A 144,179-nucleotide genomic window follows, 5' to 3' on the forward strand; every position below is an offset into this window, starting at 1 on the left:
TCAGCAGTTGAACATAATTTCCTTTAGAGTGGAAATGACATATATAGGCACATATTGTTTCATATGTGATCTGGGCCTTAAGATATGAGGTAGATAGAAAGTGGGGGATGTGGCAAGTACTCGGGCTATTAAAGATAAATCCCAGCCTAGTTTATATGCTCTAATAGCCATGATGTCATGATGAGCAGGTGTACCAGCACCTAAAGCGACGTGCCCACTGGAGTGAGACGAAATCCACATGAACGACAACAAAAGAGACAGACGGGGAGGGAAAAATCACAAGAAGCATAAGAGAAGGGAAAAATAAAGTAGGATAAAGAAGGAACCTTGACATGTGGGTAAGATCTATCGCAAGCAGTCGAGGTGTTTCCGTCTGCTTCGCCTTTGCCCGAATGACGGGTGGACTTTGAGGAACAAGGACGTGCAGAAATGTAACCCGAAAAAACATGGGTGAATGTATTATCACAAACTGAGGATGAGCAAAGGTTCCACAAATGGCATTTATTCTGGTCGCCATGGATTTCACCTAAACATATTACAATGGAAGCAGTGACTGCAAAGGGCTACTTTTTCCAAGTTTTTACCGTATGCCGGGTATTTTACTATATTGATCGAGTGTAGGTTGAGTCAGCTGCATCCAAAGGAGCAGTTAGTCCCTGGGCGGTGTTAGCGGCAGCCCAAGGAAAGATAAATTGAGGGAGGTCACTCCCTCCCTTGCCATTTTAGTGGGATTCAATTTTAATTTCAGCAGTTGATGAAGAGAAGTTTGCATGAGCACACCACATTAAAATAAAATGAAATTGCAACAGCAATCCTGTGTATAAGAAAGAAGCTAGGGGCGCACCTTTCTAATTTTGAGAGTAAACACAGCCTCATTAAGCTTTTGTACCTTTTGTTTGCATCACAACAAATCCAAAACAAATAGCTCAGATTTGAGCTGCATATTTCATTTACATATGCATGATAGGATTGAGCTATTTATGTGACTTAATTACACCATCAAAACAAATTAGAATTCGGTTCTCCATCACCTGTAATGAGACATATGCCTTCCAAGAAAGCAATATTGACAACAGAAGGAAGAAATGAACTCATAAATCATCCTGGGGGGGGTTCGTCATGTCTAGCTGTAAGGCAGATAAGGAATACATAGACCAAAATGTGTTACAGTGAAAAAATAACAAAACAAAAAATGCAATCTCAGGGCAACCCGATGATAAATTAAATCTAAATATACACTTCAACATGCGAATATTTCCAAAAAAAGTGAAAAGCGTTTCCTTCTAATTATATCAGTGCAAAACATGTTTAATATGCCAATATCATGGAGATATCTTTGCGATATTGCTGGTCTTTGTCCAACTTTTCGGCTGTAAGGACACGATTTACTCTCTAGCTCTGCTTACATTGATAAAACCCAGAATCATATTCATATATAATATTTTTGTCTTTTTAAGAGGCAGGAAATTCCTTTCCCCAAGGTAAATGGAATGTTGATGAAACAAATGGAGCATCTGACCTTAAGCTGCCTCTTGGCATCATCAACAAAAACGCACATATCTGTCAAATGTGAAATACTATCATAGTACTGAATTATGATTAAGGCAAAAGTAAATAAAATGAAAAGAGGCTCGCACTGTGGTGAGGTGGTTAGTGCTTCCACCTCACAGTAAGAAGGTCCCTGATTCAATTCTGACAGTGGGATTTTTTGTGTGGAGTTACTTCTGTCCAAAACTATGCAGTAGATCAGACTCAGGCATATTACGGGCAGTTTTGCTTTTTTATCCAGCCCGCCAAACTTTTTCCTTCGAATATTTTAATAATATTTTCAATCAAAATTTAATTTAGAAACTCCTTATTTTTTTCCTTTTGTATAATTTTGTATGGATGATTACATACAAGATAATGATGGTACATTTATATGATCATTAAGGATTTTAAAGTTTGAATAAAATGCCAAAAAAAAGGAAATATTTAGATTTCAATTTTAATTTCGTTCAATTTCCATTTTTTATGCGCTGGCCCGCGCATAAAAAAATTTCAAATCAAAAGTGGCCCGCCAGACAAAATAATTGCCCACCCCTGCAGTAAATTCATTGAAGATTCCAACTCCTCCATACGTATGAATCTGAGGGTGAATGCTTGAACGCTCTCTACATGTCACCCAGTATGTGACTGGTCCGAGGCGAACCTATCAGGATCCAGGGTTGCGTCTGTGTGCGTCTCCTTTCACCAGTGAGCCTGATTGAGCAGGTAAATGATTTCAGCCGCAGTGCCGGCACACCTACTTATCATCGGGCCTCGCCAGGGTGAGGATGATTGGATAAGAGGAGCCTGCTGCCAGCCTTTTTGGGGCCGGATAATTGTCTCGAGTGGGTACCGCCACACGGATCCCTCTCTTGCTTTCAACCCACCCACCCTTTCTGGCGGGTCTTCATCTCCCCCAGTTCCAGAGAGTTCCTGAGACTCCAATGTGCGACCCCGGAAACAACCCGGACCCTGCAAAGCCCTCCATTCATCCGCTTTGAAAACAATAAAACCCCTCACCTCCTGAATGTCTTTGCTTTTGCACCTCCGAAATCACGACAGAACCATGTCTCTCATCCGGTGACAGTCGGGATCGGCTCCACCACCCTGAATGAATGAAATAAGACTACCATTTCATTTTGGTGCAGGCTGCTTTGCTATACTGTTGCTTTCCATCTCTCTGTCTCTCTGTCTCTCTCTCTCTCTGTCTACCTGAACCGGTCAAAACTGAGCCGGGATCCGTCCAAGGTTTCTGCCTGGTGAGAGGCGGGTGTTTCCTCCCCACTGTCGCCAAACTCGTGGGGAAATGTTGGGTTTCTGTAGAATCATTGCAAAGAATGTGGTCCAGACCTGCTGTGCAAATGATATGCCATGAGATCACGGTATAATTATATTTTAAAATCTGACTTGACTCATTTGTTTCATATTGTCTCATCACCAAATGAATATTAAAAAAAACAATATGCTGAGATGTATATCCATGAACATGTTGCGTCAAACGAATAGCTGAAAATGATTTTACTCCACCAGTTAATCACCCATCAATGATTTTAGAGATATTCATTTTTCATGCCTCATTATAGATTATATACACACACACACACACACAAACACACACACACACACACACACACACAAACACACACACACACACACACACACACACACACACACACACACACACATATATATATATAACTATATATACATGTACATACACATTTATATATTTATATGTATATGTGTATATATGTATATATACATATATATAAGATAGATAGATAGATAGATAGATAGATTTATATGTATATGTGCATATATATATAACTATATTTAGGCTCTGAAGTGTTCTGAAGACCCACCAATAATGAGGTCATCCTCACATTGAGGGCCGATTTCACAGTATGATTGTTTAGAAATCTCGTTCCCATAGCCTTCAGAATTGCATTACGTACAGGAAAACCGGTTGAATGACAGCACTGCTATGTTACATATCACTGGTGTAATAACACAACTAACAAACTCCAGTTTGTTTCGTCGAGAGTCGATGAAAATCAAAGAGGCAGAAAGGATTTCATCACCACATGTAGCTTTGCCGCCGTATTTTCTTTGCACCTTTGAAGGATACTTATAAATCTGACAAAGAATGGCTGATGTTTCCTTGAAAATGAGCCTGCGGAAGTTTTTTTTTCACTCTCTCCGGCTCTTGTCAAAATCTATGGTGGTATAAGTCATAAAAGACGGTGGAAAAAAAATGTGAAAGAAATATGGGTAAAGTGGTCGAATCCTAAAAAAAAAAAACTCAATTTTTCAGTGCTTCTGTGCTTTGGTTTATATTTATGGAGTCCCTACCAAAAGCCCGAGGGGGGTGAAACAAGTTTCAGGAAGAAGGAGGAAAGTGCCCAGACAGTTTGTTCAGACTCAGTGCAGAAAAAGAGTCTGGATGCACAGATTCATCTGCGGTAACTTCTCATTTATCATCGGCAAGAATTCATTCGGAGGCCGTCTCTATTAAAACTGACATGGGCGGCCATCACTTTGATATCCTGCGATCAGTCGGGGTTCAAGTCGTGTCCATCCCCCACGGCAATCAAGGATAAAAGTGGAAATGTCGAAGGAAGGAGCGACTGCTTACAGAGGGTTACGCTGCTTACTGAATGTCTTCCACACAAAGACCCCTGATGCCTGACAAGTCAGGTTAGAACCACCAAGCTTTACCAAGATTTGGTGGGATTATGACGCGGCCTGTTCACAAATGCTGCTGTATAATTGATCATGTTTGAGATATTTGGTAAGCTGCAACGCGTGTTTGAGACAGCCAGAAGAAGACTTTTGCAAACCACGATCAAACATACTCGCCGCTTTTTAGCTCGTGCCAGATTGTTAAAGAAATACAAAGATGTTGTTATTTTTGTTAAATTTTTCAGTTCTGGCTTTGTAGAGAAGCAGTTTCAAGTTCAACAGCCGGCGCAATTCGCTCTTACATTCTCACCAAGTTGTATTTGGTCGTGACCCAGGGTATAAATTGGGTCTATCTCACACAATATCCGTATTTACAGACATTTGCGTATGAGTGAACAATAAGAAGTGAACCACCCAGCTCCTCTGCCATTCAAGGTGAGGAGCTGTGGAAATAACACATGACCTTTTGTGCCGTAAAAGCGAAGCACGTCTTCTGGTTTGCTAAAAAACAAAACACAATGTACCATACGGGTGTAGTGCATAGCTTGGAAATGTAGCATTTTAATCAAGCCTGCACCAGGTTTTATTCACAGATTCTATGAAAGACATCCCTTCTTCTTGTGTGGAGCACAATGACCCGCGAGACCCAAGTAATTACACAGTGTAAACCGTGCATCCAACTCAACGCGCTTGTGTTAAGCTGTGGTGTGATCAATAATCTCAGTTTCACATTTACTTTTGGTTTGCTGTTTGTTGAGCCTCATATTGCCAGCTTGACTCGCTAAGGCAGAGTAGCCTGTGCAGAGAGATTCCGGTGGAACTCCTGCAAATACGTATATATATATATGGATGCACGTATATATATATATATATATTTTTTTTTTTTTTTTTCCAAGCGAAATCTGTTTCTGTCAATCTTTCAGAGTAAATACACTGCCTAGGTTGCTCAATTGGGCAACGGTGAGTTTACAGAAGTGCCTCAGTTGATTCAGTTATTGCCATTCTTCAGTAGCTATTTTCCAATCCTCGCACTAAAACCTGCCCAGCGCAAGATTACTGATTATGCCTGGCTGTACGAGGATGGAAGAAAGGAGGGAGGGAGGACGGGGGAAGAGGGAAGCTTGACAAACACGAGCAGTGGAGTCAAACTAGAAAACACAACATAGTCCTTTGTGCCAGGCTACGTATTTTGGAAAAGGGAGTTATCATGGCTGTGAATACATAGGGTATTACACTGTATCTAGGCATATAATGGGCAGTATGATATCAGACACATTAAACTGCTATTGTTTTTTTAGGTTCTAATGGCTTGGGTGTGGACAACGTAAAAATTAGTGAATAATATGTATTTTGCTGTTTTTGTGTATTTATATATATACCAATCTATATATAGCCCTGAAGCTCTGCAACCTACAGGACTGTCTCAGAAAATTAGAATATCATGATAAAGTTCTTTATCTTCTGTAATGCAATTAAAAAAACAAAAATTGCTTTTTCATGATATTCTAATATTTTAAGATAGGATTTTTTAGTTTTCTTAAGATGTAAGCCATAATCAGTAATATCAAAATAATAAAAGGCTTGCAATATTTCAGTTGATTTGTAATGAATCCAGAATGTATGACATTTTTGTTTTTGTAATTGCATTACAGAAGATAAAGAACTTTATCACAATATTCTAATTTTCTGGGACAGTCCTGTAGGTCTGCCTGCCTCTCCGTGTTTGTGAATCTACGATTTCCTCACCAACCAGTCTTAGGTGGCAAGGTTTGGGAACTCCACATCTTCCTCTCGGATCCTGAACACCGGCATGCCGCAGGGCTGCGTATTCAGCCCAGTCTTCTTCACCCTCTTCACACACTAGTATCTTGCAATCCACCCAACAAGAAACACCATCATCAGGTTTGCAGATGACTCCGTCGTAATGGGGCTCATATCAGATAACGAGACCCACTACAGAGAAGATGTCCAGCAACAAACTCAATGCTGCTCAAACAATAACCTCATCCTAGATCCAAGTAAGAGCAGGGAGATGGTTGAGGATTACCAGAGGTCCAGGAGAATGGCACACACTCCTCTCACTGTAAATGGGGATACAGTGGAACGCATCGACAGCTTCAAGTATCTGGGCATCCACATCTTGTCCGAGGTGTGCTAACACCTCGCACCGGGTAAAGAAAGTCCAGCAACAAACTTCTTCCTGAGGAAGCTGAAGTAAGCCGGGCTCTCCCCAAAGCTACTCATCAACTTCTTCAGATCGACAAGAGAAAGCATCCTCCGCCTCAGCGCTACAACGTGGCATGGCGGCTGCACGGCATGGACAGAAAGGTCCGGGTGGCGACAACAGCACAGGGTATTGTGAGCTGGCTTCTTCTGAATCTGAGCTGTACCTACGATGTTTGTGCCGCTCCCATCAGGAAAGCAGCGCAGGACAATCAATACCCATGCAATCTCTTCCCCAAATCCTTCCAATCTTTTAAGCTACCACACCCTAAGAGCAAACACATTCACACCTGGATCCCCACCTGTTCGGCTACACCCAAATACAATGTCCCTTTGCTGACAACCACTCCATCCTTCCCTACAGAGACAATACCTTGCACTAAGCGGCACTTTAAACTTATTTATATTCATATCAGGCTTCATACCATCCGCATCATGTATATGACTTGTCTGTCATTGTCTTGAGCTTTCATTGCAAAATTTCACTATGCTTGCACAATGACAATTAAAGAATCTTAATTTTTGATCCTTGATCTCTTTACTCCCAATGCAAAGTCTCAATAGCCTCACCAGACATTGTAAACATTTATGTGTTTGGTTAATTGTTTATTGGCCCATGAGTTTCGACCTGCTGACCGGATGACTTTAGTTGTTGGATGACAAAAGTTACCAAAAATAGGGAGTCGGGACAGACAAAGGAGTAAGAATACCTCCTGTCTTCACCTCTTGAACTGCGGCAATTTACTTCTGCCGTGTTAGTATGCTTTCCGAGTGGTTCTGCAGTGCAATCGTTCATGGGCGCTGTGTGCATTTGAATCCCTGCCATTCTGCATGTCATGATGTAATGAGTTGAAAGACCATGGATTTATCCTCACACCCAACAGTTCTTTTTTCCTTGTGCCTTGAACCCAGGACCTATTTTTAATTGAGATTATCATTCATTAAATGAATGATCCAATATCTATATATTATTCAGTTTAATTTGTTTTGCATTCAGATATCTCGTCCTGTGCCACTCAATTCTCATATTATACCCCTTGAATCACTTCATTAACATATCTTGATAAAATTTTTATATTATCAAAAGACAGGAAGAAAGTATTGCTTTTATGAAGGTTTATTTCATCATTTTTCAGTATAATGTTTCTACTGTTTTGACTATTGAAAGCTGTATTCTTATTAATCTACTTGAGCTTTTTTAAACTACCACTCCTGCCCCCTCCTTCTGCTGTGTCCAGCAGCTTTGCGCTCTATCTGAGACCATACTTGTCCTTTTCAAGCAACCTTATTTAAAAACAAACAAAAAAAGTCCTGAGTAAATAAAGCCACCGGAGTCAGACTCAACAGTTTGGAGCTAGATGCTTTCTTGAAAAGTAGTGATTCTTCAAAAGAATGAAAGGAGCCTTGTTGAATATGAAAAATGTAGAATGCGTGAATAAGACAAAGGGCTCTGTTTTGATGATCTAAAGCATAGTGTCCAAAGAGCATGCTGCGGGGGATTTTAATAAAGTCAAGACAAGTCGTATCGCCCTTTGCAAGTTTGAAGTCACAGCCCATCCAGAGCTTCGGTCTCGGAGTGGTACTCTTAAGTGCTTTCATTGATTTATGGGTGTGTTTTGGGTTTATCTTGGGTAAAACACTGCCAAAACAATCCAAAGGTCATGCCCTTTAAGAAGCAGCTGCTCCGGGAATGCAGCATCGGGCCGCATATATAATTGTGTAGTACAGCGACGTGTAAAATATATTATTCTCAAGGTTCACTGTATTGCTATATTGTGCGTAAGAGCATTTTCACGAATACGAGATGTGTGGGGTCGTGCAGTTTGAAGAGACAGGCACATTCTGCATATTTGGACCGGATCATGGCTATAGTGCGCCCTCCACCCCCAAATGCAAATCAAAATAAATAAGATATTTATAAAATAATAATAATAATTGCCAAGATACATACATAAATAAGTAAACAAGTCAACAAGATTAAGAAGGAGCAGTGCAGACACATGCATAAAAATTAAGTTCCTGTGAGTGAATGATAATAAAAATAGCAATAAGAAGAGGATTTACTTCCCCTTGGTAGTTTGACTTCCCTAAATATTTGTGTGATTGTATCTTCAATTAACAATTCTATTGCTGTTCAGAATTAATATTAGGTGTTTTATTTCCATGATTTGGCATCCTAAAAGAGGATTTTAGCTATTGTATTGAAAAGAATCCAAGAACGCACAATATAAATATTGCATATTTCCTTAACTAATAGTTTTAAAGTAACAAAATTACGCCGTGTCTTTATTCACTGTCATACAGGACTGTCTCAGAAAATTAGAATATTGTGAAAAAGTTCTTTATATTTTGTGATGCAATAAAAAAAAACAGAAAATACTTTTTCATGACATTCTAGTATTTTGAGATAGGATTTTTGAGTTTTCTTAAGATGTAAGCCATAATCAGCAATATTAAAATGATAAAAGGCTTGCAATATTTCAGTTGATTTGTAATGAATCCAGAATGTATGACATTTTTGTTTTTGTAATTGCATTACAGAAGATAAAGAGCTTTATCACAATTTTCTAATTTTCTGAGACAGTCCTGTAAAGTCACCTCCTGAACACATGATAGATTTATGTCTTTTTTCTGATAATATCCTTCAACAGGATCTTATGTCTATATTATGTTTGGGATTCAGATGAAATGCAGCATTTCACATTTTTAACTACCTTATCTCCTCAGACGGTATTAACCGAAACCCGGGAGGATAGCAGCATTGAGGCAGGCTTGAATTATTTATTTCTAATTCACTTGTTGACTATATTTGAGCCTGCTTTTTTATTTGATCTGCTTACATTTTTCCTTTTCAAGTTCTGCATTATGCTGTTTAAACTTTTAACAGAGTTGTACTTTAAACTTTATTTAACATTATAAGTAAATTTTGGTCCGTGGGAGCAACTTGGGGTACGTTGGCACTGCTGACAGGAGGGGACGGGAATCGAACCCCAAACCTTCAATGGGAGGGAAACCCATTCTTCCAACTAAGACGCATTTGTCTTTTCAAGAACAATTTAGAACACAAAAACATCTTTTTAAACACGTGCAAACACACAAAGACAATAAAATCATTTACATACCCTAAAAGATGTTCATCTCCTCCCCTCTCTTTCTTATCTTACATCCTCTTCTTCTTCTTCCTCTTATCTCTGCAACTCTTCCTCTCTTCACCTTCTTCTCTTATCCCCTCCCTCACTTCTCTAATTGATTTTCCTCCTCATCTCTTATCGCCATTCCTCTTCTTCTTCTTCACCTTATCTCGACTTCTTCTCCCCTTGCGTCCTCTCTCCTTCTTCAGTTCTCATCTTACCTGGTCTTCTCTTATTCCTTTCTCCTTCTTCTCTTCTTCTTATCTTCTACTTGTCACCTCTGAGCTTTGGCAGATCCCCAGCTGCAGCAGACAGGTGCTTATTTTTAATTGTGCTACATTGTAGTGATGGTGCTTCTACTAAACTTTGGTACCTTCACATTGTTAACACATAACCCATCGGCTTTCTCAAGCAAACCGTGCTGCACTGATCTTGGTTTAGCGTTCTTCAGCCCCGTCACTCATCCAAGGTCCCGGTGTTTTGAAACGCCTTGCCTCCCATTAGCTCAAGGCTAGTTCACGGTCAGCACATACCTGTGTTCATGTCCTGTGTCACTATGTCTCCCCTGTAATGCAGAGGTCCCCAAACTTTTTCCTGCGAGGGCCAAATAACTTTTCCCTTCTCTGACGAGAGGCCGGGACAGTTTTTAACAAAAAGTGTGACGATCGCAGAGGTGTCTAAACATAAACATTTATCGTTTTCAAGAAAGCCACATGTGACAAAAAAATGATCCCTTTCTGGGATCTTGACAGGAAAACAAAATCAGAAAATAAATAATAACGTCATTAATGACTAATGTCTTTGTCTCATCTCTTGACAGATGAGACAAACAGCATCTTCTTTGAATTGAACACAAAAAATTCTCTTACCTAATCTTTTCGCCATTATTTCGTGTTGTTTGAGAGGTGTGTGTCCCCTATCTGAAACCCCTCTCTTTTCTTTTTTTTGAGGGAGGGGTTTCAGATAGGGTGGAATAGAATGTTACATTCTATGCATGTACAAGTCACGATTACGTAGCCAGAGTGAAAAAAAAAATGCATCTCTGGTATTGTTCAGGGGCCGGGCAAAATGTGGAGGCGGGCCGTATCCGGCCCCCGGGCCGTAGTTTGGGAGCCACTGCTGTAAAGGAAGATCCAGGGAGATCCTGACTCCATGTCCTCTATTGCTGACATCTGCCCGGTCCCTGACCTCCCTGTGCAACGTCAAGAACATCCTCTCAGTTCCTGGCTCCCTTTGGTCACCCCTGTAATCCAGTTGATCTGTGTGGTTGGTCTTATGAATAAACATGAATAATACAATGTCAAGTTAAAGGGAATCTTCACTAATAACAGAACGACATTGCTAACACTGACATTAACACTATTAGAGTGTTTAAGACAACTCATTTTACAGTTTAAGGAATTTTCTGGGAATTATCCATATTTTGGTATTGTGAGTATTCTCTCTTATTCTTTTCTCTCTTGTTTTGTAATGCCCTAAAGATAACAAGTACCTTAGGAAAGACAAAATGTTCTGCTGATTATTTTGCATCATGTGATATCATCAGTTCATTTTAAGGATCACATGAAATATGGTCAGACACCGAAGAACTAAATTAATAAAAAAGTATAATGTAATGCAAATCGGGCATTTTCAGACATAGACGCAAATTTGTGCGCATGTGTTTAATGTTAACTTTATAGGACTTCCATATTGTGCAATGGAAATTTACCAACACTGCAAATAAGATGAATTGGTGTTCTTTCAATTACCAGCTACATTTATGTGTAAGTTTTTTATATGTCTTTGTTTAAAAGCATAAAGTTTTTGATAGAATCAAAGTTTGGTGGAGGTGACTGATGTTACATCCCCCTTCTGTTTTAGCAGCTGACAGGCACAGATGTTACAGGTATGAAACAACCAGTCATACTCATTTCTTACACTTTTTCCTCCTGCTTTCCATTCTTAGTCTGCCTGAAGTGATCACTTGTGTGGTTTGAGGCGGAATGCTGCGGGACATCACACAGACAGGTCGGTAATGAGGATGTGATTCCAACAGTCTGCATGAATTGGAAATTGGTAGAAGCCAGAAGATAAAGGGGAAGGGAGTACAGGATCCAACTTCTAATGTCCTTAAGGCTCTGTCTAGACCCAGAGGCAATAAAGGCAGCATCTGTGCCGGGACTGGAGATAGATCAGCTATTCTTTCCTGTGCCATACATTTTCTGCCGTAAAAACAATGAAATATACACATTTGGTTTGGAATGCTTCAAAAAAAAAAAAAGAACCGAACGATTCAAAGCAGAATTGACATTTTGGCACATCGGCAAAATTGTTGATTCACACAGTTGCCCCTGCATACTGAAATCAACCTCAGCGAGCCAGAGCATACACGTGTAATAAGTGTGCAAATGGTGCCATAATCAGAACAGTCGACAGGGATTTAATCAGTCTGCAGTTTCGGAAATGAGCATAAACAGCAAGCGGCAGAAAAAAACAGGATAAGCATTTTATTTCATAATTGATTTACTTTTTTCTCATCTCTTTGTTTTATTTTTTTTTATTAATTCTTGACACAAAGAAAAAAGTCTTGCAACTTTGAATGTAACCATAAATGCGGCAGAAGAAGATCGAAACCGAGTATTTTCACACATATCAGGAATTTGGCTCCGCTTGACAGTTGCCCCTCACACTGACATGAAGGTAAACAATGACTGGACAAGAACACTGTAAACCTGTCCTGGGCATTTTGCCACATCCGGCCCATTTTGCTTTTTTATTCGGCCAGCAAAATTATTGTCTTTGAATATTTTAACAAGTATTTTCAATCTATATTGAGTTTAGAAACTCCTTTTTTACTTTTGTTTTGATTTTGTTTGGATGAGTACATAAGAAATAATGTTGGTGCATTTATATGATCATTAATGATTTTAAAGTTGAAATAAAATGCCAAAAAATGTAAATATTGAAATTACAATTTTCATATTGTTCAATTTACATGATACCTAGTTGGCCCACGCATAAAAATTAAATAAGAAATGTGGCCCCCCAGTTAAAACAATTGGCCACCCCTGCTGTAAACAATACAAAATACAAGGAGCAGAGTGTAATATCTGATTTAAGTAATAAAGCAAGATCCACATCAGTAATGTGGTTGATGAGGTAGAGCAAGCTGTATTAATGAATGGTAATTTTGTGCATTGTATATTACACTTAATAATACCCTGATGCATTTCACAGGGAAGGAAAAGATAGCTAAAGAAGACTCCACACAAATGCTTTTGGGTTAATAATAATAATGCTGTCCATTCATCATAATCATTCCACCTGTGGTCTGACATGCAGGGCAAAGTTACTTCAGGGGAACTCAGGAGAGGATTAGCTGTGGGATTACTGAAACACTACCCTCCAAGGTTGAGCCACCTGCAATATCAGACAGAACAATCAGGACTCTAGCAGTGACCTTGTTCTTCATGAGCATGAAAAACAGGGCAATAAGTAAAAATAGAAAAGAGGATAATGTATGTGGCATGTTTGTTGACCTGAACAGATAGAAGAAAGACAAACATTGATAATAACAATAATAATAAGTGCATTATTATTATTATTATCATCATCGTCATTATTATTATTATTATTATTGTTGTTGTTGCCGTTGTTGTTGTTACTATTGTTATTATTGTTGTTGCTGTTGTTGTTACTATTGTTATTATTGTTGTTGTTAATGTTACTATTGTTATTATGATTGTTGTTGTTGTTGTTGTTATGACACTAATAATAATGACTACTATGAGACTAATTTACTGTAATGATAATTGTTATCATTATTATTATTATTATTATTATTATTATTATTGTTGTTGTTGTTGTTGTTGTTACAGGGGACCTTTCTGTGTGGAGTTTGCATGTTCTCCTCTGGGTCTTCTCCGGGTCGTCTGGTTTCCTCCCACATACCGCACACATGCAGAGTGTTAACTGGAAAAATTGGGAAAAATTGCCCAGATGTGCAGCAAATCAGAGTGATTGGTTGTCTGTCTGTATATGTAGCCCACCACTATTGTGTGGTGTACCCTGCCACCCGCCCAGTGGCAGCTGAGATAGGCTGGGACCCTGAGTAGGATAAGTAGTAAACAATGGATGGATGGATGGATGGATAATAATGCAAGACTGACTCACCAACCTTTTACATTTTCTTTGGGATTAGAACAATAAGACGTAGAAGTGGAATATCTATCTTTCAGAATCTTAGTCTACGATCTGTCCAAGGGCGGCAGCTTAATGCTCCAGCTAGATAAATATACCCAGCAGCATTACAGATATGCTGACTGCTTTTTACAAACAATTTAAACGAGAATAGTTGCCAAACGATAAATCTTAATCCGCGCAAAGATGAAAAGGTTGACGTCCAAGACCAATGTGACGAAAACATTCTTTTGCATCCAAAGAAAGTACGCAAGGCTGTTTGTTGTTTGACATCCACAAATTTCCATCATGGCTGCATCCCTTCCAACAATTGTTCTAGAATGCAATTATCAGTTTCATCACTGAGGCTATATTTCTTTCATTCGTTCATTATTTATATCGGGCATCCAGCACTCAGGGTCGTGGGGTTGCTGGAGCCCATCCCAGTTGCAAGAGGCAGGGTTAACCACTGAGCGTTCCCAGTGGATCACAGGGCCACATATATTCATAATTTTGTCAATTCATGGTGTTCAAAGAACTTTCTGTTGTTGTTTTTTTTGTAGAACCCGAAAAAAACCAACACAGACACTGGGAGTGTCATCGTAATCGAATCAGGGACATTCTTACTGAGGCACCACTGTTAACCACTGTTCCACCTCAGGCTGTATTTATCTATTTATTCATTATTCGCATATTGATGAAATCTTCTTGTCTTATCAACTGGACTTGAATTTCTTCATTTGAAGACGTTTCACCCTCATCCGAGAGGCTTCTTCACTTCTAATGACCTGCGGGGAGTGCAACCATCTTCAAATGAAGAAATTCACATCCAGCTGCCAAGACAAAAAGAGCTCGACAAGAAGTCACCATGACCTGGGTGACTGAGAACCTTCACAGTCTTATTCCCGTATTATTTGGATTTTTTTCCCCGCAGAGAATTCAGTCATCAACTCAGGTAGAGCAATTTTTCATTATATCACTGCTGAACTCTGTCAACGGCTAAGTAGGATATAAAAACACTCCCACAGCCATCTTTCCACTGGCAGACATGTTTTATAACTGTCTATAATGGCATTCCTTTTGTACTCATTTAACATAGTAACTGTGAAATACATAGCATTAGCATATAATCTAATCTATTTATTTTCTGATTGAATCTATCCTGATTCATCTAAATCGGTTTATGTCAGTGTATTTATTTATTAATTATTAAATTACATTTACTGCCAACACCCAAGTGCAGACAATGTTTATAATTTTTTTTTTAATATGATTTTGGGGGGGAATTGATATATAAATTGGTTAAATAGACAACATTAAAAGAAACATGGTGGAAGATTATGGTAATGCTTTTGAGTGAATTGGAAATAGATATAACGACTGTAGCGTATTCTTGCTATTGACAAAAATCTTGTTGGAATTTGTAACAAAGTGTAAATGTTTTTAATACAATGGCAAAATGAAAAATTGAGCTCTTATGAAAAATAAAGTAGATGAAGGGGGTAAAGTAGTTGATGTTTTTACTTTTGTAAAATTAAGCATTTCAGTAATTTTGCAATAATGATAGCAACAAGGACAATACAATGTTTCACATTCTGACATGTATAGCATATATACATTGTTATTTGATGTTATAAGCTAAATAGATGATTTCAATTTTTGTTTTCTGTTTCATTAGAGGTTTCTTCATCTTCCTCTTCTTCTTCTTCTTCTTCTTCTTCTTCTTCTTTTCCTTTCAGCTTTTCCTATCTGGGGTCACCACAGCAACCTTCTCCATCTGTAGATGTAGTCTACCTACGTGCTCCTACCTCCGCTCTTATAAGTTACCCTATGTTCCTGTATTTTCTGGAAAAAAAAATCTACAGCCATTTTCATTCTTTTTTGCAAAGTCTACCACCATCTGTCCCTCTGAGTTCCCATCCTGGATACCAAACCTGCTGATCACTTCTTCATCCCCTGTATTGCCTGCACCAGCATGTCCATTTAAGGGTGCACCAATTACCACTCTCTCATCTCTGGGGATGTTTTGCATCACTTCATCTAACTCACTTCTCCTTCTCCCCTAACTCACATCCCACCTGCAGGGCATAGCCACTAAAAACATTGAGCATCACGCCTTCAATTTCCAGTTTCAGACTCATAAGTCTATCTGACATTATTTTCACCTCCAGAACAATCCTAACAAACTCTTCCTTCAAGATAACTCCTACTCCATTTCTCTTCCTGTCAGTACCATGATAGTACAACTTAAAGCCTGCTCCTAAGTTTCTTGCCTTACTACCTTTCCGCCCGCTCTCCTGGACACACAGTATATCCACTTTCCTTCTCTGCATCATGACCACCAACTCTACCTTTTCCTGCTGTAGTCCCGACATTCAAAGTTCTACCCTCAGTCCCAGACTCTTGTCTTTCCTCTTCTCTCTCTGCATCCAAACACGCCTTCCTCCTCTCCTTCTTCGACCCACATGTACCCCGTAGGTTATCGGCACCAACGGCGGTCGTTCTCAACCCAGGCCTCGACCGATCCGGTACGAAATTCTTAGGTTTGATAAGCGTGTTTGGTCTGGGCAAATTTTATCCTATTCCAGTTTAACCCAAACCCTGTTCCCTCAGTGCGACCCCTCCAGGGTGTTTGCTTACAGTCCCAAAACAAATCCCAATTGTCTGGAGATGTGAAGGAGAGGGTTAACGCTCCTTTGCTAGATCAACTTGTGTCCCGTCTCAAATGAGAGACCGTCTCAAATCCCAATACCAGTTGGGATTTGCAGAAGCAACTCCTCACCCCATCTTTAAAACCCTATGTTCAAGAATTAATGAATGCAGAGGACAATCAATATTAAGCCTCAAGCTCACATAATGGCCAGGACCATTGATTGTGTAAATCTTTTGGTGGTGTACTATATGCCTTAATATACAGTTGTTTTATCCAAGTGGAGTCCATATGGAGGTTGAACAGACCAAACAGCTGTGGAGAAGGTGATGTGGAGCCTAAAGAGATGTGCCCCTGCAGATTTACTGCACGTGTTGTACATATATATCAATATATATCTCCTCAATGCCGAATGCAAGACATAACGAAAAGTAGCAGGTAATGGGCTGAAGACTATCAAGTGTTCGTGCCTATAAATATGGATGTGAAAGGTTGTATGTCTCAATATGTTGCCCTGTAATTGATAGGTGGCCGGTGCAGGGTGGGGCCAACCTCTCGCCCAATGACAGGCCCAATGTAACTGAGTATGCAGGATAAGCTGTGGAGACAATAAATAAATGAAGAAACAGCATCAGACCACACATCTGAGTGTTCACTGTATTTTCTCATAATGCAGTGTCATTCTTAACTAATATTTCTTTGAGGTGGAATACTTAATGAATTAAAAAAAAAGGTTTGCCAATGAGAGAATAAAATAAAGAAAAAAATCAGGAGAATTACAAAACCTTGATTTAACAACTGAACAACAATCTGCATATGAATGCAACTATTCATTTTGTGGGGAAAAAAACAACAGGCCTGTTTTTCTTATGTGGATGAAAACTGTACTAGATAAAAAAAGGCATTAATCTCCTTCCAAAGAATTCATATCTTCAATTACCATTTATGTTATAAATAAATCTGATTATTTATGTTGAGTGCCATGTCAAATCCTCCATCCAGCACACCTGATGCCACATCAACTGAAGACTCTTGCCTTTTCAAGTTTTATTTCTCTGTGCCGTACGTCATTTCTCTGTGTTAGTGATAGCCAAATGAAACTTCCCGATCCAGCAAGGATTTCCAGCCCTTTGGTTTATCAAAAGCATTATTTAATTGTGCTCACCAGCTGCATCTATTGGCCAAGTGTGTATAAAGAAAGGTATCGAGAACAGCAAGGCTTTGTTATCTTATCATGAACACCGTACCCGAGTAATGTCAAACATGTATTATGCCAATTATTTATGGAGATATGTATTTGTTGTATAATGATAAGGAATAATGCTATCATACTCAACACTGCATATTGAAATGTTTCAGTAGTAAATCACGCTCAGTTTAATATCCAACCTTTCATTGGCTCCTACTCACGGAGGGATGCGGGAGCCTATCCCAGCTGAGAAATATACACTGGACCTGTCGCCAGTCAATTGCAAGGCCACATTTATTGATAGACAACCATTTAATCTCTCATTTGCACATTTGGGCATTTTTCCCAATTTACCTACTGCATCTTTTGGGCTGTTTGAGCAAATCCAAGAACCAAGAGGAAGCCAATGCAGACACGGGGGGAACATGCAAACTCCACACAGAAAGGCGTGTGAGGTTGTGAGGCCGAAGCACACTGCGCCACCCTGCCGCCCTCAGTTTAATATACTGAGTTCTTTTCCCTCATGTCTCTACGAGATCATCCTGTTCATTTTGTCGGCAGCAAATCCAGAATTACCCCCTCATGTGTATTTTCTGGTGTAACAGATCATGTACGTGTTTTGATCCTGTTCCTTGTTATTAGTTATCTGTACGTATATTTGAGATGTCAGCTGAAACATCTGGCCACCAATGGCATCAAACTTGCTTTTGTGAAAAAGTGTCTTGAATGTGCAGCTCAGTGAGAGAAATGCCAAGTCTGTTTCATGAGAGCACATATACTGAGAGCCAGTGGTCAGGATGAAATGGGCTTCGTGCCACACTAATTCAATTCTGGCAAGAGCTGTTATGCACAGAATATCAATTATTGAAACGAGCATGAAGAAGGTCAATTTACAGAAGGAGAGCTTTTATTGATTAGCGAAATGGAAATTGTTTATTAAATAAGTCACTGTCTCAAAACAAAACTTAAGAATTAAGATCCTCTAGCTTGTGTTACTTAGCAAAAACTTCATCCTGTTAGTCAATGGATTAAGCTGCTGTATCCGCCTCACTGTAATTTAATGAAGCCTGTTTATTTTGAGATTCAGCCAAAGACTGAAAGATCAGGGACGCCAGAGGAGGATTGATAGTTTTATACGATAATACAACATTATGGAAAAAAGACAGAGCAACAGGTGCAAATACAGTCAGCAGTGTTTACATGAACAAATATTTTAGATTACAGCAGTAGGCATGGAAGGGCATACCATATATGGAGGTTTGTAAACGTCATTCAGTCAATCTATCTAAGCTCCTTCACAAAAGGAGGTGTCAGTTGTAGAGTGTTAGTTGTTATTAAACATAAATTATGAGAAACAGACTTGCATGCAGATTTATTTGAACACAGGTACACTCTTTTGTGCGAAAGGTTAATCCATCCATCCATCCATCTGTCCATCTTCTGTCACTTATCATGGACTCAGAGTCAAATATATAGACAAACAATCATTCTCTCAGTCATTTGGGGTAATTTTCCCAATTTTTGCGAAAAGTTAATATAAAAGCTTTTTTGTTTTCACCAAAATCCAAATTGCAAATTTGAACGGTGCCTTAGAGAATGGTTCAGACCAAAGGAATAGCCTCCGATGTGACTTAGGTCTTGTCCAAATTGTTTATTTATGCAATCTCTTTCTTAATTCACCATTTCTGGCCCCGGTTGGGGACAACAGTTTAGGACTGAATTAATGTTCACAAAAACATGGGAAATCAAAAAAAATAGACAGGGTCTCAAATGAATGTTAAGAATATAAATAGACTTGAGTTAATCAGATCTGCTTTCTTTGTTCAAACAAAAAGTGCTATATAAAAATATTTGACACATTGATATAAGAGGACATTCATTTATCAATAAATAATTGCAAGAAAACAACAACGCTTCCCATAAAGACGATAATGACAGGGTGCAGATAAGTTAAATGATGTTCTTTGATTAAATTAAATTAAATTAAATTAAATTAAATTAGATTAAATTAAATTTGCACAAGGCATAGCCAATCTAACAATGCTAAGGTTGAATAGAAAGCCACAACTAGATTTCTTTATGTATTCATTAATTTGTTTGTTCGTTGTTTTTTTAGCTTGTTTTTGTTTCATTTGTTCTGTCATTATATTCTATTATTCATTATAGAATGTTCCTGTTAATTCAGAATTAATAGGATGGTTTTCATTAACACATTGGGATTCATCACCCATAGTTTAAATAAAGAAAGATTAGATTAGATTAGATTAGATTAGATTTGATCAGATTAAACTTTATTGTCATTACACATATAAGGATACAGATATGTGTCCAGAAAGCTTCATCTCAATCCATCCAAAAAGATGATATGAAATTTCAGGCCGGACTACGGTGATGGACTATCTGAGGGACAAGCAGATAGGAATGCTGGTATCAAAATTAAATATGCAAGATAGCCATTAACAGAAACATGATATATATATGTATATATATATATACATATATATATATAATATATACATGCTTAACAAAGCGGCAACCACTTCAATCAAATAAACATATGTTATCTTTGTGATGCGGAAATTAGAGTGTGATTAAGTCATTTTCAAAATGTCAATGCCAGTTTGGATTGGCGCTGTCTCAGCTCTGCCCTGACCTGAATAACCTGAGTCTATTAAAAAACCATAACAATTTTATGCCCGCAGCCAGACAGCACACCCAATTTCACTAGTGTGAAATGCTGAATATTTCTTAGTATGTAGATAAGTGTAGATCTATTTGGAGGAATTTACTGTGTAAATACACATGCGCATTTAGAGACACTGCACATGCAGATAAGTGCTTTACAAGTTCCGGTCCATGGGAGCTACTTCCCTACATTTCTCTTCATGCACCAACACACTTGGTTTGACTAACTAGGTCACCCTAAAGATCTGCAGAAGACTAATGAGGGCCCGTTTGCTAAAACGAAGGGTGTACAACTAAATATCTCTTGCTGCTGCACCGGGGCCATTGTCCTTGTTGGCTGTCTCATCAAATATGGTGCTGATGGAAAGTGTTTCCAAAATTGGTGTCATAAAACCTGACATAAAAACGAATCATGTCTGTCATTCAACCGGATTATGACAATGAAGGAGCTCTTTAAGACAGGGTGTTAGCCAGGGCTTTCAGCAGTAGGCTAGTTGCCGAATTCCTCTGACTACTGCAATTTTTTCATATGATCATTTGCGCGGTGCTCTATCAATCCTGTTTGCCAAGAGCAAGAAGAAAAACAATGTATCAAAATGTGTGGCGTTTTGCATTTTTTATTCATCCATGGTAGTGTTGCTTGATGCAGGTTATGGATTTCACAATTGGGAATTGAAGGTGTTATCCTCCACAGAGGCAAATCCATCTAATATGACAGTTTAATCCTCTGAAAGAATCACTCAACAGGGTCAAAGAGTAAATTCAGGGCTTCTTTTGCCATATACCAATACTTTGATTCTTGAAGCAAATGTTCCCTGTAAGATTGTCAAATTTTAACTAAAGAAAAGAAATGTTGATGTTTTGGCATATTTCATTTTTTATGATATCTCCAGATTCGCCTCTTTTTTAACCCAAAAAAGTAAAGCTGTGACACTATAGTATCATTTTAAAGGAGGCACGCATGGTATTGTTTTTCTTAAAAATTACTGTCGTGAAGCTGTGTTGCTAATAAACAATTCAATGATTTCCAAACTGTTTTGTTCAATCTACCTATGATGAAAGTGCAATATAACAGCGTGGTATATATATATATATATATATATATATATATATATATATATATATAGGCATGTATATATATTCACACACATATATGTCATGCTGGATGGTTATCTACATACAGATATTTATATAACAGCCTACAGGAAACTTTCGAATTACCAGCTATAACCTCTGGAATATTATGAACTCTAATTTATTGCGAAATTGCAAACAGGTCATATGTGAATAAATACTTTCTGAGTAAACCAACATTTGAAATTAATGCAGGAAGACATCTTACTAGTCTATTTTAAGAAAAATATTTGGAGCTCGGTGTGAGTATATTATAATAGCTATCGGCAGAAAAAAAAGCTCTTTGATTTTTAGTCATGTTTACACTGCTGCTTTTCATTACTGACAATGGCCCAGATATTATCAATTAGATTTCTGAAAAATAAGGACAGCAACAATAACAAATGCAGTGGTCAGCACTGCTGCTTTATACCAGTAATGATCTTATTTCTATTGACACTGCGGCCTTTCAGTGTGGAGTTTGCCTGTTTGCCCTTCGTCCGTGTGGGTTTTCATGCAACTCTTAGTTTCCCTCCCACTGTCCAAAACCGTAAAGTAGAATAATCAACAACTTATTTCTCCAGTTGTGTGAATGAGACAGTGAATGGTTTATGCGTAAATGTGCATTTGTGACCCTCTAGGATTTGCTCTGGTACATAAATAATAATCTACAATCTACAATCATCTACTATTATGATATTACTATTATCATTATCATATCCATAATCCGTTATAGATATGATCATATAAATCATTCTAATTGTTATCATTATTCTTATTATTGTTGTCATTGTTGTTGTTATTCATGGTAGTAGCAGTATGATTAATAACTGCTGTTGTTGTTGTTGCTGTTGTTGTTTTTACATATATTTAAACACCTCTTAAAGAGGACATTAGTCAATGTATTCAGCATCTTGTTTTTGGGCTATTTGGGCTATTGAGGGTTTCGGGCACTATTTCAGTTGCTGTTATGTTTACCACCCCTTAAATTGAAGATTTTAGTTGCTATCAACACATTTGTGCTTTCAAACAGGGTCAAGTTCAACTGCCAGACCTGTCTTGTAAAGAGCTTGAGGTAAAATCTACCTTACATTATATTGTGGAGTACTATATGACGATAATAACACCTACGTGTCTGCATCTTTTGTATAAAATACACCTGCATGCATAAATCAGTATCAAACATAAATTTCCTATGGTAAAGCTTGTTTGATTGTTCCACCACCCCAGCCCACCTACTGCTGTAGGCATTCTCAACCTATTTGCACGTCCTCTGATCATGTCATATTTCATGTAATTACTCCCGGAGTGTGAAGGAATGTGTCATTTGAACAACAGTGCGTATAAAAGGGTCTTTGTACCTCGGATAGAATGCTTGGATAAAAACTCACAGCATGAAGGGGACTTTTGTGTTTTGAGTTTGCATGTTCTCCCAATGTCTGCATGGGTTTCCTTTGGGTTCTCCGGTTTACTCCCACGGTCCAAAAAAAAAACTTTGGGCAAATTGCCCCGAGTGAGTGAGTAAATGTCTGTCTGTATACGTGGCCCTGCGACTGACTTGCCACCAGGGTGTACCCCGCCTCTCACCTGATGACAGCTTGGATAGGCTCTAGCATTCCCCCGCGACCCATAGTGCAGGATAAGTGACAGATGATGGATGGAAAGATAGATGGATGGATGGATGGATGGATGGATGAATGGATATTTCCTACTACTGAGGTAAATGACGTAAATGCTGCAATTGGTAAATGCTGGTAAATTAGGTAAATTAGGTGAATGCTCCAATTGGATATGCTTTTTTAAAATTAGTTGTTTTAAATCCGTAACATCAGAATCCCACTACAACTTGATATATCTGTCATGTCTGGAGTGTATCTTACACCAATGAGCACATTTTACAAAATGAAGAAAAACTATACTGGGATCCATCTTAGCATTATCACACTGTATACAATCATTTTCCGAGTTCTTTATCAGTTTCTATTTGTCTCTGTCTCTTTCCAACTTGCTTAACCCTCTTCATCCCTAATCGTTTCAGTGTGAGCCTATGAAAAAAATCGCAGCAAATATAGCAATAGGGAGAGGTTAAAAACTTTGCACGGGAGATGCAGCATGTCAGCATTGTCTTTTTATACCACCTCAGCTTTGTACTTTACATGGCTCAGTGAACTTCTGTGATGAAGAAATCAACACAACTAGAATGCATGAGAGTCCCGATTATAGCAATTTCATGTTTATGAATAAATCACAAAATGTAACAAATATATTGGCATATCTAATAGCATGTTTGTAGTCTATGGTTTGATGAATAATACAAGTAAAAGTTCCAATTTGGTTGGAATCAGTGAAATGTAACCACCGACTTTGCCAAGTCAAGATGCCATAAAGAAAACTGTGAAAAGGAATATCGTTAAATAAGATAGAAGACTCGCCACCCCCCCCCCCCCCGTTTAACATCATACTTTTGCATTACGTGTTTTGCATTCACCTTGGGTGTTAATGCACCCCCGAGACAGACAAGGGACAAATCAATTTTCAATTAAAATTTGACTTTCAAAAAAGAGCAAATATCAGACAGTGGTTTGGAGGAAAACTGCAAGTCAGAAAACAAATGGGGATGCTTGACTTGAATTAGACTTCCATTTGATTCTTGCAGGTTGGCAGGTGCATGCAATGAATATCTCACTGATCATTATTCAAGATAACATTTGAAGTCCCTGAACTATATTAGCATACTGATACAAGCTATGTGAATAATTTGTGTTTTCTAGTCACCCCTCCAGTCACTGTGACAGTAATGATTTCCCCTAATTATTCAGTATTCAGTTTATCTACATGCAACAAGATTGTGAATCTATTCAGAATCTTATATTTGATGTAGATGTACTGCCCAAAGTTCCGCACAGTTTCACACATATGTTTTTGTTGTTTTTATCTCAGTGTAAAAGAGTTTAAAATAAGATAGAAAATTGTCAATTAGCACTTTCTGTTTTAGCCCCCAAGTTGATTTGGTTTACTGAGTTGTACTGCTGGTAAATGTTTTCTCATGTGAACCACATGGAGATTTGAAGAGCGATACTCCAACATGTGATGTAAAATAGTTGCTGATGAAAAGTGAAAATATCCCTGGACACAAATTCAGCAATTCCTGCATCTGGCGTTCGGCACTTTCACTTCCATTTGGAAGGCCACTTCTTCATGGCATATATTGACCACAAGTCGTTGACTTTCACCACGTCAAGAGTGGCGACATCTTGCAGCCATTTCTAAGTTCACCACAGACATTAGGCATGTAGCTGGAAAGGCTAACCCAGTTGTGGATTGTCGCAGGTTCTTCTGTGCCCCGTCTATTTCAGGATTGATTTTGTGGATATGGCCACCGACCAGCCCGGTGACGTCCTCGCCCTGAAGTTGTCTCACATCGGTCTTGAGCTGGAAGATGTGGCTGTGCGAGATGGTCTCACCGCCCTTGTCTGTGACATCTATACCGGCCAGTACCAACTGCCTGGTGGTTCCTGTAGCTTGGCGGCGTTGAGTTTTCATCTCTGTGGACTCGCTCTCACAGCTGGGGGTCCAGGTGCCGGTGAAACTTGTGTGAGCCAAGTTTGTCTGGCCTGGCGTTCGTTGGGATGTCAAGGAGTCGGCGGCCGCCTGCGTGGAGTGCCAGTGCGCCAAAGTTCACCTGCACATTAAGGCAGCTTTTGAGCCGTTTCCAACTCCGGCCAGGGGTTTCGACCACGTCCATGTCAACCTGATGGCCCACTAATTCCTTCGCAGGGCTTTTTGCACCTGCTCATCATGGTTGATCCAACCACCAGGTGGCTGGAGGTGGTCCCATTGTCCACAGGACTGCCACAGATATGTTACTGGCTTTTTCTGTCTGCTTGGGTCGCCTGTTTTGGCACCCCATCCGACATTACTTCAGACAGGGGTCCGCAGTTCATGTTGGCACTCAGTGTAAGTACATTATAATGCTCTGACTTTAAGTATCGATTTTTTTATTTTTTTTTATTTTTATTTTTATTTTTTTTTGGGGGGGTTGGGGGGGGGGGTTGGGGATGTGTGATGGACCCTGAAGGTTGTAGCCTCTCACCCCATGGGACTAAGGGCTGGGGGGTGAAGTTAAGAGGGGTATATGGGTGATCCCGGATGTTCAAGGTTATTGTTATTTGTTGGTGTTTCTGCATTAAAGTATTTAACTCCTCCACGTCCCTGCCATCATTTCCTTGATGAAACACCACAATATTCACAACAGGAGCCGTTTGTGTTTGGGGCTGTTTGGCCTGACAACCGCCAGACTGTAAAAGAGAATAAGCTCAATGGCTCAGTGGCCTCGAGAGTATGAAGTTTTCTGATGATGAGCATGAACTGGATGTGACAAAAAAGTGTCCAAAATGTGTTGGACCCGAGGCAGTGGGGAAAATTAGGACATGATGGTCAGCATATAGGAGCTCTGTGCTTTGGGATTTTTTTGTGCTTCAATGCTTGCAATGTTTAATTTTTTTTCGTTTCATTCAATAAACATCTGAAACCAACTTATATGTAGCATACTCATTTTGGGTGTCAGTGTCAGCCATATGCTCTACCAGGTGCCGATAAGTTTTATTGGAAAACCTACAACCTTCCAGAATGACTGACTTCGAGTTCCAGATGGCCAAACTGGTGAATGTGAACCAAACGGATTGTAATATTGGACAAGACAGCTAAAGTAGTGGATGTAGTGATTCCAAGCAGCATCAGGAAGAAAGAGCATGAGAAGCTGGAGAAACACCAGTGACTCAAGGAGAAGGTGAAGAAGATTGATTGAAAATGCAACATCTTCTCTGTAAACGGGCACAAAGTTTTAGCTTATTCAATTTAGATTTAGAACGGATTAAAATGGTTCCACAATTTATTTTTTATTATCTGTTGAAAAAAATGTGAACAAGGAATGTTTGATATAAATAATAAAAAAATGTAAAGAATCAAAGAAATCATAATGCTACTTATTTAATTAAATAGTCCCTGGGCACAATAAACTTTGAGCATCATTCTTTTTCATTTCATTTTCATTCACACTCGGTTCAAAACCTCTTCTTATATACATGCGCTTCAGTGACTAGAAATGTATCAGTCCATTGCGTTGTCTGATTAGCTTTTGCCTTCACTTCAGGGCACCATCATCACTTTATACCCACCTATATCTCCTCTGTTCCCAAATCTGACTTTTTATGATGAGGTTGTAATTTGTACCCTGCTATTGGTGTGATAGTCACTTTAAAAGCATACTGCTATCAGCTCAAAGTGATGATGCTATGGAGGACTGCCTGACATAGCCAGGTTTGGGGAATTGGTGTGCTGATGTCAAACTGTCTGATAACTTGAAGTGATGTTATACTCTCTGCCAGTGATGGGTGGATATTACTTGAAAAAACATAAATTAATGACCTGGACCCAACCCAATTGAAAAAGTACAGTGTGTGTTTGTGTGTGTGTGTGTGTGTGTGTGTGTGTGTGTGTGTGTGTGTGTGTGTGTGTGTGTGTGTATGTGTGCCTCAGAAAGTATAGGTGCACCGTAGGTACAGTAAAATGAGTGCACACTCCATACTGCAATTATTTGTGTGATATGTTACCATACTAAACATAGAAAAACAATAATTTTGTAATTTTTTTCACCATTTTGTACATATTCCTAGAATTTTACCCGAACATGAAAACAAAAGCAAAAGCAGGATCCTGGAGTAAGTATGAAAAATACTATAAAAATATCAAGGAGAAAATCAAGAAACAAACAAGCAACAACAAAGAAAGAAACATTATCTTGCCCATGTGATAAGAACTTTGTAGAAGTATCTTGGAAAGAGGTGACTGCTTTGAAAAATTCTTGGTGAACAATTATTAATTAATCCATTTGTTATCTACTGATTATCCTGCACTTAGTACTGCAGGAATGCTGGAGCCTATCCCAGCTGTCATTGGGGGAGACACGGCACATCCTGGACCAGCTGATTGGAGGGGCAAACAAGCAGTCACTTTTGCATTCACAATTTTTTCCAATCAACCTTTTGCATGTTTTTGCACTGCGGGAGAAAAACTGAGAACCTAGAGGAAGCCCCACACAAACACGGGGAGAACATGCAAACTCCACACAGAAAGATTAAAGCTTCTGACTGAAGAACCGTGGTTCTCATTCTCTCTCTATATATGTATATAGAGAGAGACAATATAAATATTATTTCCCCGTTGAGAAATTGAGAAAAGTCTTCAGGGTCTCTCTGTACTCTTCATATGGACGAAGAGTGCTTACACGTTTGGACATTACAGTAATACAGCAATATCTTTAGATGTAATAGTTTGATTAACCTGATATGCAAATGCAAATGGTCTCAACTTATGGTACAAAACACTTTCATACCTTGCCGTTTCAAAGCGCTTGACAGCATTCATCCATTCACAAACACACAAACACCACTGGTGGCAGAGATGCCTTGAAAGGTACCAACCAGGCAATTGTTAGCAACTTGGGGCTCGGTGTCTTGTTCAAGGACGTTTCCTCATGCAGACAGCAGGAGGCAGGAATCGAACTGCCAGCCTTCTAATTGGAGGGATGCCCACTCAGTCTATAAATTGTATGCAGTTGCATTAATAATTGGTAGGATGGAAATGCTTTAAAACAACTTAAATGAAGTGCAAATTGTCTTGAAAGAGTATTCATCTTTCGTTGCAACATTTCCTGAGAAGAGCATACGGGTTCTGCCTGTGCTTGGTCTGCATGGTTTATCATGTGAGTTGTTTTGAAACAAAGTGATATCAATCTTAAAAATGACAAAGGGTAATTAAAAATTAGAAGGCTAATTGATGCTAACCTGATATTGGCCAATTATAGCAACCATACATGTCAGCTTTCAACAAGCATTTTTTTCTCTCAAAATAATCCCCTAGGTCATCTTTTTACAATTTTTTTTTTTTTTTTTTTTTTGCCTAAATCATCTCCTCATGATGCTGACCACCTCTGGCAAAATTGCCTACATCCTAAGTTAAACAGATTGTGCCATTCAACCCCTTTAGTAGAAATTGCCGATGCCAAGAGTGTGTCAAATGGTTCAGTTTTTTGTGTTTCCTGAAAAATCTGAAAAAATGACTTAGGCGATTATTCTAAGAGGGTGATGATATATTAAGAATAGGTTGCACGTGGACATGGTGCATTTACCATAGATGTCAACTAATTTCCATCCATCCATCCATCTTCCATCTGTCCCAGCTGTCATCGGGCAAGAGGCAGTGTAAATCCAGGACTGATAGCCACTCAATCGCAGGGCCACATACATGACAGACAACATTCACTCAGTCAGTCATTTGTGACAATTTGCCTAATTTTTTTTTCCAATTAACCTGCTGCATGTTTTTGTGGGAGGAAACCGGAGAACCTGGAGGAAATCCATGCAGACACAAGGAGAACATGCAAACTCCAGGCAGAAAGGTCCCCATGTCGGAATCCAACCACTGCGCCACCGTGCCGCCTCAACCAATTTCCATATATATATGGAAATTACATTAATTATATATTATATATATATATATATATATATATATATATATATATATATATACAATACACTAATCAATTTATATTAATATTCATGAAACTGGATTTGTCTTTTATTTATACTTAACTCAAGGTTCCAATGAAGAGTAGGGGAACTCTTAGATAGTTTTTGTTTGCCCCATACAAGGCAAATGAACTGTGGAAAAGAAACTATGTACCAAACTACTGGTACATTTATATGTGTGTGTACATCATAATGTACAAAAGTGCCAACACAAATGTGTCAAACTTCAAATTGAAACAAGTTTACTAATCGATCACATAAACCTAGGATCTCTGACATATTTCACAGCATCATATTTTGATTTTTTTTTTTACCCCGATCATGATTTCAATACAGTATTAGTTCAATTATACAAGACTTAGAATTATCTGCGTGAAAAGTAGGTTAGCCGTTCAGCTCAGGTCAGCCTTCAGCACTGTTTGGATTTGACTGAGTTGTAAGTTACATTCGCACTTTCGTCAAATTCTGACTACAGTGACAAAACACTATCATAAAGTACAGGAATTTATCTAAGTCGACATTCACGTATTCAATAAGATAAATAATTAATAGGCCAGTTGAAAATATATATCTAAGATAAAAGTTGTTTTTTTTCAAGGACGCGATGAATTGCCGTAAGTGCGGCTCCGATAAACAACGGTACATTTACTTATTCACAAACATGGCTTCCCACGGCGTGTACAAATTTTGTTGGAGGTAACTTTACGGATTATCCTACATCAGAAACCCACGCAAGTTTTGGACGACAGAAAATCACCAGTCTACAGTTATTACCGCCTCGTTTCTCCAACACATGTGTGTCTGCGTATAAATCGGAGATGTATCGTCGCGGGGCGGCAAAGAAAGACCAAAACAAGCCGGTGAAGAAGGATGTGAGTGACAGTGAAAAATACGCCGACCTTTTGGTGTTCGGCTATGCCTGTAAACTGTTCCGAGACGACGAAAGGGCTCTTTACCACGAACATGGAAAGCATCTTATCCCATGGATGGGGGACAAGCGCATCATGATTGATAGGTCGGTTGAACACTTTGACTGAAACATTATGCTAACCATCTGTGCTATCCGTTAGCCTCTCTCAAATTTCAAGGGGACCACTTGGAGATTGTCTTGCAGAAACTTGGGAATACCTGCAACTGACGACCAATGTTTCATTTCGTGTCTGCTAACTAGTCTTTGGCCGTTTGCTCTGTGATGATTGTATCTGTTTCCAGAATAACATGTTAAGATGACAAGCCAGTCTCTGGAAGGCTAAAAATAGTGGGTCTTATTCCATTTATCGTTATGCCAACATATCTTGTACAGGAATAATGTGGCTTAATATACAGGTAGATATAAAACCAAAGTCTGTGGACAAGATTTTTGGACGCCTTGTTGTCAATCAATGTTGTCTCCACTAACAGAGACTCTATATATTGTGAATCCAAATAAATAATCCCAAAAAAGAAAATTGAAAGTTCAAAAGTAATGGTTTTGCAGGGTGCATATCAGTTTGCATAGTTTATGCTAAATCCTGGTTTTAAATGGTTTTCACACAATCTTAGATACTCCTCCTTTTACCTTTGAGATGGGCTTTTCATCTTGGCTTGTTGGAAGAAATTTCTTCAGGAAACTGTGAAGTTACACAATGCACATTTTCTATTATTATTATTTCTCTCTTTTTTTTTAAATTTCAATGCAGATATATCACTTACCTGTGACACAGAAGTTCTTTTAAGATGTTTGTCCTCGGCAAATTTGGTTTTTCAAAAGTACCTATGTCGTCACTGAGTAACTGTCCTATCGACAAGGCCAGAGCAAATTCTAAACAACAACCAAGTTGTTGCAGCCAAGGTGATTTACAATGTCAAAGAAAAACTGCGAGGTTGGATTAATCTACAAAAGGTTCAAATTTGAATTGCCGGGTGGATTGAAGTGTGGGTAATTCTCCATGGTCATACATTTCACACAGACTAAAGTAATAGATATTTACTTGTAAATCACCTTGATCTGCAGTGGCCCAAGATGTGTTTCATTTGTACAACATTTGTATGTGTGTCTTTATCACATAACCCAGTTTTTTCCTCAGCAAGGTAGGCTAAGGGGTCCTTCCAGACCCTGAATGCCAACCGCGGCACCCCATTTCTTTGCCTTCATGAAGAATCTACAACTGAGAGGTGGCGTAGAGGGACGAACCCAGGAAAATGTCGTCCATTTGGGTTCTTACGGATAGGTATTTATGTACTCGGGTTTGTGTGAATGTAACTTTCTTTGCAGATGTAGAAGTAATGATGAGTGTTACAGGGGGGGAATTGAACCCTGCAAGGTAAGGGGAGTTGCTTTAATTGTTTTTCTTTTCATATCAGGCTGCTGGCTATTAGAACTTGTATAGGAGGGAAATAGCAGACTTCTTGTTAGGTATATTAAAAGCACTATTCATGATTAAGTTCAAGGTTTCAATTAAGCCATTGTTACGTTAGCAGTAGCTTTGAGGAAACGTCACAATGTAGTATTTTAGAAGTATGCTCCCTTTTGGCATTTCTTGTCACAGAGGTTTAGATTGTTGTTACAGTAAGTTTGGGGTTTCATGCCCCCCTCCCCTGGTAAGTAGGTCCTTAGTATGTGTAAATGGGTTTTTACGACTTCCATCTCTCTAATCCTTTTTATCATTCAACAGATATGATGGGCGTGGTCACTTACATGACCTTTCAGAGTATGACAGCGGATCATGGAACACATCGTATCAATTATCAGAAGAAGAGGCCAGAATTGAGGCCCTATGCGATGAAGAGAGATACTTGGCCCTGCACACAGACCTGCTAGAAGAAGAAGCCAGACAAGGTGTGCATTTACTCTCTGCAAACACAAGAGCATTTATCCCAACAATAACTAAGCTTTCTGCCAAGGTCCAACACGGTGTAGTTTCAATGTTTCATGACACATGCCGTCGTAGTTTTCTTGTCTCTTAGCGGTGGAAGACAACTTTCCCCAGCCTATTCAATGCAGGAATGATCCATCATTTAGCTTTTTTGTGGTTCAGCTTAAAACACAAAAATCAAAAATGACTATAATGCGCGACAAAGTTAAGGTGCTAGCAGAGATCACATGAATTAGCATTTGGGTAAAACCGAGAGCAAAGATCGTGAGACAGCAAAATTTCTTTTTCTTCCTGGATATTATTTGACCCATTCAATCCCATGACACACACCAAAAATATGAACAGAGGCACATTGTCCTAAGGAACCCTGTGTCATCCTCCATAATTAATTAAACCCTCAGATGATTTCACATCAATTCCCCAAACAGATGTTATCTCATAATAATATTCGTTGAATATTGTCTATAAATGGTAATCATTGTTTGATAACAAAGCCTTTTAAATCGTTAACCACAAGATGAATTCACGGTTGTGTATTCAGTATTATGTTTTTATCAGTCAAGTACTTCTTTATAGCTTTTTCGCTTTTTATATATCTTGAAAACACAAACAGGAAGTAACAAATAGTTAAAGCATGGGAGCGACTGTTTGCTGATATGTTAGGTTTTGCTTGACTCCTCTCTATTGGCAGCTTCATTTGCACAATTCATTTCATCACCTGGTAATTCACAAAGACTTACACAGAACTCTAGGTTTTTTTGAGTCCTACCACCAAGTTAAGGGGCTTAACCTTTGGTGTAAACCGATATAAAAGGCAGCATTGCTGTTTCACTGTGAGATAACTCCAAGGGCAAATGGAATAAACTCAAGAAAGTGTTTTTGAGTCCGATAATTTGCCAAAGTGTTCAGACACTTCCCAGAAGTGGCTCTTTACTCTCCCCTACTAGAAATTCTTGCTTGGTCTATTTTTAATGGAAGCAGCATCAAGCTGTGCACAGCAGATTGAGCTGGGCAGACACAGGGCTGGATAGAGCCGTTAGATTATAAGGTAAAATAACTTCTGCTGGCGGGGTGAAGTTACGCATGTACTCAGTGGTTCGTTCAACAGGTCAGGTCTCCCAGTTTAATATGTTAAGTTTCTCTTTCACCTTCATTGTCTCACTGCCTATTCATGGGGGCTTTGTGGTAGCACCAGACTGGATATGTTGAGTGATGTGTTCTTGTCCCAATTGACACATTCATAGCTATTCCTAGGGAATCCCATGGTGTTTTGAACACCAGATAGGATCTGTAATTCCTATCTGGAATCATATCTGGAGCATATTAATGGTCAATGACAGAGCCTCCTGGCAAGTGGACATGCCCGAAATGCTTTTATTGGAGGTGGCTTGGATTATATTCTACAACTATAGCATCTCCAGAAAAATCTCATCCTTGCCACTGTGGAGATTTTTGACAACCTCAATAATCACCTCTCTGCTTACAAGAGATCAAGAGAGGTATTTTCCATATTCTCTGGCTGGGCCTTCCTCATCGATGGCTTGCCTGTTTAGAATTTCCGTAAAATGTTCTTTCCACTGCCGGACGATATTATGAGTAACGGTCAACAAGACAGTATCTCGTGCTTTGCTTTCATGTATTGCCTGAGAGATTGCCTGAACCACCTCTATGCCAATCAGAATTTTTTTATGGCCTCTACAAGCTGCTCCTCAGCTCTGAAAAATGCCCATAAAGTGCTCCCACCATGTGAAATCAAGATGTTGTGCATACGGCCCTCCGCCAAACATTACACGTACACTCATACCATCTTTTGAGTAGACTTCCTGGCCTCCTGATCCTCCATACCAACAAGATGTGGATCAAAATTGTCCATGCCTTGGACAGATTTTCCCAAGCAAAACATCTGTTTGTTTTAAAGTGGTGATTTTCCATATCACTTCCTCCAAGTTTCTTGATCGCTGTCCACACAGGCATGGACATCTTTCAGCAGGACTGTGGTGTCAGTGAGTGGTGCTCAATCCAGGAAACTGTCTGTGACTCTAAGCATGTAGTATTTCTATTGAGATACTGTTTGGCACATTAATGCAAACATCTGTCCTCCCTGTGTCATCAAAAGAGTGCTGACACTCTCAGTCAGTGGAGACTTGTGAGTATATCCTCACCTGCCTGAAAGCTTTCACCCTGGGCAGCTCCAGAAGCCCTTCCTGGATCTGGGTGTCAGAACAAATGGTATTTATGGAGGCATGGCCAATTATTTCTAGGCGTTATAGCTCTACCTTTCAAACCAGCTCCGGCTACCGTCCTACTAGAGAAGCTACATTCCATATCCCACAAACCAATTTACCATGACAGTGTCTAGCACACTTGGGTCTCCACCTCTGTGTGCCACTTTGAATTCATAGCATGCAGTCTATATATGCCTCCCTGGATGTATTCAGCCCACATTTCTCCAGTTGGTGCCCCAGTCTTCCCAATCCAGGCGAGATGCCTTGTCGGCTTTTGGGACCATTCATTAGCATACTTTTGACACATTCTTGGTCCAAACTCTCACCTAAGACCACTTTGTCTTTGAGGACCCTACTTTGTGGCTAAGATCCACTTACAACACAGGCAACACACACCTCCCCCCACTACAATAACACAATGATTCAAGGACAATACTAATTATTGGTCTTTTCATTAACAAACAATGAAAACCAACATAAGATCTCTTTCCTATAAACCAGGAGGAAGACATTGTAACATGTATACATATAGTGCACATTTATATAAATACAGCAAACTGTTGAATTGATGTGTTGTCAAGATGCAACAAATATTAAAATCCTGAATGTTTGTCATGATGATTTTTATCCCAAAAAAAAGGGAATTGTATGTATGTAGATTCTATTAAATATCCGGCAACTTAGCAGTGTCTCATTGCAATTGGATACAAGAACAGATCTTGATCCATTTACGAATGGAACAAAACAGGACATTAGAGAACAGATAATATCTTTGAAATCCCATTATGAATGGAATGTATGGGATACATTAAGAGTATTTAAGTTATGGTAATGCAATGCAGACATAGTTTGGAATATGATGGTTGGATATTTGTTGGTGGAATTACCACATTTTTATGTAGCCAGAATATAATATATTGATTGCATTAATACCAGTATTGTGTATATGTAATTTTAGGGTCGAAAGAATGGTGATGTTTTTTCCCCAGCTCTTGAAATTTTCAAGAAAATTTCCTTAAATCAATTAGATATAACCTGAATGTAACAATGAAAATAACAGAGTTGGGGGAAAATTGCATGGATCAGTGATGCAATCAAGCCCTTTACACAATTGCTTGTCAAAAAAGAGAAATGAAGTATTACTTTGGACAGATATTTTCGATATGTGTTTCATACAGATGTATACCGAAGCAGTTACTGAAACTATAAAATTGTGTTCTGGATATCCTGGTATTCATTCTAATCAATATTGAGAAGCCTAATTCTGTAGGGAGAATAGATTTGCATATTCATATCATATACGCACCACTTTCTTAACGGGTTGAGAGCACATAAGAAACCCCCCCTGTGATCAAAATGCAAAAGCAACACTTAAATTATGCCAAAAATAAGCATGTGTGACATGCAAATCAAAGTAATTTTTTCAGAGTTGCTGAGTTCTGAGTTTTTTCAGTTGCTAGCTTGCACCAATCTAGCAAACTACATTTATTAATACGCCATCCTGACTCCTTTAGCCTATATTGCACTTTTAGTGAACAGTAATGTAACAGAACTGCCCCAGTGTTGAATTACTGCTGTGGCCTTAGTACCATGCTCCATGACCAACCTTTACAGGCAGAGATAGGCTACTGACAAGCCAGGAATAATTTCGCTTGGTTTTCAGTTATTCTAACAGATCTTTTGTCTCCGGTCACAGGTTTTCACATATAACACTTGGCATTTAAATTCACATGTAGCACGTGTTGCTTAAAACCATCCATTAAGCAAAGTTGAAGTCACGTATTTTAGTGCACAGTTTCTCAACAGGGGTTCGCGGAAGTACTGCAGGGGTAAATTTCATTATAGGTTTATTTGGAATGTTTTTAACTTTTATTTTTCCAAAATTTAAATGACTAAATACACATTAAATGAAAACACTGTTTTGTAGATAAATTGAGGCACAAGATTTTATCTTTCAGTCTGAAATGTATGCATTCAGTGATAGAAAGAAGCTCTCTCAAGAGCCAGACAAGCATAAGAGGGAAAAAAAGGCTTATTACTTTAATTGTTCAGTGCTGGTATTGTATGCAAGATAAGAGGTATGTTTATGCATTGGAGCAGCACTATTAAGCTGTCACTCTTTGTTTCCGAAATTCATATTTAAAAAAAAAAAAAGAGATTTGAATACCTTGTATCTATAATTATCATGCAATTGAAAAACAATGTTGATGTTGATATTGATGTTAGTTGACAAGGTATGTTTAGAAATGATAGTGGCACAGCCACCCTACTCACTGTACTTGCCACATGTTTAAGTAGAACAGGCCTGGCCAACCTGTGGCTCCCAAGCCACATGCAGCTCTTACGTTCATGTCGATTCTTGTATTTGTGTGTTTTTTTTTTTTTTTGCTGTGCGCGGAGAACACTGGAGCGGCACATGATTGCACAAGTAAAAAACACACAAACACAAAAGTCGACATGAACGTAAGAGCCCCATGCGGCTCAGGAGCCACAGGTTGGCCAGGCCTGAAGTAGAATATAATCATGATTATGAGAGTCTGTGTTTTATTTTAATGGATTAGAATTGAATGTACAATAACAAGGCATATGTTTGTATATACATATATGCACATGTATATGTAAGTTACTAATCCCAGTTTCATATGAAACATAATTGTTCTAAAAAAAAAAATATATATATATATATATATATATATATATATATATATATATATATATATATATATATATATATATATATATATATATATATATATATATATATATATATATATATATATATATATGAATTTGGAGGTCATTAGCCTGAAAGACATTGAAGACCCCTGTTTTTTCGAACATTACTGACAAACTACTGACTAAGTTTTTGGGCTCTATTGAAGGTCCCATTCACATATTAATAATGTTTACATTGTTGAACTCTGTAAGCTCAGTAGTTTGTTCCCTTACGAAGACACTATACTTTTCTTTTGCCCCTCCAGCCATGGTGTTGGAAAGCCTCAGACAGGGCCATCTTTCACTGTTTGTTAATGTCTGGTCCTGCTGATGGCAGTGTGGGCGACTGTCTGCACAGCAGCGCTCTCCTGGACTGAACTTTGTGGAATCCTAAGAGTGTGTTGACCCAGACCTTTCATGGCCTACAACACTGGAGACTGACAAGTCTGCCCCTCATTCGTGATGCAGACATATAACTATTTGTTTTCCGGAAATGGTGACGAGCTAAAAAAAGGTGTGCGGTTAATTTGAATCTCTGATTTTAGGGAGGTACACTTAAATCTCCCTCATTTGTAAGGGAAATTGAAAAAAAGGTGTCTTGTAATAAGCATTGTACAGATGCGTGAGAGGTACATTAATAAAAATGTTTTCCAATAGAGGATTTTCTATTGAAAATGTTTATTAACCATTCATACCATTCATACTTCATGTTCTCTTCATTGGAGTTATAACTGCTATTACAGATTGTATCACATGATGATTTAAAGGAAAAACATATTGCAGCCTCATATCTCCTGAAGGTCACCATTAGCTGCCCTGTTTAAAAGCCTTTGACTCTGAGATTTTAAGCTGCCATTTATGAAATATCACTTTGAGCTCAACAAGGATACACGCATCTCCACGGTTTCATGCTAAAATGAAAGAGGATGTTTGGATGACAAAGCATCCGCCCCAAAAACAGGATGACTGCCATTGAATTAATAAGCCACAGTTTTAAGTGAAGTGCAGTGTCTCGTGCCCAATCTGACAGGACAGAATGAGATAGCATATGACTTTTTTTTTTTTTCTCTCTCTGTTTCGCTCGCTCGCTTGCACGCGCACAAACACAAGTTCAGTTTGCCCTTGGAGGTCTTATGCCATTCACTCAGGCTGATACCCATCTGTCCACTGAAGGGACCACAGTAAAGCTTTAGAAATGTTGAGAGTTCAAGTGGGAAAAATATTATAATGCCACTGTCTTTGAAAAAAAAAAAATCTGAAAGTTTCCCTTGATAGAGAAGAAGCTGAGCTTCGGAAGACCAACCATTATTTTTATTGGATCGAGAGCAGTGTTTTGTTTTGTTTATTTCTTTTCTGCCGCTCATTTGCAGTGTGCCTCTAAAAGGAAATATCAGTAAAAAAATTACATTCTGTATTCAGCATTATTTTTATTTGACTAAATTAAATTCTTTATTCAAAAGTTTATTAACTATTCTTTTGTAAAAGCAACAATTTTCAAATTTGTCAATTAATAAATTACAGCTGCCGTGGTAGCACAGGCATATATAAAATACTGTATAATTAAGCAACTTTTTCACAAGTCACCTCGAAATATCATTCAGCTCGCTCTCTCTATTTCTACTCTATATTTCTCTAGCTATTTGGGGGTACTGATGTTTGAGGAGTATCATGGAGTCATTATAATTAGTTATTAAATGTTGCAAATGATCCAGACAACATAAGAAAACATAATTGTGCAATGTGCTGAAAATTATATTGGCATGTGGTCATTTTGATATGTTGTGTGCCACAGAGGAGGAGTACAAACGTCTGAGTGAAGCCCTCGCTGATGAAGGCTCCTACAATGCAGTGGCCTTCAAATACAGTGCAGACTACTACGATCCCTCACAGCCCACGGAGGAGGAGGACGCTAACAAGGAAACTTGTAAGAAATTAAACCTTCTTCAACTTCCTTATGCAGTTGCACTTTGTGTTACACTCCTAGGTTGTCTATTGGTCAAATGAACTAACTCACATGTGCGCATTCACATGATGTGTGGAAAAGAAAGCCAAATGTACAAAGTACTACTTCACCATAAACTGCCAGCTTTTAAGCAGAGTCTAACATTTTTTTAATGTTTTTTTTCATTTTCAGTCTAACTAACTACTCGGGGCACTGGTTAAGATATTTTCAGCTACTCTTAGAAACACACTATGTAACTGCTTTAATGACAGTATTGGTTATATTCATTTGTTACTGAATATAATTAGACTGTGCAACTATGCAGTAAATGCTTAATTAAAGCACTTGCACATCTAGGGATTCATTTTTTTACCAATTAACTTCATTTACTTGCTTTTCTTTAACCCTTCCAAGTTTAAGATATTTTAATACCTTGATGGATTCTTATGAAAACACCTGTGTCTCGATGATAAGATAATGGCTATAGGATGGCTTGGCACACAGGAAGGGATGCATCTATGTCATTACAATTGTTTAGACCTGAATGGTCATACATACATCACTTATATATATATATGCATTAGGGTGAGAAATAGTAAAGACCATTTCGTATTATGAAAATGGGTACATAGCTGGGTCAATAAATATAAAAATTCTTAATTTAATGGAATACATAACTAATTCATTGCTTTGAAACAGATTTAAACAGGTCAAAACATTAAGACACGTGATTCCTTTTGAATGTAAAGAATTTGCAATATTTTATATGCAGCATATGGGGTTCATATTTTACGTTTAATAACATTAAACAAAAGTGGCCCAGATGATGCATGATTTTTTTGATACAATGGGCAATGTTCAAGCTAAACGCCGATGTGCTTTGCTGTTCAATCCAAGTATTCTCTAGATACACATGTACAGGCACTGAATAATGTACACAAGGAGCATATTCCAGTGTAGGAATACACTGCACTGGTATTGCTCTGTTAAGTTGTGTATTAGCAGAGCATATGTTGTGACTGACAGATTAAAACCAAGAAACCCTGCATTCTATCCCTTTCTATCCCTTTTCAAGCCAAAAGCCTTACCAAACCACTAAATGCAAATTCCAAAACCGCAGTATTTGTGTGTGTTGTATATGTTTGTGTAACTGTATTCTAGCGTATAATTATTGTTACAAATGACCATACAAGTACAATTTTTTTTAATTTTTTTGTTTTATATATTTCATCATCTAGTAGATGAGGCAGAGCCTGAGGAGAGTGAGGAGCCGTTTGTTGCCCCCCAGGGGCTGGATATTCCTCCAGATGTGGAACTGGTGAGTATTACTGCTGTTCATAACCCATTTGTTCCCAGTTGTTGTACAGTTGCACAATCTCATCTATTTTGCATGCATTGCAGTCAATTTCTTCCTTTTCTAAATCTGCATATTTTGAAATAATTGAATTTTTCTTCAAAAATTAAAGGCAACAGAAACTAAAACATCTCTAAGGGTTTGCAATGGTAAACCCCTTCAATTGGCCTCCAACAAAACATTTGAATAGCCGTTCATTAAGAGAAAAATGTTTCATTAACATTTTTAGGTGATAAACCTCTCATAATAAATGCATCTCCTTATTATCTGGATGTAGTTGACTTTGTAGATAGTAATTAATCTATACTTATTATATACTAAGTCATCACATCCCCCCTTGGAGATATCAAGTCTGTGGATAGTGTTATAGTCAAAACTGTTTCAGAATTTAAAATCTACAGCCCTGCCAGGGATGAAAAGTCAGGTTATTAATTACCTTATATTGAAAAAGGGTACTGTTTGTGGCAGCTGTTTGAGGTGTTTCTCAGTGCATCCACTCAAGTCAGTTTATCCTGGATTAACTGCTATCTAGTATCTTCCTACTACTCATACCCATATGCTTTTAAAAAGTTTAAATATCGTGAGAAACGGTTACCTTTTGTCGTGGAAGAAGGACACAGATACACACTGCTGCCTCTCCTGAAATTCACTCTTATGGATGATCATTGAGCAGCTTCTGTGGAGCTGAAAATCCACCCTGGCCGGGCTTCCAATTACATTTTAGGAAAGATATGAATACAGATGAAGTGTTTATCAAAGGTTTTGTCATAACCTGGGAATGGAGCAGCTAATATGAAATTATCCCGCACTGATTTTCCATGCTGGGTGGCCCAGAGCGCTCAAATAAAGTCTGTATCGTCAAAACTGGTGTGAATTTAGATAATTTTGGGATGATCCTTTTCAGTGTAAGCCATTTAAAAATGTTGGGTAGCCTGCCTCTTTGGCAGGAGTGACCTTCATCACAAACAAAATATTCACTTTAATTACTTTAAGAAAGAACAGAGCTTGAACCTCATTTGACTACATGCCGATCATATAACAAACAAATCCAAAAGCGGTTTACACGAAAAAGAAATTACACTTTCAGAAAGAAAAACTTTTTGTTAACATTGAACCACTGACCATACTGAAGCGGACGACTTTAAAATATTCATGCAGAAGCTTGAGTGATATACCTCCGGTTTAATGTTTTTAATTGTTTTAATGTCAAATAGGAAACCTTTTAAGCACAGCTTTACCGACATTGAGATGGATATAAACTGCAGCTGGAGTGGTTGGTGGTGGCATGCTAATGCAAGACAAACAGTATTTGTTGATGAGTACAGGGTGTCATTGATGGATGTCTAACTTGACACAAATGTCCATTTAGTCTGAAGGATGAACTGACTACTGTCATAAGGTGTTTTGAAGCATTAACATCTGATACCTCTGCCAATCACAGGGTAGTCAGGTTCTTAAAATGCATCCATCTCTGGATCCACAGCCATCTTTAGTTTGGTGCATCAGTGGTTTTGAAAGATCGTTTTCTCGCTTCCTGTTCTTCTAATTAACAGCATTCTTTATCCACGCCCTGTCCCTGAACCCCGCTACTTTGCCCCCCTCACCTTGAAGCCCTGCATCTGATAGATGTTGACCAACTCTTCAGTTTTCTCCTTCTGGCTACGTGTTATGTTGACTTGTCATATCATGACACCCGGCAGTACTCGGGTGGATTGGTACCACAATGTGAAGCAGCGAGGAGCACCTCTTAGCCGACTTGCTCTTTCCGCCTGCTGTGAAAGATGAGTTGGACAGGCAGATCCGCACAGCATCTGCAGTCATGTTGGCACTGCAGGGGGTCTGTTGTGGGGAAGGACAAGTTTAGCTAGAAAGCAAATCTCTCAGTTTTATCAGTCTGTTTAGTTGGCGAGTCACACCTATTGTTTTACAGATGTGGCTGTGCGATTGACCTAGAATGTGAGTGATTATATGTCTCGCCTCGCTGTGGAAATGCCGAAAGGTAAATTGATGGATAGATGGCTGGAAGAGCAAGAGAATGCTGTTTCAATTGCGCAATTGCTCAATATATTTTTCTGGTCAACTGTGGGCGTATGGAGTGACATAAAGTTATTGGTATAAGGGAGAAGATATTGTGTATACTGTAAACACAAGATACGCTTTAGAATACATTTTTCCTTGAGGGCTAAGGTGTGAGATTAGAGTGTGATGTGTATGTTCATAAGTCCATGGCTACTTCAAGCACAATATTGATCTGTTAGTTCTAGACACATCCCATTTTGACCAAACTCTTAAAAGGTGGTTATTTTAACCTTTATTTATTGTGTTGCGCTAGAGCAGGCCTGGCCGACCATTTTTTTTATTTTTTTTGCTGTGCACGGAGAACGCTGGAGCGGCACGTGATTGCACAAGTAAAAAACGCACAAACACAAAATTCAACATGAACTTACGAGCGGCACGCGGCACAGGAGCCACAGGTTGGCCAGGCCTGCACATGAGATTTTCGCTCTCTTCCATACACCTACAGTAATAGCGTCAGTAACTTCTCAGAAGCACAACAGGGGAGCATTTTTTCATTAATATAATACCATTTCTTGTTCCACTGATTTCCACCCATGTATCGTTACAGAATAAATGCCCCCGCAATGAATGAAGCAATGCCTTGCATGAAAGCTGACCATTAACGAAATTGCCCTTGTCCTTGCGTTTTTGATATTCTTAAACTGTATGCATTTAACAGTTTTCAGCAAATGAATGAAATGAGTAATCTTGCTGCTGTGCCATTGTTGTCCCTGTTCATCTCAGTCACCTGCCAATGAATTTCACTTGTGGGTTATTTAACCCCTGGTATCTCAGTTTCCTTTACAAAATGGGTAAGATCTCTTCTCTACACTTCCTCTTCTCTGGCAAAACCATTACTGAAAGTAATATTACAGTTGTAAATCTGTTTCTATTGTCAATTTGAGATTTTTTGGTCACAGAAAATTATATTTTTGGATTTTACTGTCTTTAGGCTGAGAACGCTTCGGTACATTGACGTTCTCTATTATATCAGACCAGATCAGGGGAAACAGTTGCCAAGTCCCATATTTGAGATATTGCATTATCAATCCGTAAGAAAATGCGAAATGCTTGATTTGAGTCCACAGATGTTGTATTTGGATAAATTACATATTTAAGTAGCTTCTTTTATCTGTAATCATATAATATTGCAGGTAAAACTCACAGTTCTTCAAAGCCCGATGTCTGCGTGGGGCTGGGGGAACCAGATTAAAAATCGGACCTTTTGTCTATAACCAGATAAGATGTTCCATCCATCCATCCATCCATCCATCCATCCATCCATCCATCCATCCATCCATCCATCCATCCATCCATCCATCCATCCATCCATCCATCCATCCATCGTTTGCAGCTTATCCTGCAGTCAGGGTCGCGGGGGATGCTGGAGTCTATCCCAGCTGTGATGGGGCGAGAGGCAGGGTACACCCTGGACTGGTCACCAGTTCATCCCAGAACCACATATCCCGACAAATAATCAGTCACTCAGTCATTCGGGGCAATTTTTCCCAATTTTCTTCCAATTAACCTGCTGCATGTTTTTGGACTGTGGGAGGAAACCGGAGAACCTGGAGGAAACTCACACAAACACGGGGAAAACATGCAAACTCCACGCAGAAAGGTCCCCTTGTCGGAATCGAATCAGGGTCCTTTGTGCTGTGAGGCTGAAGCGCTAAACACTGCACCACTGTAGCGCACAGATAAAATGTCACTGTTTTATTTTTTTATTTTTTATTTTTTTTATGTATTTATTTTTTTTCAATTTCTTAATGTCTTTTCCATTTGGAAAAGGTGACTGACGGCAATAACATCAACCAGAAATATCATTATCACACGCTATTATATCTTTGTCCAAACTAATTGTTTTATACTTGACACGGCCATGCTAAGGGCAGAAAAAGGGTCACAAACAAAGGACAGTGGTTAAATACCAGTCATGTCCTCACACTTGAGGCTTTACAAAATTGCTACAATATCCTTGCAGTGTCAGAGGCACATAATATCTATGAAACACTTATCCTAAAAATAAACCTATAACTTAATTGTGTACAAATGTTACCCAGGTAACTGCAAGATCTTTGTGAACAGGAACAGATTATTGAAAGCAAATGCTTGCTTTTTTTTTTTTTACGTGTTTCGTTTCATTCATCAATGTGGAACAATGAGACAAAACATGAGAAGGATGATGAACAACCTTGCCTAATTTCTTTCTAAGTTTAATATGCTTTAAGTTTTGGTTGACTCTGAAATTCAGGGGTCATGACGAGTCTCTTGATACTGACTTGAGATATGATACAACAATGTCTGCAGGATTTTTAAAATAAGATAAATACTTCATTAGAAAAGACAGCAAGTTGTGAATCATTTCTTTACTGTTGAAAAACTTCACTTTCTGTCTTTTTCTTTGTAGCCGGCAACCACCAAGACCCATAACATCATTGAACGGACGGCCAACTTTGTATGCCAGCAGGGGGCTCAGTTTGAGATTGTGCTGAAAGCCAAGCAGTCGGGGAACTCCCAGTTTGACTTTCTTCGTTTCGACCATTACCTGAACCCTTATTACAAGCATATCCTCCGGGCCATGAAGGAAGGTCGGTACAGTGTTGGCTCCAGCGGCAAGAAGGAAGAGCCTGAAGGTCAGTGATAGAAGCTTTCTCAGTCTTTTACCTGAAACAAATCCTTGTGTCCCCACAAGGATTTAACACTTGAGGACGTTTTGAAGTCTCTTGTATGGTAATTGGCTGAAAATAAGCGATCACGAGAAGCCTTGAGACAATATGGTTGAAAAGATCTGATCTTTTTGGATGCAGTTTGATTTTCAACTTCTTGTTCTGTCACCGTGATAGAGTCAAATTCTGATGACTCAGATGTGGACGGGGATGGCAGTTACCTTCATCCCAGTCTCTTTGCGCCTAAAAAGAGCTCTCATCTGGAGGAGTTAATGAAGGTAAGTGTGAGCTGCTTCGTTGTTTTGTCGTACTTCTCGTCATATTACGTAGATTGGTTTTCTAAAAAATCTGTTTCCACAAGAAATCTCTCAGACCAGACCAATCCTTACTATCCAGACTGATTTGTACACATTTTTAATGGACAAGCATCCGTTGAAGAAAGTTTCATGGCATTTCAAGAGGGTGCTCAAACCAGCCGTTGTTCCTCACAGCCAAGATGAAATCAGTCTGTGGCGGTTTCATAATCTATGACACAATAATTATGATTTGAAAAGTATTTAGCGTCTCACTCAGAGCTTTTTCAGTTGCTTACACTTGTTAAATTGACTCACGATGCTGGCAGCATATAGAATCTGCTGTCTTAATTATTGGGAATTTGTTCAGTATCTGATGTCAAGCCAGGATTAAACTTGTCCGATGTGTCGGAGGTGATCCTGATAGTGGTCATCTGTACGCCCTGAGAGATTGTTTGTGTGGGAGTATCCTCACATCTGTCAGATCAGTAATTAGATTAAAAGATAAGAAAATAAAAGCAGAGCCTTTGCTATCTGGATCAAATGTGTTTTCTGGTTATTTATTTATAACTGCTGTTTCAGTATGTTATTTACCTTTTAGTGTAACAAGGGTCCGAATTAAGCTTAGATACATTTTGTACCCTGACTAAGATTAGAATCTTATCTGGCAAAAATTCTCAACTTGGATGTCTCTGATTTAAACCATCTTCTCTTCAATAATGTTCTAAAAGTACCGGTATGCTTTGGCAAAACCGATTTTTGCCTTCAAACTGTTGTCATGAATATTTTTAGCGCTAAATTTTAAAGGTGTTCTACCTTTGTTTAGGTATTAAAATCCCCCAGTCTCCTCTTTTCCATCACTCAACCCTCCTTCATTACAATATGGCCTGGTTCATTTGCAGCCACTTCAAGTGATGGACCCGGATCATCCTCTGGCGGCTCTCGTACGAAAAGCCCGGCAGGAAAGAAATGGCACGACTACATTAGCAACCAAACCAGAGGAGTTGGCCGACCCAGCTGCTTTCAGCACAGCAGCGCCCTACACAGCTGATCGTCAGTATTGTTTTTCTTTGTCTATATATATATATATATATATATATATATTTATACACTTTTGTGTGTGTGTGTGTAAAACACAAGTAGTGAGGATTATTTTCATAAACAGTCTTCTTACCTGCAAGTTGAGTAGCCCTCAGCCTTAGATGAAGATGATTACAATTTTCAAGTACTTCATCTGGCAGTACTCAAAAGAGGCTGTATGATGAGCATCACATTCTACGTTGTTTAAAAGAATATGTTGTTTCAACTCAGTCCCCTTCTGGACTGGGGAATTAGTCACTTTAACAAGAATGGGGTTGTTTGATCTTTCATGTGTTTTTTTTATGATATTTGCTTGAAGTTATGTTTTTTTTTTGTATCCTAATGTTTAAGACTATTAAGTATTCAAATGTACTGTATTTAGACATTATGCATTTGTGATTTGATATGTTTTCAGCATAAAAAGGTTTCAGACTGTGATTTTTTTTGGCTAATGAACTTAATTCAAGAGTTATGCTCAGCTTTGGTGGATGGCATTATAGTTTCTGTTTAGTAATCGTGTTTATTATTCAGCGACACTACTGATCCCTGACTCAGCATCTGCTTACAGAGGCCAGTTAACAAGGTGCACCTCTAATGTGGCCCAGTGCAACATTTGCTTTCACTCGGCAATATTAATGTCTGTGCAGCTGCACGGGAGCTGTATTCCCTGACACTCAGACTTAATGACATGGTTAACATAAAGAACAATAAAAAAAATAATGGATTATGGGTGTTGTGGCCCTGGGGTTTGAGCAGTTGTCTTGGAACCGAGTGTCCCTGGTTTGATTCCAGCGCTACTCCTAGCTTGTTGAAGTGTTGTTGAGTAAGAATCTCTTTTTGTTATTGTTATTTTAAAATGCAGTAACTTCAAGTAGAGGAAATCCCAGATATTTATAAGATGCAGTCATATTTTCACAGATTCTGCAATATTCTGCTTTAGAGAAACCCAATTTTGTTTTCCTCCAATTCTGTGATTTCATTCACAGATCTAATGGTAAAAGTCTCTCACATACATATCCAGTTCCACAAGCATTCAAACATTTTCTCAAGACAGGGTCATATGCGAATGAGATCAAGAATCAATTTTCCGAGAACTCAGAAACAGCAGTTCCCCAACCTTTTAACATTAGGGGGGCGAGCCGGGACTGCTATGGTGTGAATAAAACACTTACACTGGTGAATATGGCATTTCTGATTTAAAAAAAGAAAAAAAAAACATGGCGTAAGTAACATCTTTCCAAGTCAGATTCACATTTGAAGGTTCTGGGGACTTAGACGGGCAAGGTTTAGAGCTTTAAGGAATTCTATTTCCCAACTGTTTCTTTTTTAATTAAAGTTGGTTCGGGTTTGCTTTAGTTTTCTGGAAGGAAGCTTGGATTTTCAGACAAACCCACACCTTTTTAGGCATTAAGTCAAATATTCAAAAATGCTATTTTTTATTTGGAGGCAAATTATAATTTTGTGTTTTGAAATAGGGAATGGCAACTTGTTAGTCTGTGTAACTTTTCCTTGTTTTTATTTCTTTTCTGTTTTATTATATGACTGGATTTTCTTGTTATGCATTCTGCATGTCCAGTCATTCCCGAATTATGCACACAATTATGCTGAGAAAACATCCAACGAGCTATTTTGCCAACTGACCATCTCTTTAACTTTAGGGCTCTGAATATTGTTCTGGACCCTGCACTGCAATATCATAGAATCTAAGGAATTTCCCCTATGGGGATCAATACTGTTTATCTTATCTCAAAGAGATAAGAGGTGCATGCCAGTGTATAAAATCCCCAATTAACTTAAAACTTAAAATCCAACAGAGCATTAGTCTGGATTTAACGTCCCTCAAAAGGATTTTCCATCCACATTTGGCCTCGTTTGTCAGTTGTATCTTGTGGCAGATTTTGCTAACCTCTAGATATTCTTGCCAAACAGTCCCTCCGATTTAAAAAAAGAAAAAAAAAAAAATTGAAATTGCTAAAATGACACTGCCCAACAGCGTAAGGCAGCGCAGCATCACACTGACTCTGTACTGTAACGTCCCCCATAAGTCAATTCAACAACTTTAAACATGATTCTCCCAATATGTATAGTATGTCTTTTAAACAGGGGTTTTCCCTCGACCCTTGCACAATACATAGCCAGCAGCCTTAGCGATTAATGCATTCACAGCTGCAAAGCTGTGAATCCTTGCTTTTCTCAGACAACATTACATGTTGTCTTACACCAGACACTGTTGGGGCATTTATGGAAGACATGTCTAACAACCACTATGTCTAATTTACAGCAAATGCGGCTGCAATGTACTACGGATACTACATGCTTCCTGACGGCACATTCTGCTTAGCCCCACCGCCACCAGGAATAGATGCTACCACCTACTATAACAGTATACCCTCAACTGTGATGACCACCACTACTTCTTCTGTGGCTTTGCCTCATATTGGAGCCACACCCACATCGACTGAAACTATTGCCGTGGCGACACCGGCAACAGCTCCTGCGGAGGGTACCTGCTCTGCCGCCGCTGTCCCAGTACCTGTAGCCAGGTATGTAATTGATCCAATCATGAGTTTATCACTGTAATTGTAACTGTTCAAGTTGAACCACGGCCGATCGGAAAACACGTATTTAATGGATGGACTTTCCTAAACATCAGCAACTCTCTTCAAAGCAGTGTGAAAGCGGAAGCTCCAGTCGCCACACCCGCAGCACCGGCCATTATACCTCCACCGCCAGATATCCAGCCAATCATAGACAAGCTCGCCGAGTATGTTGCAAGGAATGGCCTGAAGTTCGAAGCCAGCGTCCGTGCCAAGAACGATCCACGGTCAGCATGTCCATTTGAAATATACTTTAATTAGGCTAGCCCTTGGTTTTTGATTGTCTTATCAGAAGCTTCCTTCTGATCCTTAATCATCATTTGCCCTATAAACAATATACTTTTATACCATTCGTGGTCTTTCCTCTGTCTATTGCAGGTTTGACTTCCTGCAGTCTTGGCATCAGTACAACACCTATTATGAATATAAGAAGAGTTACTTCATGCAGAAAGAAGGAAAAGGCTTGTCAGAGGTATTATTTGGTGGCTTCCTCAACCAACTTAACCAGCCACACATTCAATTTGTACAGTGGTTGTGTTCAATATATTTTGAAGTCCTGCTGTGCCTTGACAGTAGATATTGATTAATATTTGAATAAACCTACACAATATGTCCTACTTTTATATTGGATTCTGGAACATATTGACCTAAAACTTGTGAAATGTACTCCCAGAAATGACAGGTAAGTGTCGGTAGAATTCTGATAATCAAATGTTTGAAGATGAATTTCATTAGTCGGATAAGTTTGAAAGGCTTGTTCAATGTGGAAAAAAAATGACCTTACAATAATTATTTGCAATTTGAACAACTTCTGAAAGTAATCTGAAGAAATTACCCCTTCATAGGTTTTATTTAAAATGAGTTTTATTTCCATCATATTTTCTGTCTTTTGTTTTTCTTCTCAACAGTTATAGGAAAAGTACAGCGCAGAAGTTAACTTTACCAATCACAGCATGATGCAAATGAAAAAAAAAAAACTATATGGCAGTTATTAAAGCACTCTTAAATCCACCATTTTATTGAACTTTATTTAAAAAATGTGTTAAAAGGCAAGTAATAAGAAACACACACACTTCTCAAACTTTCAAGCATAAAATACATATATATATTTAAATTAAATGCAAGGTGTCAAGGAAGTACATTTGGACTTCAAATGATGTGTAGCCAATAAGAAATATATTAAAATATGTAATGTCAGGGTAAAGACAAGAAGGCTCAATGGTTCAGCTCACAAGGGGCAATTAGGGGTCTGCTTTTGACACATTCTCAGATAGGGAACTTGTACACACACAACTTTACACCAGTGTGTGTGGGCGCACACATACTCACAAAAGCAGTGGGAAGCTGCCGCTTCTGTGACGCCTTGCTCAAGGGCATCCTAGCTGTTGATGATATGCCATTTCCTCCCTCCAACTTTCATTTTATTCCCTCTGGCCATGGCTCCATCTATACCACGGCTACATCCTCTTCGTAGGTTACATTGATACCAACTGTACCGTTCGCTGCTGACTACTTCGTATGTGTTTATTACATGTGAATTCGGCCATAGGTTTGGGCTGCCATGTGTGTGTGTGCTAGTATGCACTCAATACCTCAATTTCTTAGCAGATTAGATGCTTTGGGAATGATCTGAAAACAGCTGGGAACCTGTTATAGGTGCAGCGTTTGGAATTTGACCAGGTTCTTTTGACAAAAAATAGCTATATACCTCACAACAGTGCAAAAGTCAATATTACCTGACATTTACGATTGTGCACACCATGTTCATTCACTCGAGCACCCCTCTCTCATCACCATTAAAATTGCAGTTTCTCACCTACTCGCAGCAAAGACCTGACCTCCATCCACATTCCCAGCCATCTTGGAGTTTATTTTCGGCAATTGCACGTGTGTTATGCGGGAGCTAGTGCATGTTCGCGTGTATATATTTTTATATAGTGTGTGTAGACTGGACTGGAAGTGAGATAAGCTCTGTAATTTAACACCATGAAATTCCCTCATAGGTTTTATGTGTCGCCCCCGTGACACATAAAAACCCACTTTGACTCTTTCAATCTCGAGATTAGCAGGATAAGCAGATGATTTATGATTCCCGAGCATGAAATGAAAGTTCATGAATAATGAAAACTATTTTTTAAAACTTATTTATTTTTTATTTATTTTCAAGTTTAATTCTTTACTCATGTTGGATACTATTATATTCAATTTCAGGCATAAACTAGTTTCTTTCCTATAATATATATATATATATATATATATATATATATGGAAATTATATGTGTGTGTGTATATATATATATATATATATATTTCTAATTTCCAAAATGTCAACTTCACTCATGAAACATCAGAAAAACATTGAAGTACAGTCTCCTGCAATGGTGAGAATCATTTGTGCTCTAATAAGAAATTGACTTTTGGTCTGACAAGACAAAAATAAAACATAACGAATGATACAGTTTGATCTATATATTGTCAGATTCACAGAAAGCAAGCTGTAGATGTACTTCTTATCTTTGGTGGTATATTTAGGGTTTTTTCTTTGATAAGCTTCATTCATTACAGTTTCTTTTCACTGATTATAAAGTATTAATATTGTGAAAGTGACCTCCGGTGCTTGAAGTCCAAGCTTGCTTTTTCTGTTTTTCTTGATACCACAGTTAGTCTTTAGATTTTAAAACAAGTGTGTCTATGGCTTTATGAGTCGCTCTTAGGTTGTCAACCCGCTTGGTAGAAAACACACACAATAGGCAAACTTCCCACTGCCTGAAATGGATATGACCTAAACAACCATCTGTGCTATTGTTGCTGCTTGTTTTTTTTCAGGCCATGAGAACATTGTCTCGCATATTCAAACAAACTTATTTATATTCAGAGATTTTCCGAGGTTGCATTGCTTTGCAGCAAGAACGCAAATAGTTTTCCATAAAGAATTTCCTTTAATCAGCGTCATTAGTTGAGAGGAGGTTAAATCATTATAGCACCGCACAACATGCTCAACAAGCAGCCACTTTTCATTTCCATAAAGGGATCTTTGTTTTTCTCACGGAAATTTTTACTGTTCTCCATCATTAACTTTAAAGCTGTGTTTCTTTTATGAAACAATGGAGAATTTAAAGTAGAAGCTCACGAAAGCCAATTGCTATGAGTGACTATTGGTTGAAAAAAACACAAAAACCCAATAACCTTCTCAAGGATTGTTTGAGCATGACAGAATTATGCACATACCACTGTCTACACAGTGTACGAGTTTCTTTCCAACACTGTGCTTACATTTTCACCGAAAGGTACACAATCAATTTAGAAAATTGACGGATCCAAATGAAATGTCGCAGAAATCGTTACGGTTGGGAAAAGACAACATTCTTCTTCAGGCAATTTATGGTCTCCCAGGCTTTACCATAGAGGCAGCTAGATGCCATATGAAATTATATATGAATTAATGTAAGAAGGAAAAGAGTTGATGGGAAAGCATGTCACAAATGCAACCCACAAGTTAAAAAATAAATAAAAAAACAGTTGATGATTGCGGTAATTATTGTTTATTGCTTTCAGACTAACCATAAATTATTGCAAAATCTTAACATCAAAACTCAAAAAAAAATGTCATTACAGTAGAACAGAATAGAACATTAGAATGAGTCTGGAAAGGTGCATACTAAGACTTGTCAGCCACAGGACTGACAAGGGCTTTTCAAACAATAACAATGCAAATGAGGAAATTACCATAATACTTAAAATCCGTCAGTAATAATGAAGCATTTATACTTTACTGGCACACTTTTGTGTTTGTGTTTTTTTTTTTTTTTTTCCTTTCGCTTTACCTGTGAGATCTGTTTGTGGGCCATTTCTCTTTCGCTGTCTTTCAAATAGAACTGTTCATATGAAATTTGAAACACATTTTTTGAGGCGGCCAGCACAGACACATTTAGGATAGATGTTATGTTGCAACTTGTTGAAGTGGAGATAGACCATTAATAACAGCGCCACCTTTTCAGATCCCCACGTCATAGTTTCAATTTTTTTTTTTCCTTTACCAGACTGGTGCCATAGATGATTCAGATGACTCAGCCAAGGAGTCCATGCTGAATAAAGGTAAGACTTCCGCAGAAAAAGTTAAAACAGTGAATGTAGTCCACTGCTGGCTTAGTAAATGAGATGGAAATCCCAGAGAGAGGAGACCCTCATTTTCCTTAAGTACGTATTTACATTATTTATTATATGACTCGATGTTGAGTTTGTGCGTGTGACGTGAATCACATTTCAGGAGGCGTTTCTAAGGCAACTTTTTGGGGTGATATCAGGCTCACAGTGAATATGCAGAGACCCCAAATCTGACAAGACCCATAAAACCCATCTAAGCACTAGGAACCAGGTTGTGCTGCAGAAAAAAAACACCCATCCTTCCCCCATTGGGACCAAATATGTACTGAAGTTATACCTTTAGGAAATTAACTGAAGCAGACATTGACTATACATTTAGATCAAATTACCCAACCAGGGTTTTTTTTTTTTTAATTAGGATTTTAACAGCTGCTTCATGGACAATTATCTGTCCTTCTGTTTGTCTCTCTGAATTTTTCATCCTTCTTATTACATTTTTGTCCAGTCTGTTTATTTGCTCAAGGGTGTTTTTCCTTCTTCTTTGCCCCTCCTTTTTTTTTTTTTTTTGGAATCTTTATAATTTTCAAACCTTTTCTTTTTCTCCGGGTAGTGTTTATTTGCCCATCTCTCTCTTTATCCCTCCTCGAGCCTCTCCCTTCCTCGCTGTTCTGTTGTCATGGTGAAGAGGTAGTCCTTAGTCTGTGACTTTTGCATTTCCTTGTAGATGATCAATTGCTAATATTAAACATCGTTCCAGCCTCTTTCGCTCCAATCTGCTTTGCCATCAAGGCAAAAGAAAATGACCTGCTGCCACTGGAGAAGAACAGGGTTCGGCTAGATGATGACTCTGATGAAGACAAGGTTTGTCTACCCATCACATTTTAAGCAAGTTTGGTTTGAAATGAATTTTTTGGTTTTAGGCAATAAAGTGTTTTGCCGAAACAAATGACCAATAATCAATCTGTCTGGGCTTAAAGTTGCTGGAAGGTGAGGGGCTGGAAGCTGTGGAAGCTGTCGGCCCTGAAATAGTGGATAAGGAGCCTCCCGCTGTAATGGTATCAGAAGATAAGAGACCCATCCTCAGTTTGGAGGAGTTAGAGGCAAAACAAGGTAAAAATTTTTTTTTTTTTTTTCACCCCTTTCAGTTTTGTCTTTTTCTCGGAGTGACGGGGATGAATTGGATCAGGAATTTGTCTATCAAAGGGACAGCGCATTTTAGACGTTATGGAGATCAGGTCCAAGAGGCCAGACAGGTGATGTGCAGAGGAGGGATAGTGAATATATCGGTAGAGGGTTGCCGAGGTTCGAGCTGCCAAGCGGGAAGCCTAGAGGAAGACTAAAAAGAAGATGTGTGGATGTTGTGAAAGAGGACACGAAGTTGCTTGTTGTGAGAGAAGAAGATACAGAGAGTAGGGTTGGAGGTGGTTGATTCACTCTGGTGACCCCTGAAGGGAAAAGCCATAAGGAGAAGGTTTGTTTTTTTTTTAAATCACTCAAGCACTGTTGAGTGCCCTCGAGACACCAAACGTCCCTATCAACAGCTCTAAGGAAGCAATGAAATAGTCATGTAGATTTAATTTGTTGTCGGATGCGAAGTGAAGGTCAAACCATAATACATAAATACACGCATACATAGTTGAATTTGTAACATTTAATTCATTCATTTCTGAAAAGTCCTCTTCATCTGATAAGGATTACACTCTGAATGCCCTAATTATGCTTGGCACTTTGAGCATTGAGATACACAACCGATGACGTCTCACGGTGGTTTTGAAAGTCTCATTTCTTTCCCTGTATTTCCTCCGCCCTGCGCCTGTAAGATATTTTGTACACTAAACAAATGTCAGTAAGTACAAGCGCTCACAGGACACCTTTGTCACAAGCAGTGGGATGCTTTTACTTTCTGGGAGGATTGGATTTGGAAGAAAAACAAGTGGATTCCGTAAACCTGAATTATATGTTTCCTCCCAGGTTGTGCCTTCCAGTTAGTGACAAGCAAAGCAATATCGTAAACAACAATCATATGTCTTTCCCGAATGTAGACAGGTTCGTTGTTATGTTTGTGTTTTTTTTTTTTGCGATATTACTGAAAGATTTACTTTGGTGTTTTTCTTTACTGAAGTGATGCTGCAGAGAAGAGCAGCAGTAGGCACGGATTTATGTTTGCATGCATTAGTTACACCCATTCCAGCTTCAACATTATACATTTCTCCCAAATTTTCATATATATTTATGTATCACTTCTCTAACTATTAATTTCAAACTTTTTTGCCAGACCGAGGTAGCTATTTTTTTTTTCTGAATTTGATTCACTGCATCTTCTAATACGTTTACACCCAACAGAAGCCAAAATTATGGTTGCTTCTCTGTGAAGATAAATAATCAAAAAGGGACTCCTATTATGACAATGTTGAACAGCCAATGAAAAGGCCCTTTTGCTTCTGTTAGACAAACAAAAAAAAAAAAAAACTACCCTCCCTGCAGATGCCCTGGCAACTGGGATTTTAGTCGGGTTTGACGTGCAGATTTTTCAACACAGAAACCCTCCAGAGCAACGTGTGGCTTTTAGAGGGTCCTTCATCAGCGTAAATAACAGAATGATTATTTAAGCAAGCGCTAGATGCTGGTCCTGAATAAAATCTACAATAATGCTCAATGGGGCAAATTATATTGCGATACTACACCTCATGTCATGGCTTTGTATTTTTTTTTTTGCTTTGTTTAGTTGTTTTTTTTTTTGTCTATGTTGTTATTCTATTCATCGTGTGGCCTTATTTTTGTCAACCGATCCTGTCACCTGGCCTTTTAATTCAAATGTTACATCTCCCAACATCATCACTGCTTTAAGAACTTATACCCATATCAGTCAATTGATTGTAAAATTTGCAAGGTTGTTGAGGTCATAGATGTATTTTACAAAAATACCCCTCCTTTAGTTCTGTAATATTCTTTTTAAGACAAGAAGTAAAAGTGAGAAATGCAGGCAGAAGAATATAATTACTCCTAGCAACTAACATTTTTCACACAGACTTTTTAATACCTTTACCAATGTCAGTGTTTAAAATATTATCTACAAATTTGAATACACTCACAGCATATTGTGATAATATATGGGTTTATTTATAATGTCTGATTATTATACAGTAGGTATTTTACTTACATTTGATCGATGCCAATATTTTCTTGTGTAGCAGTAGCGTGAGACCACTTGCCATAGAAACGTAATGGAAGTAAGAGTCCTTGACGATGTTCAGCCCATCGCCCTATAGACAACGTAAATCCTGAAAGATGCTGATTTTAGAAATTCATGGGATAGGTAGGGACACATCAAACGTGTAATAATCTACCTTAAACCAGAATGGCAGTAGCAAACTCAAGTCTGAGAGGATGAACAGACAAGACAAATGTGCTACTTCTCAGCATCAACGGGGCTGACAGGTTCAGTTAAGGTTCAGCGGCGTAGTCTCAAAGTGTAATGGTCTCTTTCGGAGCAGCCAGACCTCAAGAGAAAGAGGCTGGGATAGCCTAATAAATAGCTGACTGAACTGACTTTGCTGCGCAGCAAAGTGGGTTTTGGTCAGCAGGCCCCAACCCAATCAGAGAGCAGGCGAAGCGGCTGCGGACAGCAGCATGCTAATCTGTATTCTTGGACCGGACAACAGCAACAAGCACCAAAAGAGGTCCAGTGATCCGCATGAAAAGCAATCCAAATGCAGACTCCGCTGTCAACATGCATGTTTTTTTTTAGAAAAAATAAATTGACCCAATGTGATATTCCTATGTATAAATGTGACTGCATATATAATTAATGCATGAAAAAAAGTGAAAAAATATACATATATACACATAATATACATGTGCATAACCTTAGTTTTGCTTTTCAGATAGATTCAGATATTGGACTGCAAATAATGCTAATAGTGTTATTACATAATATCATTATCAGTATGTCTACAATTAAACTACCACTTCAAATATGCACCTCATACAAAACAATATTTTGATGTACAGCAACTAAAAATGGGCCGATCGTTAAGCTCATGTAGACAAAAACACATGTCCAGCTCTTTGGGTAACAGAAATGTTCCGCTCCACTGGGTTATTTTATTTATCTTTTTTTTTTTTTTTTTTTCTTACACTGTATCCTCAAATGATTTTCTTTAACAGCAAGGCTATTTTAAAGCATGAAGGGGAAACCGTAACCCCAGCACTTCCATTACTTAAACAGCTTGTTTTCTGGATGCATTTTCTTTTTTACCTCAGGGTCTCGCCTTGTTTTCTCTGCCGTGCTCACTCTGTAGCTCTCTGTGATCCATCTCAGCTCTGAGCTCTCCCTATCTATCTTTACTCCACCGGTTTTCTGTCACTATATCACATTTTCACATCTCTCAAAACAGTGAATATATTCCACCCCCATTGTCTTGCAGATGTCAGACTCCTCTTCTCCACCCACATGTTCCCTACCGCCTTGTTTTTTTTTTTTTTTTTTTATCATCCTTGAATTGCACAAAATTATCCGCCACCAGAAACTTAACAACTCTTTGGAATTTAGACTAGGAACTTTGTGCCAGATTGTGATTGAGGTTGATGTGGCAGTAAGAGTAGAAAATTACTCTTGGCATTTTCCCCTTCTTGCCTTCCTCTCTTTTTATCCTACCCCGCCCTGCCCTCATCAACTTCATGTAAGTATCGTGTAGTTTGTTTATATATATACTTGTATATATTTTTTTCTAAATGTATACAACTGTTTTATTTCAGTATCCCCGCCTTTTAATTTCAACCACCAGCTAAAGAAATCAATTTATCACCCTTTCCAACATTTGTCTTGTCAGCATTCCCCCTCTTTGACCCTTGTCAAGTAGAGGCATACCTGGATTGACAGCAATTTCAGTTTAACCCTCTCACTGCTGCCTCAACCCTTTTCCTCTCCTGAACCTCAGCCAAACAGAAGCTGGAGGATCGACTCGCCGCCGCAGCCCGGGAGAAGCTGGCCCAAGCATCCAAGGAGTCCAAGGAAAAACAGTTGCAGGCGGAGAGGAAGAGGAAGGCAGCGCTCTTCCTTCAGACTCTCCGAAGCCCGTCGGCAGGGGAGCCTGAGGCCAAGAGAGCCGATCTCGGATTATCCGCACAACTTGAGGTAGATGAACGGTCACTATTTGTCATTGTGATCATGGGCTTGCATATCTTTTCATATTAACCAAGTAACCATCGCTCAAAAAGAAAAAGGGCAGAGCTATTCTTTGTCATAAACAAGCCAGATTTAAAGCTATACTTTGGAATGGACCATTCATCATTCACAGACTGGACTGTTTTGAAATTCAGAGTTAAGCAATATATAAATTAGTCATAATATTCAGAAGGCAGATTTATAACACTAATAAAGAGTACATTGTTTCAGCGTAAATGGCTTTGTAATTACAATTATTATATAATTATTATGATTCTTTACTCTGAATGGACACTTTATTTTTGAACATGCCACTTCCGACTGTTTCATACTTAAATATAACATGCTATGGACATTCAAGAAAGTATAAGATAATTGATACTGTGCGACGTTATTTTCTGTCATGCTTTCTGAAATCAGGAGCCCTCTACACCCACTGATTAAAAATATTAATTAACAAAATAAAAGAAAAAATAGAAGTGGTTTCAAATTCTGAGGGTCGCTTTAAAATAAGATAGAAATTCTTAAAAAAAGTAAACAAGTCAATGTTTGTATAAATATGTGTAGCAGAAAGCAGAATACAGATTCCAGAAGCATTCCTTCAGTTTATAATGCCTTATTTAATGAATTTATTGTATAAAGTTCTCACAGTTTTATTTACAATAAATTTACCAACCTGAAGAAAAAAAAAACATTCTTTATATTCTCCAAATACAAATTTTACAAATATATGGGAAAATAAAAAGCAGTACTACAGAAGAGTAAAAAAAAAAAAAAAAAAAGAATAACACAATTTACAGTGAATTTGATACAGAATCCAAATCAGAAAAACCTTATTTGTCCCCGAGGGGCAGTTGGAGTTGAAATGCAACACCATCCACTGGCTGGTCAAAAGCAGTGACCTGGAACAGAAAAAAAACAAGAACCATTCAAGACAATGGAAAACAGAAATAGCTTTATTAAATTGAAATTATTCAGTCAATCAGTCCAAACATAATGGGCTTTCAAATGTTCTGCTTTTACATCTGTTTTTATTGTTTGCTCTCAATTGAGACGACTAAAAAATGTCAGGTTGTCAGACTCTTATAAACTTAAACTGCATCATGTTAATATTATATTTTTCATAGCTGCATGTTTCACAGTTTTTCCATGGCAACTGACAGAACTTGTAAATGGCATGATAAAATGACAAAAGGAATGAAATGTGCTGGGACACTGGAGGAAGCTTGTGTTTATTTATTTTTTGATTTATTTTATTTCCTACCTCACTAGCTCTGTGCACTTGTATACCTGAGAGACTCAGGAGGTGTAAAATTTTCCGCAGGGGATATTTTGTACTGTTCTTGAAGTTCAGAAATGTACACACTATCAGCAGGATTGCTTGTGAAGCATAATCTTTTTTCATAACAGGACCATGGAAACAGCATTGAATTGACCGATCTATAATATTTTAACCCTCCCACGCATAACAATTGATTACATTATTTTTGTAATTATAATTTTTGCAATAATTGATCTGATAATCCCATCAACTATGCCTTCCAGTTTAGGTATAAAGGTATAAAAAATATCCATTTGAATTTTTAGGGACATTTGGAGATTTTATTAGGGCATTTTATTTACTTCAGTTTTTAGTTAACTGTACAAAAATTTATGCGCTCCATCCACTGTGTGTCAGTTGTGTATGGGGGATATATGTGTGCATGCATAGATAGTTTTTTTTTTTTATTTTATCCTATTTTTTTTATTTTAATTCGTGGTTCAGAAGACGTTATCATGCCTGAAGGTGACAGTTTCTTGCTGCGCCGAGCGTAACCTTTCAGAGGTGCTGACGGCAACATATGTATCATTCTATTAAACTATGGAAATTAAGAAACACATTTTCTAACTGTCCTCCTCGGAAATCATTTTGTGGAACATGTGTTTGAGCTCAGTACTGCAAACACATCTGAGGAGTAAAAGCAGCTTTGTTTGTGCTTATATATACATATATATGGGGAAAAATATCCCAAGCTGTACAGCGCACATTACTCTTTCACTGTACAGCCGTAGTTTTTTCCCTACATTGAATTTCACAAAGGCAGGTAAAATCGTCATATTGTGTGCACCCTCTGGCTCTCTCGGGTGCACGACTGTATTTTAACAACCCTGTCAGTAGGAGTACTTCTCTGTTTTCACACATCTTGCTCCAATTGGGGATACAAGTAAATCACTGCTGACTGTTTGTGTAAGACACTAACTTAAATGTAAAGGCCGCTGTTCTCACTCTTGAGTCCTTACATAGTTTAATACCAGCCTCTGTTTCCTCCCTGAATTATAAATATATTGTAATTAGTAGCACTTGGTGCATTCTGCGGGTTCCTGCTATTTATAACATCTATTATCGTTATTTATCTATTTATTTAAACTGACAAATGAATTGGCCGCATCATGCTACAGCAACCCCCTCCCATCCAAAGAAGCTGCTGATATCAAGGTCTGTGCGGTATCTTAAGTAAGCAGACCGTGGATCCCTAAGAGACATTACTCTCATCCTGTTTCTATCTGCTGTGGCTACAGAGCACCAGGCTTTTGTCAAAGCCAATCCTTCTGCACCTCTGGGACCTCCAATTGCACCCAGAGGGCAGGTCAGTTTAGCTGCAATTTTGTTGATGTGAGATACGCTGATCAATTACATCTGCAATGCTTCCAATGGCCTCACGATTGGGCTCTTGAGTGACTAGATTTGGAGAGGCCAGTTATCTTGGCAGCAGTGTAATGTGACTTTAAACCTGCCTGGTGACAGAGATCTTGTCTAGATAAGAGCAGGGCAGCAATATGGGTTTAACAGTAACAGGAGGTGAGTGGTAAAACTGTGGCTCCTGTTTGGAGATGACTGTCTATGATAACCACTTGTAATTTGAATACTTTTGAAAGCTTAGTTTATTGCGCCGTGTATGCCTTGAGATATTCGACTACACGCACCATCCAATTTTCTCCACTACCCATATGGATGAGTGACTTGAGTGACGAGCTACCTGCAACATGATGTTTGATTTAATTGAGATGAAAGTTGTCAGTGGCTTTCTGGGACAAGAGCACACATAGCATTTTTGGGTGGTTGTAGGTGAGATCAAGGTGAAGTCATTTGCACGAGTTATAATTTGTGAAGACATGGAACCAGCACAAAACCCTAACGCTCTCTACTCATGGCGCTAAGCTAGGGTGACGTCCAAATCTTGACCTCTGTCGTGGAGAATTTTGGGGCGATTAAAACATTGCTTACCTCCTCACCTACAAACCTCTGGCCCATGGACGTATAAGACAGTCACTCATCTAGCAAACAGTTTGATTAAAGCATTAAGTAATTAGATTTCATATTGTACTTTCAAAAAAAAAAAACATGGCAATCACATAACTAATTTATTTGCCAAGGAGGAATATAAAGCTAAGTGCTTCCTAAGAAAAGTAAATGCATGTGCAACTGCCAGTGGATGTTTGCCGAAAGTTAGGATCACCCAGGTCACCTATTAATCTTGCAAATTCAAGTATTATTGCAAATATTTTTTTATTTACTCAAACTAATTGTGCTCAGTATCCATTTAGTGTAATTTATCTATAATCATTAAATAGGGGATTATAAATCAAGGCTGTTTTTGTTATGTGTTGGAAATAAATCCACTCAGTGACAGTGGATTAATAAAAAAAAAAGGCTACTGACACTCTTTTATATTTAAAGGATTTTGCTCCTTATGTCATATAGACCTTTCCATCTGAAAGACAGCAGCTCACCTCCTATTTTGTCCACATTCAGCTGTAGGCAAATCTTGAGGAAAAAGAAAAGCAATAAGAACAACAAAAATAAGTCAACTGAGGAAGTTGACTATACACAGTATAAGGCAATTATTAAAGTACACCATTCTCAAAAATTGCATTTGTTGGAATTTGTTATTTGCTAAGGCATTATTTTGCCATCAAGGGGATTAATTTAAAATGTTTGGATGCAAGAATTGTAAGGATGTGGAAATACCCGATACTAACTAACTTAAATTGCCAAATCATTGGCTCAACAATTGCAGCGCTGGTAGGTGGTCATTCAAAGCGGTTCAGGGAAAACCGATTAACTAGTCTGAGAATCGTTGAAGGTGTGGCTCGATGATGCTGGAGTTGGAGCAAAATGGTCTGAACTAAAGGAAGAGCTTCTCTACTTCAATAGAGTGACAAATCAGCGTCAGTTGAATATTTAATAGACGTAGTCAATAACAGGCTTTGATTCAGTTTTATGAATCATATATGTTTGAAACAATATTAGTATTTTAGGGGGAGATAAAATAAGTTAAATTACGACTCTCTCAGGAAACTGGTGAGCAGAAGCTTGAGCGAATCAGTTTACACCACATGTAGAGCAAAAGAGTGTTGCAGACAATTGTCACAGACCAGGTGTGAATTATGTTTACTTAATTATGTCCAGTGATTTCCTGTCACTGCAATAACTGCACTCTGTGCCAGCCGCTTCCCTTGTTTTGCTATATAATTCCTTATTGTGGCAATAGTCCCTTTGAAGTGTTTTGCATGGTGGGGTTTCTTGAGGCAATCTGGAGTATTGCTTGGATTTCCCTGTCGTCACGACTTTCAACGATTTAGAGTCTTTGACAATCCATTGGAGATTAACAGGCATTGTCTGATGCGCTGCGTTGTCTCTGCATTTGCATACTCACCGACCATCTCATCTCTTCACCCATTGTTAGCTGGATTTACCAGACCTTTCACCTCCTCACCCCTGGCCACACCCCTCCTTGTGAATCTTAAGTGTTACATGGTGCACTCGCATCATTCCTGTTAAGCTACATGCCAGTGGGTGAGCCTCTGTCACTGCCTCGGCAGCTCTGTCTTTCCAGCCCAACACAAACTGTGACATCTGCCATTGCCAGTATTCTGATGGAGGGTCTAACATTCAATACATGGACGTTTAAGTCGACTGGAGGGAAATGCTGGTAATAGTCTTACAAAGTCCTATAAATTATAAAGGCCTGTATGGTCGGAATCAAAAGTCATTTGGGGTCATTTGACACATTGATCTTTGAGCAAAAATCTTGCCAGTTATTTGATGATTTTTCTCTGTTTCCTTGCTGAAACATCAGGGTCTCACCCACTATTGAACATTCTTTACACTTCAGATATAACAACGGTGCTCTTGTTTAAGGGATTCCTTTGAAAAGTTTCAAAATGAATTAGAAAATTTTGCTCCAACTACTCACAAACAAAGCCACATCTAAACCAAATTCATTAACTGCAACGTGATTGATAGAAAAGTAGAATTTACTAATTGCACAACAATGTCTTATAAATTAGGTGTATGGTGGCAGTGTTGGTAGACATGTTTGTATTGATTGATGGTTAAAGAGTATGGATTTAATCCTATTCGGTAAACACTCCCTTCATTAACTATGTTAAGATGACTGAAAAGTCTTGATCACCAAAACTTTCCTCACCTGCTTTCATATCTCGCATATATCTCTCATTCCTCTCAATGCTTGAAGCAGTCGGTCAAACACTAGGTATATTTAAAGGCCTAGTTATAAACTTTGTAGATCTAGTCAACAACTCTGGAGCAATATGCCTGCTAAAACTCTGGTAAGAATCAGTAACAGTGGCTGACTTGTACTTGAGCTCAGATCTCTTGTCATCCATGGAAATGTCAAGCCACCTGCAAGGACATGCTTATTGTTTGAGCAGACAGCGTTTTCTTATACGGTTCGTGTCTTATGTGTGTTTAGATCGCTGCACTGTCAAATCAAGATTCACTGATGGCTAGCATGCAATCATAACCAGACCTACACCTGGAGAGCCATCCCATGCACAGTCCACTGAGACACACATTACCTACAAACTTGCATAATTGCTGCCAGAGAGGTGCTGATGACTATAAGGAGGCTAGTATAAACCTTTTGTTATTCCAGCACAAAGCTGTGTCTAGAAATGATTTATTCCACTCCTGCATGCACTCAACCATTGGGCTAGACATGCACGATCAGCACTGATCTTTTAAAGAGCAGCAGCAAAGCTGGGCATTATGTGACTGGGGGTTCTTTGTAAACGTGTCATGCTACAGGGCAAAACAACGGCGTAAAGTCAAATCCCCCACAAGACTGCTGTTTTCTCTCAAGAAGGCAGTGCCTCAAGAAGGCTGCCGGGGCGTGAGGTGATCCCCTCTTAGCCATCAAACCTGTCCTGTTACTGTCTTTATCCCAGTAAAAGAACTAGCATACAGTAACTGTCGCATGCCTTTCGCCTCCCTCTCCAAACCCAAGCATTTTCTTACATTTTATGGACATTCAAAAACACCTCAAGGTAGTGCCTTGTATGGGAAGGCGCTAAATATTTCCTTAATACTGCAGCCCTACCAGGCAGATCTACAGGATGCCATGTTGACATCAAATGCTTAAGCCTGTTGTGAAGACGTTTGTGTTATGATGGGCCTTGGTCTGCATCTTCATAGATTCAAGAGACTGTTGGACTGATTATGAAATTTTGTCTTGAGACAGCGGAGTAAGGATGTCTCTTGATGCAACGCCTTATTCTTATTTCACAAATTGGGTCAATCAATAACACATTCATTATATTCCGGCATTACAAAAGAGTGCAATTATGTATATTTCTCATAATTCACAACCTTTTAAACAGGATCCCAACAGACTATATACCTGAAGTCCGAAGAAATGTATGGCTAAATAAACATCTCAATTAATTCCAAATTTGATTAAGAATATGAAGAATAAGAAGAGTTATGAAATAGTCTATTATACCATTAAAATGTGTCTTCATGTGGTCAGAGATTAACGTACGAAACATGGTAGCCATTTTGTTTCTACATTCACGTTGTTGATAATTACAGACCATCCTACAAGGATTATTCCATAGGAGAGGGGTGAATTATTAATGTAGAAAGGGGTATCGGTGCCCTCAGTTTCTCTGAGGCAGCCATCAGTGAGAGATTGAAAAAGTATATATTCCAGATAAAAATTCAGTTTATGACCTTTCAGAATGTGAGTGACTTTTGCTCACTTCTCATTGTCACACTCATAAATAAATTTGCCCATCAAAATCAAATACCAAATTTTGCTGCTTGACCTGTGCCCTGCATGTTATGTGCATTGAATGATAAGAAATCAAAATTTCAGTTTATTGCCATCCTTTGCATATGTAAACAATTATTTCATTCAATCTGTTTAGATGAAATCATTGAGGATATGTTCCCAACTGAAAAGACGCCTATAAAGATTGATACGTATTTTGTGTGCTACTGAAACATGATTAGCTTTTGATGTAAAGGAAAAGAAAGGCTTTATCGTCACCGAAAAAGGAAAACCTTTTCAAATTGTTCTGCGTTAAATCTGTTTTCATAAGTATGCTATTGACTGTTTGTTTCCCCATCCTCCTTCTCATTATGGTTACTTTTATTCACCTTGATGAAAGACCTCAACTGATACGGTCGTTTCCAGAAGTAGACAACTAATGACACACTAATCATTGAACACCCGAGACATCTCGACATCAACAATCATCTTTTCAGGGCAATTTTCTAAGATCTGCAAATAACTCCATTATATACAGTGTGAAAAGTTTGTACACTTTCATACGATGAGTCACAATAAGAATATTTGTAATATCAAGCTCAAACACACACTTACAATCTCACGCATAGCGACTGTCCATTCTTTAGTCTTATATTTAGTCTTATATCTTATCTTTAATCTTAAATTCTTTAAAAATTAATATTTTACTTCATTTAGTGCAATGTCATCCTTGCATTTTCTTGCATCTGAAACTTCAATTAACCTTGAAGGCAAATGTTGCCTTGCCTTTTGTTAAACGTAGAATCAAAGACATTCTAGATTTGCAAATTATCATTTAGGTTATTAATAAATTTGCATTTTTTTAATGAAGAAAATGTTTTAAAGTTCACTTATTTGTTTTAAGTATTCTGGGAAAATGGTTCCAAAATAAAAAACACACCTTAACCTTACCACAAGACCGTTACATTTTCTTGTTCATATGCAAACTTTGGTATCTTGCCATAGCAGATGTGAAACAGCGCATGCTTCCTCAGCCTGGTATTTGGATAAGCTTCCCATATGCCAGACCTCATTTGAAACCAAACTTTGCTTGCTGTCATTTTATTATCCCTACCTTAGCTCAGACACCTGATAGTGCACAAACAGAGAAGTGTGATAAATATTCTTCTCCTCTCAGTGTCCCTACATACCTTTAACTATTGATTGTCTGCTGCAATGAGAACTCTTCTTTTCTTTCCAGGCAATTCTTCCATTTCCCCACATGCCTTTTTGTTTTACCGCTACCTTTCAAGCACTTTTTATATCACCCCCATTCTTATGCTCCATCCAATTTAGAAGATGTTTAGCAAATTTAGGCAGAAGGGTTACTGGATTGGAGCATATAAATTTGAACTCCCTAAAATTGGCTATCCTCACTAGCACCGGGACATGGCATTTATGTCATCATTGGCATTTTAAATATGCAATTTAATGTCTTTCCCTTTTCACGCATCCCTCTAGTAACCCAAGTGCATACACTGGTCAGATGGGGTGGTCCCAAAAGAAATCTGTTGTCTAACCTTGGAACATAAAACCCGACCTCAGAAGATTTAGTGCCACGCTTAATTCACTGATGGACCAAAGCCATCATTTCAGTTGGAATCCAGCAGCTGCCCAATCTAATATGAGCAGACTGAACCACATTGTGGAAATTCGAGGCACTTTGCAACTGACTGTTAAAAGCTGTGTGCACGTGCATAACCTACAGAATGTGTGGTGATGTCTAGCATCTTTTAATCAGTGTATCAAGGCTTCTTTCTTCTAAGAAGAATGTGGACATTATTTTAATCAGACAGGAGCTCTTGTTTCTGTCTTACATATCTGATTCCTAATATTCTTTGTCATAGTTGTGGAGCAAAGATGAAGGTACGGTAGTTGGTGTTAGAGAGGAGGATACAGAGAATAGGGTTAGATCGGGAGTGTCCAAACTGTTTGCAAAGAGAGCCATATTTGGCGAGGTGGAAATGTGTGAGGGCCAACCATTCAGCCTTATATTCTGAACACAGAACACATATCTAAAGTTTTTACTAAAATCACTGTCTTTCACATTTGAATACCAAATAAGCTGAGAAAAAAAGTCTGTGTGGAAAAAATACTTTCAGAAAGATTACCGTCATTCTGGACTATTGTGCACACCTGAATATAAGCAACAGCGGCTAAAAATCACTAAAAAAATCTATGTGTACATATATAGGCCGCAGTTGTCTATAAGCCGCAGGTGTGCACGTTGTAACATGAGGTTTTTACATACAAACACTTTTTTTTTTTTTTTTTTTTTTTAACTTTTAATTAGATACATACCAGTAACATCCATAAATACCTACTGGAAATGCTTTTTTTCCAAAAATTTTCTGTAACACAGCTGATGAAAAAAATGAATAATAAATAAGACAAGAAAAAGTCCATCCATTTTCTATCCCCGCTTTGTCCTACTCCAGCCGATCACTATCTTTGTCTTCGTCCTGCACACTAAAACCGTTAAAGTCGTCTTCTTCGCTGTTGCAATTGAACGGCCTCGGAATTTCCCGGTCATTTCATTTGTCCGATGTGACGAGGCTAAATGTTTTGGCGGTGTGAAGCTCGTCAGTCGCATTCTTGTTTAAGCCGCAGTGTTCAAAGCTTGTGGAAAAAGTAGTGGCTTGTAGTCCGGAAATGACAGTCAACGCATCCAGGTTCATTTAAAACCTGAAATATTATTCACTATTAAATCCTCACTATGAACTTCTAAATTCCAAGTGTGTGAACAGGAAAGTAACACTACTATTATTATGATATTATTCAGAAGTACAATCCTTGTATTGTACCATACTGGACTGGAATAGTGCTGGCAGACGTATATTGTTGATTTTGTGACAGAGGCCACAGGCCGGTGTAGATGTGAACATGGGCCACATTTGGCCCGCGGGATGGACTTTTGCCATGCCTGGGTTAGATGGAGAAGGTTGATTTGCTGTGGTGACACCTGAAGTGAAAAGCTAAAAGGAGAAGAAGAAGATAGTTGTGGAGCAAAACATTGGTGAATGATGGGCCAAATTCGGCCAGACCTTTTAACTGACTCAACAAAACACCAGAATAAGCCATATTCAAATACATAGTCTATTTGTTCCTGCTTTCTTTGTTTGTTTTTGCTTTTGTAATCCATTGGAGTTATTCCCTTGAGTTTTGAATTCATTTGATAATGATTTGGTTGTTATGCATAAAATAATCTCTGTATGCAGATATCTGCGTGAATACAGAATTTGCAGAACTTGGTATTGTTAGCATTCTGGTTTCTGTTTAAGTGAATGTGTTTGTCCTGAGTACTTTTACATATTATAACATATGAGCATAATACATGTCGGTATCCATGCCCACACAAGGATGCTTCGTGTCTTGTTATCCAATAGCATAATTTCCTAAATTGAATTTTTAGGAATAAGTAATTTCATCTTGCAAACAGACACGTGATAACGCACCGTATGTGTTTTGCAGGCATTCACTTACTGCCTGTTATAGTAATTAATTATATAAAATTTAAAACTATGATTTTTCAATTGGGGCCTGGTTCCGGTTCAAAAGATAGTTTTGAGGAAAGATACGGAGCTTTTTTCATATCTACCCCTTGCCAGGTTTGTGCATCTACTGTAATGCATAGACCTGAAATTGACTTTGAAAAGTGCAGTATGGTGTGTGTCTCCAGTTGAAGTGTACTTTTTATATTTAATTCAATACGTAGTGATTGTTTTGATTTTTCTTCAAACCAATTATCAGTAAAACTCCAAGCATACCTGTCTGACATTGATTTGCTCCCCTACTTGTCTGTCTCTAGATGCAAGAAGCCCTCGCTGTTCTGTCAGACCTTCCGCCTCCTCAACTGTCTTCTGCACCACCTGCATATCTTCAGGATCACAGGCCACCCACGGAGAGCCAAGGCGCCCATCGCAGCAGGGATGCACCGTCCTCATCCTACACTCCCTCCAAAGGAGCCAGGGAAAAAGACAGAGAAAGAGGAGGCGGCAGAAATAGGAGCCGAGACCGAGACAGAGACCGTGATAGAGACAGGGACAGAGACAGAGACAGAGACAGGGATAGAGACAGAGACAGGGATAGAGACAGAGACAGGGATAGAGACAGAGACAGAGACAGAGGCCGGGAGAAAGATAGAGACAGAAACAAAGGGAGGGACAAAGACAAAAAGAAGAAAAAGCACAAGAGGAGGTCGAGGTCACGGTCAGCATCCCGTACAAAGACTAGGCACTCCCTCCCTACTGCTTACAGAAGGGCACGGAGGTCTCGGTAAGACACAATAGATTCCCATTTTTTTATTTGATCTATTTTTTTTTGTTTGCTTTTCAAGTTTCTCATCTTCATGCAATGAATTGTTTTCATGCAATGTAAAAAAATAAGCAATGCACATATGAATGACATGTTTTCAGATTGTTGAGAAAAATGACTGTTAATTAAGTGTTCAGTGAGGATGTCCATCTTAGGTTACTCACATATTAGCCTCTGTAAAGCACATTCTATTTATTATGTCCTTGTATTACATTTTCTCCTGTGAGATTTGGAGGAAATCTAATTTTCTTAGAAACAAATGATCCATATTGAGCTTTCACTTTTTTTTTTTTTTAAAGATGCATATTTTATCACTATATATTATAGTATGTATCTCAAATATTCCATTGAACAGATTGGAATGTGTCTTTGATCGTCCCACAATGGGGACATTTCAATAATTAATTTCAATAATTTCAGTTGCTGGACATTTTCTTACAGTGATTTATGTCTATAAAATATTTATATTTAAACCAAATGGAATCATATTTAGCTAAAAGTCACATGACTGACTTGCTTATTGATTCATTCATGCATTATTTCATTGTCAACTTCTTATCAAGGGCCTGGTCACAATGGCAATAAAATGAGTAGGTTGACCAAATGTCTCCCTTCCTGGTGATGCACTCTAGCTCTTCCTGTGCAACCCCGAGGCGTTCCCATACCACCGGGGATATACACCGATCAGTCATAGCATGACAACTAATCTAATTCAGTGGGGGTCTCACCTTTTGCTACCAGTTATTGGCCATTGAAGCACTGACTCCATCCAACTCTGATGGTCATCTATAATATCTGGCCCCACATGAGCAGCTGATCTCCTAAGTGCTTAAAGTAGTGAGATAGAGGCTCCATGACACAGACTTGTTTGTCAACACATGCTGTACAGCTAAATTGGACTGAGATCTGGAGAATTAAATGCAAACAACTTGAACTGATCATTATGTTCCTCAAACAATTTGAGATTATTTTTATTATATTATGGAGCAACCAATGGAAACCAGTCTAGAGCTGGTTTTGCAGTCTAGAGCTGCAGTTTTGGAGATGACCCAGTTATACACTGACCCCAGTCAGTGTATAACTGAATTACTTCAAATCCGATCCCCACTTTTGAATAAGACTTCACAATACTTAAACTCTTACCTGTGTTAGTTATTTTCTTCCAATCTGTTGGAGACAATCCACCTCCTATGAGGACAGGACCATAGCCTCAGGTTTAGAGGTGCTAACTTGCACCCCAACCTCTTCTCATGCAGCTGCAAACTGCTTCAGTGACGGCCTTGGGTTATTTGGGGACATTGCCAATAGGACCATACCATTTGCAAAAATCAGAGAAGCAATAGAGATTTTCAATTATTGGACAAACTCCTCCCCTCGACTGCAGCTGGAAATCCAATCCTGTCATTGAAGATGACTAACAAAATCAGTGACAAAGGAAAGTAATGGCAGAGGCCAGCAGCCACTTGAAATTTGTCTGAGGTTGTGCCAAGAATGCAGATGCAGCACTCACAACATTTGCACCGAGACGATCTAACTTGTAGTTACGTTCCTGTGACCCCATTCTACCGAAGCGACTCCCACAAAACATCCTATGTGACACTGTCATACGCCTGTAGAGTGGATGAGGATTTAAGTGTCCAGGCAGTGTTAAGTTAGTCACCATTTCAGGCTCCGTCTAGGATGGCTTCCAGTGACTCCGAGGGGGATGGATGTTCTGATGGACTGTTAGACACGTAAACACAAACAACCCCCCAGAGATTTCCTTTCATCTCCAAGTAATCACAAGGAGGCGACCCTCTTGTTGAGCTAAGAAAACTCCAAACCACTGGCTGGCACTCCATCGGGGGTATGGGAGTATCGCTGCACCCGCCCGGTGCCTTTTGACCCTAAGGAACTCCATAGTCCAACCCCCCTCCAGGAGTTTTGTCCCAACTGTTTCTATCTGGTCACACTCCACATCTCGCACTAGCTCTTGCTTATTCCCTACAATAGAGGTGACATTCCACGTTTGGAATTCTATGTTTGCTCTCGGGGCCATGGCCTCATCTTGTTTATTTAGGCTGTGCCCAACCAAGCTCCATGGAGCAAGGCCTGACCACCCGGTGCTGCCTGACAAGCTAACCCTTCGAGAGTTGGCTGGCTCAAGGAGGCTGCCCCAGTGGCCCTAAGCTGGGCAAGGAGCCATGTTGTCTTTTGTCTTTTGTTGTTCACCATCAGGGTTCCTCCATCATGATGGATAATCCTCATACTTCACGTGTCAGCTAAATTGAATATGTTGCATAAAACTGTTTTTGTAAAAAAAAAAAGAAATATTATCCAAATGTCGCTCTCCTTATCTCTCCTCCTTATCTGTTGCTTTGTCATTGGCATTCAAAAGCTGAGGAAAAAATAACAATTGAAATTGAGATGATTGAATGAGAGAACTGCTAAATTTGGAAAGAAGCAGTGGGGAGAATTAAGGAATTTAATAAGAAAAGAAAATTGTTTGGTGAAAGAATTAAGTGATAATGTAAGCTTTAAAACAAATTGATTAAATGTAAATATCTGGATATTCTATTTTTGCCTGTTTGGATCCAGCGCACAATAATATCCCAACAGTTTGGTTTAGCTACCCTGCTCAAGCCACTCCCCAGGAATTCCCTTTTCTTAATATATATATATATATATATATATTATTTTTTTTGGGGGGGGGATAATTGAATTTTATCATCCTGGCTGATTATGTTTTTTAAAAATGGTTTAACCCGATGTGCTGCATACAAAATAAAAAAAAATAGATGTAGGAATTCATTCATAGATATATAGATATTAACCAGATGAGTGATATATGATGTGTGTGTGTGTGTATCTGTCTCTGTGTATTTCTTGCTTGTGAGCTCAAGGGTTATTATCGCTGCCCATCTTACCCTTTCTTTGTCCTCTTGCCTGGCAAGATCACGTTCGCACTCCCCAGGGAGGAGGGACAGGAGGGGTTCCTCATCAGAGAGAAGACGTGAGGAGAAAGAGCGGGAGCGCCATCATCCCAGTAGCAGCTCCAGCCTGCCCAGGGGGCATCCCAGATCCAGGTAAAACAAACAGCAGTCATCTCAAAGCTATAGTGAGAGGAGGAGTAACGGGTCGCTTCTTGAATGGAACATTTTGAAAGCCTTCAGGAAAATATATCCAATGAATACAATCAAAGACAAGCAATTGAAATGCATTTCATGTAACAGTTTACTACGATTTCTTGTACTCTCTCAGTGATATATCTCATGTTTCAGTCAAATGGTATTCGCAACACAAAATTCCAAGTTGTGTTCGAATAACAGCGCAACCTCCAGCCCTCATTCTCCACAGTGCTGGCAGAATTTGAGAGCATTGCTCTCCTGTGTAAATTTCCCAGAGCCCTGTGCTTCAGAACCTGCACTGTAGCTAATGGCAACAGCACCTGCTAAAAAAGCTAAAGTTAGGGCATTCCAGCCCTCAAGGTCAGAAGACTGCAGTTTTGTGTTTCAGATGAACTATGGTGTGTCTATCGCATCGCTCATTGCTTTGTTAAACATTTGAAGCCGTTCGCAGATGGCAAATATATTAAATAGGCCTTTCTCAGATGCTTTTTTTGAAAATGTGCCAAAAAAGAAACAACCAAGTCAAGAGTGAAGGACGTCTCCCAGCAGTGACAGATTCAGCTGCTTATTGATGAAATGGCAGAACTTGTCAGATTTCAGCAAATTGCAGGGTTAAAAGATGCCGTGGTATTGAGCATTGCACTTGACGAAAGAATGGATGTGAATGATATCCCGGATTTGGCAGTCATGGCAAGATACTGTGAATCATCTGTAGGAGAGGAACTCTGCTGCTTCAAGTCAATGTCTGACACAACAAAAGGTAAATATATAGCCAAGCCATTAATGGATCATTTTTAGCAATGACGGATTAACATTGGTTGGGAAACAAAAGGGAGCTGTCTAATTGATTAAAGAAAAGGTTGGCTACCCCATTATGAAGCCCCCACTGTATATCTCATCAGAAAAATCTGTGTGCAAAAATATCCAATTCAGATCTTGATAGTAATGGCTGCAGTTGCAAAGGTTGTTAAGGTCATAGTTAAGCCACCCTAATAGACACACCAACAGTTTTGGTCCCTGCTCAAGGAGATGGACAGCACATACACAGATCTCCCTCTCCGCTCAGCACTTAAATGACTTAGCCACGGGAACGTTTTAGAGAGATTTGTCAGCTGCTTTGATACAATCAAGGCCTTTCTTGATGAAATGGACCAAAACTAGGACAAGAGGTTAGAGGACAAGAAGTTGATTGGGAAACTTCAAATTTCTTTTGGATATGACATGACCATGAACTCAGTCTCTATGGGAAACTGCTTTGGACATGTTTGACACATTGATAGCTTTTATTGTTAAGTTGGCTGTATTCTGAAATGATATTGCTACCTCCACTTTCCCTGAATTCCCAAACCTGATTAAGCTGTCCTCCCTGCGCGACATCATACTGCTGAAATAGCCACATACTTGGATGAGCATGAGTCTGTGCTGATAATATGACCAGGAGATTTGGAGTTGTACGGGCCAATGTTGTCCGTCCTAATCAAGCCCGACAGCTTTGATGGAAATGATTTAGATGGATCTGATAGACTGGATGAATATAGAAGGCATGGAAATGCAGCTGATGCTGCAAGTTTAAGAACTCACACACTGGGTCAGGAATTTTGTGGAACTCAGAAAACCAATAGAAACCATAGTAATACAAGATCATGCATCCTCATCTGCTGGACCACTGCAGATCAGCTGTGTGTGGAATATTGTCTTAGTTTTGTTGTCAGTTTTTGAACGTAGCTCAAGGAGCATATATTCTTACACATGAAAAATGCGCTGAGCCTGCCTTGCAGTTGTTTAAAGCCAGACCACTATGAGGCATGTTTGCTATGTAGAGTGACAAAATACAAGCCCCAACTGATGGAGTTCAGCCAAGCAAAGCAGGGCCTGGGATCAATGGCTGTAGGCATCTGTTTATTTGTAGTAGCCTCAGGCTACACTTTGTTGTTGTCTAAATATATAGCAGTTTGCCCATGTCTTTCAAATGTTGATGTGGCTGTTTCCTTCTGATTTATACAGTTGTTCTGATCCATTGTTCAATGTTCCTCCCATTATGATATCTTTCAAACAAGTAACTAATTACAGTGTTTTGTGTCATCCACACATAAATTGTAGGTTCCTGTTGTTGCGGGAAAAAAATATCTTCATAATATTATTACATTTGGCCTTTTTGCATGGAATAAAATTAAAAGCATGATTGCTGTTTTTTAGCATTATTATTTTGTATATCCTAATTTATTGGGGTTTTAATGTTGATCAGGGCGTATGCATTGACAAGAAATCGACAATCTGGAACACCTTGTCAAAAGGATTCTGACTAGAAACTAGACAATCTTGCTTAGACTAGTAGAATTATTTCACTAGTTTACAGTACTCCTCTTGTCTTACACAACAGATCTGATTTAATTAAGGTTGATGCTATTACCATCATGGTCCCTCTTAATTAAAGCGGCAGTTGATGACAAATGTACTTTATTTTCCAGACTATAAGTCCAGAGTATAAGTCACACCAGCCAATAAAATGCATAATGAAGAAGAAAGAAAAAAAAAGAAAAAAAAAACATACGAGTCACACTAGACTATAAGTTACATTTTTGGAGGGAAATCTGTTTTATAAAATTAGAGACCAAGAACAGACATTTCACCCTGAAAGGCAAGTTATCGTGTAATGTCCGAGCGGACGTACCCAACGATGATGATTTGCTGGTTAAACCTTATCTTTATCAGTACAATTATAACAATTAAGCAACAGTGGCTCCACTTAATCTTCTCCGTCTCATTTCCGCTGAGACGGAGACGATGTTTTCTGCATTGCAGTTACAGTATCCTCCGTTTTTCGCCAGTCCCTCACTAGTTTTCGCTCACTCCAAATTATCGTTCTGCTGCTTGATTAACGTTTTGGCTGCATATTGCACTAATTGCAGCTTGTAATCTGCATAGTATAATTTTCCTTTTGGGGGCATTTGTGGTCAGTGTTTCTGAGTTGTCTTTATAAGTTGATGTTTAAATTTTAAGTTTTCAGCAGTACAGTTGTAATAGGAGTCGCAGATACTGGCACGCAAGCCTAGAGGACACTTTCGTGGCTGCCAGTGTGAAATAACGTGAAGATATATATTGATTATATAAGTCGCACCTAAGTATAAGTCGCAGGATCAGCAAAACCATGAAAAAAAAGTGCAAATTATCGTCCGAAAAATTTGGTAAAATTGAAAATCAGGCATCAGTAACACTGAAAAGTTCTTGATCACAAGAATGCATTTTGATCATTCCTTAGATGGAGTGGTAGAAAGTAAAAGGCAACATGTGTCTTCTGTCATGGTCTGTGTTGTGATTTTAATGTAGTTTTGAAAGCTCAAAGCAGTTAATACTAATTATACATCATTATACAGTGGCAAGAAACAATATGTGAACATGTTGGAATTTCACTTTGGTTTCTGCATGAATTGGTCTTCAATTTTAATGGTTCACCATCCATTTTCCTGTACCCTTTTATTGAAAAATATGTGCCTAAAATAATAACATACACACTAAAAAATCCGATCTTTCATGTCTTTACTCAGAGCAGCTATGAAAACCTCATGCTGCTCATGGAACAAAGTTATAACCCTTGAGTTCTTGACTTCAAATGAGCTAATTGTAGTCCGGTTTAATATACCTGGAGTTTTGTTATGAAAATGAGTTTGGAAGTAGTGACCAGAGCTGCTTAAGCTGATAAAAACCTTTCAAACTTTTTGAGTTTGCTCATCACAAGAAAAATATGCTTGTGTGAGTTGTGCCTCACCAAAAAGAGCTTCTGGAGGATCTACTGACAAGTATTGTTGATTTACATAAAGCTGGACAAAGTGATTTCGAGCACTTTCGAAATCCACCAGTTTACTGTCAGGCAAACAATCTACGATTGGAAACGCTTAAGGACAGAGGCTACTCTACAAAGAAGTGTGCACTTTGTCAAAATGACCCCAGTAGCAAAATTAGGACTCATTAGTGAGCTAAAGAAAAGATCCAGAGTAACAGCTTAAGATTTGTGGGCGCCATTCAAACTTAATTACATCTGTGTTCATGTGTCTGCAGTTTGTAAGGCATTGAACAAGCAGGATATCTATGGTACCACACCATGAAGAAAGCCTTAGACTACTGAAAATAACATTGCAGCAACTTTTCAAAAAAGACCACATTGTCACTTCACAGTGATAAAAGCAAAACGTTTTGTGGACTGAAGTAACTAAGATTCCAGAATTCAGCACGATATCTTGCATAAAACAGGTACTGCATATCATCATTTCAATGTCATCCCAACCTTGAAATACTGTTGAAGACACATCATGGTTTGGGTCTTCTTTGCCGCACCAGGGCCTGAGCAGCTTGAAGTTGAATCCCAAAGTTTATCAAACAGTCCTTCAGTATAATGTGTGAATGTGAGTATGTCAACTGAAACTCTTTATAAGTGGGGTGATGCAACAGAACAATGACCCAAAATACTGGCATAAATTCATAACAGAATGGCTTCAGAAAAGCAAAATCTGCCTTATGAAGTGGCCAAGTCACAGCCCGGACCTCAAACCAATAAAGATGCCATGGAATGATAAGAAGGGAGCAGTAGGAAGCACCTGGTTTTTGCTGCCAAAAGGGGAGTCAATCAGTTTTTTTTTTTCCACTAGCATTTTGAATGTTGAATGAGTGTGCTCAATTTGTGTTTTTTTTCATGTTTAGTCCACCACATTTTCCAATGCCCATGACAAGTTCATGCAGAAGACCGTGAGATTCTCTTCACATACTTTTGTCTTCCAACAGACATGTAATAATGCAAATTACATTTGTAGTTATGTATTATTTTATTTACCTATTATTTAATTTCTTTCCTAAGTTTTACAATGTGCCTAGACTAACTGGGGACAAGATACCGAATGACTAGTGGAAAACTGCTCCAGATTGTTGCGTTGCACAATTTCAAATATGAATCAACTGAATCCACGGGTACTTTCACTTGTAAACTGTGACATGCAAGCCAGAGTCCAGATATAATCAAGACCCTACTGTCTCCCAACCCTCCCTTTCAAAAAAAAAAAAAGAAAAAAAAAAAAGGGGGGCTCCATGCCTTCTGAAGAAATACCGCCTCCAGCTTCCTCTTTATCCCCCTATCACTCACCGAACAAAGGGTTCTCACTGTCCCCCGTGAAAGGAGCCCTGCCTCCAGCTTGGCACATTCCAGGTAACCCACCTCAAAGACAGTTTCCAACTAATGTTTTGGCTGCTTTCTGATTCAAACGTATTTGAATAAAACAACATTCCACTTTTCATTAACAAAGAAAAATTTTTGAACTGACCTCAGGGCATTGGTTGCTTTGCTCACGAATCAAATGAAATCAGCAATTCAGACACATCAGCTTTTTAGTAGCCGGCTTAAGTAGCAGCCTGTCAAAACGGCTGAAAACACCCTGGTAAAGGGTGTGCTGCCATGATGTTGAAATAATTTCCTCCTCTGAGGGCTTTTGAAAAGCACCAATCCTTGCTTAGAAGTAGTTTTATTCCTTTTTGGCCATCAGGTTTAAGAATTGCCTTTTGATTTTCAAACCTCTCTTCCCTGAGCAACGATTACAATGTCATAGTTTTAGTAACACGAAGCACAGCAGGCCTTTCAGGGTTTGATTCTTCCTCATGTCAGAGTAATTTGCAGGCCAGAGGGATGGTTGGCATTTATATACATATTGGCTTCTCAAAAACATGACAGAAACATTACAACTCAGCCAGGGGGGTGACGATGTTGTTGACCCTGTCAAACCCGAGACAGCTCTAACCACGACTGTATGCCTGCACACATAACAAGCAAGGACTTATCTGGAGTAAATTTAGTGCAATTCTTTACTTTTGAGTTGTCTTTTAGCTTTTGCCCTTTTTTTCCAGGGACTTAGCTATGCTTAGCCAAACCATTCTGTCACCAATCTGTTTCCATAAAACTCCACATTTTGCAAATAATTCTTCTTTGGTTTTATAAGACATGTAGTGCATGTCAGCAAAGAAAAGAAAATGGTTCCCTTTAAGACAATGCTCTGAAAAATTATATTTTTCTTAACTTTTGTTAATGGTTAGGAAATAACTCTGCCTCTCAGCACCATTACTTGAGCAACCGCTCTATACAGTTGATGAGGAGACCACCTGTTATTTTTACCCAGTTTACACACTAGCATTTGAGCATGAAGCTATAATAAAAGTTTTAATTAAGAAAATGCACTTGTTGTGCCTTACATCAGACAATAAAATGGGGGGAGGCGGAAGAGGAGGAGGACTGGACACATAAGTTACACCCACTGTTTTTACAGGCAAACTCATGCCCTTCACACACACACACACACACGCACACACACATATATATGTATACGGGTAGGCATGTACCTTATCAGACACTATGTGCTCAGAATATATGCATATAGATTGAAGATGGCACAGAAACAAAACAAGTGTGATGCAAACATATTCCAGTGGCGAAAATAATAAAAATGGAGGGAAAACAACAGATTCCTCTGAAGCATTTTGTTTTTGAGGGGGCGATTACATATCCTAATCACGTAGCACATTTCATGGTGGAGTCCTTTTATTTGAGGAGTCCAGGTAGTCTCTGAGCCATCCGCCACATGTGAAACAGGGGCACACTTTTTCCATTGTGCTTTTTAAAAGATTATTGTGCCAATTGGAAGAATGAGCTAAAGTGATTATGTACGACATTGATATTGCATGTTTTGTTTTTTGTCCAACAGGAGAGCTGTAACTAATGAATGTGAACATAAATTCCTTGCTGTTTTGGTATATTGGCATATATTTGGTCTTTTTGGATTTGATCTCAAATCATGTTTATTGCTTCCTACAATCCATGATAATTATGATGAGGATGAAAAACAAAAAAATTCTCATTTGTTGTGCTGAAATTTTGAGATGTGTAAAACATAAACCAGTTAAGTCAATATTAAAGCAAGTGGCAAAAGATAAAATTTATCACCCTAGCCGGAGCCCCATTATAGTCCTAGTCTGTATTATTGGAGTGATGCAATGTATTAATTAATTTTAGGGGCCGTCAGCCACAGTTTCATGCCTCCTATCCTTCTGTGATCAAACGCAGTGGCCTTCACATCCCTTTAAATGGCCAAACATATTGATAGTTATGATATAAACAACTCTAGTTGGCATTGTAAATAAGGCGGCCCAGGCATTGACAGCAAGCGATGATTTTGACTAACTTGTCACTTTATTTATTAGATTGTTTAGGCTAGCTACCAGCCTTCCTTATCAATTTTTTCATCGGCATCATAGCTAAATAAAGCTTAACATGACCGTGTAAGGTCCGTGTGAAACTTTGCAGTGCTGTATAGGAACAAGCCACCAGCTGTGTCTGTGACTCACTCACGGTCAAAGATCATGTTACTGCCTGTATGGCAGGGGGTGATAAATTTATATAGCTAGCTCGGTACCTGGAGCTTCAGTCCCTCACAGGTTTCAGAGCTTAAATGTCCAAAACCCTGAAAACAGTTTGATGTGAAGTAGTGTCTGTTGAAAAAGGCAGCCCGATGTTGAACTGTCCACTGTAAATGAGAGGTCTATGCAATGCAACGACACAAAAGTAATTCAAAGAAAGAATTCAATCATTCTCATTGTCATTAAGAACAAAATATAATTACAGATTATCAATTTTCTTTCTGATTTATTCACGCGGTTCATTTGTGCCACCAAAATTTTAATTATCTTCCTGTCACAGATTGGTCTAATTCCAAAGTCCCCTTTTCAAAAGATTGTCTGTTTTGATATCCAGTCATTAAAAAACACACCAGTTACCAGAGAACCACAGTGAAAAGGTCACTTGTGCTGCAGACACCTCCTTAATAAATTGAGAAACAGCAGTAAACAGTAAAGTCTGCAGTCTTACTGCAGCTAGGTCTGCCTTCCCTGGACCACAGGTCCTATGATTAGATGGGATTTGTTTAAAAAATGTGCAGATTTTTTTTCAGCCCAAATAGTGCATTATTTAAGAGTACTTAACATAAACAATCACCACACATATATAAAGAAGATCCCCCCCCCCCTTAAACTAATTCCATTAGCCATAGGCCGGTGGGCATGCCCCCACCTCGATGAGAAAGGAGGGAGTTTGTCACTCACACTATAAATCGTGGACAGATCAAATCAGTTTCGACCAGTGAATTCATTCAGGGGAAGGATAGACAGTCAGAAGCAAAAATGTCCCTAAACAAGAAATATGTTCCATTTATCATTGATGTTGGCTTCATTAGCTTGAAATGCTAGTGTTTTTGTGTCAGCGTAACATACCTGCAGAAACACTCCAGAAATAGTTTTACATTTGAAACAAGTGTAATTAATTTAGCAGTTTTCCCAGTGAATATGTGCTTTTTTTTTTTGAGCATGCTAGTGGATTGTAAGACACAATACCATAATACGTATGAGGAATAACTTTAATTTCTCTGCTGTTACAGAACCAAAAACGTGGATATGTCTATCTGTGTAAAACAAAAAAAAAATAATAATGTGTACCCCTTGCTGTAACTGAAATCCCTGTTCTGGGTTATTATTTTTGTTTTTCTAGGTCATGTGCCTTTCTTACACAAAACTTCTGTTTTTCCTCCCTTCATCCTTATATTATTTTTCTGAAGATATCATGCATATTGTATGTTCTCACTTGTTACTGTTAGTTAATAGGTTTTGTACTTCTCCCGGAGTGTCTATTGTTTTATTTTTCTTCACTTCCTCTTCATCTCTCTTCTCTGCAGGGGCTGTTCTCAGGAGAAAGAAGAGGCAGTGTCCTCATCCATAGTGTCCTCTGTTCAATCCAAAATAACCAAGGTATTGCTCTTTGCTTTTATCTCGAATATGTCCTCCGTTGAGCCTTGGACTGTAACCAATACATTCTTGCAAAGAGGAGGATTGGAAAGTGCTTTCCATTTTCCCACACAGAGTGTAACCCAATTTTGCACAGCACTTTCTGGGGAAGTTTCACTTTGATTATTTTACACTTTCTGCAAATTCTTCATCTCATTTTTCTTCATAGTGGAACACCATGGCATCATCCTGTCATAGTCCACTGTATTTATATTCTCACATGTATAAAAGTGTGCGTGCGTGTGTGGGCAATGTTGACATTGCACCGCTCTCGGTTCATTTGCATCGTTTTAAATATTACATTCGCCTAAGAAAAGAATTTCAAAAAGAAATGAAAGCAGCTATATTTCACTGAAATTGGGTCACTAATAAAGGAAAGTGACATCCTGAGTGTTCACTGACTCTGGTTTCAGAGATACAGCTCCAGGTCAAATTTCCATCAAAACTAGTTACAAATTAGGACAAGGAGTTAGTGATTATGCTCCTTAACTTTACTCCAATATTAAAGGTGGTGTGCCTAACTTTAGTTTTTCCACCATTGTTGTCATATTGCACATTTGAGATGCAAATGTTACCTCGCCACAAATATAGGGGAAGTTATCAGCATTGTTTTCACAGTTTGTAGGCGATGTTACTGCACAATGCATAGATCTAGCCGAGGCAAAGGTACTCAGCAATTAAAAAAACATAAAAAATCAATTACGGCTCTTTTTAAAACCTTTAATTTCAAAGTGAAGAAAATGTATAAACTTTGCTGTGGAACATTTTTTCATTGTCTGAACACACTTGTGTAAGGCATCATGATCATTAGACAACCCTGTCTTTTAGGTACATGCTCTCCCCCTGTGTATACATCATCATAAATCTAAATCACTAATGAGCACTTTTATGGCCTGTTTTCTAACTAATCTAATCAAAATTTGCAAGGATTAGTTCATTTAATCTCAAAGGTCAATAATTTCCCCAAAAACTGAACAGTGTTATTTGGACTCAATGTAGAAAAGCAAATTTACATATAAATGGTTTTACTCCATGTTCAAATCATTCATACTTCTATAAGCCCTTTGTTACTGTTATCCATTCACCCATTATGTTATGAGAACAAAAATATAGTAAAATAATGACGTTATATTAGAGTGCTGTTTTTATTTGTTTGTTTTTGTAGTTTACAGCTTATCCCATTCTCACATTTGATTCCAATATTGTTTTTGTTTTCCCATAAAAAAACAATGTTTCAATGCCTTCTGATCTATGATCACATAAGCCATTGAAAAGTTTTTGTTAGTTTAAATATATATATGTATATGTGTATATGTGGATGTATGTGTGTGCATGTGATTGTTTCCATCCAGCTGAGGCCAACTTTGATTGAATCTTGGTTGTGGCAACCATGGAAGGATGTCTAAAGCCATCTATTTGATTAATGATACTGAAGACGTATGACATCGACAGTCTTGCTTTTATCCTGTGATGTCACAGTCCACAATGACAATGAGACATCTTTTAAACTTTCAAATGTCAAAATTCCACATTGTCCGATATTTTTATGTGGGTTGACATTGATATTTTTCCGGTTTGAACCCTATCCACGTTGGCTAGAAACACACCGATTGTCCAACCAAAGTGGTTTCTTGAAATTAAACCAACTTCTCTATTGTTGTCTAACAGGTCAAACATTTTGACCTGTTGACATTTGCTCCATGCTAACGGCTGACATGCTGAAAGTAGAAAGGTGGACTATCCATAATGTTTTGGCTCTAAGTCAATCCTCTAAATTGAAACCAATATTTGGCCTTGGTAGCTTAAGTTAGACAATAATGAGGATTTCTGTTTTTAGCCTTTTTTTTTTTTTCTTCAGGAGTTTAAAAACAGAAAAAAATGGAAGCCAGAATTTTGAATAACTTTGTATCAGTCCCACACTTCATTACGTGAAGTTGCTGAAGCCTCAAATTGAATTTAAATCAACTTCAGAGCGTATGTTAGCAAGGAAAAGGGGCTATTAATTTTCTCCCCCCTTAAATTCCATTAGAAGCACATTATTAGGAACTTAACAAAGTTAAGCACAGCATCGCCTCAAACAGTTCCCACAATGATAAAAGTGTGTTGCCTAAGACTAAGATGGACTGCATGTCCCAGGCCGAACACAGAGAAACCGCCACTGCCCATCGACCAAATTGTAATGTTGTAGAATAGCAATGTGATTAATGAAATGTGACTAAGCGGTGCGTCGTTTTTTTTTTTTTTTTTTTTTTTCTCCTCCCCCTTCCCGGCACTGGGACACCGTTTCCTTCATTTACATTTAGGAACTTACAGGGAAAAGCTTTCTGAAAGTAGAACAAATGCATCACTCAGGCTAACCTCATGCATCGCTGTCCAATAAATCCTTAACCTTGTAAATAGTCTCCCTGCGCCTTCCTGTTAAACATTGCGGTGTCCAGCTTATGGCCGCTGCCAAACTCAGGGATGCATTGTAATCAAATGCATGCAGACTCGCCGCTCGCCGATGTTACATGAACAAAAAGGATCCGTAGAGCTATAAGTGTAACCGAGGATGAGTGACACAATGTTTACCGACCAGATGCTTTGCAGACACAAAACTGCACATCTCCCGGCTCTCAAAAGATGCCAGAAGATTTTATTTCTTTCTTACGGTCTCAGTCAAATAGACTCTGTCTGTATCACAGCTCGCTCATGAAATCATGCTGTTCTCCGTAATATGCACAGATTGACAATCACTTATATGCCATCTGTGATGTTGTACAAACATATTGTGAATAATTTAGCACATTTTAATAGCCTTGTTCCTATTCACCTCACCCCATTTTTTGGTTTTATTTCTCTTCAGGCACTTGGTGACCTTCAGAAGGGTTATTTTTTTGTTGTTTTGTTTTTTTTTTGTTTTGTTTTTTTCAAATCATTCAAGATATATTTGGTCATGTATTACTTCCTCAGTAACTCATTGAACATGTATTTTATGCTGCTGAAAGCTGAGGTATCATTAAGGCAGAAGCAGTGAAGTGCAAAACAGAGACAGGCGGAAGGATTGTTAAAGTCAGTTTATTGACAGCCGGGTAATGAGAGTGGAGAAGAAATTGGCTGGGGAGAGAGGCCGAAGAGAACCTGGGCTGGCTGCTGGAACCCTGACAGTGGGCTTTGGGCATGTGGATAAAGGGGGGGGGGGAGAGGATGCAGAGTGGGATCCGAAGAGCCAGGAGCTGAGAGCAGCCTTAAATCGTGAGGGACCAGCACAAACATCTGGTAAACTGTAGGCAAAGAGAAAAGGTAAATGCTAAGTCCGAAGGAGAATGGCCGAGGAAGTGGAATGAAAAAGCTGAAGGCGTGACTCACCATATCAGTCTTGGATCAGCCAATTTTGTGGAGTCTGAACCAGGTATTTATGGTCGGGTTAATCACGGTGAGTGGAAGCTGGCCGCCCGACTCCCGGACGTCTGTCTCCACTCATGAAATTAAACATATTTGAACGCACAGGGAGGGGAGAGTGTGGCTGTAGGCGAGAGACTGAGAGCGAGGCTCTGTGAAACTTGGCTTTGGGTTTGCACTTTGTTTTATCATTACTTGTCAGTGTGTGTATTTGTGTGTGCGTTTGTGTTTTAGGGTCGTGCAGTTTCACTGGGAAAATGCATATCTTAAATCCTCTGTATTGATGACTTAATCCAATGTCACCTTGTATCAATAGTCAGTTTATGTTTTTCTCTTAATGTGTGCATTCATAAATTGGCCCCTAAAAGCATTACAGAATGTTCTAATATTAGTCTACATTCACCAGAGCAAAACATTCAGCCAGCAAATACAGGACTTTCTCAGAAAATTAGAATATTGTGATGAAGTTCTTTATCTTCTGTAATGCAATTACAAAAACAAAAATATCATACATTCTGGATTCATTACAAATCAACTGAAATTTTGCAAGCCTTTTATTATTTTAATATTGCTGATTATGGCTTACATCTTAGGAAAACTCAAAAATCCTATCTCAAAATATTAGAATATCATGAAAAAGTAATTTTTGTTATTTTAATTGCGTTACAGAAGATAAAGAACTTTATCACAATATTCTAATTTTCTGAGACAGTCCTGTAATTCTACCCATAGGCTTCTATGTTAAATATCAGGGTAAACTGTTTCCTTTTTTTAAGATACCAACATTTTAGTTTTGTGTCTCTATTTTTCTTTTGTATGATAGTATTTTTGAAAGTATTAAAGGAAGGCTGAATTTATTGGTTGTAATGAAAAATAAGATTCTTTTCATTAAGCAACAGATGCAACACTGCACCTGTTTTAAGGATATGATTCCAGCTTCAGTGGCCTTGTTGCTTTTCTCTCCCGGTGCCGAGATAGATGTTGCAAGCTCATGATATTGAAACACATTCCCCCCCCAAATGTGTCAACAGCCTGACGAATGGGGAAGGTTCGCGCAGTGTCAGGTGCCAACATATTAGACTCTCCTTTCTCGTCACTTTTCAATGAACTTTGAGTGTTATGTCTACATCTGTAAACGTCTGTCTCTGGATCTATATCTAAATATCTAAATTAAAGCAGACCTGTTTTTTCCACATCATTATGTTCTAAATGAGAAATTGTATCCCTCCACTGATGCTGCTGCACACAAAAAATAGACACTTCTCCAGGTTTTTCGAAAAATGATGTTCCTTGTTTGCTGAAAAAAAAAAACGGGTACTTGTATCTGTTGCAGACTTGGGTCTGAGAATGTGTTGGATATTTTGTTCTACTGCAGCCAGTGACTTAGTTTGACTTGACCACTGATATGTCCCTTCCAACCCTCATAAACCCGCCATCCGAACCGGTCGAGACCGAGGGCCGCCAAGCATTGAGCTTGGATTTATCCAAGGTTTCTGCGCGGTAAATGCCCAGTTTTTCCCTTTCCACTGTTGCCAAGTGCTTGCCCATGGGGGAATGTTGGGTTTCTGTAAGTCGTTTAAAGATGTGAATCAAACTCGCTCTACATGGACAATGGTATCAGACAAGTGCGTAGTGATTCGGTGCTGTGGAAATAAAATTGGACTTGACTAATTTTTACCAACATCAAATTTGATGTGGTACCCCATAGACGTCTTATCGCCAGGTGGAATTATAAGCAGCCTCAACATTATTTCCTTCAGCTCTTCCCTTCTGTCATCCCTAATGCCGTATTGTATTCCCTGTCAATTGCCTATTTGTGCAGAAATACTGTAAATATCTTTGCATTTTCATCCGCATTCTAAGGTTTTCTGAGCGTTCATCCCCTACCATTTGAACTCATCACCCTTCCCTCCTGTTTCAGCCTCCTTGGTTTGCACATCCCTTGAACCAGCATGTATGTTAAACTTCAGCATGAGATGAAATTAATTTTTATATCTACATTTTTAATCAATTGGAATTTTTACATGCCGGGCCTTATGTGAATTTGGATCCATTAGAATCTATGTCAGCATTATATAGAAGAATACAAAATGTGGGAAAATATAAACTGCAATGTTTTTGCTCATTGTAGGATTCAAAGCTTTGCCTAAACAAAAAGCTCACAATGCAATCTGATGTCTATTCTTCTGAGTTTTGTACTGGCTGTTCACCCTTGACTGGAAGAGCATCCAATTAAGTCGTATTTCAGTATTATTACTTGTGGAAAATAACTTAAGTTCCACCAATTTAGTAATTATGACGTCTGCTTCCATTCACTGGTGAGAACACTTTTGAAATAAACATGAATTAAAGTTAATTAAAGTATGATTATTGGCTTCCACCTGTCAGCTGATTATCAGTCTAATTCGTTGCAACAAAGGAATTAGGAATTGTGGTGTGTTCTATGACCAGACTCGTTCTTTTCAACCTCCATATTCAAGAGGTCACCTGACTCACTTTCCACTGGATTATAATCATTTCATTTTACCCGGGCCTGCAAACAACTACAGCCAAGAACAACTAATACGTTCTCTGGTGCTGGCCCGTCTCCACTGGCATCCTGTCCAGGCAAGGATAGAGTTTTAAGTCGCTGCTTCTTACCCATAACATAGTATGTGGTGTTGCACCGTCGTATTTACAGTATCTGATTTGCTGAAGCCTCATGTGTCTGGACGCGTACCGCGCTCCCAGGGCTCCAGTCTTTTGTGTCTGCAAGGTCAGGAAAACGACTTTTGACAACTGGTCTTTTCATTTACCAACATTTACCTCTTGACATCAGATATGCTCGCTCTACTGTTTCTTTAAGGAAAAGCCTAAGACCCACTTGTTTGGAGCTGCATAGAAGTCCTTAGTGGGCACAGTGGGTAGACCTTCCTTGTCTCAGTTGTGAAAGGGAGCCTTTCTATGCCGAGTCTCTCTGTTCCGCTGTGCCTGAGAACCCACTGGGTTCTCCGGTTGTCTCCCAGTCTAAAGCATACAGTCGGCTCATCGATGTTTCTAGCCCCATCGGGTCCCTGACTACAGGTTAGGTGGAGTTAATGAATTGAACGTGTGCTGTTCTTGCATGTCCCACTCCTATCCTTTTGTTGGAAAATAATCTATAATGTACTTCCATTTTCTCCAGTATTGTTATTATTATTATTATCATAACATATGCATTCATTCGGTCTCTTTTTCTGTCCTTAGGATTTGATGGCCAAAGTACGAGCCATGCTGGCCACCTCAAAGACCTTCCAGCCTCCCAATGCCTAAAAGAAGCACTTCCCTCTACCGGCTCTGGAAAAAAAAAAAAAAAAAGTCTTCAGCCAATCAGCACATGGCATTCTTCCATTTCCAGGAGATGTCTCCAAACCCCCACCCCCACGATCATCCTTGATTTATTGTTTCATCTTGATCCGAGCATAAAGCCGATTCCGGCCGGGCAGCGCCACAACTGCGGCGACAGTGCGGGGAGTGAAGTCAAGGCTTTCGCTAAACGCTGAAAAATCTCGTTTCACACCTGACCAGAGAAAACAGCCCGAGAGATCATGTCACATTGACATGCTTCGACGCAGAGAATATCAAATAGCGGGAGTTGGAGAAAAATACGATTGTTATTCAACAACTGTTCTAACAACACTTTCCTCCCCTGTGTTGTCATTCTTTGCAGCTTGACCTAATACTGCTGGAGGTCTCTATTCTCCTTCTATGAAGGTTGTCTTCTTTTGATCATTTCATTTTTGTCCTCCCACATCTATCGCTCTGAATTCTTGTTTTCTCTCGTTTGATCCCCAGCCTCCTCGTCACCTTTTTTCGATAAAACCAGGTGATTTGTTTGTTTGTTTGTTTTTTTTTTTCTCTTTGCTTTGTTTTTTTTTGTTTTGTTTTGTTTATTTCTTCTTTAACTTTGTCCTTCAGCTCTAGTGCGTGGCCTTCAATTTTTGTTTTTTAGTTTGTACCGTAACGGAATCCGAAACTACTTTTTAATCCTAACTGTTAATAAAATGTCACTTAAGATTTAATTGTGGAATACTCGTCTCTTTCTCCCTTTTCACTGTTTCCGCTTTGATTCTTTCACCGATCCATTGATTTCTGGCTTGATACAAATGGAGTTATATTTTAACAAAAGCCGTTGCTGTCTTGCAGTATGTTTACTCTTTCCCCCCTTTTGTAATTTCATAAATTCATAAAAAAAGGAATAATCATGGATATTTAACTTGGAATTGAACCTCCAGTCAGGTGGCACGGCAGCTTCATCGAGGAAGCAGGAAAAAGCGAAGGTGATCCTCATGTGTCTTGAGGGTCTTTCCTGCCAATGAAATGGCACTTTTATGACCTAGTGTGCAGTAAGGGAGGAAAGAAATTATTTCTCACCGTCTCCCCGTGGGCTACGGCCAGAAAACAACCTCATATGCGATCAGTCGCCGTGCTGAAACCAGAGGATCCAAAACTTTTCCATCCCTGTAGAAAAAATTGACCAATTTCACAACCATCTTCCCCTTCGCAGCAGAGGTTAGTGTTTAACTGTCGCACATTTATCACTGTTGTTTTAGTTCTATCCATCGGTCACCTCCTGCGACTCACAGAAAGAAGCTTCATGATTTGATTACGACAAAGAGCCTTTCTGTGAGGGCTCGCCATGTTCTCCATGTTTCTTATGGTTTCCTCAAGGCTTTGACCCCACAGCCCAGAAACACGGTAGATTTTTGACCCTAAAAACGACTTAGTCTTGAATAGTAGTCATGATTTTCAGTTTGTCTCTTTATGTGGCCGTGCTATAGACAGGCGAGCGGTCCGGATTGAACCCGCCAGAATAGGCTCCACCCATGACCTTGATTGCAAGATGTGTTGCGGATAATAAATGAATGAATTTATTTATGAATTTCATCAGGATTTTTGCTAAACTATTGATTTATCATCAGTTTACAATGATCTGTGACTTCCAAACTACCGTCATTTTCAGACTATTGAGCGCACCTCACTATAAGCCGCACCGGCTAGCCGATCGCTATCTTGGGCATACTCCTGCGCACTAAAACCGTCAAAGTCGTCTTCTTTGAACGGACTCAGAATTTCCCGGTCATTTCATCGGTCCGATGTGACGAGGATAAATGTTTTAGCGGCGTGAAGCTCGTTAGCCCCACCCCCCAAAAAAAATCCATATATTAGCCGCATTGTTGTTTAAGTGAAAAAAGTCGCGGCTTATCGTCCGGAAATTACGGCAATACTGGGCCCGATGACCAGTCTGTAAAATGTAAGAGCAATAAAACCACTGCGACTGACAAATGATCTCCAGGTTCCAGCTGTATATCGCTCGCAGAAGAGTAATCATGCCAACAGGGAGTGAGTTAAAGGGAAAAGTTAATGTGCTCAAAGATGAGGTGCAACAGTGATCAGCATTGTTCCAGCTGTGAGCATTTACTGGCTGCGACCAACTCGGCCTGTGACCTCATTACTGTCGACCTCGTAACTTGCAGAGAAAAGGGTCCAGTCTGGCCTTTTGAAAATGAAAGCGGCTCAAACCGAATTTTAAAATAGCCTTGACGTACCTGCACTATTGAAGCGCTCGCAGTTTGACGTGGTTTTCTTTCGATCCGTGTTGCAACTATGTCATCATTTTACAATTCAACCACATTTTTTCCAGCATCAACAAGTAAATAGAATATTCGCTGGTGGCTCTTTTTTCCTCAAATGTTAAAAACTATGATCCCGAACCTCATACAACCCATTCTCTGATTGTGATACGGAAAGATCTGGTTTTCACATTAAACATGCTGATCATTTGATATGCTATGAAATATTTTAATGTCACATGAGCTTACCGGGCTTCCACTTAGCATCTGGTTTTCCATGAACTTACAAAAAAAAAAAATTAGATACGGTATGTAAAAAACATACAGCTGTCAACCTCCGGATTTATGACGTTTTACAAAGTAAAGCACATTTAAAATGAGCCAAAGTGAAAAATGACTGTTGGAAGGCATTTAAGATAAGATTATCATTATGATCATTGCACATTGTTGACAGCAGTCCTTTTCACAGCAGCATAAGTATGTTATAAGCTACAAGAAGTCAGTATATGAAATAAAATATCAATATCATTGCTGCAAAATTCAAGTATGCAACTCTTTCCTCTAAAATGCAATAAACGCCAACACGGCTGGTGTTTAAGTAAATTGGCTAAAATTCCAATTTTGCTAGTAAATGAATACACCGGGCCACAGGGCAGCCTTTCTCACTGATAATATGATATGTTTATCTGCACTTCCACAACAAAAAAATTAAGCCTGCCAACAAACTCAATCTAACAGCCAACACCTTGTCGGCAATAGCCGGTTTCGAACAAAGAACGCAGCCTCGTCCTTGTGTATGCAGTTCGTTTCAGCACTTCCTCATCACAGCAGTCAAACTCAATGGTGGTTGTCAATAAAATCTAAATAAATCATGAGAAAAAAAGATCGTCACCAAAATACTGCACAGCCTCACATTGATATCAAATCCAAGAGAATCAAATCCGAAAAAAATGTATTCACATTTAAAAACTTTCTTGTGTAATTATTACTATTGTCCACCGAATACAAGTAATTTATGTATTTGTTCATATGACCAATGCGCAACTTTATTATTATAGTTCACTGTTAATGTAGATAAATTGCACAAGGCCTATAATAACAATTAGTGATTTCTAGAATAATGAAAAAAATTAAGTTCAAATGAGGTTAAAGAAAACTAAAAAGATAACAGATAAAAGGTAATAACTCGCGCAACAGTTTGTTTAATAATTGAAAATCCATTTTCAGAGGAAGGGAAATAGTTTGCGAAGGCCTACAATCAGTCGATTGTTCTACCAGCAAGATAAAAAGTAGACTGAAGTTTACAAGTTCTGCTGCCGGTTGTGTGTTTATTTCAGGCGTGCATGTAACTGACAACAAACCATCATTTCCCTGCAATGAATTGATCAAGTATGCAACTTAACTGTAATAACTTAACTTGAGCCTCGGAGCACAACTGGCCTCGAAGTCCTCTCAGTCCATATGCTGGGTCAGGATAAGGGGGCGCAGGTCAGAAAACGTCTCTCGCTACTGTGAACGAAGCTTTTTAAACAGTAATGATGTAATGCTAAAGTAAGAATCTGTTGTATTTTGTAATAAGTCAGTGTGACTGCAATCTGTGATCAAGTTCCTCCTATGATGCCCGTCATAAAGATTAGAATACATTTATTCCATACGTTACATCTTTTTACACTTGTACCTTTTTTCCTTTCAGGTATCTAATATTTGGAGTAAAATCTACATGCTGTTTAAAAAAAAAAGCCTTTATTGAGAGAATATAAAGCTAAACTACCCAAATCAAAACTAATCTTTTATAGTTGAAAAATTAGCCTATCTTCCTCCATGCTGTACCACCAAAATTATTATTGTTCTGATGACTATTCCGATTATTACTGCAATGTTCTATGTTATGAATGAAAATTGATAAAAAAAAACAAGTTAGCTATATTAACACATCCCCCTCTGGATAATTTATCATGGATAAATTTACAGCAACTTTTTAGCCAACTTGTTAACAAACGTTAGCCAGCAATTCCAGACAGAAGATTTTCAAAGGCAGACAGTTTCTGTGAACAGACACACTGTTTGTATTTATTCTATTTTTATTTATTGCTTTTTTGCAAATGGCCTCTGGTATTCAGTGACACTGGAATGCATGACAGCAAGAGCACTACAGTCGGGTTCCTCCCACATGCTGTCCTCTGCCACCGTCTGCCGACGTCTTCCTGCCAAAATAAAAGGATTTGCAGTGCAGGAGTCAACGCTCCTCTCGTCGATGACTTTGAGTGTTAGGCCACGCGGACATTACCCTTTTACCAGGTTGACAAAAATTGCCTGTGGACAGCTGCACTTTCTTCGTTTTTTCACTCTGAGCAGATCTCCCTGCCGACCTCTAGCTGCCTCTACTACCCACTGCTCTACACGTTTGAGCCTGTGAGCCATGCTGCAGAATAAGATTTGAAAAGCCGAATACGAAACGCTAAATGGTATCTGAAAATGCGATATTACAGCTATATTTGCTTTAGGTTAAGAGCGATTTCCCCTTTTTAGATGGCGAAGAAGCTTTTTCTAACTCTGTACGTTGATGTATTCCAGTAGGTAGCGTCACTCGTGATTAAGCAACAGAGACAGAAAGCCTGAAGTGGTTCTTCACATCACTGTGACAAGTGAGGATCACAGATCTGTGATCATAATCACAGGACACTGAGAGACACGGGGGTCCTTGAGCAGCTCATTGTGACAATAACACTGATCCCTGTAGCGTTAAGCTTCGACACCTGATAGTTCAAACATCGCGGGATGATTTGTTCAAAAGTGTGGTATTCATCATTGGATATGAAGGTGTTGCTGGATCTCTCCTCTCTTCCCTGTGTTTTGATTGACAGGTTGAAGCTAAGTTATCTCATGAAACTTGAGTTTACATTCAAGGTAATTCCAAAAACGTAACAGCGACCCCTTTGGTTTGAAATGTTACTTGGCAGGAAAGGGAAATGTGGCAAAGTGTGGGAATTCCTTTGCCGGGTTTAACATGTTTGGCTTTGGGCAAGTACTGAGGAGCATTGGGGCATATGCATTTTTTGCTCATTTAAATAACTTGAATAAAAGGAATTAGACGTCTTGATTTTATCACTTTCTTCTGTCGAGTTAAGAACCATCTCCATCAGTTTTACGGGAATTCACAACTCAGCTAAAGAGAACAGTGGGAGAACATGATGTCTTTTTTTCTAGACGCCCCTCAGGAGCCACGGTTCCAATGAAAAAGGAGGGTGGCGCAGTGGTTAGTGTTTCCTACAGGGGGGTTTCTGTGTGGAGTTTGCATGGTCTCCCTGGATTCCACAATTCAAAAACACGCAGATGATTAACTGGAGACCTAAAAAGTTCCCCGGATGTGTAAATGAGAGATTGAATTTTTTGTTTGTGTTCGTATTTGGCCCTGTGACGGACTGGTGAACGGTCCAGGGTGATCCCGAACCTCTAGCCTAATGACATTATCCCTGCAACCCCGAGTGCAGGATAAACGGTAGATAATGAATAAATGGATATGAATGTCATTTCTATTCTACATTTAATTTAAATCTCAAAGTCTGGTCTTATTCTGAAGACCTTGCACATCTGAAAGATTCCTGTCCACAAGAACCACAAGACCACAAGAACACACTTTGCCAGCACAAGCAGCATATCATTGAAAACACAGGTGTCAAACTCTGGCTTGCGGGCCAAATTTTGCACGCAGTGTAAAAATATTTGGCCCGCAAAGCCACACCAAATGACTATTAGAGTCGGCCTAATACGACAAATCCCAGAACGCTCTTCAGTTGTGTTGGCGCGAAAACCGCAACAGCACCCGTAAAAGCCATACTCTTCTGTTGACAGTAGTCATAGCGACCTAATGCTAATACTAGCTCTGTGCTACCACTCTGAAAAATGGCGAAAACAAAGGCGGAGTAGATCAGTGTGTAGCAAACTGAGCTATAATTACCGATTTCTTTACGCACTTTTTCTTGCTACTTCGACATGGGCTTGAATGGTTTCACGTTCATTGAAGGATATTATTATTAGTTAATTGATTTATTATTGTTATTTTATTTTTACATTTATAATTAGCCTGTGGAAAAAGGTTATTGTTGAAATTTAATTCAGATGGCTGCAAATAAAGAGGCATACAAGTTTTAAATTAGTTAGCATACAAGTTTTAAGGCATACAAATTTTAATTGTTATTTAAGAAACGAATGCCATTGATTAATTTGAATTTCAATTTTGCACGTGTGCAATATTAAGTGATATGTTTTATAGAATGAAGCTTTGCTATATTCAGTTTAGGTCCAAATGCAAAGGTTCATTGTTATATCTGGAGGAAGAATTTTTTTTTGAATAAATATCAATGTTGGCCCACGACTTAATCCTAGTTTTGAATTTTGGCCCGCTGAGTTTGCCAACCCTGATTTAAAATATATTATTTTCTTGCGAGGATATTTATGTTGTATTACGCAGCGTATAGTGATGGATTCATTCCAATCATTTTCAAAATAACAGGTGTGTATTTCTTCGCAGGTAAACATTTGGAAAGGACAGACTGCCTCATCCATTAATCCATCTTTTGCCTCCAGAGTACCGAAATTGTCAGGTGAGGCACTTTTCACCCGCTAATAGCCAAAATAAGCCAGATTCTTTTATTCCCCCCTCCCCCCCCCCATCAGCAAATGACTTGCCTTGATGCTGTGCGACATGTAGGTCAGAACTTAAGCAAGCTGCTCATCTGGCTAAACCAATAAAAAGGGTGTGCTTATTTTTATTTTTTTTATTTTTTTATTATTGTTATTTTTTTTTCCAGCCCGTTATCTGCCCGTACAGCTGTACCGGCTTAGATAAGGCGGGTCGACGATTCCTTATGCAGCATTTTTCAACAAGCAATTGTGTACAACCACTGCGGAATAGTGGATGAGTCCATAACCCGTTTTATTAACAATAGTCTCATAATCTCTCTAAGCGCATATCAAGTTTTTTTTTTGTAACAGTTTGCTTTTTTTGGGCGATATTCCAGGAATAAGAAGACAAGGATGGGATTTACTCCACACACAAAGTGTTCCTAAGAATACCGTCACCAGCCTACTCATCTATGATGACTTTTCTGAAATGACTGATGTAAAATAGGAAAAAGCTGCTTGCATCGTTCTAATTGTCATTATAAATAAGAGCCACTAAACTTTAATCTGTCAGCGCCAAGATAACTGACATGTGATTTGGAAACCTGGGTTGATCCCTGTTGAGGACTCGTTCTTTTCATGCCGAGATGATGTAGTTCTGTTGTGTTATCGAAAGCGACCCACGCAACCAGGATCAACACAATAACCTATGACGTGCATTGCTCTTACTGTAACTTTTTAGACATTTTTGAACCACTTTTAATCCCCATTTTCAATTTTGGTCCAATTTGCTAATACTGGAGGCACTTTAATGCTCATTTCTCCAACTGAGAGAGAGAGATCTTTCTCTCTCGATCAAAGCAATGTCTTTTGATCAGTCTGTTCTGTTGCTTCTGTATCGCTGAGTCATCAGATTGAATATTTTCTTGTAAGGCCCTAATGGCCAGTTAGGGTTGATGAATAAGACAGCATGAACGCGTCGCGCAGAAATACTTCGCATTCGAGTCAAAAGATCGATAAAAGTGAAAAAGAAGGAAAGGAGGATGCAAGGGATGCCACACAGCTGTATTTTTCCTCTTTTCCTACTGGCTGCTCCCTTCAGGGTTCGCAAATGCAAATCATCTCTCACTTCTGCAGCCTCTTCTCCAACAAAAACCAAGCAGCTGTGGCTCAGTTGGTAGGGAGGGTGTCTCTCCAAGCAAAAGATTTGCTCCTCTTTACATGTACAAACCTTTTCCAATATCCAATGGACTCATTCCTGATCCTATCCATCCTCCTCACTCCCAAAGCAAACCTCAGCATCTCCAGCTCTGCTGGGAGTGTCTCTAGCCTGTGGACTGTTGCTGGTCTCCAGACTTTTCCTTTCATTTTGACTGATACCCTTTAAAAAATGCTGTCCGAGGATTCAGAGAAAAGCACCAGAGACAATGAACCTTTAACCCTCGTGCGATCTTAACATTGTGTTTACTCCCCTTGTCCTAAGGGTTAAAAACGACCCATACGACAATCTTTGTATCCTAGTGGTGAACAGCCCACATGGAAACATAAACAAAAAAGAAGCATCACTTTTTCTAATTTTGGGGTCTCTTTAGGAAACGTCATAAAATTTCAAGTTGGAAAAAAATAGGTTAAGGTGTTTTTTCTACAGCTAAACATGGTAGTGGGTCAGTTTTGACCCGCTAGACAACACAAGGGTTAAAGAAGATGACTGAGGTTGAACTTAGCTGCCGCTGATAATGTAATAAAGTGTGTTGTGTTGGTAAAAGAGTTAAACACTCAAATTACAGCCTTGAGCAGCAATGCTCAAATGTACTGACCCTCAAAGTTGGTTCCCTGTTATGAATAGATTCTCTCTGGGATGCCATATGTGCGGGGGAAAGCCGGGTCAGAGTGTGAGTGGCTTCGCTAATTGTGAAAAAGCGTGAATCTTGTTTGGAAACAATCAAAGTTGACCCTGACACAGACCTTTTTCTTCCCACCTGGGACTTGAGCCAGCCAAAGGTTGACAGACCTTTTCAAGAGGGCTTGTTGCCAGTGTCCTTTCCAAGTCCCCGTTGCCTCGCCTCCAGGGTTTCATATTTTCGTGTCTGAAGTTGTGCGGAGCTAAGTTTTACACCCGTCGCTGTTCACCGATACCAGCTTTAGGTCTGCGAGGATGAAAGGTAATTGGTCATTGTTTGCTCAGACAGTGAAATACTACCTCGAGAGGCTGCGACTCACGAGAGACAGAGGAAGCCAAGACAACGGCTAGGATTTATAATCTGCTCTCAAGTCAGTTTCAAAGGCTCCAGGATGTCTCCTATTTACTTGCAGTCCATTCTAATAGAATAGACTAGAAGACTATTCAGGAGATAGCCGGATCAATGAGTGCGCGGCTCTAATTTTGAGTCCAATCTCTTGAGTCGAGTGTTTTGAAGTGGTAGCGGTTGTGTAGTGAGGATAGCAAGCATTGTGTCCGGCAAGTGAATGTCACTTAAACAAAGTAGGTCTTTTTCTTCTCCTTTCGGCTTTTCCCTTCAGGGGTCAACCTTCTCCATCTAACCCTATCCTCTGTATCCTCCTCTCTCACAAGAACTAACTTTATCTCCGCCTCTCTCACTACGTTCATAAAATGGTCTTCTCTGGTCTTCACCTAGACCATAGGTGTCAAACTCTGGCCTGCGGGCCAAATTTGGCCCGCACTGTAATTATATTTGGCCCCAAAGCCATATCAAGTGACTATTAGAGCCAGACCAGTGGTATAGTCTGCAGTGCATGTATCACTAATTCTACAAATCCCAGAAAATCTGCTAGTGTTTTGGCACAAAAATTACAACAGGACCCATAAACGCCCTCTCCTCTGTGTACGGTAGTCATAGCGACCTTATGCTAATACTGGCACCCCGCTACTTATGCAGAAAAGAGGATTTTGCATGTGTGCACTATTAAGTTATATATTTTATAGTATTAATCTATGCTTGTTCCATATTTAGTTTTTAAGCAAAACTTGTTTGGGTCCATATGAAAAGGTCCCAGTTTTGGATTTTGGCCCACTGTGTATTTGATGAAACAGCCATATAGATAGATAGATAGATAGATAGATAGATAGATAGATAGATAGATAGATAGATAGATAGATAGATAGATAGATAGATAGATAGATAGATAGATAGATAGATAGATAGATTCAAATAAGTAAATTTATCAATGATAAATTCATACCCTGATGTATAAATAAATGCAGACAGACACACACATACACACACATCCATCCATATATACACTCACAGTATACCTACTTGTCTACCTGTGTCTGCATCTATACAATCACAAGCTCAATGCCAAACACTAAATCACACTTTTATTTGTAATCAAATCAGGCTCATCACATCTGCACTGATTGATTCTGGACTAAATTACCACCTGACATTTGCAATTTCATTAACTCATACTGGAAGAGAGAGTTTGTATGCATGTGAGCGAGGCGCCGAAAGCAGTTCAGCAGAACAGGCGGCGACGGGGAAAGTTGTTGGAGAGAATCCTGATCGTTCGGCTGCGGGGATTTGTTTGCTTTACAGCACCTGAATGCATCATAATTCAGGGAAGATGGCAGGGGGATAAAATAAGTTTACAGCAGAGACGGAGGGTTCTCTTCCAAAATGCAATTCATGTTAATTAAGCATAGTGATACTTTAGATTCATGACTTTATGGCTAAACACTATGATGATTCAAAACTTAGTCAGCTATGTGTGGAGGTTAGAAATTACCTTATGTTACAAAGTCTGCTGTTTTAAATCTAGTGACACATTGTGTTGGTCCGCCAGGAGATTTCAAAGCTATTTGAAGTTTCATCTTGAAGAAATACCAATTTAATTTAAGCGATCATGGCTCAGAGCTCCAGAAATGTTGATGCTGAAGTGGAACGGGCAGATTTTCCATCTCGAGGTGTTTGCGCGCCCGGTGCTTTGGCCGAAGAGAAACAGCAGTTTGATTAAGACATGTGGCAAAAAGACAAGACTCCGTCTGGGTGTTAAAATGTTCGATGACGAGGCAGATATGGAGATTCGTCCCGATTATTGATTCTCTAAACCTGCTTACCTATTTACCACCCCGCCATTTTTTGTCCAGGGACATGACGGGAATTTATGGGCACCTCAGGCGTAGGAGAGATATTACCTCTCAATTAGTTTATGAACAGGTTTTATCCAGGAGTTTGGAGGTGCTTTGACACGATTGTCGTTATTGTCTTCCTTGCGCTTGACTCGATGACTGTTTCTCACTCATGTCGTGTACGTTCGGGCGTTTTCGAAAAGTAAGTGTTATTGTGACCTTAAATAGACCGATTTATTTGATTTACATAGACCAGCTGCATTGTGTTTGTTTGTTTTTTTTTCCTCCATGAAGGTTTGCTTTATTCTGTATCAAAAGGTTAAAGTGCTTATTGTTGCTGTTTGTCATTTAGTTTCTGATAGCTTAGCATAATGTAATCTTGCAGGGCACCCTACGCTTTGACATCCACATCACCAATAAGATTTGACAACCGTTGCTTATGTTTTTAATCTTCTCTGCTCCTTCTTTGACTTTTTTTTTTTTCCTTTTTTGGGCCATCCAGCTATCGCGTGCACTCTTTTAGCCCCACGTCTTCATCCCAGTTCATGTCGCGCACCGCTCCGCTGCATCGTGCAATACCGAGCATTCATGTTCATGACATCTGCCAGGAGACGCCATGAGCTCTCAGGAAAGGAGTGCTTGGGAATAAATGGTGGGTTCTTACAGTGGATAGGGATTACTTATTTGCTATAAGCCACTTATAACTTTCTGGGTTTCACAAATAAAAAGTTTGCATTTGCGACATGATGCTGTTTCTGTTTATGGCATTATTTGATCTATATTTCATGTCAATGATGGGAAAGCAGATTTGTACTATCTGAGCCGTCTGACCCGAACAAAGCTGTATTTGTCAAAAAAAAAAAGAATCAAATAAAGATCTAGGCATTCTAAGAATTGATTTCGGCATTCTAAGCATTGGTTTTTTGCCCGGAATATGTATTTCAAATAGCAACTGCGTCACAGTCACTCGCACACACACACACACACACACACACACACACACACACCTGTCTATCCCATTTATATTTAGCCACATCACATCCCCATCTTTCTGCAAGCACAGGATAATAGCCCCTGGGATCTAAAACTCAAAAGATCTTTTTTTTTTGGAATGGAACGGTCTGAAAATAGACCGAAAACCACAATGTAGGGGTAAAATGGCGTGTGCCAAGAATCCCATTTTATCTTTGAATCGGGGAATTTTGAGGACCGACATACTTAACTGAACAGTGTTTTTACTATAACTCGAATTGCGTCCCAAATCCTCTGATCTAATTCTGGCCTCAATGCTGCCGTGCAATTAGCTGTGATCGTCACGTGGCTGCTATAAAACCGTTCCCGTCCGAACTAAGAATACAGTATATGAAATAAAATAATCAAGGCCTTGTAAATAAACAGAGCTGATACAATTAGATACCCCTGTCACTCGTAAAATGTATTTTCCACTGTAATGCGTTACAAACTCGGGGGCTTTATGACGTCTTAAAACTCATTGGTTTAAATATTCTAGCGCCATATAAGAGGGGTGTAATTCCCATTCAAAAGAAAAGGACCGTAAACGTGGAGATGATATATTTTGATGACCTTTTGTTGACTGATGCTGTCATAAATGCTGATATTGGTTATAAATTAAGTTAAATTCAATTAAATTAAATAAAGACAAAAAGACAGGGTTGTTTTTTTTTTTTTAAGAACTAACACCCTGATTGATCGATATGCACTAATGCTGAATATGCTGAAGCTTTTTTTTTTAATTTTTTTATTTTCTTCAAGCCAGACCCGTCTACCCTCACATCTATTAGACCATTATATTAATGTAAGAGACTGACATGATTGTTTTGCTATTTTTTTTTTAGCGGTATTGGGCATATTGGGTATACCTTTGGGGTACTTCACCTGCCACAACAGCAGTGCTACTGTATTTTTATCCGTATTTTTTGAGCTCAAAGTAATGTCCAGTTGACTTGTAGACAGGATTTCTCATCTGTTGAACAGATCACAAGGGTTGGTGGTTCCTGATGTTTATAGAGAATTATAGGGGGCTGCATACTCTCTGCAGCATTTGTTTCTTTCTAAAAATAAAAGATTTCAATTTTACTTTTCTTATGTTTTTTTCTCAGTTAGTGTCATTTTTTATTTTTTTTCCTGAACAGGAGAAAGCAATACAATCAAGGATGGATGTTTTCTTTTCAACTGCTGCCCAAGTAAGCGATTTAGGACAGGACAGCTGTTAAAGCAGTTGCAGTTGTGCGGTGAAAGCCCTGCACCTTTCCAGTGTTTGCTGCTATTCCCCAACAGTGAAATGCAAGGGTTTGCTATCACACTTCCATAGCTGGAACTTTCCTTTCTGCTCGGCCGTTTGATCGAGCATGACCGGAATCAGCCCTCGAAATTCCAGCTTTTGGCAAAACCCTTGCAACCACGACAAAAACCGCTATTAGAAGTAACCACATCAGAAATGCCACGGTTTCAAACGTTTATTCTGCTGGATTTATGACACCGTTGAAGGTTGTTTGGTGATTTCCCGGAGCTTTGAGTAGCAGTCCACACATGGTACAAAGTCAGATCCTCTTTAGTGAAAGCCCTCGCTTTCTCCCAAGGTCAGTGCGGTGCAGGGTGTGACAGCGATGGCTGTCTCAGACCGCAGTTCCTATTCTCATTACTGATTGAACAGCTTGATACCATTTCCCGGTGAAGAGTGCAAAGACATGTGTGGACAGTACAGAGTGTCTCTTGAAATTCTTTTGTTGAACCTGAGGATCTTGCTAGGCATGGTTTGTGTCAGTGGATCTGGGACACACTTTGCTGCTTTAAACATCAGCCCAGATGTGTGTGTGTGTGTGTGTGTATGTGGTGGGGGGTGGATTTTTTTTTTTTTTGTTACTGCATTTCCTTTGGTTTAAATCAGCCTGTTACAGCAGTGTCTTTTCAGTAGGTGCATGTGCTTCTTAATCTAATATATATAGTCTTCTGGAATGAGTAGCTTAGATTTGATCAAGTTTAACTGTAACTCCTCAAGTAAGATATCTTTTTTGCTCTTTTAGGGATGTTCGACTCGGCGCATCCGCTATATGGAGTTCCTTCACCGGTCGATAAGTAAGTCTAGTACCTTATCTTTTCAGCTGAGGAAGCATTTTCTGCAGCCTCATCGGGGCATGTTGGAAAGGCTTTTTAAAGATGCTTTCCAGTGGCTCGTGGTGACTCTGCCTGCTTATCTTTCCCATAAGCGTGGAAACTTGAGAAATACGTTCAATCCAAAGGCAATCGCAAGCAACCGCCTTTCTTACTCTGCATGTCTGTGTTGGCAATCGGTTTTAGCTTTTAACCCCGTATCCTACAGGTTGTCCATCTTGCAGGACCATTGTCCCAGCGCCCTCTGGTAGCTGCTGATAGCAACTGGTTTCTTGACATGGAGAACCTTCAAGGTGTGAGCTTTGGCTGTTCTTCCTCACTCTGTCACCTTTTTGGATGCTTCCTAAACTGACCACGAATGTCAGACATTCGAACATCCCCATAAACCTTATTACCTCCTGTTTTTTTTTTTTTTCCGCGGTGTTAGAAGATGAGTCACTTCTCTGGCATTTTTCTCATCCAGTCTCACTCCGCTTGCCCTGTATGTGTTTCCCTGAAATGTCATTTTTGTTTAACCCGGCCTTTTTTTTTCCTGTTAAGTCACGAATTCGGCTCCCTCGCTTTCTTTCAGAAGCCTCCTTGGCCCGTGGTTATGCTCTCACGTCGAAGTCTTCCCACACAATCGAGTCATTGATGATTTTCGGAACTCCGCTCCAACTCCAGACGTTCAATCACCTTTGCTGATATAAACTGCAGGAGCGCTCCTGGTACTGATAAAATCCCAACCAGCAAATGTGGGAGTCTGTTACCCCATGGGAGTTTTAAAGGTGCACAGGTTAGGGCTTTTATCATTGCACCTCATCTGTCAAAATCCTTGGTTTACATCAAGAAATGCGAAGTACTTTGTGCACAGCATGCAGGAAATTGCTTCCCATAGGTAGTGCTCCCTTTTAATAGCTTTGTTCAAGACTTTTTGATCCCAGTGGAAGTGATGCCGACTGCATTCAGCCTTATCCATTGAAAAGATCCTGCATAATCCTGACCAGTGTTCATGCTTCTCCTTGACTACATCCAGCTCACGCAAGTGTCTATTCCTTGCACTCCCTGAAACATTTATTTGCATAATTTCAAACTCAGGCCAGCGCTTTTAGCACTTGAGTTCACATGTTTGTGGCTTTTGCCATCACTTTTACTCTTGCAAAGCCTCCAACATTAAGTGCCTTCAAATTTTCATTTGACATTATAATTATAAATAATAATTTATCCTTTATTAATCCCCGTGGGGAAATTCGTTTTCTGCAATTAACCCATCATGGATGAACCATAAACACTTTGACAGACTAGGAAGAGCCAGGAATCGGACCAGGAAAGTTCGGCTCCTGCGCCACGCTGCCCCAATTTATAATATAAATATAGATACATATATAATATTAATATATATACAATTATATAAATAATATTATTGAATTAAATAATAGATAAATAATATAAAATATATAAATAATTATACATTATACATTGTATACACACACACATATATGTATATATGTATAAAAGAATACGAATAAGAACAACTAGGAAAACGTATAAACAGTAAAAAAAAGTAAAATAAAATAAAAAAGGGGGAGAATAAGAAATACAAATAAAACTATAAAGTGTCAAAGTCAAGGCTATAAAGTGTTTTAAGGTCTATATATATATATATATATATATATATATATATATATTATTGCACTACAGTCAGCATTTGTGTTAGGTTTCTAAGGTCTCAGTTCTGTGAATTGCACACATAATCCCTTGGTCACTTGCATTTTTCCACATCGGTACTGCTGACTGTGCAATTTGCGTCATTCATTCATTATCTGTACTGCTTATCCTCCTCTCAGGGTGGGCCGGGGCTGGAGCCTATCCTATCCGTCAATGGGCGAGACACAGGGTCAAACCTGGACCGGTCTCCGGTCGGTCACATATAGAGACAAACAACCATTTACTCTCATTCATACGTCAATAAATTGTCATTCGTACAATTAAGTGACTCCGATGAACCTATTTCTGCCCAGAGGGAAGCCATGCAACCACAGGGAGAACATGCACGTGCCACAGAGAAAAGCATCTAGTCAGAATCAAACCACAAACCTTCTACCCCTGAGGCAGAAGCACTAATCACGCCGCCGCCATAATGCTATTTATCTATGTATTCATTAATCTAGGTGTTTTATGCACAATCAGCCAGTCGCAGGAAATTCCACATTCTATGATTAAAACCCCATTTGCAGCAAAGTGGAGTCTTTTTTGTTCTCTTTGTCATGAGTTGGCATGTTTGATCTTGACAGCTGAATTATTCTATTGATTTTAACATTCACCGTCGGTGTTTTTACTCGACTGGATGTCATTTCAGATTCATGACCAATATCTGCTGCTTTTTCATTTTCCAGTGTCGAATCTGCTTCACCTAACAGTCCATCTTTCACCTGTTCATTAGTTCCATCACACAATCTGGTCTTTATTCAGGAGACAAGGTGAATTAATGGTTCTGGGTCATGTTCTTAGAATCTGTAAAATGAATCTGTGATTTCTGGCATTTTCTGTGTTCTTGTGTGAAGAACATATGTTATATGTGAGGTAACTGTTTGTCTATGTTGCCACTACGCCCGTAACTTTCCGATCAACACATCTAGATATCGAGCGCAAATGAAATCATATTTTGGTGGCTTCTTCTGGTGGAATCGTGCTGGGAGGATTGGTAGGCTGGCGGTTAAATCCCCCGCTCAACCTGTCGTCATGGCAAAAGCGTCATCGGGCAAGACATTAAACCCAAGGTTTCTCCCTCATGTATAGCGCCTTGCATGGCAGCTCGACCATCAGCCGGTAAATGGATGAACGCGATCTAGCATGAAAGCTTAGGAACCACAAGGTGTGACAGCGCTACGTAAGTTGAAACCATTTACATTTATCATTCCGCACCTGGTCTGATTTCTTCTCGGTAAAGCCGCGGAGTAGAAGTACCCCCGATTTCTGGCGGGCTTGCTTTGTATTTTTGAAATAAAGCGGATGCCGAAACTGCATCGTTATTTTCTTAAGCTTTCTGAGGCCGTGTGTACTGACTGCGCAGATAGCAACAATTAAAATACTCGCTTTGGTTGTGTGTGTTTTATCAACAAAGTCCTCTCACACACATACTGTATGCACTCAATTGGGTGTCTAAACACGGTTCAAACACATGCACGGCATTCGAACTCTATCGCATTTCAAAATTAAAAGTTAGACTGTAGCCATCGGTGAAAATCTGTTATTGCTTTTATCTGTTAATGGAAACTTTTGATCAAATGTTCCAACTGGGTGATCAGAATTCCAATGATAAAATCATTGGAATTCAGTCAGAACAAGCAGTTGAAAAGTTGGCTCTTCAGAACAACAAGTGGTAGAGTTTATAAGGTCACTAACTCGTCTGAAAATTATACCTTTTTACGTATTAAAAAGGCAAACTGTGTCCAGCTCATTTTATAATAAAACATGGTTTAGAGAGTTATCCGATATATAACCTGAAGGGAAATTTAAGCATTTTAGCATATAATTTCAGAATTTTGGTGGTAGCGCTTGTATATTGTGTTTCGGACACGGGATATGTATTAAATATTGTGCGAACACTCTGTAAAAATGATCAAAATCATGACTTCATTAAAAATCCATTTGACATGCTCATATTATGACCATGGAATCAAAGCGCACACTTCTTCTTCTTCTTCTTCTTTCGGCTTTTCCCGTTAGAGGTCGCCACAGCCAGTCAACCTTCTCCATCTAACCCTATTCTCTGTATCTTCCTCTCTCACACCAGCTACCTTCATATCCTCTCTCACTACGTCCATAAATCTTCTCTTTGGTCTTCCTCGAGACCTCTTGCCTGGCAGCTCCAATTCCAGCATCTGTCTACCAATATATTCACTATCTCTTCTCTGTACATGACCGAACCATCTCAGTCTGGCTTCTCTGACCTTCTCTCCAAAACATCGAACATGTGCCGTCCCTCTGATAGACTCATTCCTGATCCTATCCATCCTTGTCACTCCCAAAGAGAACCTCAACATCTTCATCTCTGCAACCTCTAGTTCTGTCTGCTGTCTTTTGGTCATTGGAACAGTTTCTAGTCCATACATCATCGCTGGTCTCACCACTGTCTTGTACACCTTTCCTTTTATTCTGCCCGATAGTCTTCTATCACATAGTACCCCTGACACTTTTCTCCACCCATTCCAACCTGCTTGGACCCGTCTCTTCACCTCTTTTCCGCACTCTCCGTTGCTCTGGACTGTTGACCCTAAGTACCTGAAATCCTCCAGCTTCTTGATCTCCACTCCCTGTAGCCTCACCGCTCCACCCGAGTTCCTCTCGTTCACACACATATATTCTGTCTTGCTGCGACTAACTTTCATTCCTCTCCTTTCCAGAGCATACCTCCAGCTCTCTAGATTTTCCTCTACCTGTTGTCTGCTCTCACTACAGATCACAATGTCATCCGCAAACATCATGGTCCATGGGGATTCCTGTCTAACCTCATCTGTCAGCCTATCCATCACCATTGCGAACAAGAAGGGGCTCAGAGCTGATCCCTGATGGAGTCCCACCTCCACCTTGAACTTCTCTGTTACCCCTACAGCACACCGTACCAGTGTCTCACAGCTAGCATACATGTCCTGCACCAGTCTAACATACTTCTCTGCCACTCCAGACTTCCTCATACAATACCAGAGCTCCTCTCTTGGCACCCTGTCATATGCTTTTTCTAGGTCTACGAAAACGCAATGCAGCTCCCTCAGGCCTTCTCTGTACTTTTCTATTAGCATTCTCAACGCAAATACTGCATCTGTAGTACTCTTTCTAGGCATGAAGCCATACTGCTGTTCACAAATGCTGACTTCTGCTCTTAGTCTAGTTTCCACTACTCTTTCCCATAACTTCATTGTATGGCTCATCAACTTTATCCCTCTGTAGTTGCCACAATTCTGCACATCCCCTTTATTCTTAAAAATAGGCACCATCACACTTTGTCTCCATTCTTCAGGCATCTTCTCACTCTCTAAGATCCTGTTGAATAATCTAGTCAGAAAATCTACCGCTGCCTCTCCTAGACACTTCCACACCTCCACAGGTATATCATCAGGACCAACTGCTTTTCCACTCTTCATCCTCTTCAATGCCTTCCTCACTTCACTTTTACTAATTTTTGCTACTTTGTGGCCTACAATAATCACCTCTTCTACCCTTGCCTCTCTTTCATTTTCCACATTCATCAGCTCTTCAAAGTACTCTTTCCATCTTCCCATCACTCTTCCAGCATCTGTCAATACATTTCCCTCTCTGTCCTTAATCACCCAGACCTGTTGTACATCCTTTCCATCTTTATCTCTCTGTTTCGCCAACCTGTATAGATCATTCTCACCCTCCTTACTATCCAACCGAGCATACAAATCATCATAAGCCCTTTGTTTTGCCTTTGCTACCTCTATCTTTACCTTTCGCCGCATCTCCCTGAACTCCTGTCTGTTCTCTTCAGTCCTCTCAGTATCCCACTTCTTCTTCGCTAACCGCTTTCTCTGTATACACTCCTGCACTTCCTCATTCCACCACCAAGTCTCCTTATCTACTTTCCTTCCAGATGACACACCAAGTACTCTTCTACCTGTCTCCCTGATAACACTAGCTGTTGTTGTCCAATCATCTGGAAGCTCACCCTGACCGCCCAGACCTTTTCTCAACTCCTCCCTGAAAACCATGCAACACTCCTCCCTTTTCAGCTTCCACCATTTTGTCCTCTGCTCTGCCTTTGTCCTCTTCATCTTCCTTGTCACCAGAGTCATCCTACAAACCACCATCCTATGCTGTCTGGCTACACTCTCACCTACAACTACTTTGCAGTCACTGATCTCTTTCAGGTTACCCCGTCTATACAAGATGTAGTCTACCTGCATGCTCCTACCTCCGCTTTTATAAGTTACCCTATGTTCCTGTTTTTTTCTGGAAAAAGGTGTTCACTACAGCCATTTCCATCCTTTTTGCAAAATCTACCACCATCTGTCCCTCTGCATTCCTATCCTGGATACCAAATCTGCCCATCACTTCTTCATCCCCTCTATTGCCTTCACCAACATGTCCATTGAAGTCTGCACCAATGACCACGCTCTCATTTCTGGGAATATTCTGCATCACTTCATCTAACTCATTCCAGAACTTCTCCTTCTCCTCAGATTCACATCCCACCTGTGGGGCATAGCCGCTAACAACATTGAGCATCACACCTTCAATTTCCAGTTTCAGACTCATAAGTCTATCTGACATTCTTTTCACCTCTAGGACGTTCCTAACAAACTCCTCCTTCAAGATAACTCCTACTCCATTTCTCTTCTTGTCAGTACCATAATAGTACAACTTAAAGCCTGCTCCTAAGCTTCTAGCCTTACTACCTTTCCACCTGGTCTCCTGGACACACAGTATATCCACCTTCCTTCTCTGCATCGTGTCAACCAACTCTCTACCTTTTCCTGTCATAGTCCCAACATTCAAAGTCCCTACTCTCAGTCCCAGACTCTTTCCTTTCCTCCTCTCTCTCTGTTTCCGAACACGCACTCCTCCTCTTCTTCTTGTTCTTGTTCTTCGACCCACAGTAGCCCAATTTCCATTAGTACCCTGTAGGTCATCAGTACCGATGGCGGTCGTTGTTAACCCGGTCCGCGACCGATCCGGTATGGTATAGTTTTGGTTGTCTCGCATATTTGGTTTTGGCAAAAGTTTTACGCCGGATGCCCTTCCTGACGCAACCCTCTGCATTTATCCGGGCTTGGGACCGGCACAGGGAGACACTGCTCCGTGTCCCCCCAAGGCAGGCTTGGAGAGGCACGGGCCAGTGCCGCCCTGAGGCTGCATTAATCAAAGCGCACACTGTACAAAGTCAATTTCATCAAAGCTTTGAATAAAACAAATGACAAAATAACTTCAATCTGACATGAAAATAGCCTTTAACCAGGTCCGCAGCTGAAAGGCTGTGTTTTCTTGGATCAAACCGTACACTGCAATCCTGCAACAGGAGAAATAGGAATTTGGAAATTCAGGGGTTGTTACTATAAACAAAAGACCACAAATTTAGCAGTGTAGTGCTTAGGTCATGTTCTTTCCTCAACATGTTCTTTGCTCAACAGGAACATGCGGCAAGAAAGACCAGAGGAGCAAACCTGCTCACATCAGCTGTACTTGTTTACGCTGGCCCAGGTGTGTTTTCTGCAATACTGCAGCTTCATATCAAAGGTTACGTAGCGGTTAACTGAAATGTTCAAATATCACATTCACTAAATAATTTGAGATCCACTCTGTGCATTATAAATCAATAATACTCAATTTTACAAATTGCGATTTTGATGCTTTGGTAATGTAATATGCTTGTGAATTTACATCTTAAAAAAACTCACAAATAGCGTTTAGGGTAAAGAGTAACATTTTAAATGATAATAATATTAGTTATTTTTTGCTAGATAAGTGTTCATACCCAGCTTATATGCTCAACTGCCAAATCATATTTTATTGACCTTTTCATTATCATTTCCCACCCATATTATAGGAAAATCAATGATACTGAGAACAATATGAGTGGCACGTCGGCGCAGTGTTTAGTTCCTCCCCTTTACTGCAAACGCCTCTGATTCAATCCTGAATCAGGAATCCTGATAGGGGGGGTTTCTGTCTGGTGTTTTTATGTTTCCCACATATGTGTGGGTTTCCTAAAATATATTGTGAATGAGAGGGTGATTGGTTGTGGCCCTGTGATTGGCCAGTCAAGATTTAGCCCTGCCTCTTGCCCAATTACAGCTGGGATTGGCTCAACCAATATTAAACTCAACTTCTGCTTGTACTGATGGCTTACGCTCTGCTATTTATGTATATATATATCTGTAAGACAGTCCTGTATATATATATGTATATATATATATACAGGACTGTCTTAGAAAATTAGAATATTGTGATAAAGTTCTTTATCTTCTGTAATGCAATTACAAAAACAAAAAAATATTTTTTCATGATATTCTAATATTTTGAGATAGGATTTTTGAGTTTTCTTGAGATGTAAGCCATAATTAGCAATATTAAAATTATGAAAAGGCTTGCAATATTTCAGTTGATTTGTCATGAATCCACAATGATTGACATCTTTGTATAAAGAATGCTGTCACAATATGCTGATTTTCTGAGACAGTCCTGTACATTAAACTCAACTTCTGCTTGTACTGATGGCTTACACTCTGCTATATATATATATATATATATATATATATATATATATATTTACTTTGGTTGTTATTAATTTTATTTTATTTTATTTATTTTATTTTTGATTTTGTTAACTGCAAATACGCGTGTGGGTAACCGCGGTTACCACTGAACCACAATGTAATGACATGGCTGTGGGTTATTCTGCGTTTTTTTTTAAAGAGAAGAAAAGGTTCTTAGAGGACTTGACCTGTACTGAAAAAAACCTCCTTGCACGAGCACTGGATTAACGTCGGTGGGTCAGAGAGGCCCATTAAATAGACTCATGTATGTCTCACAATTTTCTATTATTTTATTTAACTGAAAAAAAATCCCGAAATTATGTTCTATTTGTTTCTTTGTAGAACTTGGACTTTTTAGTTAAGTCTGATCACAACCTGACTCTGTATTCTAAAGCAAGATTCATCCAGCAGTGATTTATTACTGCAGGGTTTTGTTTATCTAAGTCTTTCATAACAGCCACAGCAGGATGAGATCCCGCTATGTCCCCCCCCCCTTTATTTTGTTGTTCTCCATATCTCTTTTTTCGCTTTCCGTGGCAAATGTGAGATGGCCAATCAGACTGTGTAGCAACGCAGGGGGAACACTCGGGCTTTTGAGAGCAGACAGCGTCCCGAAAACAAAAAACAACAACAACAACAACAACAGCACAGTTCCTGTTTTTATCCCGCTCCTATCCTCTCACGGGGTCTGATGCGCTCCGTCGGCCTTTTCTCACAGGCACGGAGCTTTGCTTGCTCCGGACCTCGCTAAGTATAGAACAGTCATTGTTCCCTCTAAAATATAAAGTCTTTCATATCCTTTCTCTCAGGTTCAAAACTATGGAACGGAGCTTTCTAAACAATGCCCCCCCTCGAACAACCGTGACACTGGAAAAGCAGGCAGCTCCGCCGTAATTGGAAAAGAACCTCTAATGAGTGAGAGTGAATGCCGACTACGGGCCACCAAACCTAAGCCTGGGAATTTTTTTCATTCTCCGGCTGGAATGGTGCTGCCATTGTCTTCTTACGTCTGCGTGCACGTGAGGATCGAGAGCGAGAATTCACATTTGGGTGCGCGGGTTATTTCCACAACCACCAGCAAATGCTTTGGTCTTGCCTAATTTGCTTCCACTTTATACGCTGCGCTCCGATTCGCTGACCTGCTCGCCGGCCTCTCTCTGAATGCTAACTACCTCTCTTGGAATGCAAATGCAAATTTTTTTTTTTTTTTTTGTTCTTCATCTCCATGTATACTTTTATCAGATGTTTCATACATCTTCCTTTTCACGAGTACATGTAGTTAAACACGGCCATCCGAGGTTATGCGGTGTTTTTTAATGAGCTTGCAGTCGATGGAAAATCCCGGTCCCATCTAATACCTCGCCATAAAAAGCTTGTGATAGCCGTCCTCAGCTGAGGGGAGGGTATTCGACTCAAACTTACCGGTGCCTTGGAGACGTAATATATCTTAACCAGTGCCCATATTGCTCCTCCCTTGTTGAGTACCGTTAGACCTCGAATCATCGGTCTATTATATTTATATTTTTTGATATCAAAGCAGTAAGATGAGAAGCAAATCTCTAATCTCCCAAGCTTCTTGCACCAGCCCATGTTAGTGATTTATTTATCTATTTATTTATCTATCCACTTATTTGATAATAGTAATATACTACATAATAATATTTATGTTTTTTTTTTTTTTTTTTAATAGATTTAATATATAATTTCAAGCACTGACCACATTCGAATCATTGCGAATGGGCCTTAGTGAATAAATTCAAGGATTTTCCCACCTTTTCCATTCTCACGAGTCTCTGGGCTTTCTCGTGGGGGTGGAGTGATTTACTGCAGCGGTCTTGCCAGGCGTCCAACATTGTTATTTATTTTATGAATATCAAAGCTATTATTGTATCATTCAAGCTATTACCATGTAACTGTTGGCATGACTGCAGTTATTAATAAGAGATCATTTGCGCCCGTCCCTCCCAAGCCCCTACAATCCCCTCTCTCGCTATCACAATTTTATTTTTCCATTTCTCCGTGTCCTTCTATCTGGCTTGGTCTCTTTCTACCCAAACCGGTCTACAAAAAAGGCCGCCCACATTGAGCTCGGAGCTGCGATCTATCCAAGGTCTCCTCCTCGGAAAATACCGTTTTTTTTTTTCCGCCCCAATGTCGCCAGGTGATTAGTGCAATGTTGGGTTTCTGTAATTTTTTTTTTAAAGAGTGTGGTGACCTGCTTGAGAGAATTCTGACATGAACTGGCTCTGTTCTAATTCATGTCAATTTAAATTGTTAATCTTATAAAGTATTGAGAGAAAAATGTACATATATGTGCATAAATGTCTAGCATGTGTGCTATTTCACCAGGCTATCATTCTGGCACAGAACATGCGTCGGAATTAAGATATTATCATTCTTCTTGTTGCTTTGACGGCAACGCGACCGTTAACAGGTTCTGCAGGGTTGATGTTTGACAAGATTATGGACTTAGAGTAAATTCTCTTCTGTGAAGTCAGCAACGTTCTCGGTCCATCTCTGGAGCCGCAGAAAGCTGGAGTGGAAACAAATGAAATAATCAAGAAAAGGATAGATTTCCTGGTCAACACAATAACACCAATCAATAGCAAAAACTGAGCTTGATATTTTTTTTTTTCTTGTACAACATCAGCAAAGTACCGTGTGTGTTATCTATCACTGGTGCCAAGTGCCACGGTGAAGAACGCTATATTTGTTGTTTGGCGGTGAGAGCAGCTTCCACAAATAATTATAATAATAATAATAAACAGAATTAATTGAGGACTCAATCCAATATGCAAGTTGCCTACCAATGACTGCTGTTCAGAATATATATAATTAAGACATGGTATAGTGGCTCCTTATATACAATGTGCATCTTCAAATTAGACAAGACCCCCCAGAGTTACTGTGTTCCATTCAAAATTGATATTCTTTACCCGCATGTCAACTTTATATTGATATTGCACAGCATCCCCATCTCCACAATAAACAACCACTGAGGATGCTGCCTGTTGCGGGGTTTTATCCTGGCCGGCGAGCATGATGGCCTCGCGGAATCTCACTTTATTAGCCGTATCTGATTTGTCTTATGACCAACGAGGTACTCGTAACTACGACTGTACAATTCGACAGCAAAGCAACGTGAGAGCTTGGACACTGGCGCCCTTTGTGTTTTCTATGAGCGGGAAGGATACCGTGCACTTTCTTCCCTTTCCATCTGATGGCAGTTGTAGTGTAGTGACAGTGTTGTGCCGTGTTCCCCTGCTGAACCCTCTTTGAATTATTATTGTATAAATGTGCCACGTTGTCCCCAGTTGAAATATTACCAGTGTAATACCTCCTCCTGACAAATCTTCCGAACTGCTGTGTCAGTGACAGAGTGAAGCAAGGCATAATCAGCGTCCCACAGCGAGAAATGTCTTTTTGCAACCAGCTGTGGTCCCAGGCAGAAAAAGAAAGGACCATCGAGAATTGAACAGCTATCGTGACATTTAATTAGCGATCCGGACCAAAGGAAACAGCTCATTTTCATTGTAAAAATACGCTGAAGGCCATAAGCTCCATGCGCAGGCCGGCTCAGGGTCAGTGGGTCCCAGACACAGAGGTGATGTTTCCCTTAACTTGACTGAGGTGTCTCTGTTGAATTTTGGGGTATTTTTTTGGAGGACGTTTCCCACGTGATTTGAGTGGAAGATGAAATTCTGAAATTGTCATGATCTCGTAGATATCGCGAGTTTTCTCCAGATGACACAAACAGACGCTGTATGGTGGGGGGATAGCTCACAGACTTTATTCTTCCCCGCCTTTTTCGGAAGCACCAAGAAGGTGATAATGTTGCTGCTCATTCTGAAGAACACCTTCACAAAGGACAACCGTGAAATTTTGCAGAGCGTTAACCGTCCCCTCGGGATAAACTGTGGCAATTTCGGTTATTACAGCAGTTCTACTTTGATCTATAACAGGCAAAACTAAAGACTCCTTCCTGCTGGCCGGTATATCCGCGTTAAGCTCTGCTAAACATCAGCTAAACGTCTTTGCAAGCGTCAGCTGTTTCGGCGTCGCTATTATGCCAACTGTAATGCAATCTGTAAGTAGCGCATCACGAGGAGGGTATAATCCATTTTCAGCGTTTTTCAATATAATGACTGGTTAAGCGTCTGAAGCACCGGACTGTATATTTTTAAAATCTGTGATGTAAACATCAGACTACTTTGAGCTGTAAGAAGGCCATATTCAGGTGTCTGACACGTGGGTTTACAACGGCAATTTATCCAGAAAATCGTTAATACCTCACTTCTCATCCTGACGCGTCCGTCAAAAGCGAGCTAATATCCGGTGTTATGTCATGCCTTCGACATCATTTTCGACCATCGCCGTAAATTCAGTGACAGACCGGCCAAATATTAAAATGGAAAGCCTTGGACGGCTTGAGAAAAGCCTGCAGATATAATGAGATGAACCGGGTGGCGACAATCAATCCAGCTTGTACTTGCTTATTGTTAAGTTTTCTACTCTTCATTGGCTGACTTTTGTGCTTTGCGCCGATATTTCCAATTTTGAGCTTGATTCGAATGTTGGCAAATTCCTTTTTGACAATGAGCAGAAATCAAACATACTCCACCTGGTTATTTATGAGACGTACAAACATCATGTAAAAAACTGATAGATATGTCAAGAAAAGTCAAGTCAGATTTAATTTATTTTGAACTGAATGGCAACCCAATTGTCTGATGACTCTTTCCATGTAGAGCAGGTCAGGAACACATTCTTTAAAATGATGTGCAGAAACCCGACAATCCCCTGCATGCGATTGCCTTGGCAACCGTGGCGAGGAACCACTGCCGTTTACCAGCCACACACCTTGGATGCTTCCAAGCTCAGTGTCTGCAGCCTTCTGTCTCCACCGTACTAGCAGTAGCACTGGCTACATGATACAATGATATCTTTAATATTCACAAAATATAGTCAAAAAAGAAATTTCAATGGTGGATGCCTGGCAAGACCTGTGCGGTACATCTAGCCATGCCTGTAGGGAACCTGCGAAATGAAAGAGCCCAAGGACTGGGGAAAAGACATACAGTAAAGTTACGATTGTGCATTGACAAAGGGACTTAAGTGAAGACAGGATAGGAAGAGTGGGAGGAATAATTGAAATCCGTCATGGGATATCCCTCGGCAGAGTAAGCCTGTGGTCGGATAACTAAGGGCCAGCCTCTTCGTAAGCAAAGAGAGGTTGTTCACCACCCCGATCGAGATTGGAAGATGGTTTCACAGAAGAGGAGCTTGGTATCTGAATGCTCGGGCTCCAGCTCTGCTTTTACAGATTCCAGGGACCACAAAAAGTCCTGCATCCGAGGTGCGTAGAGATCTGATCGGACTTCCAGGTTCCAAGAGTTCTTTGTTATGAGTTCTTTTATATATTACCGCCTTCTCATTTTGGGGCTTTGCAGGTTAGGAGCTGGATTTTAAGTTCGTGCAGGGAACCTGGAAGGAAAAGCCAACATCGGAAAGATACGATCCCTCGTTGTCCGACCGCTCATCGGCGCAAATGTGCCTAAACATGCCGTTACAAGATATAAATAATCTATACATCACATCGACAGTAATATAAACATTTCAATTTCGCGAGACACCAAATATGACAATCATAAAATTGCTACCCAAAAGCTGCGGATTTAAATCAAATAACATTCAGTTTATTTTGACGGCGAGCAGTTCCCTCAAAGGTTATTTCAGCAGCGAAAGAATGACGCATGCAGTTTAGAAAAATGTTTTCAGCTTTCAAGGGAAGATAAGGAATGACTGTGCAGCCGTGATTAGAGTGAAAAGGTCACATCTCTATCGGGGTGTGAGGAGGGAGAGCGGCCTGGCTGACTGATCAGTTCATCACGGCGAAGGCAGAGACAAGTGGCCGATAGCAACAGAATGTTAAGACACGGCCGTGGCCCGGGGGTCCGGAAACGCATGCGAGCACCAGAGGGTCTGAACCGGAGCACGCCAGACCTGTGGACGGCGACGCGGCGCCGGAACAAGAGAAGTGTTGGAGGGTGACACGCCGCAGGGTTCTTGAGGAACTGAAGGAGCAGAGTTTGAGAAATTGGCCGGGAGCACTTTTCAAAAGATGATTTAATGAGGCAGGAGTCATCCTGGGTTTCGTCCAATTGTTGAGCCGGTCCCAAGCCCAGATTAATGCGGAGGATTGTGTCAGGAAGGGCATACAGTGGGAAAACTTGTGCCAAAAATACATTACCAGATCAAACAAAAAGCGACCGCAATACCTTATGGATCAGAGTGCCGGTAAACAACAACCCCCATCGGTACGGATAAGCTTCGGGGCGCCGATGAAGATCGGCCAACTGTGGGTCGAAGAAGGAATGGAGGAAGTCACGTTGGTTAGCAGAAGTTTGGAGAGGGTTAGATGGAGGAAGGCGATTCGCCGGGGTGATCCCTGAAGGGAGCGGACGAAAAAAAAGAAGAAAAATGTGAAAAAAAAGGGAGTCCATTGACAGACTTGATTATGGTTCGTCAAAGTTTCTAATGTTTGTGCGGTTGACGGGCCCGACGTCCACGTAAACTCACAAAACTGTCCTTGCGTTGCCGAGACGGAAGACATTGATGAATTAGGTTTAGCATCGTGGCTTCCGATGAAACGCTTCACTCCGCAGCGACTACAGCGGCAGATATATCTTTTTATTTACAGATTCCACGGCGATACCTTTTTCTTAATCACCTTTTTTCATCAAATCATCCGAGGTCAAGTCACAGTAGTTTACTCTTCCAAGTGCTTGCTCACTTTTTTTTTTTTCCTCTCGCAAACACGCGTGCTGTTGGCAGAAGCACTTACACAAGAGCTTCTCCGCAGCCTACGAAGCGGGAAGCTTTCGATTACACAAATACCGCACTATAACTCGAGGCACTGCACTCACAATATGGTCCTCATGTTCATAATGCACCGCCGAGTACTTTTACTAGATTCGAACTTTTTTCTTCTTTTATCTTTCACAAGTCTTATTTCCAATCGGTGGTCGCAGATTTTATGCATTACTTCCTTTTCATTTTATGACACGGTGCTCGAATCTGATCAGATATTTGCCAATTTAATTTCCATATAATTCAGTTCCTCACGCAAGCCTCTCCTCCCTGTGTCTTATTTCCTTTCATCCTTTTTTTTTTGGCCTCATCCCCACGTCTTTCTTTCCATCCGTGGGGACCTCAGGGGACTGTGATGCAGTCTTTAGATTCAAAAGACAGTGTACCGCTCGGGATCCCTGATTCATTCAAGCGTTGCAGCCACTGACCCCTGTACTCAACAGTCATTTCAGTACATCATTGAGCTAACATTTCCTATCTGACAGGAGTCCACTGGATAATAAGCAAGTGGCTCAGTAAAGGTATATGGACTGCAATGCTTTAAGCTTAATAAAAAGTCAGATTTATCTCCCACTTGAGCCATCACAGGTTTACAAATTAATACGGAAATCGCTCGTGGTGCAATAGCTGGCCGCAGCTTGCCGGTATAACTTGTTTTCCAGTTGTTTTTCTGCTAATCAGAAGCATTACTTGATGATGTCATGGGGTGGATGACATTTCATTCGCAATTTATGACATGTTGTCATTCTAGCAACATTACGGTCTGCGCTATCCGCGCAGAAGACTTCTTTTACGGTCTGGCTTTCTTTTACTGTTAGCTCTTTCCATAGAGACGCCCCCGTCTGAATAGAAAAAAACATATATTCATGGCGTAGGCTAAAAATGTACCACACATAAATGCAAATGTCTATGTCACTGTTGGGAACAATTCTTGAATTGTCGGCTGGTGAAAGGTACAACTCTATAACAAGGATACAACTCTGAAACAGCCATTGCAAGAAAATGGCTGAATGTGGCAGTGATTTCGATATTGTCAGTGCACTGGTTTAGTGGTGTTAATATATATTTAGTGGTTTAATGTCTCTCAATATATGGCACTTTGCTTTTTGACTGGCAACTGGTATACATACATATATGTATTGTTTATTGATACAGTATGTATGTATGTGCAATACACACACACACACATAAATGTGTGTTTTTGTGCGGACTTGTCTTCATAAGCAGGCGTGAAGCAGGACAGAATCTGGTTAGCATTTATTTGAAAAATAATATTGGTTTCGGTGTTAAAAGCCGAGTTTGTAGTTTGTTTGTTTTTTTCTTCTCCAGTCAACCAGACTGACCAAAACCCTTTGTACAATTACTCTCATCTGTTTATTTGAAAAACAGCCATATGCAGAAGTTAGCCGCTTCAAAAAAATTTCTCAAAAAAAATAGAGGGATATGAAAAGTCCTGTCCACACTGATTGCACTGATGTTTTAATTTTGCTGTAATTGAGGAGATGCTCAAGTGAAAGCATCCTTTATTACTTTCCAAAGCTGCTCTCCTTGAGGAGGATAAGCTGTCCTTTACTCTCATGTGTCTTGAAGTGTATTTCAAAGATCAATTGTTGTTTGTTCTGAGTAACACTCAATGCCTTCTGTTGTATTGTTCATAGGAAGTCGGCGGGATCAATGGAGCAATGCATTTTGGAAAAGACACTCCGCTGCGTGAGACAATACAGATGAACAAGCGCTTTAACAATGCACTGGTAAAACAGTGGGGAGTGTTTGCAGTGACATTGTAGTATGCAGTCAGCTGAGAGTTGCTCTGACCTAATACTGAATTATTTAGTCATGTTTTTGATTTGGTAACTATGTAATAGTAGATTGTGTCCCACTATCACACATCAGTTGTGCTTAACTTTTACATATGTGTACGTTTTAATGTTTTCGATCCACAAATTGTCACCTATAGGAGAAATGGATCACCTGCCTGAACTCCATTCAACATGAAGGTAACTATAAGGCTTAATTCCATAAAAAGCGTGACGTACCATGTTGTGAAGACCTCACATGATATGATATATTAAATTCAGATTCTAGATTCTCCTCCTCTTCGTGAGCAGTCATCAGTGATGACCTTCAGAATCTAATGGGGAGGTTTCATGCATGTCATGTGATTATAAATTTAACCTGCCTGACACAAACTTTTTTTCTCCCAATGGTTTGAATACCAGTGGCAACGCAGTAATTAATATTAATTATGCAATATCTATTCCATTTTTTCTGTATAGATTGGATGATAGCATGTTTAGAGCGGCAAAGGGGCAGAGCAAATTAAAGGGGAAATTAATTATGATACAAAATGGCGGGTGTTTTGGTTGACATATCTAAAAAAAACAATTATTATTCCAATCTATGCATGACTTATTAAAATTATTATACTTGTAATAGCTGTGAAGGAAATTCTCAAAGACAATCATCATCATTTACGTAAAGATTATACGAATAGCCGAGGTGACATTATGTCTGGGACTACTTGTGAGGCCAGTTCCCAAAAATACCAAGAAATTTCGAAGAGGTCCTTTAATAAATGAGAATATATATATATATATATATATTTGTGTGTGTGTGTGTGTGTGTGTGTGCGTGTGTGTGTATCAGATATCTCAATACAATCTACAGATTTTGCTTTTGTACCCTTTTTGGACTGCAACTGGCAATCTTCGTAGAGACCGTAGAAGAACCAATGCAAATCAGTTATCATTTATCAGTTAAAGTATCGTTGCAATCCATGCTCTGCTATTGCACTCTGTAATTTTTCTGTATGTTTGTGCAAGGTTTGAGAACTGGAATCTTCCTTTCCCAGTTTTTTTTTTCATTTATTTTTATTTTTTTTATAAACAAGCCTAAAACATTGCTTTTTCACTTGGGAAAACATTAGATGAACCAGACCTGTATTTTCTGTCGCATTTGTTTTTAGTAATCTATTTTTTGCAATTCCCAAAGATGCAATTCTAAGTGCGCTCTCTTTGCAGATTGGCTCGCAAAATTTCTGCGAGGGTGATATCACCTTTTCACACTTTTTGTAGAGGCAAACATTCGGTAAATCAACCCCGTTGAGTTCAAATAAGGTGAAAGTCTCCGTACTAACCGACTGACAGTCAAAGCAATTACAAAAATTTACTGCAAGACCACCACAGCCAGACAGACTCGTTGGGCTGATGGAGCTGCAGTCTGCAGGACAGAGTTCATTTATGGATAAATATTCAAAGGTCCGATGCCAGGTTTCAGTAAGGAATGGGGAGATGCAATCTCTCTAATAAATAAATCGTCGAGAAGAAATGTCTTATTGGTGATCGAGCGAGTCGCGAACAGAGCCTCCTTGACAGAGGAATGAATGTTAGCTCACATGCGATACCATCTTCTCGCTTTCTGATTAACAATAAAAGGTTGGAGAAACGGGAAGAGCATTTTAGTGCTAGCTGGTCGCCATGGTATCAGGAGGCTGGCACTGCAAATTCCACAAAATTTACAGGTGAGTGATGTGTAATTGCTTTGGGTATGAGTGGGAGAAATTAACAGCAGGAACAGAAGGCTGGCATCGGTGTGTGAGATGGCGAGGGGAGTTACACGCCAGCGCTGTGATTCCCTTTCTCCTGAATGGAGTTTATCCCATTCTCTGATCACTCTATTTATTAACCGAGTCAAAGTGTTTGTTATAAATGTTACCAACCACGAGCCGGTTACATTATTTGCCGCACGGTTCCGAAAAGCTGTGAAGCGTCAAGCAGCAGATGGTTTCTTATTGTGTGTCTGGCTCAGGAGGGCCATATTCATTCTATTGTCTCAAATAAAAATACTTTTGCGTTGGGTATTCTGTCATCCTATTCAGTCGCTATCCACAAAAAAAGAAAAATGTGTCATAGCAATCACAGATATTCTTGAAGAGCCTCATTTCCTGGAGCTTTACTCGTAACCTCAAGTTAAAATTTATTCTAGTCACAAACATAAAACAACAATAAAGCCTCCGGCATCTGGGCGCGTATTTACCTCATATCACTGGTAATAACTATGATATGATGAAATATGATCTAACGTCAACTTGTCAAAGAAAACAAATATTTTTAAACATACTTAGATAGTCCCTCCTTCTTCATGATCATTTGAGTTTATTTATTTGAAGAAATGCAAGTTAGTGGAAACCATTACAAAAACAATGGCAGGTTTACCAAGCCAGAGATTTGGGATAAACACTGAAAGCAGGGCTCCCTAGATTAATACATACACACATCACAAGTATAAAACACTTGGTTTCCACCATTAATTCCACAAATGGGCCATCATATAGCAACTCAGTGGAATTCATCTCCTATATTTACCATTTCACACTACATTACATATGAAGCACTAAGCAACAGGTTTTTTTTCGGCGTGTGCGCGATTAGCACCAAACCCATTACGTTGTAGCCTGACCGATATTGTGTTCCCTGGTGGATCGTGATAGTCACAACCGAGAACTTTGTAGACTTGGTGAGTACCAAAAGAGAGATTTGCGATGCGCATTTGGGGGGAAATGTGTTGTGGTTGTTGTTTTACTTTTAGTTGAGGCTTTGAGGCTGTTATTCACAACCAAAGCCACATCTAAACAGAAGTTGCCTGGCCACGGATAATGTAGAGAGTCTTCTTTAAACCCTCATTCTATCACAATCCTACACTCAGGGACTAGAAGGTGGCCTATCCCAGTTGTCATTGGGCGAAAGGCAAAGCGCTCGCAACTGCGCCACCTCCTCCTCCTCCTCCCATATAAATGCAGGATCTGAATCAGCATACTATGCTGTGGATGACAGATGTCCTGCAGGTATTATGCATCTTCTTTGCCAGATGTGCCAAACTGCTTTTTTACCTATGATATGCCAGAAAGCACAATAGCTTCAATGTTAATCCGTCTGTCTTGTAACTGTAGCAATAATTGAGATCACTAAAATGCGAAGAGCTTGATCCAGACAAGGAGCTGATGAGGAAATTAGAGTGAAGCTACTGCATGGGGAGAAAGGATAAAGGCAGCATCCCACTCACCTACGAAACACAGAAGAATTAAGTTTGGTGGTATGGGTACAGCTGGTAATTTCTGATTTTCGTGGGATGTTCAAAAACCCCTGTAAAACAATGTGTGACAGAACCACCAATCAGAGACAGAATACAATGCAGAACAACGGATCAGAAGGAAGGAAGGCAGGACTTGGAGCTGAGATGAAGTGTAAAAAAGTCAACATATTGCCAACAAACAATAGTGGGAGTCAAATGGTATATTCTCCACCGCAGAGCTCTAAGGTATGTTCTTCTCCAGATCTTATTACTGATAAATTATCCAGGTCATTCTATCCACTTTGGCAGCTCCTCCAGAAATTCTTTCAGCTCTCCAGTAGCTGTAGGCCACTTCTGTTAACACTGGTCTGCTGGAGATGACTGGATCTAACTGGCTCTTGTTTGGGATCGGGGAATTTTTTTTGGTATTGCATAGATTTTTTACTAAATATACGTAAATGTTTTTCAGGGGACTTCAGCTTTCTAATAAGACATCTTGTAAATAGCTAAAATGTCTTATCCGTGAACTTCAGGTGAACAGGGAAGACAATGTGGAGCCATTTTAATCTGCACACAGTAAACAGAATGCAGGATCCTGAATACATCCCACCAAGTTTGACACTGCTTATACTGTTTGTTTTCGAATTATGTTGAAGTTGATAGCAGAGCATGGTATCTGCTCTGTAGCTGCACAGCAAATCTTTATATCAACCACCAACCTCTGCCAAAGGCGGCCTGGATTCACTTTATTCACTACAGTTTTTGCAAAAGTCTGTTGTGGCCAACCAGCTTGTGTCAGATTGGTTCACCATTCTGGTCAGCACAATCTCAGAAAGGCGAACAATCTTCTCCTAAAGCAGACTGGGTAGCAACGACCCATGAAAAATTGGCACATTGGTAGGCTTTATTATGTGAATTTATATCATCTTCTGAGATTTCTGCCATTTAGAGGGTTGTAGTCTGATGAAATACACCATATGGCTAATAGCATCCGCTCACCTGCCTTGACTCGCATATGAACTTAAGCGACATCCCATTCCTGATCCATTAGGTTCATTATGACATCTGTTCACCCTTTGCAGCTAGAACAGCTTCAACTCTTTTGTCCATAAGGTTCAGGAGTGTGTTTATGGGAATTTTTGACCATTCTTCCAGAAGCACATTTGTGAGGTTTCACACTGATGTTGGTCAAGAAGGCCTGGCTCTCAGTCTACTATCTAATTCATCCCAAAGGTGTTCTATCGTGTTGAGGTTAGTCTGTGCAGGCCAGTCAAGTTCATCCACATCAGACTCTGTCAACCATGTCTTTAACCCTCATATTATGTTAAGGGTCAATTCGACCCATTGGGTCAATGGGTGAAATGGGTCAAATCGACCCTTAACATAATATGAGGGTTAAGGACCTTACTTTGTGGACTGGTGCACAGTCATGTTGGAAAAGGAAGAGGCCAGCTCCAAACTGCTCCCACAAAGTTGGGCGCATGGAACAACAAGATTTGTTGCACAGGTGTCACCCTATCACAGTTCCATGCTGGAAGTCACTGAGCCCTTGAGAGCGACCCGTTCTTTCACAAAGATTGGGAGGAAAAAAAAAAAGAAAAAAAAACAGTCTGCATGCCCAAGTGCTTGATTTTATACACCTGTGGCCATGGAATTGATTGGAACACCTGAGTCCGATTATTTGGATGGGTGAGTGAAAACTTTATATTCATATATGTCGTCTTGTTGAACTAAACTATCCTGAGACAAACAGGAATTAATGTCTCACATGCTTCTTCACACGCCCCTAACCGTGCATTGCTGCTGTAACAGTAGCTCGGCTGTTGTTTCTACCGTGTACAAACAATGCCCCCCTCTTACATCTCTGTGTTTATTAGCTCCGAGCTAGTACTGCGGATCTGTTTGTTTTGAATTTAAAATACTCGTCCTTTCAGGCTGCAGAAGTGACTGACTGCACTTCAGGAGATGTTAACTCTCCCCACAAGTCCGGCCATGTGAATTTCTCTCTTGGCTTGCTGTTATTGTGTGCTTGTGATTGCTCAAGATACCCATCGTGTTATCCCAAGCCTGTGCGGTGATGTGAATCATCATCATACCCTAGAAAACCCTTAGGTGCACAATACAATAGCTCTACACATAGAATAAAGAGAAGTACGCCTGGCTTGGCCCAAAGCTTGCTTCGCTTCCTGAGCAGGCAAGGTGTAAGAGTAAGATGCCTGCTTGCTTTTAAAGTGATAGACAGAGAGATTGGCTCTGGCCGATAAGGATACGGGGGAACGATAAATAAATACAAATATAAATTTCAAGGAACTTCATAAAAGGTCAAAATGGTACATTTACGACAGCCTAAATAACTGAGGAATCTGTTTTAAATTTGCGTTTGAGGTGAGCTGGTTCAGACTCATCGGTCGACCCTCTGGGCGACTCGTGCCCTGCGCACGGATCAAGGTGGTCTGCCGGAGAAACTCTGGGCAAATGAATCCTCCGTCTCATCGAGGCTGGAAAACACCACCAGAGATCAAAACTGAGGAGAGGTCCGTCCGAGCTGAGAGAGGAATAGTTTGACAACTGTTTTATAGATGGATTGAAAATTATAGTAATATAACTGCACGAACACTCAACTGTTCTTTCGGCTGAACGTGGTCGCACGTAGCACTACGGCACACCGTGCACAAGTGCTGCGACGAAATGCGTTTTGTTTCTCTCGTCGCCAGTAAGCAGTTATCATTGTTGCCTGCAGCTGGTGGGGGATTCACGTAATCAGTGTAAGGAAATTCTTGATCACAAGAATGAGATTAATTGAACATGGAGTAATTCGGTGCTTTAAGCGCAAGGGAATTGGATAAGAGTCGGTGTACCGCTTTTTGTGCGCGTGTGCAACCAATCTCTCCCTGTGGGGAGTGGCGATACCATCGCGAGCTTCCGTATATCTGAGCAAAGTCACAGTAATAGGGTTCATGACACGAAACATGCTATACATCAGCAACACTGTCCACTGAACCAAACTGCAACTCATCTCAGGATTAAAGGCTTAAGGGTTCAAAAGTCAGCTGTGTCTGTGAAAAATTCAACACGTATGTGTCCTGTTGGCATGTAAAGTGCGGTGTATATATCAGCATCGCATTTCCCGGAACCTTGCATGTACGTCAGTGCAGACAAATAATGAAGAATAATAGTATACTGTTGGAAACATCTATTAAAGCATCAATAGACGTCGTATTCTCGAAGCAGCCCGTCAATAGCAGGCGATAGACCCTCGCCTTATTACATCACATCTATTATTGAAAGAAAAGAAAAGAAAAAAAGGGGACATTGACAGCTGTGTCCAGGCTAATAATAAGGAAGATCGTGGTGCCACTAATGACAGACTTTAGTTTTGATCTTATGTGTATGAGTGCCATTATAGTGCAGAATAATTTTGCAGTTTTCTACTGCACTTCCGGCTTTGGGAGGTGATATTTTCACAACAGTTTTTTCTTTGTTTCGGCAGAGAATTCAGTCCAGTTTGGTGAATGATAATATAGCATTCATTAAAAATTTTTTGATATATTTTTTGTTAAATATCCTTTTAACATGGAGCTTTACATTCAGAGACAGCAATGATTATCATCGGTTCAGAATGTGTTTTTCGAAGAAACCCATTTAACATGAGCATCTACATACAGGTCAGTTTGGTGCACAAATGACCTTTTTCTAAAAGAGACTGATATTTTCAGCATCTTAGATTGTTGTCGGGGTTGGGAAAAAATAGAATCTCCTTAAACATAATAAAAATAGACAGAACTTCATCTGCGGACAAACCTCATATCACTCAATCTCATTTCACAGTCACACGGTCAGCAAAAGTTCGAGGATAATAATTGTTTTTATCAAACGTCATTGCTGCACGAGATACAACAAGAATTCTTATGTTGAGGCACATTTCCTTCACGTCACAAAAGGTTAAAACAAAGTGTTTGAAAAAAAAAACAGTGAAACTAACATACCGCTTGGTTGTTAAAAGGTTATATTTAATTTCAGTATGTTAAATGTTGGAGTTGTGGTGAGTTCATTTATTAAGATGGTGAAGATTCAACTTCAATGAATTTAATGTGTTGTAATGTAATTCTTCAATAGAAAGAGATATAGAAATGTTTCAGAAACATTTCTTGATTGGTGTCTGGTTGATGTTATATAACATTATAGTTACTCAGTAGTGGTATGAACCATCAAGCTTTTAGATACCGAAAAGCTGAACCAACTATTTATTATGGAGCAATATAAGACTTGTGAATAAATTTACCGACTTAATGTGAATTCATGACCAAATATAACACCTCTTTAAGAGTACATGTGTTTGTGTATTTGCTGAGACACACGCAAATGGGTGGAACGTGGAGAATATTTTATGTAAAAGTTTTCCTTTTTTGTGATAGAATTGAATGATTTTCATTTTTATTTTCATTTTTTGATTTTACCTGTTTATTTTTCCTATTTTGACAGCACACAATGCCATAGATTGACAAACGATTGTGTTTAATGGAACACTTACAGGTATTATCTATGTTTGATACTCAATCACAATGGATGAGCATTGTATCTAGTGTTCTACAAGGATTCAATGGAGAGTTTTCAATTTTTTTTCTTTCTTCAATCAAAAAAACAAAGAAATACAATTGCACCAATCCATGTTCCCTTGCACCGTCCAGGGAGACCAAACTTCTGGGAGAATCTGCTGACGGTGGACGGCTGGATATCTTACTGCAACTCTCAAACCAGCAGTTTGGTGATTGTTGGTGTTCACAAGTTAGCCGCTGTGACGCTCTGGAGATTTACCTGCTGCCGATAGAAGTTTTTAATGTTGACAGGCCAGACTTTATGTGTTTTGCCAAAGTTGGCATGCCAGGTTGTTTACAGAGTCATTATATAACTTAATTCCGGCAACACATACAAATCAGCCAACAGTGGCATCGAACTTGCTTTGGAAAATAGAGTTATTATTTCTATTTATCTTTATTTTGATGTCTTGAAAGGTGAGAAGTAGCACAGAAAATGCAACTGACAGAGAGAAGGCAGCTGATAAATTGGTGCCTGGGTTGCTGCCGTAGAAGAGCCACCGATTATATTTGAGAAAACTGTATAGGGATAAATTAGTAATGCCCTTAATCTTCCTCGCTCATCCTCTGCTTCATTTGCATTTTTAATGAGAAATAAGCAGATGAGTTCATGCAGAATGCCATCTCTTATTTTAGAATAATGGTAACACTGACATATGACACACTGAAAAAATAGAAAAGGTGTCCGGCTCCTGCGGGATCTCGGGGCAGCATCGAAAGATTTAAATAAGTGATGGAGGTGCTTAATCAAATACTTAAACAAGGCAAGGTATCACAGTTCTATGCATAGGTGCAAAAAAAAAAAAAAAAAAATCAATAATTTGTTGAAAAAGTGCCTCTGTCTTCACATCTTGGCTATGCATATTTATTTGTTTTTAATGAAAATTCTTTTTTTCAAATCATTCTCTCCGGATTCATTTGTAATATATATTTATTGTGCACCTCCAGGCGGTCCTTTATCCCACCTTTTCCCTCCTTGCTCAGCTGCAACTCTAAATTTGTTTTAGGTGCTTACATGTACATGGATTAATTGATTAAGACTAGATGGATAAGTGTGTGCGTGTATGCTTGTCTGTGCATGTGTGTGTGTGTGTTTGAATGCACTGCTTGCAGAAGTTCTCTCCTCTTAGAAGAATCACACAAATTGCAAGGGTGTGTTTCACACTCGGGAGATATCATGACATTGAGTGACTTTCCTTATCTGCTGTTGAGGAGGGGAAATCCTCCTCTTAGATTTTTTTCCTTACTTCTTATCCAGTCATGGTCTCGGTAGTCTTGCGGAGCCTCGGGTTTAACCTCAATTACCTGAAACTGCCTGCTTTATGCAAGTTCACCTCAAATGTATGGTGGCCTATATAAAAACCTCGTCAGGAAACGACCAATGCAGACTAGGAATTACACAGAAAGGGGTTATTACTAATAACTGAAGTGCATTTGTGATACTGCTGAGAGATAAAAGCTGAAGAGGAAAGACACAGATGACAAATACATTTTCTGTCGCCACCTCCTTGTCTTGTCGTATTTCAAAAATTAGCGGAGCACTTCAGGGAAGAGCTCAAACCCTTTCTGGCACGCTCCGCCCCGTCACATTCCACCTTTTAATCCATAGAGTGCAAGGAAAGGGTTATCAAATCAAATCACGGGACAAATAAATCAAATGCTTTTTTTCCTCTGCTTTAGATTGCCAGGAGTAACATCACTGACTGCATGGGAAAGAGATTAAAAAATGTTAAATCAGTGTTTGGATGTTTCCGGGGACCGCGCCTCGATATCAGTGTCTGTTTGAGGATCCTCTCGGAGTGCGAATGTATTCCTGCGTGTGCCGGAGTTCCAGCGAAATTTGCCAACCGTCGTCGCTCTGCTACAAAACGTACACGCCGCCCGTGCTTGTTCTGCAAGGTTGCACGAAGGCCGGACCCATTAACCAGATCAATTTGAGAGATTGGATAAACGTGAAAGGATGGATGAGGGGAGAGCAGACAGAAACCATGACAACAAAGAGGGTAGGATGCAACAGTCAAAAAGAAGGATATGCAGCTGTGTGGAACACTAAAGAGGTCCATTAGGGCGACAGAGACAGAGCAAAATTAAGAGACATTGCAAAAGAGCGGAAAACACTCATGGCAGAGAGAGGCAGAATAAGAGAAAACTGGTAGGTGGCGGAGGATAATTAAAAAGTGAGACCAAGGGAAGGAGGGGATATGGATGTGGATCTTCTTGTGGCAGATAATGAGTCCCATCTCCTCTCTCCTCTATTGCTCACTGAAGGGCACATAAGTATCTGTAGGCAAACGTGTATCAGTGTCTGGGCAGCTTAGGCAATTTCATGGAGCTAAAGAAGACGATGATAATCCAGTTAAATTGAAAAATGGGAATTTCTATGGATCCTCGTTCATCCCGTAATTAATCCTTTCTTGCGCTCATGCACCCAGATACTTTTTATGATAAGAATTGACTGGAGATAATACTTGGCTCGGTGCTATTCAACTGAAATAGTCCTCGACGGTATGTGATGTACAAATGAACATTTATTTCAAACCCCGCATTTAACAAAGAAAGCTTGTACGGCAAAGTTTGAAGTGTGTTTCACTGACGCCTGGTCATAAATAAATCATTGGATTGGGTGTTCAATGGCACATTGAAATATAGTGTTTCTGATGATGTTGTGTGTGTGTGTGTGTGTGTGTGTGCAAAGGTTTTATCTATTCAGTGACAAAGTTAAGCACAAATTTTACCCCCTAAACCTGTTTGACTGTGGTAAGTAGTTATTTAAAGTAATTTAGCACAGCAGGCAATGTTTCCAGTTTATGCATTCGCTTTCATTGTCCAAGTTTAACTACTCAGGAGAACTAATACTTTCGTTACTAATCTTTGCTCTGATTAATAGATTGTATTTATTTATTTATTCATAACTCAAAAATCAATTCTAACAAAAACCTCTAGGGAAATTTAAAATGTGTTGCAATAAGCATTTGTCATCATTGCTTCCAGAAGCCAAATTGCTTCGCACACTGAAATTAGGCAATTACTCGCTTCCTTTTGGCCCTCTATGATAACCTATAGACAAAAAGCAATGTAAAGGAAAATAATGATAAATAATTTACAGAGCATACTTTTTTATAATTTTAATATCAAGTTTAATTGCTTCCAGAGCCAGTTGTTTCGGTTAGAGATTAAACAATTCTCCTAACATTCATTACCCAAACCAAGCGGGAGCGATGATATATTTTCAGAAAAAAATGCTGAAAATAAAAATAATGTGGCTGACTGAATTAAACGATGAATGAATAAATGCTACACTTTACTGAAAGATCATTTTATGGGCTTTCTCCATGGCGATGCTCTTGCACTGTTGAAACATAAGCAACTGAGGAGAATATGGTGTCTGACAATATTCCCTCATCAGTGCAGAAGTAGAATATATTTTCTTTTAGCTTCTTCAATGCTTTGTTTCCTACCTATGACGCATCGTCACTCTTGTGCATGAGTTTATTCATATTGTACTTTATTCACATAAAGGAGCATGAAAATGACTGCGTGCACCTTTGTTAGGTGTGTGTCCAGGCAGAAGCGAGATTCAAACTCACCGAAGACTTTTGTTATATTGGCGGTCAAGAATTCTTACATACCAAATTTTGAAGTGGTATTTAGCAGATTGAGTATTTTCACATTAGGAGAATTCCGCATTTCTTTATGATGCTAGCATCGATAGATCTTTCAATACCGTAAAGAAAATAAAAACACCCAAGAGAATGTCCCAATTTGTCTTCTATTTAATAACAGACTGAAAACAGTGTAAACAACATATAAAAATGACAAGGAACTATCATTAAACACCAAGAGCAAATGCTGAGAAAAAGCACAATAAAAAAGAACAAAATATGGTTGCTTTAGGTTAACGACCTGGAGAGTGTAGCTTCTTCCTCAGTGGATAACTCAGTGTTAAGGTAAATAATTCAAAAATGAAACACCTCCATAAGTTGGATTTCTTGCAATCAATCGTATCTGTTGGTTCTACAGAAGGAGTCCAAACTGGGGTTCCCACGGCAACTGAATCTGGATTTGTTGCTTCTCTTCCAAATAGTTTCCTCTTGTATTCTTGTGTTGTGATCCTGGTCATAGTTCTGTTTTTATGTCGCACGGGTCTTTTTCAAAACTATAAAAATGTGGCAGCTATTCGTTCAATCGTTGTTTCTACATAATCCTATTACTCGCACTTATACGCAATTCAAAGTCTTATTTACAGTTTGTTTTAAAGCGTTAAGCTGAAGCTTGTGAATCTGAAGACGACCCCAAAGGGAGCGTGCAAACTACAGAAAAAGAACCCAACTGGTCGTTGGAATGAAACCAGGCGCCTTGCTGCTGTATGGAGTGCAAACCATCGCTCTACTGAATAAATCGGGGGACATCCTATTGTTTTCAATCACTATTGGATACAATCCAAGTGCCGATACTTCTGCCATCCCGGTGGATTCACTAATGACATCTCCTGTTTTACAACGGCCCTTTTTTTTTTCCCCAACAGAGTCTTTGTAACTGTTTGTTAAACAGAGACCAATAATTTACAACCTCCCCTGTCAAACTGAGATTTCAAGATACTGTATGTTGGTTTATAAATTTCAAATAATTAAATATGGAAGTACATTAGCGCTGTTCAAGAAAGGCACATTCGATTCAATGGCATTTGAGAAAACATTTAACTTTGTTGTTTTAGGAACATCAACACAAGATATTTGCCTTTCATAAAACACTGGCACATTAGACCTGTCTACCATTTTCAATGTTTTGTGGCTGAAAAAGGCTAGATAAATATATAAATTAATACATAAATAAAAACATCACGTAGATGCTATTTTTTCCTGTAAACTTGCACCATAGGTACAATTTCTCATGACATCCTGCAATACTGAAATTGCTTTCAAATGGATTTGTTATTGTAAATACAAATGCACCCACTGCATGTGCCGTACCTTCTCAGGGTAGTTTTGAATTCGTCTGTTATTGTAGCCTCTTACCGACTGCATGTTTAAGTCATATTCTTGTTTTTTGACACAATCAAGCTGATTCTGATTCTGAGCAACCAGATGGTTCAACCAAAGGATCAATAAGTACAAAAAAAAGAAAGAATACAAAAGAACACCTGTAGTTGTTCAATAGCTGCTCAGTTCATGGCTGGTAACCTTGACATTTTCTTTACACCCCTTGTTTTCAACTGATCTTCCAGGATAAAAAAAAAATCAAAAATCAAAGGTAATCTTAATCTTCTTGCATCGTAGCTCAGCGTTTGCTTCACTCACAGACATGGTGGGGCTGGAGTCAATTCCAACTGACACTGAGTGAGAGGTTGGTTTAAATTTCAGCAGTTAATTCCAGGGGCCACACATATAGACACACAACCATTAATGGTGTCGTTCACGTGAAGGGAAATTTCAGAATCTTCAATTAACCTACTGATTTTTGAACTGCGGGAGGAAACCAGAGAGTCTAGTCCAGGGGTGGCCAATTATTTTGGCGGTTGGGGCGCATTTCTTATCTAACTTTTCTGCGTGGACAAACTAGGTGAACAAAATGAAAATTGCAATTTAAATATTTCAATTTTTTGGCATTTTTTTTATTTCAATTTTAAACTCATCAATTATAATATAAACAAACCGACTGACGTTATTTTGGAAAGAAATTAAAGGAAGTAAAATTGAAAAGGAAATAATACATTTCTTAATTCAATATTTAGAGAAAATACTTGTTAAAATATTTGAAGAAAAGAGTTTGGCGGGCCGGACAAAAAAAACAAAACAGGCCGGATGTGGCCCGCGGGCCGTAAAATGCCCAAGTCTGGTCCAGTCGAAACCCCGGCAGGCACGGACAGAGTATGAAGAGTCTGCACAGTGCGAACCCTGCGGCTGAATCAAATATGTTTATGTGAATATTCATAATCTTATCTATAATACACTGATATGTCACAGGGTGAAAGAAATGCAGTATAGTAGATATGCATTATAGAGTGTAGGCAGACAGAGGAGTTGCAATTTATCTCAACCTAAAAGTTACAATCACTCCAGTTATGTTACCTTTCTATGTTTGTTTGTTTTGTGACTGTGTCTGAGACGCTTGGATAAATGATGTACCAAACTAACAGGCCTCAATTTACATGCATGCCTAATTGGTTTGCTTTATTTAATAATAACTAATAAAAATGTTAATGACCAGAAAAACAGTAAAGGTGATTAGCTGCATCACAGCAGAAAATAATTGCCTTATTTAATATAGTCTCCTTTCACTTGTTTCTGCCTCAGAAGAGAAAGCGCTACCTTGAACAGCACTTGAAGACTACCAGTGGGCTATGCTGTACTAAATCCAACAACTGGCATTTTGAAGGTCTGGATCCTCTAAAGGGTACGTTTATCTTCCCAAAAAGCATCACGTGCTACTTTGGGATCATTGCATTGTGCTCTGTATCTCCAGGCAGGTGATACTTTGAGCCCTTTGAAATGGCAGCTTCTTTATACTACGTCTTCAAAAGCGCCTCAACTAAAAAATGTCACCTATGAGTGACAGTGACCTCATTTACACCGCGGTCGTCATTCCCTTCATCGACTGCCTGGCTGACACAGTTTTAGCGGTAAAACGGAGGAGTAATCTCTATATAATTCAAATAATTGAAAATGGACCAAAGTACTGGCAAAGGATGTGAACATTTTACATGACTTTAAAGTAAAGAACGAAATAAGTCATCGATGGCCGAGCGTGACTGAGCAAAAATCTTTGTGAAGAGATTGTGACAAAAAGGATGAACACACACTCACTCCAACATGGCATGCCATATCTTTTTTACACTAAATTTCACGTACCAAACAATACAACGTCACTTTACAAGCCTACTCGGGACTTGCAGCAGGAGGAAAACAACTCCTGGCACAAATGCAAACCTCTACATTTGGGAATTGTCAGTGGGTAATGCGTCACTAAATTGTACAATCCCTTCGGTGGAGGCGGTGTAGCGTCACATAACAGAGGTGGGTAAATGCATGGAACACATGACCCACAGTTTGTTTTAAGTCTTACCAGCTCCACCAATGAAAGGCTTCAGTCTGTGCAATTCATGCTTGAATGTCAACCAAAGAGACGTTGCCGAAAAAGGGAATCCCGAAAACTCTTTTGGCATCCAGAACCTGTTGAAAGTGACGATTGGACACTTGGGTTTTATGGTTTCTGCAGGACTTCAGGTAGACTAACGGACCAAGTCTGGTTTGATACAGTCCTCCCCCAACTTCATCTATTTGATATATATCAAAACTCTAACTGAACCCTGTGAACATCAGCTTTATAATTGTAAACAAACAAACATTGACTCATGGTATGCTACCAATCATTTCCATGGGTTCCAAGTCTTCTGACCATCAGTTCAAGCATGCCTTGGGGATATTTCGCATATAGAGGTGTGCATGGGCTGTATAAGCTGAATTATAAGTGGAGGAAATAAAAATAAAAAAAACATGCGGAGAAGATAATTCCTTGTATAATGACAATGCCGGAGAAGCTTAAGAACAAAACATTGGTATAAAAAAAAATCGCACTCACATTTTAAGTATTTATTTCCTCTCGATGCTACTCACCGTGTTTATTCCGTAATTTCCAGCTTTCAAATATCCATTTTAACAATGTGTAAGTGCAGTTCTTCTAGTCTGTCAAAGTGTTGTAGAGCAAGACTCTGACCCCTAACTGCTCCCCTGGCGCTGACAGTAGCTTCCTTCTGCTCATCGAACATCCGTGATGGATTAAATGCAGTGGTCAAATTTCGCTGCTGTTGTGCTCGATGTATAACTGAATGTTAACATAAAAAGGTCTTTCTTCGTCTTTCTTAAAATAAAATAAGGCCATAACTGTGATGTAAATTATTTTGAAAGTGCAAATAGAAGGGAAGTGGTCCCAGCTGGTTTTGTAAAACATGTAATGACTGTATCTGATTGGATGGACGTTCTGATTCACTGATGTATAATAGAATCTTGATGCGGCGTCCTCGGCAGTGCCTTGATCCATGCTGATGAAAAGCATCTTATGATGCAAAATAGAAATGAGCATTTTGGTTTATTCTCCAATGTTTTGGAGCCCAGAGACATCTGCTGCCAGCATCTTAATTCAGCCATTGGAAATCTCAACGATATTAATATAACTGAATCTTTTTTTGCTCCCCAAGACATTCATCATGTTATTGGATCAAACAAATCACAAATGTTTATGAGAGTTGACCAGTTCATTTTGGGGGGTTTCTTCTATCTCAGTGTAAACAGGATATGTGATTTTTGTCCCAATGACTTGTGACATTCATTCAAAAGCGCAGTTTGGATAAATTGTCTTCTGCTCTGTTTCATCCATGTTTGTGATGATTATCTGATTGCTATATCTTTCAGACTGTTACATTTCAACTCTACCCAAAGAAAAATAGAAATTGATATTGCTTTTGACAGATTGTTTTAAAAAAGAATCTGTGAACGAGCAAAAAATCTCATTCTCAGTTGTAAGTAACACTAAAATAATACTAAACAAATCGGAAATTTGGTGTCACAATGTCACAACTAACATCAATGGGTAGTGACATTTAGCCCAACTGGGTGCCTATTGGGTTCTTTCCAATAACCGTGTAATTACAGCTTATTGTGTACAAAGCTAAAAGGATTAAAATATCTCAAAAACTGCTGTGTTCAATGCTGTCAAGTGACTGAATCCACAAAGCGCTCTTTCAAAGCTCCAGGGTGAGTTCTCTCTTGCTAAAATTGACTGAGGCAGCCTAAAATATAATTTCTTTTCTCCTCATTTATTCCCCCGAGCAACCAGACACAAACACTCTCAGCCACTGAACACACAAACAAATGAGCAAGCTTTTTTTTTTTTTTTTTTTTTTTATTAATTTTTATTTTTTTTTTGAGTGGGACCAAGGGGAAATGTGGATAACACCATGTATTTGTCAAGCCAAATAGAATATTTAAAAACAGCGGTCCAAGTGGATGGCAGGCCACTGCTCCGGCGTGTATAAAAATAACATGATTTTTCATCAAATAAAGTTAAAAATAACCTTGACAGTAAGATGATGGATACAGAGCAGGAAGACTGGGAACAGTGCCATGTTCAGTCAAGTAGTGCAGGAACGCTGCACTCTGTTTACTTGCACTCTGATGATTCCATTAATGTTAATTTTAGGGGAGGAATCAACAGAGGAAATTGAATATTTTAGATAGCCAAGAGGAAGGCACATGGATGTGGGCTGTATTCAAATGACTAAGTAATCAGGGGAAAGGTTACAAGGTTATTTGTATGTACATGGGATGAATCTATAAAAGAACCAGAAAGATGTCAGAGATGACAGTTGCATTAATTATAAACTCTGTCACTGGAATTTTGATGAAATAAAGGGAAAGAAAGATATACATGTTGAATACACATCTGAAGTATATTTTCAAATCATCAAGCAGGGACCGAGATTGAGTGTTATTCGTGCAAAAACCGCAGCTACAAATGAGACTTAAATGAAGAAGATGATTATACTTTTATTATACTTATTCCAAAAGAATGATGATATAGGTATGTTTAAAGCCTCTAAAAGCTTAGTTTAACACAGATTTGTTCATGATATGCAAATAGTCAGATTATTACAGAGTAATATTCTTGCATGAGACAAAACAGGCTTTTCAGTTCGAAGTTATTAAAGGATTCCGATTTTTCGAGAATGTCATGAACTGGAACGTGCTCGGCTCTTCTTGACAGTTAAGAGCTTTGCTCGAAAACTGTCACGTTCTGTAGATCCTTAATACGGTGTAAACAACATTAATCCATCCTGACTTGTGATGGCATGGGGGTGATTCTCGGCACAGTTGACTCCTCAACACCTGGTGAGGATCATTAAATGCCACAGGTTACCCCTGCATCTTAGCTCCGGTCCTTCATGGTCAGAATGTTCCCTCTGAACGCTTTGAGATAAATGAAGTTCAGCATTACAAAGAATTTGTTTTCTAAAATTTCCTGCTTTGCTCAAGGTATCGACAGGCATTTCATTTTGACATTGATGGTTTGACTGTAACTTTAAATATGCTGCACACCGACAACTTTTGAATGACAATTGAAATAAAATAAAATAAAATAAAATAAAATAAAATAAAATAAAATAAAATAAAATAAAATAAAATAAAATAAAAATAAAATAAAATAGATTAAATACTTCTTTACAATTTTAATTTTAAGTGTTTTATACACAGTGTTAGAAACCATGATGACATGCAGTAGCTGTATAACAATGACATGCTTAAAACAAGTTCATTTCTTGTACAAGTACAAGAGTCTTCTCAACTGAAGTCAATAGATAAAATTAACTCTTAAACTGTAGATTTTATAGTATTCACTCATTTGTTTTTCTTTTACAATGACAGACAGAGAGGGTTAGGAACTTTCATCACAGCAGAATTAAAAAGTTGAGCTTATAACAATAGTGCAAATGATATCGCAGCTTCTTGGTACCCAGATAAATACGACCAATGGATATTAAACTGAGCAGTAATGGCTTGAAGCCCGGCGACGGTTCCAGTTATTGAAATCACAGTCCAGCAGATAAGAAAAGATATACAGGAACAAACAGAGGCATATGATCGCTAGTTGTTCATTAATACCGCTCAAAGTTAACAAATAGACTCCATTAATTGTACTAAATCAATGGGGACAGGTACCCCAGTTACACTGTGAATATGTTTGCTTTCATTTATAAATGCAAAGCTTTAAAAAAGGAGAAAAATGAAAGACACAAACTGGGGACTGAAATGTATCCTGTCTGCTCTTTTATTTCCATCCTTCAGAACCGATGCATAGTTTTACACATTGAATATGTTTCGTGATTCCATCTCTTTTTCTTTTTGTTTAATTTTTGTTTAATTTAATTTCATTAAGTTTTGTTTTGTTTTGTTTTGTTTTGTTTTGTTTTGTTTTGTTTTGTTTTGTTTTGTTTTGTTTTGTTTTGTTTTATTTTGTTTTGTTTTGTTTTGTTTTGTTTTAATGATCTGCAGTGACTAGAAAACATGTTCTAAGTGTTTATACTATTGTGATGGTTATTATGCTTTCTATTCATATACTTAAATAAGTGAGGCAAAGTAATGGATCTTCCTTTGAGTCCAGTTTCCGACTGCAAGTGAGCAATTTTAAAACTCTCTTTTACTACAGTTTGTTATATTTAATTGTAACACTCATGTCCTTGAGAGGGATCCGTCTTTCAAGGCTCTGATATTTATTCAGGGGATACTTATTGCTTTTCTCTTTCTTATTGTCCTTCAAAAAACGTGCAAAACAACATATCAAACCTCTAACATGACTTACAAAACTGTCAAAGTCAAAACATTTGGCATTGGAAAACTCATTTTATCAGTAATGGAGAGTGGCTTATGAGCCAGTCGGTATGCATTATATCTCATCCCCTCCTTCCCTGTTTCTCCATTTAATATTTGACTTTTTTTTTATCCATGATGTCATTGTGTCCCTCATTTCATTTTCTAGCAAGGGGATTCGAAGATTTCAAAATTACAACAAATCTTGACTTATTACTTCATATTCCATTGACAGAAACAATGAACTCGAAAGAAACGCACAGCCTTTCTACACCTTTCTGTGAAAATCTGGGTTCTTTAGGAGGCTTCAGGCTGGTAATTAAGCTGGATAACTAAATACTTATTAACCTCAGTCTGCCACTAATACTTGCTACTATTACAGCCCTTAATGGGACTCCTTTGGGTTTTTCATGGCCTAATTCTGTAAGTTGCCAAGTATGAAAGCACAATGGCAAATAGAGAAATAAGCCATATTAAACGTTTCTAAGTTTACATTGGTTTATACACATATATATATGTACATATACAAACATATGTATACAATATACCTGTACCTGAAGATACCAGGATCAAGGTGGAAGATACTTCCAGACGTAATCTAGAACAATGTTGTCAAGATCCTTTGGGACCTCTTGTTCCAGATAGACAAACTTGTGATGGCCACAGAGGTGTTTGTAGAGATCCCAAGTGACAGCGACGGTAAAAAAGAAAGAGCAAGAAAAGCTGGATACCAGAGCCCCAAAAAGGAATCTGGGATAGGCTTCGGCAGTCCAACTACCCTGAGTTCAGGATAAACGGTATAGATAATGAATGAACCATTGATATATACACATAGATACGCACACATTGTGATGGGAAAAAATATTTTTTTGCAAAAATTATGCTTCCATGTGAAAATATGCTTATTATCTGAGCCCATGTGTTTGCTGGCCGTGGAAGATATCTTGTTCTCAGCAGAAAAGTACTGAACGTGTGAAACTCACACGGGGGGGACCGATAAGTCAAAATCGTAGGATGTGCTCGGCCTCGATGAACAAGACGTCCGTTGCTTAATCAAATATCCGTCTCCCAAATAATATGTTCTCCTCTATCTCGTGCAGAAAACAGGTAATCATGCAAGAACATGTCCTAACCTCCATGAAAGCACCTCCTCTCAATGTACAGTATAAAAATCCCAGTACTGCTTTGTGTTTTTCATACTCTCCTGCAGACTACTCAGTACCCCGTGAGACTTTTACCTTTTTCAAGCCACAAAATAAACATCCAAAGACCATTCTGACCATTCTTTGTCCTTCACCGACTGCCTTAAAGAAGCTTTCAAAAAATTTCCACGACAATTTGGTGTCAGAATTTGGATAGCTGGGATCCACCTCTACCTCAACTAAAAGCAAATTACAGAGACAAGAGGATTGACGTCCAGGGAAGTAGAAAAAACAATCAACACACACACACACACGCACAAAATTGTACACCTTTGATAATTCTGTGGTGACGTATTTCGAAAATTTTTGTCGAACTTTCATAGCCCAGTGCAAAGAAAATTGTTGAATGTGTTTCGAAATTGTTGAAAAGATGTTTTTGAAGGCAACGGTTTATGTTATTACTCTCTCACTCCCAAACCGCATGCATGAATTGCAAATTATCTCGTCTATTTCTTTATGTTTGCTTTAGGGTTTCATTTAAAAGACAAGTTCCGGGTTTTTCAAAACACTGAACATGCTGTAGGTTATGCATCACAACCGGGCATTGAGATCTACCGTGGAAGTACCGCTTTTGAACGCCATGTGTTTGGGGTGTGTTTGTATGCCTTGCCAATAATTTTCCTTGAAACTGCTTTAAGTGGTACTATTTGTATTGAGTCACTCAGAAACAAAATCCATCACTTCTTTTTCCTCATACTTTTCAAGTTTCTGTAAAATATAGCTTTATAGCCCGTCGGCACATACTCAAACTGAGAGAAAAAAACTGAAATAAAAAAATAAAATAATACAAGTAACTTCGACCTTTCCTTTGAGCCTTTAAATGTATATCTTTTCATCTTTTTTACATACGAGCAATACGCTGTCGACAAGCAGCTATAAATGACCGATATAAATGATAGGAATGACGCAAATGGCAATGGCGTTGTGAGGTCTGTGCCAAGGCAATGAAACGAGGAATCACGGAAGAAAAAGTAGGTGAGAGTAACTACACAATTGCTTCTTTGATGCATTGTATTGCTACTTCCCGTATGGTGCGGCTGTTTGTTACCTGTCATGGCCACACTGTATTGAGGACCCTGCAAGTGATGTTAAAAGCTCTTCCTTTATTCATACTTACTTAAATTATGCTGATGGCAACCTATTTACTTGTAAATGTATTCAAATAGAACCAGGTGTTATTAACTGCTTCACTATATATCTATACAATGGCCTTAAGACTATGTATAATCTTCCCATTCTCACTGATTCCAATTCTGTGTTGTTGGTCCCCTCGTGATTCTGAAGGTCCTGACAGTACATCTCTACATAACCTAATATCCATTCTCATCATCACGTGCATTGAAATCACCTAAAAATTCGATTGGTTATTCAAAACAGCGTCCTCCTTGGACTCCCACTGGGTGTTTAATCCAAACTGTACTCATTCATTCATTATCTATAGTACTTATCCTGCACTCAGGGCCATTGGGGCGCCGTGGCACGAGCCTACATCGGCTGTCATTGAGCAGGGGATAGGATTGGACTCACCATAAGTAACTCATGGGATAACACATAGAAACATACAATTCACTCTTTCACACGTCTGGGCAATTTAGCGTCTTAAAGTTTTCCACGTTTTGAAACTGTAGACATGCAAATTCCAAACAAGAAGACCCTCTGGCTGACCTTCATGTTGTGATGTGGAAGTGCTAACCATTGTGCAACCATGCCGGTCAAAAGCACGATTTCATGTTAAATATCGGTACGGTAGCTAGATTAATCAGTTAAAGTTGAAAACTCCTTCATTTCGAAACCAATAGAGACTAGTTTTACAGGTGCTCTGCCCTCTGTAATAAAATGAGTGTAACATTATTAAATCAAATGATGATTGTTCAGTGACATGCATAACCCAGCATTGCGTGCCAGCGAGCTCCCCGCGTATAAAAGAGAATTGTAATTATTGTGAAAAAGTAGAGCGCATTTGTTGTAGCAGCACTTTTTGTAATGAAACAGAAATTAAATTTAGAGCATATTTCTGGATTTCTGTTGCTAAAAAAAAAAGAGGAATGCTTTCAAACCTGTTCACAAGCACGGGTCCAAAGGGTAACAAGCAAAGCACAATGACAGCAACAGCAGGCTCGCTGGCATGGGAATCACAGTGCATGGGCTTCCATTCATTCCACTTTAGGAAGCATCTGCGTGTGGGAGCTGGTGTTCCTCACACTAACATACATTATATCTCTCCATTTTTACATGTTCCAGGAATCTCCACCTCTTTTGGATCTATCTATCTATCTATCTATCTATCTATCTATCTATCTATCTATCTATCTATCTATCTATCTATCTATCTATCTATCTATCTATCTATCTATCTATCTATCTATCTATCTATCTATCTATCTATCTATCTATCTATCTATCGTTCTCTCTCTTTATGTGTATAATATATATATGTGTGTATGTATATTTTTTTTCTCACCTTATATTCCTCTATTTTTTACATTACTCAAACCCATGGAAAGGCTTGTTTAGTCCTCTTCCTGAGTTTTCTGTCAGGTTCACCCCACAAATCAACAAAAATGCTTAGAAAAAAAGTTGGAAAAGGGTGAGGGGATTTTTGTTTACACTTATTCATTTTGGGAATTTATCTACCTAAGGAGGGGAATTGCATCTGATGTTGACATTTTTTCCAAAAAAAAGTCTTACTGGTCCTGCAGAATTATCTGATTTCTGGCTACAGGAGACACCACACTTTTGAAGGTTTGACTGTTATGGCTACGCATGGTGCTCAATCTTTCGTATAGATATACTGTGCAGTATGTCATTGTGTCTCCACAACAATGGCGAGTCTTGTGGAAAATCGTTTCCCTCCCGGCATTCGTCTTCGAGGGCTTTACAAGAAGCCACAATAGTTCTGTAACGGAGATCACCGAGACACAAACTAATGTAAGACTGAGAATTCATCTTAAAACAATCACATACAGGATGAAGAATCTAAGATGTTCTGCATCTTAATCCCTCTTTAACTTCAGTTTGTATCAATCCTCCTCAATAAGTAGCCCGCGTCTTGGTTAACTACTTAAATAGCCACTTTTTCAAAACCCGGTGAAGCAGATGCTGAAAACAAAATGAGTTCCAACTCAGAGAGGAGATTTTGATGTTCAGATAATGGCAGGAGAGACATGTAAGTAATGAAAACTGCATTCTCAAACCGCAAACTATTTTTTGTCCCATAAAATTCAATCAACTCGTTGGGAAGATTGCTGCTGGCTACCTGGAAGTGCTATAACAACTCTTGTATGTATTGTATGCATTTGAAGCCTCCGGGCCCATCATGTTTCTCACGACAAGAAAGGAATAAATGAGGGGAATTATGAGTTCTGTTTCATTTACTCTAATCTTTTCTCAATTGCACATACATTTGATGTAAAACACTTAAATGCAATAATTGTATTCTATTATTATTATTATTAGCAGTAGTAGTAGTAGTAGTAGTAGTAGTAGTAGTTGTAGTATCCATATTGCTTATTCTGCTCTCAAGGTCACTATTCAACTATACAACTATTAAATAACTATTCAGGCAACTAAAGTAACTATTCAATCTCTCATTCACAGGTTTTAGCAATTTAGCCAATTAGCAGGAAGCGTGTTTTAGACTGTGGGAGGAAACCCAGAGTTGCCTTTATGCCTTATTGCTATCGTTCATTGTTATTGTTATTATTAATATTCGTAGTAGTAGTAGTTGTTGTTGTTGAGGTAAGTAATGCCTTAGACTGGAATTGGTCAGAATCATATTACTGAAATTGTAAAATGGTTCTGGACTGATTCTTCGGTTATAATAAGTTTCAAAATGCCCAGTTCCAAAAAAAAAAAAAAACGATATCTGGTCAGGTAAATCCAACATGTTTGTTTTAAAGTCAGTCTTACGATGAAAGCCACAGAATAGCAGCATCTATTTGATGATGCCATCTGGGGATTCCAGTGAAAGAAGGGGATTCAGCACATTGGCTTAAAAATCAGTCAGAAACAAAAGCAATGGTATTGTATTGGATAGTCTAGGGTTATATTTTTGTTAGTATCAAAATAATTAATCTTAATGAAACAGACCACTATCATTTTTAGCTTTTCAAATGGACCTTCTGAAAGTAGTGGTGCAGACACTATGTGCTTCCAGAGAACAACAAACCACTGCGAGGGAAGAGTCAGCACTGGATTTTTAACGAATCAAAATTCTATTTTGATTGGACGGCAGTCAGAAGTGTTGATCGAGTCCATGCCTTTGGTTTCCCCTGCAGCGTTTTGGAAACTGTGCAAATGACTCTTCACTTTTGAGTTTCTTCTTCTTTTCCAAGTGTCATTAAGAAGGTCACTATGACTCTGGAATCTCACTGATATTTGAAAAGGAAACGTAGAAAAGATGTATGTCCGCACCGTGTAGGACTGCTTGTTTCTACAACCTTTTTCTTCCAAGCGGCCTATTCTTGGATTCTGCAGACTCAGGGGCTTTCAGTGGAAGAGACTGTGGATAGATAGCAGGCTACTGACATCCATTCCCTTTTTTTTCATTCAATCTGTAAAGCACCAGGAAAGTAGTCTGCTTTCAAACCAAGATGACTGTTTTTATTATGCTAGGCCTCAA

At 39.2% G+C, this 144,179-nt stretch overlaps 1 protein-coding gene across 4 annotated transcripts; it reads left to right on the top strand.

The window, feature by feature from the left end:
- The first annotated feature begins 29,616 nt into the window (after window positions 1–29,616).
- sfswap (splicing factor SWAP) lies at window positions 29,617–88,799 on the top strand. 4 transcript variants are annotated; one of them, XM_086152506.1, is made up of 18 exons: window positions 29,617–29,965; window positions 31,605–31,768; window positions 38,538–38,669; window positions 39,926–40,005; window positions 44,510–44,735; window positions 44,946–45,046; window positions 45,964–46,114; window positions 48,423–48,684; window positions 48,810–48,965; window positions 49,117–49,210; window positions 52,779–52,833; window positions 53,600–53,703; window positions 53,820–53,952; window positions 57,783–57,979; window positions 68,912–69,378; window positions 72,351–72,482; window positions 81,281–81,353; window positions 87,996–88,799. In XM_086152506.1, exons 1-18 carry the CDS (start codon window positions 29,769–29,771, stop codon window positions 88,059–88,061), a joined length of 2,790 nt encoding a protein of 929 aa, XP_086008632.1. In that variant the 5' UTR covers window positions 29,617–29,768; the 3' UTR covers window positions 88,062–88,799. The 4 variants fall into 4 exon arrangements, with proteins under 4 accessions (XP_086008632.1, XP_086008628.1, XP_086008629.1 ...); XM_086152502.1 differs by having other exon boundaries at window positions 29,632–29,965; window positions 48,813–48,965; XM_086152503.1 differs by having other exon boundaries at window positions 29,632–29,965; window positions 39,929–40,005.
- Window positions 88,800–144,179: the final 55,380 nt, after the last annotated feature.

This window comes from Fistularia commersonii, chromosome 9, assembly GCF_037954325.1.
Source record: "Fistularia commersonii isolate RoL2024-O1a breed Wild chromosome 9, RoL_Fcom_v1.0, whole genome shotgun sequence".
Lineage (NCBI taxonomy): Eukaryota > Metazoa > Chordata > Actinopteri > Syngnathiformes > Fistulariidae > Fistularia > Fistularia commersonii.

Bases quoted from the DNA above. Each gene is read 5' to 3' on its own strand.
- sfswap (XM_086152506.1), top strand. From the start codon at position 29,769: ATGTATCGTCGCGGGGCGGCAAAGAAAGACCAAAACAAGCCGGTGAAG. The intron at 29,966-31,604 runs GTCGGTTGAACA...ATCATTCAACAG, and splicing joins AAGCGCATCATGATTGATAG to ATATGATGGGCGTGGTCACT. The intron at 57,980-68,911 runs GTAGATGAACGG...GTCTGTCTCTAG, and splicing joins GATTATCCGCACAACTTGAG to ATGCAAGAAGCCCTCGCTGT.